The 119,688-nt window shown below is 44.5% G+C and overlaps 1 protein-coding gene across 2 annotated transcripts; it reads left to right on the top strand.

Moving 5' to 3' along the window:
• The first annotated feature begins 15,140 nt into the window (after window positions 1–15,140).
• sardh (sarcosine dehydrogenase) lies at window positions 15,141–110,948 on the top strand. 2 transcript variants are annotated; one of them, XM_071349891.1, is made up of 22 exons: window positions 15,141–15,319; window positions 19,614–19,768; window positions 22,400–22,577; window positions 23,261–23,439; window positions 25,038–25,217; window positions 29,768–29,891; window positions 30,231–30,331; window positions 39,437–39,541; window positions 42,071–42,200; window positions 49,334–49,420; window positions 57,254–57,344; window positions 57,428–57,569; window positions 77,459–77,542; window positions 77,771–77,884; window positions 78,141–78,279; window positions 78,853–78,966; window positions 82,801–82,948; window positions 92,968–93,061; window positions 95,570–95,732; window positions 98,766–98,934; window positions 102,445–102,580; window positions 109,562–110,948. In XM_071349891.1, exons 2-22 carry the CDS (start codon window positions 19,619–19,621, stop codon window positions 109,724–109,726), a joined length of 2,793 nt encoding a protein of 930 aa, XP_071205992.1. In that variant the 5' UTR covers window positions 15,141–15,319; window positions 19,614–19,618; the 3' UTR covers window positions 109,727–110,948. The 2 variants fall into 2 exon arrangements, with proteins under 2 accessions (XP_071205992.1, XP_071205991.1); XM_071349890.1 differs by having other exon boundaries at window positions 15,142–15,418.
• The last annotated feature ends 8,740 nt before the right edge of the window (window positions 110,949–119,688 follow it).

Below are 119,688 nucleotides of genomic sequence, written 5' to 3'. Positions count from 1 at the left end.
GGACCATTCTTGATACACACCGGCAACTGTTGGGTGTGGAAAAACCCAGCAGCGTAGCAGTTCTTGACAGATTCAAACCGGTGCACCTGGCACCTACTACCATACACGGTTCAAAGGCACTTAAATCTTTCGTCTTGCCCAATGGTCTCAAGACTTTAAAATCTTTCTTGTAACCTGTCTCTCCTCCCCTTCATCTAAAATGATTGACGTGGATTTAACAAGTGACATCAATAAGGGATCATAGCTTTCACCTGGTCAGTCTGTCAGAGAAAATGTTTTGCTCACTCAGTGTTTATGTCAAGCAAAAGTAGCACATTTGTCAGGAGCCTTGCTTGTGCCAAAAGTGTTAAAAATGGATGTGACAATTATGTAACTTAATTGTTTTTACATGAATAAAAATCTACTTCATTTTTTATTATAATGCGTAAATATAAATGTCCTCTTTAATTTTGAAGACATTATGTACTGACATGAAAGCACCACAAGAGGGCATACTACCCCTTTAACCAATCAACATGTTGGCCATAAAAAAATGAATGTTTCAAATATTGATTTAATCTGTTACTTATTAAAACTTTGCTGTGCAGTGAAGGTAAACCTTGACTGGAATTTTGAAAAGGGAAATTCTCTTTATCCCTTTGTAGGAAGTGTCATTTTTAGGGAAGTGTAGTAACTCTGAAATTAGTGTCTTCGACTCACACCCAACTTGGGCAGGAGCTGGAAAACATATATATATTTTTTAAATGTCCTCTCACTGTTTGCTGTTCCCACAAGAGCTAGCTCTCTCTCTCAAACACTAACCACGCTGTGGAACAAGTTTGTCTATCCATCCATGTCACAATATTAACCCCCCCCCTCTCTCTAGATAACAAGACTTGCCTAAGCTGAGCAGAGATGGGTCTGAAATAGGCGGGTACATTCCTTCCCAGACATTCCTGAGACTCCCCACACGCATGCATGGTAACCTATATGCCAGGGTTCACTGAACTGCACACATGCATAGTAACCTTTTAGTTAGGGACATTCTGTCAACTGCATATGATTCTGTGAACTCGATGACCTAATTTCTCCAGTGCCAATAGTCAGCAGAAGGTCCCGGAATAACATCTTCAAACGAAATCCGTCATCAGAACGTTCTATAATTGAATAGAGAATAACTGTAGCTCAAAGGCATCCTTTTCAAGAACTGTTCTTCAGGAGGAACTTGATTGAACCCGTTCTGAGTGTTCCCCGTGGCATGGGGTGTGGCCAATACCTACCAATTTAGGTGTGTGTATGTGCACGTGTGTTATTTCATGCGCGTGTGTGTTTACTCATGTGTGTGTGGTTTGTGCTTACATGCGTTCATGCACACAGCATGTGTGTTTATTCAAGTGTGTGCACGTGGCACAGTTTCCCACAACCTCCTCTCTTCATGCACCCTCGTCTCTATGCTGTATCTTACACGTGCATGTGTGTTCATTCAAATGTGTGTGTGTGTGTGTGCGCGCGGCACAGTTTCTATGTTGCAGCCAGTTCAGAGCTCCGAGTTCACTGCTTTGCACTGCTCCTTCATATCTGGCTAGAGGCTGTCTGGACTGGAGGGAACCCGCTTCCAGGGGTGGGGACAACACCAAGCTCTCCAATTGGTTCTGAGGGGAAGGCAGGGTTCCGTGAGGTCAGAAAGGCAACTTTCTCAGATCTCCTTATATGATCGCTGCAGAAAAACAATGCCTAAGCATAATTGTACTGTAGTATAGGTGATCCACATACCTTTTGGAGGTTGTGATTGTAGGTGTGATCCGTACCATATATTTATATACTTTATATAATACACCTGCATATATACAGTCAGGTCCATAATTATTGGCACCCTTGATAAAGATGCTAAATAATAGAAATACTGAGATATACAGTGGGGAGAACAAGTATTTGATACACTGCCGATTTTGCAGGTTTTCCTACTTACAAAGCATGTAGAGGTCTGTAATTTTTATCATAGGTACACTTCAACTGTGAGAGACGGAATCTAAAACAAAAATCCAGAAAATCACATTGTATGATTTTTAAGTAATTCATTTGCATTTTATTGCACGACATAAGTATTTGGTCAATAACAAAAGTTTATCTCAATACTTTGTTATATACCCTTTGTTGGCAATGACAGAGATCATACGTTTCCTGTAGTTCTTGACCAGGTTTGCACACACTGCAGCAGGGATTTTGGCCCACTCCTCCATACAGACCTTCTCCAGATCCTTCAGGTTTCGGGGCTGTCGCTGGGCAATACGGACTTTCAGCTCCCTCCAAAGATTTTCTATTGGGTTCAGGTCTGGAGACTGGCTAGGCCACTCCAGGACCTTGAGATACTTCTTACGGAGCCACTCCTTAGTTGCCCTGGCTGTGTGTTTCGGGTCGTTGTCATGCTGGAAGACCCAGCCACGACCCATCATCAATGCTCTTACTGAGGGAAGGAGGTTGTTGGCTAAGATCTCGCAATACATGGCCCCATCCATCCTCCCCTCAATACGGTGCAGTCGTCCTGTCCCCTTTGCAGAAAAGCATCCCCAAAGAATGATGTTTCCACCTCCATGCTTCACGGTTGGGATGGTGTTCTTGGGGTTGTACTCATCCTTCTTCTTCCTCCAAACACGGCGAGTGGAGTTTAGACCAAAAAGCTCTATATTTTGAATTCATCAGACCACATGACCTTCTCCCATTCCTCCTCTGGATCATCCAGATGGTCATCTGGCAAACTTCAGACGGGCCTGGACATGCGCCTGGCTTGAGCAGGGGGACACTTGTGTGCGCTGCAGGATTTTAATCCATGACGGCGTAGTGTGTTACTAATGGTTTTCTTTGAGACTGTGGTCCCAGCTCTCTTCAGGTCATTGACCAGGTCCTGCCGTGTAGTTCTGGGCTGATCCCTCACCGTTCCTCATGATCATTGATGACCCCACGAGGTGAGATCTTGCATGGAGCCCCAGACCGAGGGTGATTGACCAGTCATCTTGAACTGTCTTCTATTTTCTAATAATTGCGCCAACAGTTGATTGCCTTCTCACCAAGCTGCTTGCCTATTGTCCGATGTCAGCCCATCCCAGCCTTGTGCAGGTCTACAATTTTATTCCTTGATGTCCTTACACAGCTCTCTGGTCTTGGCCATTGTGGAGAGGTTGGAGTCTGTTTGATTGAGTGTGTGGACAGGTGTCTTTTATACAGGTAACGAGTTCAAACAGGTGCAGTTAATACAGGTAATGAGTGGAGAACAGGAGCGCTTCTTAAAGAAAAACTAACAGGTCTGTGAGAGCCGGAATTCTTACTGGTTGGTAGGTGATCAAATACTTATTTTCCACCATAATTTGTAATTAAATTCATTAAAAATCGTACAATGTGATTTTCGGGATTTTTGTTTCTAGATTCCGTCTCTCACAGTTGAAGTGTACCTATGATGAAAATTACAGACCTCTACATGCTTTGTAAGTAGGAAAACCTGCAAAATCGGCAGTGTATCAAATACTTGTTCTCCCCACTGTATATGAATGCTCAAAAAAATTGGGAAATTATATTTTATACTAATACAATTGCTCAGAGAAAGTCATTTTGTTGACTTTCTGAGAAAAATCTGAAAAAGATAGTTGAAATGATTGGCACGGTGGCACCCCTGTTGTCAATACTCTAGCACGTCCCCTTGCGAGGATAACACTGAGCCTTTTTTCTAAAATGTTTTATGAGATTGATTGGAGAACACGTTGGGAGGGATCTTAGACTATTCCTCCATACAGAATCTTTCCAGATCCTTGATATCCTTCATCTGCTCTTATGGACTACCCTCTTCAATTTAAACCACAGGTTTTCAAATGGGGTTCAAGTCCGGAGACTGAGATGGCCATTGCATAATGTTCATTTTGTGGTGATTTAACCACTTATTTGTGGATTTTGATGTGTGGTTGGGGTTATGGTCTTGCTGGAAGATTCACTTGGGGCTAAATGTCAGCCTCCTGGCAGAGGCAACCAGGTTTTTGGCCAAAATGTCCTGGTATTTGGTAAAGTTCATGATGCAGCTGACCTTAACAAGGGCCACAGGACCAGAAGAAGCAAAATAGCGCCATAACATAAAAAATGCACTACAATATTTTACTGTAGGTTTGAGGTACTTTTCTGCATATGCTTCCGTTTTTCGAAACCAAACCCAACATTGGCCAAAGATATCTATTTTCATGTCATATGACCATAGCCAGTGCTTGACTTGGACATAAATAGGTGCTGGTACTCATTTTGGCATCTGATACTGTTTATATTTAGGTGCAGGAGCACCAAAATACTTTTGAGCTAATATTCTACAAGAGGAACAGGAGCTCAAGCAGTAGAACATTTTAGGTGCCGGTACTCATCTCCGGTGAGCTCCTGCCCAAGTCAAGCATTTACCATAGCACCGCCTAGAGCACCGCCTAGAGTTTGATAAACGGCATTGACACTTGGATTGGAACCGGTGCTATGGTCAGAGGACATAGGGAATTTATATATATTTTTTCTAAACAAATCATTTCAAATTCAAAGCTGAAATGCCTTGAGTCTATCAATATTGGCTTAACAGGTCACATAATAAGTTGCATGGACTCTTGTGCAATAATAGTGTTTTACATGATTTTTTAATGATTACAGTACCTCAACTCTGTACCCCACACATACAATTATCTGTAAGGTCCCTCAGTCGAGCAGTGCATTTCAAACACAGATTCAACCACAAAGACCAGGGAGGTTTTCCAATGCCTCTCAAAAAAGAGCACCTATTGGTAGAGGGGTAAAAACAAAGCAGACATTGAATATTCCTTTGAGCGTGGTGAAGTTATTAATTACACTTTGGATGGTGTATCAATAGACCCAGTCACTACAAAGATACAGGCGTCCTTCCTAACTCAGTTACTGGAGAGGAAGGAAACCACTCAGGGATTTCTCCATGAGGCCAATGGTGACTTTAAAGTGGTTACAGAGTTTAATGGCTGTGATAGGAGGAAACTGAGGACGGATCAACAGCAATGCCGTTACTCCACAATACTAACCTAATTGACAGAGTGAAAAGAAGGAAGTCTGTGCAGAATAAAAATATTCCTGTTTGCAACAAGGCACTAAAGTAATAGTGCAAACTATTTGGCAAATCCATTAATATTTTGTACTGAATACAAAGTGTAATGTTTTGGGCAAATCCATTACAACACATTACTGAGTATCACTCTCCATATTTTCAAGCATAGTGGTCGCTGCATCATGTTATGGGTATGCTTGTAATATTTAAGAACTGAAATTGGCATGCTGACTACAGGAATGTCCACCAGAGCTGTTGCCAGATAATTTAATGTTAATTTCTCTACCATAAGCTGTGCCTCCAACATTGTTTTAGAGAATTTGTCAGTCAGTCCAACCGGCCTCACAACCGCAGACCGCATGTAACCACGCCAGCCCAGGGCCTCCACATCCGGCTATTGAAACGGGTCCTTCTGGCACCTTCTACCATACCCCGTTCAAAGGCACTTAAATATTTTGTCTTGCCCATTCACCCTCTGAATGGCACACATACACAATCCATCTCTCACTTGTCGCAAGGCTTAAAAATGATTCTTTACCTGTCTCCTCCCCTTCATCTACACTGATTGAAGTGGATTTAACAAGTGACATCAATAAGGGATCATAGCTTTCACCTGGATTCACCTGGTCAGTCTGTCATGGAAAGAGCAGGTGTTCCTAATGTTTTGTACACTCAGTGCTCTAAATCATTACGGTAGCTGTAGTAATGGTAAGAACTTACAGTATGAGGAGCAGATGGGTCATGTTCAGTGGGTAGACGTTGTGGAACGTTGCGGACAGAAACTTCATGAATAGAGAGGACACGATTCCTTATTCTACATGTCAGAGAACATAAACTCAGCAAAAAAAGAAACGTCCCTTTTTCAGGACCCTGTCTTTCAAAGAGAATTTGTAAAAATCCCAATGACTTCACAGATCTTCATTGTAAAGGGTTTAAACACTGTTTCCCATGATTGTTCAATGAACAATAAACAATTAATGAACATGCACCTGTGGAACGGTCGTTAAGACACTAACAGCTTATAGACGGTAGGCAATTAAGGTCACAGTTATGAAAACTTAGGACACTGAAGAGGACTTTCTACTGACTCTGAAAAACACCAAAAGAAAGCTGCCCAGGGTCCCTGCTCATCTGCGTGAACGTGCCTTAGGCATGCTGCAAGGAGGCATGAGGACTGCAGATGTGGCCAGGGCAATAAATTGCAATGTCCGTACTGTGAGACGCCTAAGACAGAGCTACAGGGAGACAGGACGGACAGCTGATCGTCCTCGCAGTGGCATACCACGTGTAACAACACCTGCACAGGATCGGTACATCCGAACATCACACCTGCGGGACAGGTACAGGATGGCAACAACAACTGCCCGAGTTACACCAGGAACGCACAATCCCTCCATCAGTGCTCAGACTGTCAGCAATAGGCTGAGAGAGGCTGGACTGAGGGCTTGTAGGCCTGTTGAAAGGCAGGCCCTCACCAGACATCACCGGCAACAACGTTGCCTATGGGCACAAACCCACTGTTGCTGGACCAGACAGGACTGGCAAAAAGTGCTCTTCACTGATGAGTCACGGTTTTGTCTCACCAGGGGTGATGGTCGGATTTGCGTTTATCGTCATGGTCTGGGGCGGTGTGTCACAGCATCATCGGACTGAGCTTGTTGTCATTGCAGGCAACCTCAACGCTGTGCGTTACAGGGAAGACATCCTCCTCTCTCATGTGGTACCTTTCCTGTATGACAATGCCATACTGCTTGTTCTGTGCATGATTTCCTGCAAGACAGGAATGTCAGTGTTCTGCCATGGCCAGCAAAGAGCCCGGATCTCAATCCCATTGAGCACGTCTGGGACCTGTTGGATTGGAGGGTGAGGGCTAGGGCCATTCCCCCCAGAAATGTCAGAGAACTTGCAGGTGCCTTGGTAGAGGAGTGGGGTAACATCTCACAGCAAGAACTGGCAAATCTGGTGCAGTCCATGAGGAGGAGATGCACTGCAGTACTTAATGCAGCTGGTGGCCACACCAGATCCTGACTGTTACTTTTAATTTTGACCCCCCCCCCTTTGTTCAGGGAAACATGTCTGTGGAACTTGTTCAGTTTGTCTCAGTTGTTGAATCTTATGTTTGTACAAATATTTACACATGTTTAGTTTGCTGAAAATAAACGCAGTTGACAGTGAGAGGACGATTCTTTATTTATTTCTATCTGAATTCCACATAACGTTGTGCCCTGCTGAACACGCCCCATGTCTCATTCAGTGGCAGTACTAATCACCATGTAGCCCCTATGCAAGTCACGCCAACATTTTTGACTTCTTTATGAAGTTTAGTTTTAAAAAGTTTAGCAGTTTAGAGGACTGGACTTCTCCATGGAACTAGAAAATGGCTTTGGGGCAATTCCAGGGTAAACATGCGAAACAAAAAACATTTATTCAAAGTTTAACAAACCATACAACTATATGCACAAGGGCTACCTTTAACAATTTACACTGAACATTTGACAAAAACACATTTACTGGAAGAACTGTGCAGATTGGTTTGGGAACAGAATTTCAGTCAAATCTCCCTCAGTTTTTTATGTGTCCACGTTTACCAAAAACTCTGTTAAATATCTGGTCCGAATGAAGATTCAACGATGTCTGCAGAAAGACTGGGTTATCAGCTATAACATGACACTGACTTGGCGATGTATCCTAAATAGGTACACAAAACTATTATTTTAATGAGCTCTGCCCCCAAACAAGACCACATTTCGTTTGTCCGGGATAAATCAAATAATCACCAATAATCAAAACCTCAAATTGTATATGTCACATGCTTAGTAAACAACAGGTGTAGACTAACAGTGAAATGCTTACGGGTCCTTTTCCAACAATGCAGAGTTAAGATAAAACATATCAAATAGAAATAGTGACACAAGGAATAAATACACAGTGAATAATGAAAAACAATAATAATAGCATGGCTAAATACAGGGAGGACCAGTACTGAGTCAATGTGCATGGGTACAAGAAAATGGAGGTAGCTATGTACATATACAGTAGGTAGGGGTAAAGTGACCAGGCAACAGGATAGATAATAGACTGAACAGTAGCAGCAGCGTATGTGGTGAGTGTGAAAGTATGTGTGTGGGTGTTTGTGTGGCGTCAGTATGCACGTGTGTGCATGCTATGTTTGTGTGGACGTATGTACTGTGTGTGTGTTGGGGTGTCAGTGTAATTATGTGTGAGTGTGTGGGTAGAGTCCAGTGTGTGTGCATAAAGTCAGTGCAAGAGAGTTATAATTTAAAAAAGGTAATTGCAGGTAGCCATTGGATTAGCTATTTAGTAGCCTTGTTTAGCAGTCTTATGGCTTGGGGGTTGAAGCTGTTCAGGACTTGATGCACTGGTACCGCTTGCCATTCGGGTGGCAGAGAGAACAGTCTTAGGCATGGGTGGCTGGAGTCTTTGACCATTTTTGGGGCCTTCCTCTGACACCACCTGGTATAGAGGTCCTGGATGGCAGGGAGCTCAGCCCAAGTGATGTACTGGGCCATACTCACCACACTCTGTAGCGCCTTGCGGTTGGATGTCTTACAGTTGCTGTAGCAGTGATGCAGTGATGCAGCCAGTCTTGATGGTCTCAATAATGCAGCTGTATAATGTTTTGAGGATCTGAGGACCCATGCCAAATCTTTTCAGCCCCCTGACGGGGAAGAGGAGCTACCGTGCCCTCTGTGTGGGTGTGTGTGTGGACCATGTTAATTCCTTGGTGATGTGGACACAGAGGAACTAGAAGCTCTCGACCCGCTCCACTACAGCCCCATCGATGTGGAGGGGGAAGTGCTCGACCCTCCATTTCCTTTAGTCCACGATCAGCTCCGTTGTCTTGCTGACGTTGAGGGAGAGGTTGTTGTCCTGGCACCACACTGCCAGGTCTCTGACCTCCTCCCAATAGGCTGCCTCATCCACGATCAGTCCTACCATCGTGGTGTCATCAGTAAACTTGATGATGGTGTTGGAGTTGTGCAGAGCCACACAGTTGTGGTTGAACAGGGAGTACAGGAGGACTAAGCACACACCACTGAGGGACCCCCATGTTGATGCTCAGTGTAGTAGATGTGCTGTTGCCTACCCTCACCGCCTGGGGGCGGCCCGTCAGGAAGGATTCAGTTGCAGATGGAGGTGTTCAGTCCCAGGGTCCTGAGCTTGGTGATGAGTTTGGAGGGGACTATGGTGTTGAATGATGAGGTGTAGTCAATGAACAGCATTCTTACATAGGTATTTATTTTGTCCAGAGGGGTGAGAACAGTGTGGAGTACAATAGAGATTGCGTCATCTGTGGATCTATTGGGGCAGGGTGCGAATTGGAGTGGATCCAGGGTGTCTGATATGATGGTGTTGATTTCAGCCATGACCACCCTGTCAAAGCATTTCATGGCTATAGATGTGAGTGCTACAAGGCGATAGTCATTTAGGCAGGTTACCTTGGCTTTCTTGTGCAGGGGACTATGGTGGTCTGCTTGAAACAAGTTGGTTGTCACACCCTGATCTGTTTCACCTGTCTTTGTGCTTGTCTCCACCCCCCTCCAGGTGTCGCCCATCTCCCCATTATCCCCAGTGTATTTATACCTAACAGTGTCTGAAACACACGAGATTAGCATAGTCACACATACGCTGCTGGTATTCCGTCTGGCCCCGCAGCATTATGAAGTTTAATCTGTTTAAAAAGTCTTACTCACATCGGCTACGGAGAGCGAGATAACACAGTCGTCCAGAACAGCTGGTGCTCTCGTGCATGGTTCAGTGTTGTTTGCCTCAAAGCAAATATAGAAGGCATTTGGCTCATCTGGTAGCCTTTGCTTATTCCATATTTTCTAGAATAGAAAATGGTGGGAAAATGTATATATGTCTTATGTAAAAAAAATATATAGACTCGTAGCTTTCATTTGATAACCTATTTAACATGCTCCTGTGAACTTCACATGTTTGTGCTCATGCGTCCTTTCACACTGAACAAAAATATAAACGCAACATGCAACAATTTCCAACATTTTACTGAGTTTCAGTTCATATAAGGAAATCAGTCAATTGAAATAAATAAATTAGGCCCTAATCTATGGATTTCACATGACAGGGAATACAGATATGCATCCGTTGGTCACAGATATCTTTAAAAAAAGTTATGGGCGTCGATCAGAAAAGCAGTCAGTATCTGGTGTGACCACCTTTGCCTCATGCAGCTCGACACATCTCCTTCGCATAGAGTTTATCAGGCTGTTGATTGTGGCCTGTGGAATGTTGTCTCATGCCTATTCAATGGCTGTGCGAAGTTTCTGGATATTGGTTTGAACTGGAACGCGCTGTCGTACACGTCGATCCAGAGCATCCCAAACATGCTCAATGGGGTGACATGTCTGGTGAGTATGCAGGCCATGGAAGAACTGGGAAATTTTTAGCATCCAGGAATTCTGTACAGATCCTTGCTACACGGGCCGTACGTTACCATGCTGAAACATGAGGACCTCAGAATATCGTCACGGTATCACTGTGCATTCAAATTGCCATAGATGAAATGCAATTGTGTACGTTGTCCATAGCTTATGCCTGCCCATACCATAACCCCACCACCATGAGGCACTCTGTTCACAACGTTGACTTCAGAAACCACTCACCCACACAACGCCATCTGCCATCTGTCTGCCATCTGCCCGGTACAGTTGAAACCGGGATTCCTCTGTGAAGAGCACACTTCTCCAGCGTGCCAGTGGCCACCGAAGGTGAGCATTTGATAGCATCATGGTATCATGGTACACTAATTTCCAATGGAACGCTCTATTTGCCTTTGTGTTGCCAATGTGTTGCAGAGGCAGTTGCAGTGCGTTCTGTGTGGTGCGTACGTTGAATTTATCGAACGTATGCATCAGACTGTGTGCGTAGACGGCTTGACAGAAATGATAGCATGCTGAACTTTTTTGTTGCACCTATATCCAGATGATGCTGCGTACCATTTTGCTCAATGACGCTGTCGGTGTGATCAAGGCGTAAAACCTTCACAAACTGCTACAGATGCACCATTGAGAGCATCCTGTCGGGCTGCACAGCAACTGCACCGTCCGCAACCGCAAGGCTCTCCAGAGGGTGTTGCAGACGCCCTAATGCTTCACCAAGGCACACTGCCTGCCCTCCAGGACATCTACAGCACATGGTGTCACATGCCAAGAAGATCATCAAGGACCTCAGCCACCTGAGCCATGGCCTGTTCACCCCGCCACTATCTAGAAGGCAGAGAGAGTACAGGTGCATCAAAGCTGGGACCAAGAGAATGAAAAACAGCTTCTATCTCCACGCCATCAGACTGTTAAACAGTCACCACTAGCTGGCCGCTGCCCAATACCCTGCCCTGAACTTTAGTCACTGTTACTAGCCGGCTACCACCCGGTACTCTACCCTGCACCTAGAGACTGTTGCCCTGTGTACATAGTAATTGAACACTGGTCACTTTAATAATGTTTACATACTTTTTTACCCACTTCATATGTATATATTGTATTATAGTCCAGACCTATCCTATATAACTACTGCCGTACACACCTTTTCAATTCATTTACTGCCCATAATGTACTGTTTTATTTGATATCCACAACTCTGGAGGGTACACACCTTGTGTAAACATCTCCCAATAATCTCCCGTATTCACAATACTGGTGTACTAAATACAATACACTATAGCCTACACCTTTAGCCTACACAAAGCAGGTAATACAATGCACAATACACTATATCCTACACAATACAGGTAATACAATACACTATAGCCCACACCTTTAGCCTACACAATAGAAGGTAATACAATGCACAATACACTATGGCCTACACCTTTAGCCTACACAATACAGGTAATACAATGCACAATACACTATACCCTACACATTACAGGTAATACGATGCACAATACACTATAGCCTACACAAAACAGGTACAACAATTCACAATACACTATAGACTACACAATACAGGTAATACAATGCACAATACACTATAGCCCACACCTTTAGCCTACACAATACAGGTAATACAATGCACAATACACTATACCCTACACAATACAGGTAATACAATGCACAATAGCCTACACAAAACAGGTAATACAATTCACAATACACTATAGCCTACACAAAACAGGTAATACAATGCACAATACACTATAGCCTACACAAAACAGGTAACACAATAAACAATACACTATAGCCTAAACAATACAGGTAATACAATATTTCCATTCGTTCTTTGCTTCAACTACTTCCCACAGTCTTAGCATATTCAGCCATTTTGTTATGATTATTCAGTCATGTTATGAGAGTGGCTGATGGTTTGGTCCGGGCTCTGCATGGTTTGGTCCAGGCTCTGAGAAGAGAAGGAGAGAAGAAACAGCTGTGGCCCCTGCTGGGAGCCTCTCGTGCCATGTGAGAATCTGTCTCCGCACCACGTGCTCTCACCACTGGTGTCCCCCAGGGCTCTGTTCTAGGCCCTCTCCTATTCTCGCTATACACCAAGTCACTTGGCTCTGTCATATCCTCACATGGTCTCTCCTATCATTGCTATGCAGACGACACACAATTAATCTTCTCCTTTCCCCCCTCTGATAACCAGGTGGTGAATCGCATCTCTGCATGTCTGGCAGACATATCAGTGTGGATGACGGATCACCACCTCAAGCTGAACCTCGGCAAGACGGAGCTGCTCTTCCTCCCGGGGAAGGACTGCCCGTTCAATGATCTCGCCATCACGGTTGACAACTCCATTGTGTCCTCCTCCCAGAGTGCTAAGAACCTTGGCGTGATCCTGGACAACACCCTGTCGTTCTCAACTAACATCAAGGCGGTGACCCGTTCCTGTAGGTTCATGCTCTACAACATTCGCAGAGTACGACCCTGCCTCACGCAGGAAGCGGCGCAGGTCCTAATCCAGGCACTTGTCATCTCCCGTCTGGATTACTGCAACTCGCTGTTGGCTGGGCTCCCTGCCTGTGCCATTAAACCCCTACAACTCATCCAGAACGCCGCAGCCCGTCTGGTGTTCAACTTTCCCAAGTTCTCTCACGTCACCCCGCTCCTCCGCTCTCTCCACTGGCTTCCAGTTGAAGCTCGCATCCGCTATAAGACCATGGTGCTTGCCTACGGAGCTGTGAGGGGAACGGCACCTCCGTACCTTCAGGCTCTGATCAGGCCCTACACCCAAACAAGGGCACTGCGTTCATCCACCTCTGGCCTGCTCGCCTCCCTACCTCTGAGGAAGTACAGTTCCCGCTCAGCCCAGTCAAAACTGTTCGCTGCTCTGGCACCCCAATGGTGGAACAAACTCCCTCACGACGCCAGGTCAGCGGAGTCAATCACCACCTTCCGGAGACACCTGAAACCCCACCTCTTTAAGGAATACCTAGGATAGGATAAAGTAATCCTTCTAACCCCCCCCCCCCTTAAAAGAGTTAGATGCACTATTGTAAAGTGGTTGTTCCACTGGATATCATAAGGTGAATGCACCAATTTGTAAGTCGCTCTGGATAAGAGCGTCTGCTAAATGACTTAAATGTAAATGTAAATGTATGTGCAGGGTTAACCCCATCCCTAATCAACCATACACACACTGCTCTGCTCTGGCTAGAAAAATAAAATAATAAATATATATATATATGTTTTATGGTTACATGCAGTGAAATGTGCTGTTTTACAGGGCCAGCCATGTTAGTACAGTGCCCCTGGAGCAAATTATGGTCAAGAGCCTTGCTCAAGGGCCTTGTAGGCCAGGTATTAAACCAGCAACATTTCAGTTACTGGCCCAACACTCTAATCTTTAGGCTACCTGACACTAGGGGGATAGAGATCACATACATGCACGATGCATCCCTCCAGGGGTGTATTCATTTGGCCAATTCTGTGCAAAACGTTTTCCTTAAACGAAAAAAATGGGGAGGGACCTACCTGAATTTGTCCAAAAGAAACTCGTCTTGCTCTGTTTGCTTCCGTTTGGTTCATAAACGATAAACGGTTTCTGTAATGAATACACCCCAGGAGCCACAAATGATCCTGGCTCTAACAATTAACCTTTATTTTTAGACGGTTACTTAGATGGTCAAATAAGGTGTGTAAAAAGTTAAGTGTATTTAAGTGACAACTATATATTTCAAGATAGGCGCTAAAAGGCAAATATGAATGAAAAAGCTGGTTGAAATAATGTATGATAATTTCGTTGCAAAGTGTTTCAGCAGTTGGTTGCGCACGCTCTCAGCGGACAACATTGTATCTTCATCCTTACTTCTTGTCATCGAATGTTTCGGTGCTGATTACCCAACATTCTACTCCTGAAGTTGTCTGTGATGATCTAGCCTCTACAGCGATATTAGAGAAACGAGACAGGAATCCCATTGCAATGAATGACGAGTGTATAACGCTTCACCCAGCAGACCGTAGAATCGCTTTCAATCCCTTTTCAAAATCAGTCGAAAAGAAAATATTTGTAATGTTGTACTTGTTGTTGACGAAATTCATGCTAATGTTGGTTTTTTGAGCTAACGCCCAATTGAGTATGGTTACATGCACACAATAATGTGATTCTTGTAGATAGTCAGATTAATATAATAGTTCGATTAAAACGTTTAGATGCTTTGCAAGAACGATCTCCCTAATAATCCTGTTTACATGGTCACATCTGAAAGCAGGCTACCTGATGGCACTCTAATAAATGCAGAAAATAAACGATCTACCACAGCGACCATGTTATTTTTGGAAGTATATCTGATTTTGAGTTCGGACATATAAAGTTTGTAGGTGAAAAGTACTTCAAAGACTCATACACGGGTTCCAAACTCACTCCACTCATGCTAGAGGCTCATTTGACTGCAAATACATGATAGAACGCTCCAATAGGATCTCGCTAGCTCGTACTTGGCTCTGGCAACTTCCTCTTTGTTCCGGTCACTATGATTAATTTGCTCCCATTGGAAACGACAGGTCGTGGTCTATCTTGGGTTAGTTCTAAAAATCTTTGTTAACACGGCGTCACTCCATTTGAACTCCTCCTCCACATTTACTGGATTGGTTGAACAGTGCAGAAGACAATCTCCCTAGAAAGTTTTTTCTTCTCGTCATCATCAGTATTTACTGTATTTAGTTTCAGGCGTTTCTTTTACCCCTGCTACGTTTTAGGTTAGGGATGATCAAACTGCTGCCAGCGATAACCACACTTTGAGCTCGGGCTCAGACACCACACGGCCATTTTCGAGTGAGTTTCATATTAACGGTCTCCGGCTGTATGCTTTCCCCCTCTTATTGCATTTTTGGGGATCAACTTTAATCAAGAACAGAAGCGTATAGGAGCAAAGTAAGTGTTTGCGTGTAGGGGAGCACACAACACAGTTAATTTACTTTATATTACACAACGGGTGAGTCTAATCCTGGGTGCAGATTGGTTAAAACCGCTTTCCAGCCTCTGTCTATTCCACAAATTACCACCTATGACGTTGAAATGCCTACGTCCTCTTCGATTTGACTGGGTAATCAATTGTCACATCAACCAAGCTAGACAATTTGTGAACTTTGTCTCCAGTGTAAAACGCATCTAGACATTATCCCATTTTAGACTAGCACTTGGCTTAAAATAGCGGAGATTTGTATAAATCTTGCTGACTGTCTCTCTGACATTTACAACATTGTTTCAGTATTGAAATTCTTTCTCTAGTTGTATAGTTACGCAATAAGGCTCGGGGGTGTGTGGTATATGGCCAATATACCACGGCTAAGGGCTGTTCTTAGAGTGCCTGGATACAGCCCTTAGCCGTGGTATATTGGCCATATACCACAACCCCCCCGCGGTGCCTTATTGCTATTATAAACTGGTTACCAAGGTAATTAGAGCACTACAAATAAATATTTTGTCATACCTGTGGTGTACGGTCTGATATACCACAGCTGTCAGCCAATCAGCATTCAGGACTCGAAACACCCAGTTTAGAATTGCATATATACCTTTCTGTATAGTTTATTGCACACACACACACACACACACACACACACACACACACACACACACACACACACACACACACACACACAGTAGGCTACAGCTCTTCTAAGTGTTGGCCTAACAAATGTCGAATGTTTAATTGGCATGACACGGAGTAAAAGGAAAACCGGTATCAGATTTCAGGCTAACAAATTCAGGCTACATTGGTAAAATATTTACTCTGTTTATTTGCGAAGGCCTATGTGGCCAATAACACATCAAACTCAAGTGGGACATTTCCACTAGGCTGTTCCATTTAGACTAAAGTGAATGTTGTTTCTGTGGATGCACGATGCAGTGCTACAGGATCTCACATTAGAGCCCAGGTCAAGTATTGGTAGCTGCCAGTGGCCCTCTGTTTAAATCAAACATTATTTAAAGTGCATTTTAAAACACAACACACTTTACAGTAAAAAAAACAAAAACATTAAGGAGATAGAAGAACATTTTTATGTATGATGGCTGTGATGTCACTAGTGTTATTAGTGTGTCCAGGTTGAGTGATTTTATTGACAGGTGCCTTTCAGGTATGGGGGCGGATGAGTTCTCCACACTCTCTTGCTTTGACCACCATGTGACAGAAAGAAAACAGAGCCGAGCATAACAGTATGCCAGTGGAAGGGAGGACAGTAGCAGGTGACAATTCAGTTGCAGCCATTCTGTTACAGATTTGGTAACAGAATGACACATTTTAATCATTTAATAAATCACAAACCAAGTTATCAGTAAGAACACTAACAATACTGGACAAAAATATAAACGCAACATGTAAAGTGTTGGTCCCATGTTTCATGAGCGGAATTAAAAATCCCAGAAATGGTTTCAAATTTGTTTACAGCCCTGTTAGTGAGCATTTCACCTTCTCCTTTGCCAAGATAATCCATCCACCTGACAAGTGTGGAATATCAAGACGCTGATTAAGCAGCATGATCATTACAAAGGTGCACCTTGTGCTGGGGACAATAAAAGGCCACTCTAAAATGTGCAGTTTTGTCACACAACACAATGCCACAGATGTCTCAAGTTTTGAGGGAGCTTGCCTAAGGCATGCTGACTGCAGGAATGTCCACCAGAGCTGTTGCCAGAGAATTGAATGTTAATTTCTCTACCATAAGCCGCCTCCAACGTCGTTTTAGAGAAGTTGGTAGTACGTCCAACCGGCCTCACAACTGCAGACAATGTGTAACCACGCCAGCCCAGGACCGCCACATCTGGCTTCTTTACCTGTGGGATGGTCTGAGACCAGCTACCTGGAGAGCTGATGAAACTGTGGGTTTGCACAACAGAAAGAATTTATGAACAAACTGTCTCAGGGTGATGAAATGATGATGATGAAACTCATCTGCATGCTTTTTGTTCTCACTAGCGTCTTGACCTGACTACAGTTCGGTGTCGTAACCAACTTCATTGGGCAAATGCTCACCTTCGATGGCCACTGGCATGCTGGAGAAGTGTGCTCTTCACAGCTGAATCCCGGTTTCAACTGTACCGGGCAGATGGCAGACTGCATGTATGGCATCGTGTGGGCAAGCGGTTTGCTGATGTCAACGTTGTGAACAGAGTGCCTCGTGGGGGTGGGGTTATGGTATGGGCAGGCATAAACTACGGACAATGAACACAATTGCATTTTATTGATTGCAATTTGAATGCACAGAGATACCGTGACGAGACCCTGAGGCCCATTGTCGTGCCATTCATCCGCTGCCATCGCTTTATGTTTCAGCATGCTAATGCACGGCCCCATGTTGGAAGGATCTGTACACAATTCCCTAAACATGTCCTAGTTCTTCCATGGCCTGCATACTCACCAGACATGTCACCCATTGAGCATGTTTGGGATGCTCTGGATCGACATGTACGACAGCGTGTTCCACTTCATGCCAATATCCAGCAACTTCGCACAGCTATTGAAGTGGAATGGGACAACATTCCACAGGCCACAATCAACAGCCTGATCAACTCTATGTGAGGTAATGTCTCGCGCTGCGTGAGGCAAATGGTCACACCAGATACTGACTGGTTTTCTGATCCACGCCCCTACCTATTTTGTAAGGTATCTGTGTCCAACAGATGCATATCTGTATTCCCAGTCACGCGAAATACTGATTTCCTTATATGAGCTGTAACTCGGTAAAATCTTTGAAATTGTTGCATGTTGCGTTTTATGATTAGTGTAACTGGTATTAGCTTTAAAAAATATTTTCTATGTGTTTTTTTTTTTGTAACAATGACAAGGCACTAGGCAATATTTCTTACATTTACAGAAGGCAAAACTAAATGTAAATGTTTTAGTTGGCAGGGGTCTTCAACATTATTGCGCAATACCTTTTTTTGAGACTTTTTCAGCTAGATGTTTTCGAAGACCTCTTTTCCATCTGTTTGACCAGAAATCAAAGCTTTTAATTATTCCAAATTTTTACGATGGAAATATGTACATATGCCTTCATTTCAATTTTTTTTTGGCTGCCAGTAATGTTTTTTGGCCAAGGTCTTGATTTCAGAGTTTGGATGTGTAACTTGGTTGGGTAATAGAAGAAATGGGAATCGTTAAGCTCTCCCCCCCCTGTCATTTCCTATCTGTCAGTCAATGGTGGTTTTGGTCAATGTCTCAGTCTCATGTAACCAGACAAGGATGTCTCTGAATATTGAGGGAAGCACCCCTTACCTCTCTGAGGGGTTAAATGCGGAAGACACATTTCCGTTCTACAACTGACTAGGTATCACCCTTTACTAGCTGTAAAGTCTGACATAAGAGACTGGTCTATGGCTAAAAGGTTTGTTGACATCGAGTATGGAGGATGCATTAAAAACTGCATCATATTCCCTACATCGTGCACTACTTTTGACCAGAGCCGTATGGAACCCTTGTCAAAAGTAATACACTATATAGTAAATAGGGTGACATTTGGGATAAAGAATAACACTTTTTCTTCCCAGATGTGGATAGTCAATGCCATGCAGCACAAAGAGAATCAGTGAAATGGCTTCGGCCCGTGACGTTTGTTTACATGCTGTGCTTCACATCGAGACTCGCGTGATGGTTGTCATGGCACAAGGTTCAGGAGCAGATTCCAGCTCAGGTTGGCTCTGTGGAATGAGTCGGACATCTGTGTTGTCTTGCAGGGATGACTAGGACTCGCGCGCACACTGTTGCTCCACCGTCCCTGCAATAGAGTGTGGGTCCTATTCATGTCCCTATTCGTTTTCCTTAGCCTAGAACGACCCCCCTAAACCACAGCACAAACTCATTCCACGGAGGGCTGAGCGTCTGCGGGTTTTAGCTTTTCTCTTGGTCTTCATTTGAAGTCACTAATTAGTAAGGAACTCCCCACACCTGGTTGTCTAGGGTTTAATTGAAAGGGAAAAAAACAAAAACCTGCAGACACTAGGCCCTCCATGGGATAAGTTTGACACCTTAAAGGGATGTGCTTTTGACTGTATTTGACTGTCTGTAGGAGGCATGGTAGCTGCGTAGCCAGGTCAGAATCAGACCGGTATGTGTCTCTGTGTGCAGGGGCCATGGCCTTCCTGGGGACAGCAGTGCGGAAGGTGGCTAGCTGCCGTCCGGCCCTCTCCCCCCTGTGCCGCTCTGCCACCACCTCCCGTCGCTACAGCTCCAGTTCAGAGCCCACCACGGAGAAGAGCGTCCCCTACGAGAACGTACTCAAGGTCTGTGTGATGTTTTTTTTGTCATCCTCTATGGTTATGTCCGAAATGGCACCCTAATCCTTAGTCCCTATTGGCCCTGGTTAAAAGTAGTGCATTATACACCGAGTATAGCAAACATTAGGAATTCCTTCCTAAAATTGATTTGCCCTTTTACCCTCAGAACAGCCTCAATTTGTCGGGGCATGGACTCTACAAGGTGTCGAAAGCGTTCCACAGGGATGCTGGCCCATGTTGACTCCAATGCTTCCGACAGTTGTCAAGGCTGGATGTCCTTTGGGTGGTGGACCATTCTTGATACACACGGTGAAAGAATGGCTAGCAGGAGCTCGTCTGAGCGGTTGGCTTCAGAGCCCTCACCTGCTATGTCCAGTACTTAGTGCTGATTCAGACCCTCTACAGCAGCGTTTCCCAAACTCGGTCCTGGGGACCCCAAGGCGTATACTTCTTGGTTTTTGCCCTAGCATTACACAGCTGATTAATATAATCAAAGCTTCATTTTTTAATTTTTAATTTATTTTACCTTTATTTAACTAGGAAAGTCAGTTAAGAACAAATTCTTATTTTCAATGACGGCCTAGTGTCACGAACCGGCTCAAAGCCCGTAACAAAAGGGAGACAACGTGGAGATAAGGAGTAACAAAATATATTTATTAAACAAAGTAACCTAAATGCAATTAACAATGGTGTGTGTAATCAGTAATCAGTAGTGTAAGTGAGTGTTTTGGCATGCATGAATGTGATAATGCGGTGTGTTGAAAGGTGCTAAAGCAAACAACCAAAAAGTCACAAAAAAACACAACAAAATCTATCAAGGTGTCTGCATGGAGAGAGTCTCCTCCATGAATGGGGAAGTGGTGTATTTATCCTGGGAGACACCGGGCCCAGGTGTGGGAGTGGGAGGTGGTCACACTAGGAACAGTGGGTTAACTGCCTTGTTCAGGGGCAGAACGACAGATTTGTACCTTGTCAGCTCGGGGATTTGAACTGGCAACCTTTCAATGCTTTAACCACTAGGCTACGCTGCCGCCCCTTGATGAGTTGATGAGTTGAATCAGCTGTGTAGTGCTATGGCAAAAACCAAAACGTGCGCCCCTTTGTGTCCCCAGGTCCAAGTTTGGGAAACGCTGCTCCACGGGATGTTTTTCTTCCTTTTCTTCCTGACCACCACAAATTAGGCACACACACACTTCGGGTATTTACGAGGGGTCTTGTAATAACTTGGGATCTTACTTGTTGTGGTTATTTCGATGTTCGCACAACATTGACATTCGTGTTACTGTCGACAAAAAAAGTCCTCAGAAACCGTACTCTTTTCGGACGATGATAACACTCTGACCTGAGTGGGCGGCGCAGTGTCCAGATGCACATTTCCAAGCGCTCTGATTGGTTTGGAATGGCAGCGCTATGATTGTTGAGTGACCACTAAGTTAGACTGAGCAGCCAAACTAACAGCATTGCAGTTCTTCACAAACCGGTGCACCTACTTACCGTACCCCGTTCAAAGGCACTTAATTATTTTAAAAAGAAAGGAGGACCAAGGCACTCTTCATATAATTAATTAAAGTGCCTTTATTTGTCTGGCATGTTCAATAGAAACAAAGTTTTAAAAATCCGACGCGTTTCGGCCGCATGGCCTTCGTCAGGGATAAAGGCATTTAAATTAATTATATGACGAGTGCCTTGGTCCACCTTTCTTTTTGATGACCAATTCACCCCTTTTACCAAAGAGCACCTTCTATCTACTAAAAAATGTACTATTGTGTACCTTAGTAGCGCTTCCCTTCCTCCTCTTTCAGGCACTTCATTATTTTGTCTTGCCCATTGAATGGCACACAGTCCCTGTCTAAAAATCCTTCTGTAACCTGTCTCCTCCCCTTCATCTACACCGATTGAAGTGGATTTAACGAGAGACATCTATAAGGGAGCATAGCATTAACTTGGATTCACCTGGTCAGTCTGTCATGGAAAGAGCAGGTATTCTTAAGGTTTTCTGTACACGGTGTATCGCGTTTTATTTATGTACGTTGCAAGGCCGTCGTCGTAAATAAGTATTTGTTCTTAATTGACTGGCCTGGTTAAATAAAAACATAGGCTAAAGGAGGACCACAATGGTAATGTCTCAAACTTTTTTGTGTTTACAGCTTTTGCCCCAAGCATTAGACACCTGAACATCTAATCAAATGGCTACCCAGACTATTTGCATTGCCCCCCCCCCCCCCCCCCTTCTATGCTGATGCTACTCTGTTATTATCTATGCGTAGTCACTTTACCCCTACCTACATGTACATATTACCTCAACTAACCAGTGCCCCCGTACATTGACTCTGTACCGGTACCCCCTGTATATAGCCTTGCTGTTATTTTACTGCTGCTCTTTAATTGTTTTTTTATTTATTTTTAATTAACACTTATTTTTCATAACTGCATTGTGGGTTAAGGGCTTGTAAGTAAGCATTTCACTGTAAGGTCTACACCTGTTTTCAGTGCAAGTGCCAAATAACAATCTGTTCCCTACTTAAAAAATATATATATTTCATATAAAAAAGAGAACATCTAATAAGAAATGTAGTTTTACTATGTGTATTCTATTTTTTTACTATGTGTATTCTATTTAAACAAATCTCATGGTAGGTGGAGGAGGGTGGCAGTGGGCCTACCAAGCCCCTTCCCAAGTCAGCAGAGGCTGTGGTAATCGGAGGGGGAAGCCTGGGATGCCAGACAGTCTACCACCTAGCCAAGATGGGCATGACCAACGTGGTGCTGCTGGAGAGAGACAGACTGACCGCCGGAACCACCTGGCACACAGCAGGTAGGTAGTACCCACCTAACCACCCAGAAGCCTATCCAGGCTGTGGCTTTTGCTACTATTGATTCATTAATGTGTAGGATTGTTTTGTAAATGGATCTGTCATGTATATCAGTGTTTTTTTTTATCCTGGTCCTGGGGACCCAAAGGGTTATATGGAAGATGCATTCAAGGTGATGTCACATTAAATGCCGTTAGGAAAATAAATGCATTATGATGACCACAAGGATGTACCCTTACCATGCTTACAGATTTTTTCCCCCCCTTTTGGTTACTTGACCTAAATTGCATTCTCTATAAAAATGACCATAGAGCATGATTTATAGCCTCTGGGGAGGTGGTGACAGGGGCATTCTTATGACATTGCCAGCTGAAAATTTGAGCTCAATTTCCAAAAAGACAAGTTCTGTAGCTTTCGTAGGATATGCCACCGATATTGACGCACTGCGGACCCGGGACTGGGTCCAAAACAACCACGCAGTTGAACAGGTTTTAAAGGAGAAGAATATAACCTCTGGGATTGTTAAAGGGGAGTCTAATTGGCCGGAAAACAAATGTACTTACATATTAGTCCCCCCCCTCGCTCTGTCTGTCTTCGTCTCTCTCTTTCTCTCCCTTTTGGTCTCTTTTTCTCTCTCCTGCTCCCTCACTAATCGTCACTGTCTCTTGTGGTGTCTCTGTCCCAGGTCTGCTGTGGCAGCTGAGGCCCAGTGATGTGGAGGTGGAGCTGCTAGCCCACACCAGACAGGTGATCAGCCATGACCTGGAGCAGGAGACCGGTCTAGAGACGGGCTGGATCCAGAACGGAGGCCTCTTCATCGCATCCAACAAGCAGAGGCTGGACGAGTATAAACGCCTCATGTCGGTACGCTCATACAGGACCAGACTACACTGGACTGGGGTCTTAGGTTAGACTGGTTGGGGTAGAGGTGTCTCTCTCTAACAAGCAGAGGCTGGACGAGTATAAACGCCTCACGTTGGTACGTATTGTAGACTGGGCCCTGCTGCTCCAGAATAGACTAGACTCAACGGAGTAAACTTGTATAACTTGTTAGGGTAGAGGCTGGCTACTGTACCTATGGGCCTTACTTGTCCAGACTAGACCTACCCCTCCAGCGAATTCAGTAAATAGGCCAGCGGTAACTTGTGGGTGTGAGATGAAATGCCCAGTTTGATTTTATTAGGATCCCCTTTAGCCGATGCCAATGGCGACAGCTAGTCTTACTTGGGTCCAACATATAACGAAAAAGACATTATAGACAAAATACTTTACAATTTGCATACATTGAAAAAGATTAACATGTAGTGTGTGTGTGCATCTATCAGTTCCACATACATGTCAGTACATACACACAACAAGTAGGTCCCATGAGGGAGAGGCGTGTGCCGTGAGGTGTTGCTTTATTTGTCTTTTGAAACCAGGTTTGCTGTTCACTTGCGCTACAGTATATAAGATGGAAGGGAGTTCCATGCACTCATGGTTCTGTATAATACTGTACGTTTCCTTGAATTTGTTCTGGACCTGGGGACTGTGAAAAGACCCTCGGTGGCATGTCTGGTGGGGTAAAGTGTGTGTGTGTAAGTTGACTATGCGAACAGTTTAGAATTTCCAACACTTTTGTTAATGTTTCTTTTAAAACAGTGACAAAGTCAGTCTTTCCTCAACTCTTAGCCAAGAGAGACTGGCATGCATAGTATTAATATCAGCCCGCTGATTACAATGAAGAGCAAGACGTGCCGCTCTGTTCTGGGCCAGCTGCAGCTTAACAAGGTCTTTACTTGCAGCACTGGACCGTATGACCGTTTTGATTATTGCACAAATGATCTGGAACTCAAATCACACAACTCCCATACGGGGCAGGGGGAGACAAGTTTATGAAATGTAATATTTCGGTGTCAACATTTCAGTCTTTGAGCTAGGGCAATTCCATGGTAATAGAATTATGCTGAGACTTAGATTTCACTTTTATAATGTATGCCAAACAGAAAAAATGATTGCAAAGCTGGTCCTACTCCAGTCTCTTTTTCAGTTGGAATAGTTTTCATGGTTTTCTATTGTTTCCAGTATTTGTCTTATATTATCTCCAATGTATCGTCCATGTAAAAAGTATTGTCTGATTTAGGATGATTAATATCCGGCAATACCTTTTTTTAAATTCTATGCATTTTGCTAGGTTTTTGGCATCACAGCACGGAAGTGTAAGGGTTCTCCAGTTTAGGTGGACTGGATCTTTATATTTACCATCTGGGTCCTGTTTCAGTAATGGTGAAATCAGACCTCCTTGCTGAGTACCTGATAGTCTACCATTTTAAGAGAGTGGTTAAAACATGTTAATAACAGACCTTTTTCGAGTGGAATTGCCCACAGTGAGAATAACCTGTATTTTAATAGAGGTTCCATGCAAAATGGAAGTGTGGTGCTGTCTCACGAGGATGATGTCATTTTATTGTTCTTCTCTCCAGTTGGGGAAGGTGTACGGTATCGAGTCCCACGTCCTGTCCCCCGCTGAGACCAAAGACCTGTACCCTCTGATGAACGTAGATGACCTCTATGGCACGCTGTACGTCCCCAAGGATGGCACCATGGACCCCGCTGGCACCTGTACCACCCTGTCCAGGGCAGCCACTGCCCGTGGTGCCACGGTAAAGATAACACTCACGGATGCATGCATACACGGGCTCATTGGCTTGTGATGAGTAAGCCTTGCCTGCGACTTCAGAATCAGTGTCACCCTCGGCCCATGGGGGGAATCTCCTATTGGGCTAACAGTTAAGATGTTGGTTTCTCCCATGGGAGACCAGCGTGACACGCACGCACACAAGTTACTTAAGCGTTACATGGCTTGAGTATTGAGTTATTTGCTTAATTATTCTCTTCCCACTTGTGTACTATTAAAGATGGAAACATTATCTTGACACCGGCGTACAGTTGCACCTTAATAGTCAGTAAAAGACATTGAGTGGGCTATAAACCTGCAGTTCCTTAAGGTAACAATGTTTTTTCTAGACCGCTCAGGAGCAGAGCAGGCTAGTTTCTGACCACTTTATCAGTGTTTTGTAGTGTAGGGAGGTCGGTGAACCCTGAGCATCAACTCTGTAGGGTCCAGTCCACTGTTCCATATTCTCTTTCCTGCTATAAGTGATACCAATGAATATTAAGACAGTAAAACCTTTAGATGGCCAGCGATAGATACCAAACTATGGCACTTTATACTCTGTTGGCACTACTGTTGGCATTGCTCCTGTAACACCCACTCATCTACTCTCAGGCACAAAAAGCTCCTCAGGCACAAAAAGCTCCTGAAGAATGAATCTGTCATTATGGTTTTACCATATAACTACTATGTGATTGTATGTTATAACCAATGTTCCCTCTAAGCTGTGGACGTAGCTCCCAAGAGACTGCCATGCAGAAGAAAAATCAGCCCACGCAGAGGAGCGCGAGATTGAACTTCACTCAACTTTCTAGAGTTTTCCCCGTTAGTTAACACTATCAACGTTTCCCTTTACTGTGGGAATTGTGATCCAATCAATGCAATATTTGCCACTTTCAATGCAACATACCAAAACGAACTATGCAAGAGATTTTGTTGTAGGCCAAGCGTATCGGTGTAGGATTGTATTGACAAGCAATACTCAGGCCCGTACTATACACAGATGGGTGCGCCATAACCAATCTGAGCTGCAGTAGGCCTATATGCAAATAGACCATTGCCATATATGGATTCGTGCCATTCACTTTAAACTGGACTATTTTACAGCATGAGCTGTCGTGATTTATTATGCATTTGTTTTGAGATCAAAGCGAGAGCAGCATATAGCCACGTGTGCTCATTTTACATTCTTTGCTAGTTAATGATTTAGTAGAGCAGTTATTGCTGATTTGTAGTCAGCAATGTGGGAGTGATTACTTCCTACAAGAGCACAAAACGTGTAGATTTCTAGCCATCTCTGAAAAGCTAGTCTGGTAAATACCTTTATTGTATCTTAAAAGGGCAGTGTTTTATTTTGAGACAGGCTTGAATAAGCTAAGTACTCAGTAGGCAGAGGGTAGCATAATTTGTATGATTCTCTGTAATAATGGTACGGAAATAATAATGAGTTGTGGTTTCTTGCATAAGAGACAACAAAATGTTCAGTCACCTCTTTGTCTGATAACATGCAGGGCTTAACATTCACCAGTTTTTCTTTCCAAAAGGCTCATGGAATTTAGGCCTACATTGAACCCCATACATGGCTGCTAATGTAGGCTGAATGATAGAACTTCTCTTTCCATGTTAAAATGTTATGTGATACATTTTCTCCATTTGGTTTTTATGGTAGGCCACTCTGGTAGGCCTACATTATGATCAAATAGCCACAGACATGGCCACTGTTAAAACAGTCAATTAAAGCGGGTACAGCCTCATTGTTCAAAGTGAACGCGTGCCTGAAGATGCACAGAAATTTCACAAGATTCAAATTCAAGCGCTCAGCAGACCTGAAATTGGCTCCGTGCTTAAAAAATATTAGAGGGAACATTGGTTATAACGTAATGGATCGTACCTGGCTCCACCAGGGGGCTAAAGGGGGATTAGCCCCCTCAGTTCAAACTTTTCCCCCCTTTAAATTGTAGTTCTATATCCCTATATAAAAATGGCAAAAAAGTTCAAATGATTGAGTGACAGGTTGGCGCAAAACAACAAAAATCTCCGTTGCGCTGTGTCAGCACAATGGACAGAGCGTGCCGCGGTGTGTGTGTGTAGGGGGGCTATGGAAAGTCACTGGGGTGGTTATGCATGATTCCTTTGGGTTTCCATAAAAGTGGGAGGCTAAATGAGTAACGTGCTACGCGTCCGCCTGTAATATTTGATTTATATTTATAAGGGCGGGGTCAAACTCTCTCTTTCCTGCTCCTCTGCTGTTCTATGGCACTATGGCCGGTGCTCTGCAGGGGCGTCTGACCTATGATGGGATGTGTAAGGTTTTCATCCCGACATTGACTGACAATGAATTGATTATGACTGAGCTCCCTTCGGTGCCTGTAGAGAAGGTGTGCTGTGTGTCTCTTTCCCAATGCTTGGAGAGAAAATGACTCCACCGCAAATGCCCCTGGGTGTGGAACTTGTCACTGCTGGGGGGGGGTTGGAATGTGCCATTCTGCCCCGCTGATACATGTCTATTAGTTTGGATAGTGTGGGTAGAAATACTGAACAGTAAGGATTTCAGTTGAAGGGAAAATGACCACTGCTACGTTCTGACAATGTTTGAGGTTACTGCTTATGCGTGAAGAATGTGTCTCGGGCATAGTTAATAATGTCGAGACCAGAAGAAGGCGAGGGGTATGTGGTGAAGAAGCGCTATAGGCACGTCTCTCGCCACTATTGGGCACCGACTCCTGCCAATTTGTTTCATCGTGTCAATTTTGATCAATGCCCCGTGAAATATACACTGAACAAAAATATACACGCAGTTGCAGCTAAATTGGAAATTGGTCAGTTGAAATAAATTCATTAGGCCTTAATCTATGGATTTCACATGACTGGGAATACCGATATTAAAAAAAAATTAAATAAAAAAAAAGGTGGGGGTGTGGATCAGAACCAGTCAGTATCTGGTGTGACCACCATTTTCCTCCTTCGCATAGAGTTGATCAGGCTGTTGATTGTGGCCTGTGGAATGTTGTTCCACTCGTCTTCAGTGGCTGTGCGAAGTTGCTGGATATTGACGGGAGCTGGGAAAACGCTGTCGTACACGTCGATCCAGAGCATCCCAAACATGCTTAACGGGTGACATGTCTGGTGAGTGGTGGTGATGAGGTTATGGCGGCGGATTAATGGCACGACAATGGGCCTCAGGATCTCATCACGGTATCTCTGTGCGTTCACATTGCCATTGATAAAATGCAGTTGTGTTCGCTGTCCGTAGCTTATGCCTGTCAATACCATAACCCCACCACCACGGGGCACTGTTCACAATGTTGACATCAGCCAACCGACAGCTCACACGACACCATACACGCTGTCTGCCATCTGCTAGGTACAGTTGAAACCGGAATTCATCCCTGAAGAGCACACTTGCACACAGCGTGCCAGTGGCCATCGAAGGTGAGCATTTACGACGCCGAACTGTAGTCGGGTCAAGACCCTGGTGAGAACAACAAGCATGCAGATGAGCTTCCCTGAGATGTTTTCGGATTGTTTATGCAGAAATTCTTCAATTGTGCAAACCCAGTTTCATCAGCTCTCCGGGTGGCTGGTCTTAGACCATCCCACAGGTGAAGAAGCTGGATGTGGAGGTCCTGGGCTGTTGTGGTTACAGATGGTCGGTGGTTGTGAGGCCGGTTAGATGTACTGCCAAATTCTTTAAAACGCCTATGATAATTACATTTTCATTTCACTATCTGGCAACAGCTCTTGTGGACATTCCTGCAGTCAGTATGCCAATTGCATGCTCCCTCAAATCTTGAGGCATCTGTGGCATTGTGTTGTGGCACAACTGCACATTTTAGAGTGGCCTTTTGTCTCCAGCACAAGGTGCACCTTTGTACTGATCATGCTGTTTAATCAGCTTTTTTGACATGCCACACCTGTCAGGTGGATGGATTATCATAGCAAAGGATTAGTGCTCACTAACAGATGTAAACATTTGTGCACAAAATGTGAGAAATATTTTTTTTTGGGGTGACCAACACTTTACATGTTGCGTTTTATATTTTTGTTCAGTGTATATATTTGTCAATATCACCGTCATCTTTGAAACGCCAGCGCTGTGAAAATAAATCCAACACTCATTTCCACCTCTACCTACCTGCCTGCCTCCTGATTTAATCTCTGTCCTTACAACTGCTAGAAGGCCCCTATTTTATGCTGACACAGCGCAGCGGAGATACATTAGGCTACAGATTCCACGCCAACCTGTCACTTCAAAAGCACTCAATGAACTTTTGTTTATTGTGGTATGGCGTGATATAAGCAGAAGTCAATATAATTCCAATTCAAGAACACCCCCCCCCCCCCAGAATTGTGCCCCCTCACCGATTTTCAACTGCCCCTTTAGTCACTATCCTGGCTCCGGGTCTGGTAAGGCTTGTTTCTGGGCAAGTCACACAGCCAGAAATAACTCCTGGCGATAGCCATGAGTATAATAACTATAGATACGTATACATGGGGTTGTCTTTCACCTCATCTCTGATTGGCTCGCTCTCCTGTCAGGTGATAGAGAACTGTCCAGTGACGGGGATCCAGGTGAGCACAGACGACATGGGAGTGAAGAGGGTCAAGGCTGTGGAGACCTTCCACGGAACCATCCAGACCCCCGTGGTCGTAAACTGTGCAGGTTAGTCAGTCGTCTATCACAGTGATTCCAAACTTTTTTTTAATGGTTACTGTACCCCAAATTACATTTTGCTCTGTCTGGAGAACCCACAAAGTACCCCCCCCCCCCCTTGTGCATTTGACCCGTAGGCCTATGTTCTGGCCTCCTATTTAAGCATCTGGACGCTATTCAAGATGACTGAACCATTACAAAAAGCCCTTAACAAGAAATAGAGTTGATTTGGACGGATCATTGACGAGTAGTTATTTAGGATGCAAGGTGATTTGTAGATCAGGGACTCTGCACAGTCGAACTGCAATGTTGAGCTTAAGCACGCACTCTCTCTCTTTGCCCTGTCAGGAGTGTGGGCCTCTAAGCTGGGTGAGATGGCTGGAGTCAAGGTGCCACTCATCGCCATGCACCATGCCTACGTCGTGACAGAGAGGATCGAGGGCATCCAGGTACGTCCGTAGGCACTCGTGTTGCACACACACACGGAAACGCACCATGCAGACATGGTGATCGAGGGCATCCAAGGAAAAGGAACAGCCTGTCTTGTCTTTACCATCGTGTAGTTGTAATAGTATTAATTTATTGATCCCGACTTGGGCAACTGATTTATCACCACAAACATATGCACTGTCAGAGGGTAAGTCCAGGTGACACGTGATATTTGAACTTTGATCTGCAATATTATCCAGCTTGCTCATGCATGTCGTACTGCTGACTAGAGGGCCAGCTGAGGCTCCAGTCTGCTCTCGGTTGTCACCATCTGGCCAAGCTGCAAAGCTGGAGGTTCTAAAATGTATCTTCTTAAAATGTTCAACCTAACCTTAACCCCAACCACACTGCTAACCTTATGCCTAGCCCTAACCTTAAATTAAGACAAGTTTATTTTAGTTTTCATAAATTTGTTACGATATAGCCAATTTTAACTTTGCAGCTTGGCCTTATAGTGTGAACCAGTCCTTTCCTCTCTCCCACCACCAGGTCTCCCCAGCAGGGGGCACTGTGACACTGCAGGCCCCTGTCTTACTACTTCCCTTCAGTGTAGAGCAGGTATTCCCAAACTGGGGTATGCGTACCCCCAGTACATTAGTGTCTAGTTTAAGAAACAGGCGCCTCACAATTCCTCAACTGGCAGCTTCATTAAATAGTACCCGCAAAACACCAGCCTCAACAGTGAAGAGGCGACTCCGGGATGCTGGCCTTCTAGGCAGAGTTGCAAAGAAAAGGCCATATCTCAGACTGGCCAACAAAAATAAATTATTAAGATGGGCAAAGAATACAGACACTGGACAGAGGAACTCTGCCTAGAAGGCCAGCATCCCAGAGTCGCCTTTTCACTGTTGACAATGAGACTGTTTTTTTGCGGGGACTATTTGTCACGAACCGGCTCATAGTCCGTAACAGAAAGGGAGACAACGTGGAGATTTGTTAATAAAGATTTTGTTATTCCTTAAATAAACTAAATACAATTAACAATGGTGTGTGTAATCAGTAGTGTAAGTGAGTGGTTGCGTGCATAAATGTGATAATGAGGGGTGTTCAAAAAGGTGCCAAAGCAAAGAAACGGCCACAAAAATGCCACAACCAAAATCTATAAGTGTGTCTGCATGGAGAGAGTCTCCTCAATGAATGGGGAAGTGTCCCATGTCGCTGACGACCCTCCCGGCTCCGCCCACCGACATCCTAATAAGGAAAACCAGAGCAAAGAGAAAGAATACGGCAGACAGAGTGGGAGGGTTTTCACCCCCCCCTCCCCCCCATAAAACCGGGGACCAACAAGGACCGCGGAACACCATACCAGTCACACAAACATATTGACCCACCCTATGCGTCCCAAATTGATGAGGGGGTACATGTTCACACTTCCACTTGTCCCAGCCAACCTCGTCCTCCCCAGACCTCAGCAAACTTTGTGCACAGGAAGCAACCTTTCAGAGAAAATAAGAAAACGAGACCAGAAGGGAACAGACAGGAGCGACAGAACAGGACAATACCAAACAATGGTCAGTCACGTAGAAATTCGGGAACAGGACAAAACCAAACAATGGTCAGTCACGTAGACATTCGGGAACAGGACAAAACCAAACAATGGTCAGTCACACAGACATTCAGGAACAGGGTGAACAAGAGAGCGTGTCAGCAACAATCTCCAACGAAAATAACATCTCAGGGTCCTTCTCGTAACATTTTGGCAACATCAACACAATCTTTCTTTAGACGTTTATCACTAATTTCAATCTTGTGGTGTTAAGCGATCTTCAACAGCTGTTCTTTAGTCCATCATTCGAACAGTTCCTCTGATGGAAAGCGAATGAACTCGTCTACATTAGACACCATAGTCAGAAGTAAATACTTAAAAAATGATCGCTCTTCCCTTCTGCTGAGCACACCAGACCGGACCACAACAAGAGAAATGACAATCGCACTGGGCACCACAGAAGAGAGATGAGATCTATATGGAGCTTCCCCAAAACCTACAGTAACTCAACCCTCGTCTTCGTGCGGATATGCGGTGGGTAATTACGCACTATAGCCCGCTGGCAAGGAAGAAGAAAAAAAAAGGGAACAGACAGGAGCGACAGAACAGGACAATACCAAACAATGGTGTGAGTTGGGTGAGCGATTACGCAGGTACTTTCTCAACGGATGACACAAACAACTGGATTCGTTATCCCTTTCATGCCCTGCCTCCAGTCCACTTACTGATATCTGAACAAGAGAGCCTCATCGAAATTTCAACTAGCGGTTCTGTGAAAATATAATTAAATCAGAAGCCACTGACAGATTTCTGTATTGGGCTGCGCTCAGAGTATCCTGCCTTGGCAAATCACGCTGTTAAGACACTGATTCCCTTTGCAACAACGTACCTATGTGAGAGTGGATTCTCGGCCCTCACTAGCATAAACTAAATACAGGCACAGACTGTATGTGTGAAATGAAATAAGACTGAGACTCTCTCCAATACAACCCAACATTGCAGAGTTATGTGCATCCTTTCAAGCACACCCTTCTCATTAACCTGTGGTGAGTTACTCACAATTTTCAATGAACCAAAAAGGTTTAATATGTAAGATGGTTAAATAAAGAGCAAAATTATTGATTATTATATTATTATTTGTGCCCTGTTCCTAATAAGAGCTCTTTGTCACTTCCCAAGAGCTGGGTGACAAACTCACACTCATTCTTATGTTTAATAAATCTATTGTGTGTGTGTGGCAGGCTTACAATGATGGCAAAAAACAACATTTGAGAGTGAGCTGACCCTGGTGCTAGAGGGGGTACGCAGCTGGAGGTTGAATGTTTTGAAGGGGTACGGGACTATAAAAAGATTAGGAACCACTGGTGTAGAGAACTGAGTCAAAGATGGTTTATTATGAAGATTCCTAGAAATTGCTTCTCCAATAGAAATCCCCGATCACGCTTGTAGGCGATGTCAAGGCCACGTTAGATAGCCAACCTCATGAGCAGAAACATGCTCAGTCATGCCCAACTGAGCATGTAAACTCAGCAACAAAAAACATCCTCTCACTGTCAACTGTGTTTATTTTCAGCAAACCTAACATGTGGAAATATTTGTATGAACAAGATTCAACAACTCAGGCATAAACTGAACAAGTTCCACAGACATGTGACTAACAGAAATTGAATAATGTGTCCCTGAACAAGGGGGGGGTCAAAATCAAAAGTAACAGTCAGTATCTGGTGTGGCCACCACTTGCATTAAGTACTGCAGTGCATCTCCTCCTTGTGGACTGCACCAGATTTGCCTGTTCTTGCTGTGAGACGTTACCCTACTCTTCCACCAAGGCACCTGTAAGTTCCCAGACATTTCTGGAGGGAATGGCCCTAGCCCTCACCTTCCAATCCAACAGGTCCTAGATGTGCTCAATGGGATTGAGATCCGGGCTCTTCGCTGGCCATGGCAGAATACTGATATTCCTGTCTTGCAGGAAATCATGCACAGAACAATCAGAATGGCTGGTGGCATTGTCATGTCAGGATGAGCCTGCAGGAAGGGTACCACATGAGGGAAGAGGATGTCTTCCCTGTAACGGTGTGCTGTGACACACCGCCCCAGACCATGACGGACCCTCCACCTCCAAATTGATCCTGCTCCAGAGTACAGGCCTCGGTGTAACGCTCATTCCTTCGATGATAAACGCGAATCCGACCATCACCCCTGGTGGGACAACCGCGACTCGTCAGTGAAGAGCACTTTTTGCCAGTCCTGTCTGGTCCAGCGACGGTGGGTAATGTGCCCATATGCAACGTTGTTGCCGGTGATGTCTGGTGAGGACCTGTTTTACAACAGGCCTACAAGCCCTCAGTCCAGCCTCTCTCAGCCTATTGCTGACAGGCTGAGCACTGATGGAGGGATTGTGCGTTCCTGGTGTAACTCGGGCAGTTGTTGTTGCCATCCTGTACTTGTCCCGCAGGTGTGATGTTCAGATGTACCGATCCTGTGCTGGTGTTACACGTGGTCAGCCACTGCGAAGACAATCAGCTGTCCGTCCTGTCTCCCTGTAGCGCTTTCTTAGGCGTCTCACAGTATGGACATTGCAATTTATTGCCCTGGCCACATCTGCAGTCTTCATGCCTCCTTGCAGCATGCCATAATGTACGTTCACGCAGATGAGCAGGGACCCTGGGCATCTTTCTTTTGGTGTTTTTCCAGAGTCAGTAGAAAGACCTCTTTAGTGTCCTAAGTTTTCATAACTACCGTCTGTAAACTGTTAGTCTCTTAACGACCGTTCCACATGTGCATGTTCATTAATTGTTTATGGTTCATTGAACTAGCATGGGAAACGGTGTTTAAACCCTTTACAATGAAGATCTGTGAAGTTATTTGGATTTTTACAAATTATCTTTGAAAGACAGGGTCTTGAAAAAGGGACGTTTATTTTTTTGCTGAGTTTATATGCTGTCAAATTAAAGGCACTCCTATATAAAGTTGTTTTTTGATTAAATTGTTTACCTGTCAGTAGAAAAATATATGGCAAATAGATATCAAAACTGGATGGTGTTAACCGAGTGGCGCAGCGGTCTAAGGCACTGCATCTCAGTGCTTGAGGCGTCAATACAGAGACCCAATACAGACAATCCAGGATGTGTCAGAACCGCCCGTGATCAGGAGTCCAATAGGGCAGCGCACAATACCCTGTGTCGTCCGGGTTTGGCCGGTGTAGAACTGTCATTGTAAATAAGAATTTGTTCTTAATTGACTAGTTAAATAAAAAAAGAAAATGATAGATGGGAGGGGTTGAGTGGAGCTGAAGGGTGGGATTAAAAACAACAAAATGACTATACTTTGTGTCTGTAAAATATATATATATATATATATATATAGTATGTATGAGTTGGAAGTAGAAGCCTAAGTGTTATAGTTTATTAGTATACTCCAATTAGGGGAGGGGTGGTAGGGTTAGGGGAAAATGTGTGCATAGAGTACCAGTCAAAAGTTTGGACACACCTACTCATTCAAGGGTTTTACTTTTATTTTTTACTATTTTCTACATTGTAGAATAATAGTGAAGACATCAAAACAATTAAATAACACAACAAAAGAAGTGTTAAACAAATCAAAATATATTTGTTATTTTAGATTCTTCAAAGTAACCTCCCTTTGCCTTGATGGCAGCTTTGCACACTCTTGGCATTCTCTCAACCAGCTTCATGAGGTAGTCACCTGGAATGCATTTCAAGTAACAGGTGTGCCTTGGTAAAAGTTAATTTGGGGAATTTCTTTCCTTCTTAATACGTTTGAGCCAATCAGTTGTGTTGTGACAAGGTAGGGGTGGTATACAGAAGATTTGTTAAGACCAAGTCCATATTATGAACTGCTCAAATAAGCAAAGAGAAGTGACAGTCCATAATTACTTTAAAACATAGTCAGTCAATGCTGAAAATGTAGAACTTTTTAACGTTTTTTCAAGTGCAGTCGCAAAAACCATCAAGCGCTATGATGATACTGGCTCTCATGAGAACCGCCACAGGAGAGGAAGACCCAGAGTTACTTTTGCATCAGAGGATAAGTTCATTAGAGTTACCAGCCTCAGAAATTGCAGCCCAAATAAATGCTTCACAGAGTTCAAGTAACAGACACATCTCAACATCAACTGTTCAGAGAGACTGCGTGAATCAGGCCTTCATGGTCTAATTGCTGCAAAGAAACCACTACTAAAGGACACCAATGAGAAGAAGAGACTTGCATGGGCCAAGAAACATGAGCAATGGACATTAGACCCGTGGAAATGTGCGATTTTTGGTTCCAACCACCATGTCTTTGTGAGACGCTGAGTAGGTGAACGGATTATCTCTGCATGTGTGGTTCCCACCGTGAAGCATGGAGAAGGAGGTTTGATGGTGACACTGTCAGTGATTTATATAGAATTCAAGGCACACTTAACCAGCATGGCTACCACATCAGTTTGCAGTGATACGCCATCCCATCTGGTTTGCGCTCAGTGGGACTATCATTTGTTTTTCAACCGGACAATGACCCAACACACCTCCAGGTTGTGTAAGGGCTATTTGACCAAGAATGAGAGTGATGGAGTGCTGCATCAGATGACCTGACCTCCACAATCACCCGACCTCAACCCAATTGAGATGGTTTGGAATGAAGGAAAAGCAGCCAAGTGCTCAGCATTTGTGGGAACACCTACAAGACTGATGGAAAATTATTCCTCGTGAAGCTGGTTGAGAGAATGCCAAGTGTGCAAAGCTCTTCAAGGCAAAGGGTGGCTACTTTGAAAAAAAACAAATCAAAATATAATTTTAGATAACACTTTTGGGGTTACTACATGATTCCATATGTGTTATTTCATAGTTTTGATGTCTTCACTATTATTCTACAATGTAAAATAAAGTATAACCCTAGACTGAATAGGTGGCCAAACTTTTGACTGGTACTCTATTTGACATGTTTATCATAATTGAGTAATAATTAATTGGAGTTGGCCGAATACGACAAATACAAATCATGACAAAAACAAAGTGATTAACCAGTCATAACTAGCCAATGTCAATGCAGATTACACAGTAAGCAACCAATCGATTAAACACAGGATATGACATCATGGAACACCCTGCTTCTTCGCTTCTAGAAACTTTTTAAAAACACATTAACAAACTTTAAGACTCCATATTGTTTCATCTGTAGGTGCTACAAAAATTGGTGTCATATGAAGCTTTACTGCTTTCTCTATAATATGAGTAGTATTTTGATTTCAATAATATAAACATGAATATTGAAAATATTTTTTTTTACATTTGGGCAAAAAAGAAATCTATGTTGCTGAACATAATATAAAATCTACTGACAGAATGGGATCTCTGCTAGTTTTGTTTTATACAAATAAATTGGCATAGACAATTTAACCAATCACAGCCCTCCTTTTACTTGTATCATTGAACATACTGCAAATCACCAGCAAAGTGGGACCATTTTTGAATCAATTTTCATATTCACTCTGTTGGTAATGCTTGGTGTGGATGTTTTGCATCTTTGCCTGTAACTTTGCACCTTTTTGATGTAAATGTTTTGAGGACTGGGTTTTGCGCAGAGAAAGGGACAACAACTCTTATAATTATAACTATTGAATCCTGCAAGATATTGTTTTTAATTATACAAATACCTTTTTTGGCAAAGCGGAGATGTTGGAAATGTTTTTGCCCATGCTACATACAGGTATCTATATTGGTCCGCTAATACTAGTAAAAGCCCAGTGCACTACTTTTGATTATTTAACCCTCACAATGGTGGTAAAAGTGGTCAATTGTCATACTTGAGTAAAAGTAAAGATGCCTTAATAGGAAATGACTCAAGTAAAAGTTACCCAGTAAAATACTATTTGAGTCAAAGTATTTGGTGTTAAATATACTTATGTGTCAAAAGTAAATGGAATTGCTCAAATGTACTTAAGTATCAAAAGAAAAAGTATAAATAACTTAATTCCTTATATTAGGTAAACCAGATGGCACAATTTGTTATTTTTTTATTGACGGATAGCCAGGGGCACCCCAACACAGACATAATTTACAAACAAAGCATTTGTGTTTAGTGAGTCCTCCAGATCAGAGGCAGTAGGGATGAGCAGGGATGTTCTCTTGATAAGTGTGTGTGAATTGGACCATTTTCCTGTCAAAATGTAACAAGTACTTTTGGGTGTCAGAGAAAATGTAAGGAGTAAAAAGTACATTATTTTCTTTACGAATGTAGTGAAGTGAAAGTTGCCAAAAATATAAATGGTAATATAAAGTAAAGATACCCCTCAAAGTAGTACTTTAAAGTAATTTTTACTTAAGTACTTTACACCTCAGCACACCTACTTCCTGCGGCTATGGGCCTGGGTAAGGCCAATATGTCATAAATATGCCAATTTACTATAAAATATTCATCATTATGCTTTTAGATACAAAGGTCAAATATATGTCAACAATCCTTCCTCCAAAGGACTTACTGTAAATCATATTGATCTGTTCTACACACACACCAGTCTTATCACGTGAAGCTAAAGACGGGCCTTAGTCAGCAAAGAGAAGAGAAGCCCAACTGTTGTATGTGTGTCCTCCAGTAACTTTCAACACTGTTCTCCATATCGTTTAAACAGGACAGGAACTCATTGGGACAAAATAGTCCCACGAAGGTCAATGTGTTTGCAAAAATGTGCTGCAAAAATGTATCGGAAAACATGGGTCAGCATTTCAACTGGTATTAATTCACAGTTAGCTTGATATATATATTTATACTGTCTATACCATGCGTTCATATATTTCTATTTTCTGCTTGTCGGTTCAGTCTCCGTCTTGTTTATTTTATTTTGATCATAGTTGTAATTTATTTTATGGCTAAACTTCCAAGTGCATTGGAATGGCAGACTTGGCTACAGCAAATTGGCCAACGAGTGGACTTTTGGGCAGTTTTGTAGCGTTTTTCATCTGCGTTATGTTTTGCTCCGGTATCCATGGAGACCAAACTGCCACTAGTCAGCCAACCAGTGATTGTGAACCTTCTGCCTACTAGTGGGTTAGTAGTGACCTGATGACTGTTCTCTATTGTATAGACTGATTGGGTTCTGCATGGGGAGAGAGAGGCTAGCTAGCTACTTCTATCGTCGATTAGGGACGATGAGGACCATTTCCAGACCATAGTCAGTACAGGGGAAGAGTGCGGCAGATGCTCACATGGACGGGCATGCCGCTGCTCCTCTCTACGGACGGGGCGTGTCTTTTGATGAACTGTTATCGGGCAAGTCTGAGACATAACTACAAGACTGCCCAGAACGCTGTTTAGGAGCCTGATGATCGCTGATCAACTGGAGGAGGGGGGGGGAGTTCTGCTCTAGGCTAATGTTACTCATGACTATGACATGTCATCCTGTTATTTTTTGTTTTAAGCGTTAGATGTGAAACCCAAGTATGCCTAGTAGGCTAAGTCTACTGTTTTTTTTTATAGTCCTGTTTGTTATTCTGAGATGATCATTGTGCCTGTGATCTGTTAGGAGTATACCGTTTTGAAGATCTAAAGAATGTCTCTCTTCCTGCTACCCTTCTAGAACATGCCCAATGTGAGGGACCATGATGCATCCGTCTACCTCCGTCTCCAAGGTGACGCCCTCTCCGTGGGGGGTTACGAGCAGAACCCTGTCTTCTGGGACAAGGTATCGTGTGTGTTTTCACTGTGTTGACATGCTGTGAACGGGATGTCATTGGTGTTTCTGACACGGGAGGTTGGTGGCACCTTCATTGGGGAGAACGGGTTTGTAAGGGTGACTGGAGCAGAATGGGTGGAATGGTATCAAACCCATGCTTTCCAGGTGTTTGGTGCCATTCCATTTGCTCCGTTACAGCCATTTATTATGTGCCGTCCTCCCCTCAGCAGCCTCCTGTAGTTTGTGTGTATTGGTTTGCATGGTACTTGGTGTTGTATACTATACGGGTGCTTGTGTGAGTGATTGTGTATACTTTATTTAACCTCCATCTGTGAGAATCTTTATGTTTGTGTGGGTGTCCATGTGTGTTTGCTTGTATTGCGCGTGCGTTGTGAGGTGCAGTGAAGCTCGCAGAGAGGCATGCTTGCTTGTCTATGTCTCACTCTCACAGGCCAGTTAATTGCCATGCTCTGTTCCTCTGGCGTGTTCAGTGGATTGTCGTATCCGCTCCCTACTCACACAGCCCGAGGAGAAGATCCAGCAGGATGTACACAGATAAGCACAAACACACACTCATTACTTCACCAGCCGCTGAGTGTCTGTGGCTCCCTTTAACCGCACTCTTATTCTCCCTCGCTCGCTCACTTTTAGCTAGGGGTTATGCAGCCTTATGAGGTTACAACAGGACACAGATTGAGATCTGAGTGTTTGTGTTGGTCTAGCGGGAGTGTGTCGCGTTCCGTCGGTGCACACTGGCTCTGACTGGCTCGATGTCAGTATGCCCTCCTCACTCCTCTCTGTGGCGCGTGCTCAGTTGGTGTGGTCCTGTTCAGCCTGCAGGTGCCGTACTAAATGTGTTTTAGTCACACACACACACACCAGCCAGAATCACCTCTGACCCCCCCCAACTCTGAAGCCAGAGACCACATCACACAAGCCCGTTTACCGTTCACATCCAGCCAAACAATTGAACAGCGCCAAATGACCGAACACCTCAGCCGGCTAAAGGAGCGTTTTTGTCCTTTCCGCTCTGTCAGCACAAGCTTCCAAGAGTTGGAAACGAAGTGAGAAAATGAAAATGCGTTTAGTACAGAGAGAGAAGCTGTGGATCGATACGTTAGAGAAGTTCAGGAGAAAGTTGAAAGTTTTAATCTGGTGTTGTGAGCTCCCGAGGGGCCAGGCCTCGACTGGTAATGAGGGGCTGCTGTGACGGAAAATCGCTGTGTGCGTACGTGCATTCTTGCGGGAAAAGGTCACAGTTATTTGGCTGGCCCTGCAGCCTCCAACTTTTTTTCTTTTCTTTAAATCTTGATCCTCGTCTTTCTTCTCTTTACAGCATCAGTTCATCCACTGTGGCATATTCACACTGTTTCATGTGTTCAGCATTTCTCTGCTGAGTGGTCTGCATCATCTCTCTCTCTCTCGCTCTCTGTCTGTGTGACATTTGAAAGATGGGTTGAACGGTGTGTGTGTGTGCGTCTATAACTGTTCACCTATGTGCACTAAATGTTTGCGAAAGCAGCGTCTTTTGAAGATGGCACAAGTGCAGCGCACCATTGTTGTGTCCTTGGTTGGGTGTGTCCTTGGTTGGGTGTGTCCTTGGTTGGGTGTGTCCTTGGTTGGGTGTGTCCTTGGTTGGGTGTGTCCTTGGTTGGGTGTGTCCTTGCTTGGGTGTGTCCTTGCTTGGGCTGTTGTGTGTCCTTTTGTTCCCGGTAGTGCTGAACGATTTAGTGCTTTTTGAAGTCTGTTCGGTTTCTGAACAATAGTCACGGTTTTCAATTTGTGTTAATATTTTTTTTTATAAATGCATTGTTTGTTGAATGCTTTAACAACACAGAATAAAACAATAAATACAAGCCAGATGATGGTGACTGACCATGACGGCTAATCACTAATTAACCTCCATGCTTCTAAGAGAAACGATGCATTGAGCTCACAGAAGAAAATAAATAACTAAATGGAATTCAAAAAATGTGAACCGATGTCAGTCAATTAGTTGTTTAAAAAAACTAAAAATAACCTAAATGTTGGCTAATCTCTCAGCACTAGTTGCAGGTGTTAGGTTCTTATTTTTCAGAGTAAATAACCCACGGACACTAGAGAAGCTTTAACCAAATGTAATTCTTCCCAGCGGTTCTGTACAGCTGTAATTCAGACAACCCAACATTTCTCCCATCACAGATATATATATATATATCTCCCACTTAAGACATCTTCCTTCTCTCCAATCCTTACATCTTATGCTTCCACAGGAAAAGGGTAGTAAATCTTTATTGCTCCCTTCAGGGGATCTGACCTCACCTCCTGACCTCAACCCCTCCTCCTTCTAGTCCACAGATGTCCATCTGCCTCCCCTATAGCAATCCTTTGAGCTCCTTCCGTCCACCCAGCACATTCCACAGCCACTCTGTCTTTCTACAGATCTCACTCCTTAACATGCTACACGTCTGACCTTATCATGTCTTTAATATCTCAATGTTCAAAATGTCAAATCCGACACAGTAAAAACTGTTTTGGTTGCTGTCCTTTGTGTTGCAGGTGTCTGATAAGTTTGCTTTCAGCCTGTTTGACCTGGACTGGGATGTGTTCATGCAGCACATAGAGGGAGCGATCAACAGAGTCCCTGCTCTGGAGCAGACTGGCATCAAATCCACTGTCTGTGGACCAGGTATGGATATACACACACCCACTATGGTTCCCACTCCCATAACAACTCCCTCAAGTCCGTCCATTTCCAGTGCCTTTTAGAAAGTGTTCACAGCCCTTGACTTTTACCACGTTTTGTCGTGTTACAGCCTGCGTTTTTAAATGGGTTAAATTGAGATTTTGCCACTGCCTACTCACAAAACCCCACAATGTCAAAGTGGAATTATGTTTTAAGGAATTTTTACACATGAATTAAACATGAAATGCTGAAATGTCAATAAGTGTTCAACCCCTTTGTTATGGCAAGCCTAAATACGTTCAGGAGTCAAAATCTGCTTAACAAGTCACATCAGTTTCGTGGACTCAATCTGTGTGCAATAATTGTGTTTTAATAAGATGATTTTGGAATGACGACCTCGTCTCTGTGCCCCAGACATATTGCACAATTATCTGTAAGGTCCCTTAGTCGAGCAGTGAATTTAAAACAGAGTCAACCACAAAGGCAAGGGACTTTTCCAATGCCTCACAAAGAAGGGCATCTATTTGTAGATTGATGATGATGATGATGATGGTGATAATAAAGCAGACATTGAATATCCCTTTGAGCATGGTGTCGTGTCTTTGGCATCATTAAAGTGAAGACTGTTATTTTATCAAATCAATTCTCTGTAATTGTTATTATGTGATTAAACTAATCATGTAAATGTAATTAGCTAGGAAGTCGGGGCACCAAGGGAAATCTTCAGATTACAAAGTTATAATTTTCCTAATATCACTCTTCAGATATTTTAATGTCTGATCAATTAGTCTTCTAATTAATGAATTATTCTTTACCTCACGTTAGTCTCATTCCATTCATCTGCACGAACCCAGCCTTTACTATGAATCATCCATACATCAATTGTCTTAATCATTTATTTACTAACTAAATAATCACAGAAATGCATAAACAAACAACACCGTAGATATGGTTACAATGAAATGATAGGGGAGGTTCCCTAGTGGGCTAAGCCGATATGACGGCTTGGTGGACAAAGGGCAGTGGGTGTGGACTGAGGGAAAGACAAAATGAGTCACTACAGTTGATAATTATATTAATTGAAATGCTACTCCTTTGCACATAGATGTTTCGGCGATTGTCTGTCTTCGCATCCCAGGTTGACAATTTCTAGCTGTAGACTAATAGTTAGTATCTAAGATTTGCTCTTATTCTGTCGGGATCGATAGTCTCAGAGTTGAACCATTTCCCGCCGTGTAGCCAATGCTCTACGTGGTATGGCTAGGAATTCAACAACAATTACAACATTAGTTGATACTGAGGTTTTTGTGGTCTGAACTCATCCTGCGCCCCCTCGGTGTCCATCGAGGTACGCGTGGTCTGAAGAGGATTTCTTCAGGAGGGTTTTTTATTCGTAACAGTAGAAAAGGGCTGTTCCATGATGCCAGATCATGTCTGTGCTCATGGGGGCGGGCCAATGACTTGGTTCAACTTTAAAGGGAATACAATTCTCTTTCATGAAAGGTTTAACATCACCTTACATCATTTCACAAATAGTTTCATCTTTACTCATTCATTTTATACAAGAATTAGATGCAAACCCCATAATTGAGAAATGTACATATTCAGAGATAGTCATGTCCTCTCTGAGGTCAGCAAATGAAACACTCTTGTCATACCCGTCCCACGGACCATTCCCACCTTCTCACAAGTGGACATTTTGTATCAAATCGTCTTTTGTGGATTTAGGAGTTCGCCATGTGAAATAAATTGTTCTCTCTGTATCTCTTTCTGCATGGCCAGGGGGAGAGTCTCCTCCCAGGAATTTATGACCTGAGATAACAGAACCTGGGTGTAGGAGGGAGAGAGGGGGAAGCCACTAGCTATACCCAAAGAGGGCCTTGTCATGACAATGGTGAAGTTATTAATTACACTTTGGTTGGTGTATCAATGCATCCAGTCACTACAAAGATACAGATGTCCTTCCTAACTCAGTTGCCGGAGAGGAAGGAAACCGCTCAGGGATTTCACTGTAAAACAGACACTGGGAGACAAATTCACCTGTCAGCAGGACAATAACCTAAAACACAAGGCCAAATACAGTTCATTCTAAAAGTGTTCAGACCCCTTTTCCACATTTTGTTACGTTACAGCCTTTTTCTAAAGTTGATTTAAATATATTATTTTCCTCATCAATCTACACACAATACCCCATAATGACAGTGAAAACAGGTTTTTAGAAATGTTTTCATATAAAAAAACAAGTACCTTATTTACATAATTATTCAGACCCTTCGTTATGAGACTCGAAATTGAGCTCCGATGCATGCTGTTTACTTTGATCATCCTTGATGTTTCTACAACTTGATTGGAGTCCACCTGTGGTAAATTAAATTGATTGGACATGATTTGGAAGGGCACACACCTGTCTAAGGTCCCACAGTTGACAGTGCATGTCAGAGCAAAACCAAGCCATGAGGTTGAAGGAATTGTCCGTAGAGCTCCGAGACGACAGGATTGTGTCGAGGCACAGATCTGGGGAAGGGTACCAAAACGTGTCTGCAGCATTGAAGGTCCCCAAGAACACAGTGGCCTCCAGTCTTAAATGGAAGAAGTTTGGAACCACCAAGACTCTTCCTAGAGCTGGCCGCCTGGCCAAACTGGGCAATCGGGGGAGAAGGGCCTTGGTCAGGGAGGTTCCCAATAACCCGATGGTCACTCTGACAGAGCTCCAGAGTTCCTCTGTGGAGATGGGAGAAACTTCCAGAAGGACAAGAAACTCTGCAGCACTCCACCAATCAGGCCTTTATGGTAGAGTGGCCAGACGGAAGCCACTTATCAGCGGCAGGTACTGGGAGACTAGTCAGGATCGACAGAAAGGTGAACGGAGCAAAGTACAGAGATCTTTGATGAAAACCCGCTCCAGAGTGCTCAGGTCATCATACTGGGGCAAAGTTCACCTTCCAACAGGACAATGACCCTAAGCACACAGCCAAGACAACGCAGGAGTGGCTTTGGGACAAGTCCTTGAGTGGCCCCACCAGAGCCCAGACTGGAACCCAATCAACCATCTCTGAAGAGACTTAAATAGCTGTGCAGCTACGCTCCCCATCCAACCTGACAGAGCTTGAGGATCTGCAGAGAAGAACGGGAGAAGCTCCACAAATACAGGTGAGCCAAGCTTGTAGCGTCATTCCCAAAAAGATTTGAGGCTGTAATCGCTGCCAAAGATGCTTCAACAAAGTACTGAGTAAAGGTCTGAATACTTACGTAAATGTCATATTTCCCTTCTTTTTTTTATTTTATACATTTGCAAAAAATGATTATGGTGTTGTCTAGGTTGATGAAGGGGGGGAAACAATTGAATCAATTTTAGAAGAACGCTGTAACGTAACAAAATGTGGAAAAAGTCGAGGTTTAAACACTTTCCGAATGCACTGTATACACTGGAGTTACTTACCAAGACGACATTAACTAGGCCACTCGGGAACATTCAAAGTTTTGACTAAAATCGGCTTGAAAATCTATGGCAAGACTTGAAAATAGCTATCTAGCAATGACAACCAAGTTGACAGAGCTTGACAGATTAAAAAAATAATAATGTGCAAATGTTTTACAATCCAGATGTGCAAAGCTCTTCGACTTACCCAGAAAGACTCACAGCTGTAATCACTGCAGAGGTGATTTATAATATGTATTTCCTCAGGGGTGTGAATAATTATGTAAACAAGATTTCTGCATTTCATTTTCAATCGATTTGAACAAAAAGTACAATTTGAATACATTTCATTCAGGCTGTAACGCAACAAAATGTGCATTTCTGAAGGCACTGTATTACAATGCAGACACTCCTAAAAGACACAATTCTTTGCTGTACAACATTCTTTCACACACAATTACAAACACCGACAGACATCAATACTCATTTAATATATAAGTCCTCCACAGATATACAGATATTTTCCACATCTCTCTATCATTTAACCCCCCCCCCTACAGTTTATATGATTTGTCTGCGTCCATTCATTCTGTGCTGTGGCAGCCAACCCCATCTGTCATTTTTATTCCTCATCTCTGTGGCTTCTCATTTGGATCAGTGTTGAACTTTTACCATAGTCTGGTGACTTGGGGCAAACTGCATCTGAACTGATCGAGGTTGGTTTCTCTGAGACTGGAGGATATCACTGGTCCAGGCCCGTTGCCTGTGAGAGGCTTGAGTCTATGGACTCTGTGACTCCAGGGAATACTGTCTGATATGAGAGCTGACAGGTGTGAAACGTTGTGACTTTCTCTTTTGGGAATTGAGGTGACAGACTGGTAAGAGACTGACTGTCTGGTGGTCTCACACTAGTGGTAGACAGGGTCTCCGGGCATGCGCACTCACACTTAAGTTCCCGTGTTGTCTGGGTGGTCTGTCTGCTTGTCTCTCTTTCGCTCCGTCCTTCTGTATTTCTGTCAGTGGTTGGATTGAATTGATGGTGACCGGTGTTTAATTAGCATCTGTTAGAATCATGCTGGTTCGTTAACTTTCATCTGCCTGGTCCTGACTCACTGGAAATGGAGATGATGAGAGGATGCTAGCAGATACCCATAGACTTCGTCGTTGCGCTAATGCTAGTTAGCATTGGTTTTCTGAAACGGCCTCAATGCCGTTGTACTGGACAGAGACATAAAAATTGTATCCACAAGTTCATCTGACTCTGGGAAGTAGATAAAGGGCCTCATTGTCAAAATCCCGAAGTATCCCTTTCAAATGTTTTTAACGTTTAAACATTCACTCCCCTAGTCTGTATTCACATGCACTCCTTGTGGACCTCCGCATCTTAGACTACACAACTGCTGAGTTTGTGTGCGTGCGCCCATTAATACGCTCGTGTGTAGCACGCGTGCGTTTTTTTATGTGCCTCCTAATGTATGTACAAATGTACGTTATGTTTTTAAGACGGCGTGGCTGCTAACTCCCCAGTGAGAGGGTTGTGTGTCTCACCACCACAAAACAAACGCCAGCCTGTTATCTCTGTGTGCGTTTCTGTTTCTTAGTGGCGAATGAGTGCCTTTATAAGCACTTACTCGTCTCCCTAGAGGCCAGTGTAGATGTGAAGCGACGCCTACCTCCAGACTTGATTCTACAATCAGCACGTGTTTCTTTTTCATTAAGGGTCCAAGTGAAATCTGACCTTGTTGGAAGCCCAAAAACGACGAGTAGAGCAATGAGTGGCAAAGTCACTGATTTGGTACGGTACCTTAGTTTGAGGAGCTGTGCATAAGCTGCGACGCTTTTCTGCCTTGTTCTGTTCTGCGAGACTCCCTACTTATTGGAGAGGAGAGCTCCGGGTGCTCTCGTACCTCATTACTTATCCCTCGTGTGTAATAATGGCAAAGGTGTGTTCAGATCTCCCGTCTGCCGCCCCTCTCTCTTTCCTTACCCTCTTAATGTTCTCTCTCCCTCACTCTCACTTTTGATTTGATCCCTCACTCACGTGGTAAGATGGAGGCCATAGAGTAGCGTTTGGCTCAACTAGCAGAGTGGAGAAGACATGTTTTGGGGTGGTAATACTAAATTGTAATTAGATGGAAAAATGCCTCCGCATTGTGACTGGATTAGACTCCCGAGACGGTAGATATTCACGCAGTGGTGGCCAGAGCCATTCAGTACCAGTCAAAAGTTTGGACACACCTACTGTACTCATTCCAGGGTTTTTCTTTATTTGGACTATTTTCTACATTGTAGAATAATAGTGAAGACATCAAAACTATGAAATAACACATATGGAATCATGTAGTAACCAAAAACAAGTGTTAAACATATCAAAATATATTTGAAATTATACAAAGTAGCCACCCTTTGCTTTGCACACTCATGGCATTCTCTCAACCAGCTTCATGAGGTAGTCACCTGGAATGCATTTCAATTAACAGGTGTGCCTTGTTAAAAGTTCATTTGTGAAATGTCTTTCCTCAATGTGTTTGAGCCAATCAGTTGGTTTGTTACAAGGTAGGCGTGGCATACAGAAGATGGCCCTATTTGGTAAAAGACCAAGTCCATATTTTGGCAAGAACAGATCAAATAAGCAAAGAGAAACGACAGTCCATTACATTAAGACATGAAGGTCAGTCAATTGGAAAATGTCAAGAACTTTGAAAGATCCTTGAAGTGCAGCCGCAAAAACCATCAAAGCGCTATGATGAAACTGTCTCTGAGGACCGCCATAGGAAAGGAAGTCCCAGAGTTACCTCTGCTGCAGAGGGTAAGCTCATTAGAGTTACCAGCCTCAGAAATTGCAGCTCAAATAAATGCTTCACAGAGTTCAAGTAACAGACACATCTCAACATCAGCTGGTCAGAGGTGACTGCGTGAATCAGGCCTTCATGGTCGAATTGCTGCAAAGAAACCACTACTAAAGGACACCAATAATAAGAAGAGACTTGCTTGGGCCAAGAAACATGACCAATGGACATTAGACCGGTGGAAATCTGGCCTTTGGTCTGATGAGTCCAAATTGGAGATTTTTGGTTCCAACCGCCGTGTCATTGTGAGACACAGAGTTGGTGAACGGATGATATGTGTGGTTCCCACCGTGAAACATGGATGAGGTGTGAAGGTGCTTTGCTGGTAACACTGTCTGGTTTATTTAGAATTCAAGGCACACTTAACCAGCATGGCTACCACAGCATTCTGCAGTGATACGCCATCCCATCTGGTTTGCGTTCAGTGGGACGATAATTAGTTTTTCAACAGGACAATGACCCAACACACCTCCAGGCTGTGTAAGGGTTATTTTACCAAGAAGGAGAGTGATGGAGTGCTGCATCAGATGACCTGGCCTCCAGCATCACCAGACCTCAACCCAGTTGAGATGGTTTGGGATGAGTTGGACCGCAAAGTGAAGGAGAAGCAGCCAACAAGTGCTCAGCATATGTGGGAACTCCTTCAAGACTGTTGAAAAAGCATTCCTCGTGAAACTGGTTGAGAGAATGCCAAGAGTTTGCAAAGCTGTCAAGGCAAAGGATGGCTACTTTTGAAGAAACTAAAATATATTTAGATTATTTTACGCTTGACTGGTACTGTATATACATCTCTGTACTGTACATGGCACTGGTGGTGTTTCAGAATGGATGGAATGTTCCCTTAACACTATCTGTATCTTTTTATCCAGAATCATTCACAGCGGACCACAAGCCCCTGATGGGTGAGGCTCCAGAGGTCAGAGGATTCTTCCTGGGCTGCGGGTTCAACAGTGCAGGTGAGTGACTGTAATGTTATACATACATACATACATACATACATACATACATACATACATACATACATACATACATACATACATACATACATACATACATACATACATACATACATACATACATACATGCATGCATGGTGCATGTGAGTATTGGAGGAACCAAAACAATATTCATCTATTTCCATACAGTCCACGGAAATGTGTATTTTTGCTTTTAACCCAAAACACGCACAGACACAGGGGTTGGAGGCACATGGTCAGAGGGAGGAGTGGATGTTGGTGGGTGAATGGTGGTTATATGGGATGTACATGTCATGGATGTATGTTACAGCTGTTTAAACATTCATGGAACCACCATATGCTTGCCAGCACACGCCAAAACAGACTTACATTTCACTCTAAACTAACCTATAGTGAACCCAAACTACGTGTACACACACACACACACACACACACACACTCTCCATCAATGGATATCTTAAGGCCGCTGTGGTTACAGTGGTGTGTAGAGACATAGTGCAGGGATGAGTGAGGAGAGGCCTGCCTCACTGCACCACAACGATAGGGGCTGTAACCCTCTCCACTCCCCACTGAGTCCAGAGAGACCACACACACACACACACACACACACACGGGCACTCCTGTCACACTTCATTAGTCCACACCCTCACATATCAGTGCATCATGGGAGGTTAAACGAACCCTGTTTATGGCAGATCACCTACTTCCACCACCAGCTACGTTCTCAGTGCTGCTGCCTGCTCTGTTCTGTTTCTCTCTCTCTCTCTTTCTGAGGTAATGCAAAAAATGTCATCCCACTCACCCTCTCTCTCTCTCTCTCTCTCACACACACACACACACACACACACACACACACACACACACACACACACACACACACACACACACACAGTACTGCTCTGGCTGTGTCTGAATCATTTACACACTTAACACGTGTGTGTATGTGTCCCAAATGACACTGTATTCCCTTTATAGTGCACTACTTTTGACCAGGGCCCTTAGGGAAATGGGTGCCATTTGGAATGCACAAATGGCCTTTCTGCCCCCTGGCTCAGCTGGGGTTTCATATATTTTCTATACAGCTCACTCACTCATACAATAGCCTTCTTTATACCAGGAGCCTTTTAAAGAGGGGGGAGATGGAAGTGGGGAGGAGAAAGACTGAGTGGGACAGAGAAATAGACTGGCAGGGACAGAAATAGATTGAGAGGGCGAGAACAAAAGAAAGAGTAGCGAGCGGTGTGAAAGACGCTGAACCCGGAGGCAGCAGACGACCGTGGCGTAGTGGTTCCACTGCGCTGTCCTCCTAGTGTTGCGCTGATGTGGCTGTCCCTGAATACGTCCCCAACGCTGGGTCACTCCTGCACCCATTACCCTCCGTGTGTCACCTTCCCCGTCTCAACCAGCTGTAGCTGTGCCCCCCCCTCCCCTATGTTCTCCATTTTACCTTTGTCCATTATTTGTTATTTAGTAGACGCTTTTATCCAGAACGACTTACATGAGCAATTAGAGGTAGGTGCTGAAGGGCACTGACAGGTATTTCATCCAGTCGGCTCAGGGATTTGAACCCGCGCTTAACCACTAGGCTATCTCCCCCCTCTCTTCCCTGTGTCACCTTCCCCCCCCACTCCCTACCAGCTGTGGCCCAATCCCAAATCATCCCCTAAACCCTGCACCCTCTGCACTCGTGGAGTTCAGGTGCAATCAATCTGGTAGTAGCTCCACATTGCCCTCTGATAGGCTGGTTTCCCCCATGTTGCTTATACCAATCCAATCCTCTCAGACTTCCACAAGTGTTTTAGGGGATGATTTGGAATTGTCTGTGTGTCCCCAAGGCCAGGTCACTAGTTCTGCACCCCCCCTGACCGATGAGATTGGGTCAATAATTCTGATTGGGTTTCACCTTTCCTCTCTCATCTGCACTGATCTCTAATGACAAAGCATCATGATAGGCCAGACAGGGGAAAGACAACGTCCGGTCTTTGTAGATCAGTGCAGATGAAGGAAAGGAGATGGAGGAAGAGAAGTAGACTGGAGTAGACGGTAGATTACGCACCGAAATCGTTGCAGTTCCACTTCTCACGGTTGTGAGGGTGAAGCAAAACACCAGTCTCAACGTCAACAGGGAAGACGCGACTCCGGGATGCTGGCCTTCTAGGCAGAGTTGCAAAGAAAAAGCCATATCTCAGACTGGCCAATAAAAATAAAAGATTAAGATGGGCAAAAGAACACAGACACTGGACAGAGGAACTCTGCCTAGAAGGCCAGCATCCCGTAGTCGCCGCTTTACTGTTGACGTTGAGACTGGTGTTTTGCGGGTACTATTTAATGAAGCTGCCAGTTGAGGACTTGTGAGGTGTCTGTTTCTCAAACTAGACACTAATGTACTTGTCCTCTTGCTCAGTTGTGCACCGGGGCCTCCCACTCTTTCTATTCTGGTTAGAGCCAGTTTGCGCTGTTCTGTGAAGGGCGTAGTACACAGCATTGTACGAGATCTTCAGTTTCTTGACAATTTCTTGCATGGAATAGCCTTCATTTCTCAGAACAAGAATAGACTGACGAGTTTTAGAAGAAAGTTCTTTGTTTCTGGCCATTTTGAGCCTGTAATCGAATCCACAAATGCTGATGCTCCAGATACTCAACTAGTCTAAAGAAGGACAGTTTTATTGCTTCTTTAAAATCAGAACAACATTTTTCAGCTGTGCTAACATACTTGCAAAAGGATTTTCTAATGATCAATTAGCCTTTTAAATTATTAACTTGGATTAGCTAACACAACGTGCCATTGGAACACGAGTGATGGTTGCTGATAATGGGCCTCTGTACACCTATGTAGTGTCGTGTCTTTGGCTATGCCGGATTAAGTGATATGACATGCTATTCTATAAAATAATTTCTCTGTAATTAATATTACCTGATTAAGCTACTCAGGTAAATAATTAACTAGAAATTCGGGGCACCACGGAATAATGTTCCTAGAGCTGTTATCTTAAGAATATACTCTTAAAGACCTTGTAATGTTTTACGTCAGTAGCAGTCAATATTTAATCCTCACCTTATTTAGTCTCATCTGAAAGTTGTAAATTCTTGGTTATCTTCACGAACCCTGGCTAACAAGTTGAATTGGCAATGCAAAATTTGGTTTAATTATTTACTGAATACCTAACTAATCACACAGAATTACATATACACAGAATGAATCATACATTGATGGACCTGGTGAACGGAGCCGATATAGCGGCTAGTTACACAAAGAAGGGGGGGGGGGGGGGTTGAGTGAAAGAGCAGGAAGACTGAGGAACAAAGAGAGAAGCTATGCTATCGTAAATACAGTATCTTATGCATTCTAAATTACCTCCCATTTGAAAAAGGAGAATGCAATAAATATTTACTCTGAGCTGCGCTTCGGTAGATTGGTCATCGATGGAAGGCCGGTTTGTCCTTTGAAGAATGCCTCTTGGTGAACTGGAGCGTGGTAGAATGGATACTCTGTCTGTCCTCTCCTAGCCCACGTTTAGCGGGCGGAGGAGGTAGCACTTCTTTAGTGAATAAGAGTTCAAAGCTCATACCAAGTTGCCATACTTTAAGCTCATGCTATATTCTGGCTGGTATAGTCGAAATTCATCCTTCGGGCGTGTAGGTCGTCACCTTCACATTGAAATTCGATGCTAATTTCGTTAGGTTCTCTAAGGTTGGCTTAGTTCTGTAGGTGGTCTTTGTCCTTTCAACGTGGGGACCTCAAGTCCACACATCCTTGGAACAGGAATTATTTACATTTACATTTTACATTTAAGTCATTTAGCAGACGTTCTTATCCAGAGCGACTTACAAGTTGGTGCATTCACCTTATGATATCCAGTGGAACAACCACTTTACAATAGTGCATCTAACTCTTTTAAAGGGGGGGGGGTTAGAAGGATTACTTTATCCTATCCTAGGTATTCCTTAAAGAGGTGGTGTTTCAGGTGTTTCCGGAAGGTGGTGATTGACTCCGCTGACCTGGCGTCGTGGGGGAGTTTGTTCCACCATTGGGGTGCCAGAGCAGCGAACAGTTTTGACTGGGCTGAGCGGGAGCTGTACTTCCTCAGAGGTAGGGAGGCGAGCAGGCCAGAGGTGGATGAACGCAGTGCCCTTGTTTGGGTGTAGGGCCTGATCAGAGCCTGAAGGTACGGAGGTGCCGTTCCCCTCACAGCTCCGTAGGCAAGCACCATGGTCTTGTAGCGGATGCGAGCTTCAACTGGAAGCCAGTGGAGAGAGCGGAGGAGCGGGGTGACGTGAGAGAACTTGGGAAGGTTGAACACCAGACGGACTGCGGCGTTCTGGATGAGTTGTAGGGGTTTAATGGCACAGGCAGGGAGCCCAGCCAACAGCGAGTTGCAGTAGTCCAGACGGGAGATGACAAGTGCCTGGATTAGGACCTGCGCCGCTTCCTGCGTGAGGCAGGGTCGTACTCTGCGAATGTTGTAGAGCATGAACCTACAGGAACGGGTCGTTATCTAAGCCCTTTTAACGTAGGACCGTCGCCCTAACGTCCTCGGAACAGAACGTTACATTTTCGTCAAGGGGCTTATATAGGACTGGGAGAGAGGGCCTTGTTTCATAGTTTACACCCAGTGTCTGTTCACATGGGCGGGGCCTCTGAGTGAGCAGAGTGGTGTTCTTCTGACAAACCGTTCTCTCATTTAAGAAGCTAAAATTACATTTAATCTTTTCACAAATAGTTTCATATTTAAACATTTAAATTGCACAACAATTCCATGTGAATCTGATAACTAGAATGTGTCGACTTTCCAAGATACAGTTTATGTGATCCTGTCATTAGTAATAATGTCTCAGACAACAACTGATCATATTCATTATGTACCAACGCATATTTTCAACTGGTTGGATTACCGAAATATGGTTCCGTTTCCCATCTTTTGATGTCACCAGACTCTCCATGTTAACAAAGGGATTTTCAACAGTCACATCGGTAGAGAGAAGAAAAAGGGGAAAGGTATTTATGGGGGTCATAAACCTCCCCCAACAGGCCAGCGTCATGACAGTAGATATTCCATGAAGAATCAGCCGTTTCCAGCTACGATAGTCATTTACAACATTAACAATGTCTACACTGTATTTCTGATTCATTTTGATGTTCTTTTAATGGACAAAAAAATGTGCATTTCTTTCAAAAACAAGGCCATTTCTGTGACCCCCACTTTTGAACGGTTTTGAACTCCCCTGAGGGGAATATTTGGCTGCTAAGGTTTTGCCTTCGAAGGGCTTTTTGGAATCTCCTTCACTGTGCTTTGCCTGTGTCTGAATGTTTGCGTTTTTCTATACCGCCTTGTGTGGTTTGGTGGGTGGGGTGTATGTGTGTATGGAGATGTGTGTGTGTGTGTAGCATATGTTGGTGGGCTTGTTTCAAGGAGGCCATCCTGCGTCTTCCTTCCCTGCTGGCTCCTCCTCTCTTCCCATCTCTCATCACTTGGCTCGTCCTCCACTGCTGTCGCTCAGGGCTGGGTCTGCTTGGGTGGGTGGACCGACGTACAGGGGGACAGAGGGGGACGAGGGATAGAGGAGGAGCTCTCCCAAGACACTGTCTGTCTCTGTCGTGGCTGGAGCGAACGAGACTGGAACACAGGAGCGAGGTGACACCAATAAGTCAACTTAGATATCCCCAGAGTGCTTTGGTGTCCCGGCTCCTGGTGTGGGAGTGGTTCCTCCCCCCCTCCTCCCTGTCTTCCCCCCTCCTCCCTGTCTTCCCCTTCGACCCTCGCTGTGAGACACCTGCTGGGGGTGACCTGAACCTTCTTGGCTGAGCAGACTCTCCCTGTGAGGTGAACAACCAGACAGTAACGTCTCTCTCCCTCTGCATCTCTCTCGCTCTCTCGCTAAATTCTCTGTCCTTTTTCTCTCGCTCTATCTACTCTCTCCTCTCTCCCGCTTTCCATTTTTCCCTTTTTTCCTTCTCGCTCTCTCTCTCGCTAAATTATCGCTCTCTTCCCTTTCTCTCTTACCCATGCGCTCTCCCCTCGATCTCCCTTCCTCTTGTCTTTCTCTCTCGCTCTCTCTGCTCTATTTCTCTCCTTGCTCCGGCTTTCCATTTTTTCCTTCTCTCTCTCTCACATCTCCTCTGACATTTACAGAAATACCGGCAGTGATTCAGAGGCTTCTTTTGAAAGGAGAACCGAGAACAGTCAGCCCCCGTCGCTCGCTTTCGGTCCCCTCCCTGCCTCTCTTTGTGCTAAAGCAGAAGGCTGTGCGGACCTCGTTGGCACCCGTGGTCGTGCCATGCCACCCTCACACAAATATAAACTGGTAACAACGAAGCTATGCTGCTGCTTCTAACTCGAGTCAATCTGTTTGGCCCTTTTGTGTGTATATGGAGTATTTCAGAAGCAGCACCAAACACTCTCTGAGAGCTGGATCTTTTTCTATTCTGCCAGATTACTTCACTCAACCCATACCTCTCCAGCTGTCTTAAGAGTTAGTCAACAGCAGTGGTGGGAAAAGTAGACAATTGTCATACTTGAGTAAAAGTAACGACGCATTAATAGAAAATGACTCAAGTAAAAGTTCATGTCACCCAGTAAAATACTACTTGAGTAAAATGATTTGGTTTTAGATGCATTTAAGTATCAAAAGTAAATATAATTGTTAAAATGTACTTTATCAGAAGTATAAATCATTTCAAATTTCTTATTAGGCAAACCAGACAGCACGATTTTCTTTTTTTAACGGAAAGCCAGAGGCACACTCCAACACTCAGATAATTTACAAACAAAGCATTTGTGTTTAGTGAGTCTGCCAGATCAGAGGCAGTCGGGATGACCAGTGATGTTGTCTTGGTAAGTGCGTGAATTGGACCATTTTCCTGTTCATCTAAGCATTCAAAATGTAACAAATCATTTTGGGTGTCAGGGAAAATGTATGGAGTAAAAAGTACATTATTTTCTTCAGGAATGTGTGTGGTAAATATTAAAGTACATATTTTACAATAAACTACTTGAAGTAGTACTTAGTATTTTGCTGTTCTATGAGTGTCGAGGCATAAAGGACCACATTAGCCACAAAGTACTCTGGATACTCACCCCTGTTAAGCATCATCTACCCCGTCTCCTCTGGCCCTGTTTGGTTCTGGAGGGGGTCCCAGATCTGTCGGAGTGGGACAGGCGACGCACGACTGGTGGGCAGGATGATGGCGTTAGTTAATTAGCGAGGCCGTGTTGCTGGGCCCATTTTTTAATGAGTCTTTCGCTGAGTCTGTCTCATCTGTCTTGTCTGTCTGCTAATATGCAAAACGTTCTTCAGAGACGCTGCTAGCCAGGCCAGCCAGCTAGACTGCCGTGCTATACACACATACACACAGCCCCCCGGGCAGGCCAGTCTCTGTTTCACCCTCTTCTTTTCACTCTTTTTAATTGTTCTAAGTTCTCGCTCTCTCATCGCTATCTCACTTTGTCACCCGCTCTCTCTCTCTCCCCTTGCCACGTCTCACCCCTTATTCTAATCTACTCTGTTCTCTCTCTCTCGTCTTCCTTCTCCACCTATTCTCATCTCCTATGTCTGTGTTGAGTGATCCTCTACCTCTCCTTCCCTGTCACCTGGCCTTTTTGATGTTACATCTGTGATGTGTGTGACGTGACATGGGTGAGAGATGTCCTGTGTTTTACATTAGTGATGGATAGATGGCCTCTCAGCCCTGTGTGTGTGTGTGTGAGATACAGGACATGGGAGAGGATATAGTGGGCGATTTGAAGGCAACCTATCTAGCTGTCTCGAAGTGTGTGTGTGATACTGATCTGTCTATCTGTGTGTGTGTTGCAGGTATGATGCTGGGAGGAGGCTGTGGCAGGGAGCTTGCCCACTGGATCATCCATGGACGTCCTGAGAAGGACATGTACGGCTATGACATCAGGTATGGACACACACACCACACACACACACACACACACACACACAGAGAGCGATGGTTGTCAAAGCTCTCGTTCTCCTCAACAGGCGGTTCCACCACTCCCTGACAGACAACAATAAGTGGATCAGAGAGAGGAGTCATGAGTCCTATGCTAAGAACTACTCTGTAGTGTTCCCCTTTGATGAGCCTCTGGCCTCTCGCAACATGAGGACAGACCCCTTCCACAAGGTATTGCTTGGTCACCACAAGTCATTACTCCCCCTCTTATCCACTACTTGACTGCCTTGTCTCTCTCTTCTCCAACTCTTTTCTCACCACACCCCTTTTTCCATCCCTCCTCTACATTTTCATCTTTCCTTTTCTCTCATTTGTTCATGTGAAGCTGCAGTCTACCTCCTCACTCTCTCTACACCTCTCTCTCTCTACCTCTCTCTACACCTCTCTCTCTCTACCTCTCTCTACACCTCTCTCTCTCTACCTCTCTCTACACCTCTCTCTCTCTACCTCTCTCTACACCTCTCTCTCTCTACCTCTCTCTACACCTCTCTCTCTACCTCTCTCTACACCTCTCTCTCTACCTCTCTCTACACCTCTCTCTCTACCTCTCTCTACACCTCTCTCTCTCTACCTCTCTCTACACCTCTCTCTCTACCTCTCTCTCTACCTCTCTCTCTACCTCTCTCTCTACCTCTCTCTACCTCTCTCTACACCTCTCTCTCTACACCTCTCTCTCTCTACCTCTCTCTCTCTACACCTCTCTCTACACCTCTCTCTCTCTACACCTCTCTCTCTCTACACCTCTCTCTCTCTACACCTCTCTCTCTCTCTACACCTCTCTCTCTCTCTACACCTCTCTCTCTCTACACCTCTCTCTCTCTCTACTCTCTCTCTCTCTCTACACCTCTCTCTCTACACCTCTCTCTCTACACCTCTCTCTACACCTCTCTCTCTCTACACCTCTCTCTCTCTACACCTCTCTCTCTCTACACCTCTCTCTCAATTTGCTTTATTGGCATGACGTAACAATGTACATATTGCCAAAGCTTATTTTGGATTTTTACAATATATAAATGAGAATCAAAATTGTCAACGGGACAACAGTAACAACAATAACCAAGTGTCAAATTAACCATACATTCAACAATAACAATAAGCATACAGTAGAGGACATGTGCAGGTTGATTGGTCTGTCAGACACTGTCCCTCAACTTATGGCAGGCAGCAATGTAGTGCGCTGCCAACCCACAGTTCTCTGCGTCCTCCCCCAACAGGACGGGTAGCCTATCCTCATCAGAGAGGTCTTTGAAACCTTGAATAAGGGTTTCACATTTGGGGAAATGACACTCTCTAATTGTTTTATATTTTTTACATTTTGTCAGGAAATGCAGCTCCGTCTCAGGTTCTGCTGTTGTGCAGTGGTTGCACAGCCTTTCCTCTACAGGGAGCCAGGTTTTCCTGTGTCTACCCTTCTCAATGGCAAGGCTGTGCTCGCTGAGCCTGTACTTTGTCAATGTTTTGATCAGTAACCATGGTCAAATATTTAGCCACAGTGTACTGTTGATTTAGGGCGAGATAACACTGCATTTAGCTTTGTGCTTGTGTTTCCCAAAAGCAATGTAGTTTTGTTTTGACTGTGTTGTAATTTGGTGTATTCTGATTGGATGTTTTGGTCCTGAGGCTCCAGTGTGTTAGTAGAACAGGTTTGTGAACTCAGCCCCAGGACCAGCTGGATGAGGGGACTCTTTTCTTTGCTCAGCTCTTGGCATTGCAGGGCTTGGTAATGATATGAGAGGGGGTCTCTGTATTTGAGATGTTTCCAAAACTTAATTGCTCTTTTTTGAGTTTTTATTATTAGTGGATATTGGCATAATTCTGCCCTGCATGCATTGTTTGTAGTTTTCCTCTGGGCATGTAGGATAATCTTACAGAACTCTGCATGCAGGGTTTCAATGGGGTGTTTGTCCCATTGGGTGAAATCCTGTTTTGCAAGTGGACCCCACACCTCGCTGCCATAAAGTGTAATTGGTTCAATGACATATTCAATTAGTTTTAGCCAAATTTTAATAGGTATTTCAATTTGAATTATCTTTTTAATGACGTAGAATGCCCAGCGTGCTTTCTCTCTCAGTTCATTCACTGCCTCATTAAGGTGTCCAGTTGAGCTTATTTTTAAACCTAAGTAATTGTAGTGTGTACAGTACTCTATATATTTTGTACCAATTGAGAACTTTGGTCTAATTCCCTGATCTGGATCTTCTCTGGAAAATCATTATTTTAGTATTTATGGGGTTTACTGCCAGGGCCCAGGTATGGCAGTACTGCACTATCAGGTCCAGGCTCTGCTGTAGGCCATGTGCTGTGGGTGACAGCAGGCATAGGTCATCTGCGAAGAGTGGACATTTAACTTCTGAATTGTAGAGACTAACACCAGGGGCTGAGGATTTATCTAGAATAGTGGCCAATTCGTTAATGTAAATATTGAAGAGTGCAGGTCTCAGATTGCAACCCTGGCGAAGGCCCCGCCCCTGGTTAAAGAATTCTGTTCTTTTCTTACCAATTTTCATGCTGCGCGTATTGCATTGTATACATTGATTTAATTATGTCATATGTTTTACCCCCTACACCACTTTCAATAACTTTGTAGAACAGTCTCTCTCTGTCTCAACCCCTCTCTCTCTCTCTACATCTCTCTCTCTCTCTACCCCTCTCTCTCTCTCTACCCCTCTCTCTACTAAAGCCTCTGTCTGGCTGGGAGGCTAACCAATGTTAACACATAATAATAGACAGACAGTCGTCTGGATTTAATTCAAGTGATGGAGATAAAGGAGAGAGATTCCTCAGGAGGAGAGGAGGAGAAAGGTGCCTCTGGTTGTTTTATTCTATTAGCCTCTCTCACCTCACCGTGCGATTTGGCTAATTGACAGAGTAATGTGACGACAGAACAAATGGAAATTGTGTGCGTGCTTTTGTGTTGCGGGTGGGGGGGGGAGTAGTGGTCTTTGTGTGTGTGCACTCCTGTCTCTGTGTTTTACTCTGCGAGTGAGCCGTGAAGCCATACTCTACAACCACTGCATACAATAAATGAGTTGCCATATTTTCTCATAGTACGCCTCAATTGACATCTCAGCCCTTTGAGACAATTACAGTACATCATTAACAGATGGTGGAATTATTTAAAACCTCTCGCCATGTCATTTGAAGAAAGTGACACTCGATAAAATAAATAAAAAGATAGATCATGATCGACAACACATTCAACTCAATCTTGTAATTGTGTGCCTGAGGTAAGCGGGTGTGTGCGTGTGTAGGACTTGTTGCTAAGCTACTGAATAAAGAGACGGTGCCCTGCTTAAGTGTTCCAGAAATACCTCTAACTGGCAGCCAGCCCTCTCCTCTCCGTTAATCTAGTGAGCAGATCATCCCACTTTGTAAAGGTCTGTTGAATTAGATAGTTAGCAATAAAGCTGCTAGCTGCTCGTTTATTACACGTGCGATCCTTGCTAAGATGGCTCCTAAACGAGACACTTAACCTCCAATATTATATCTCAGTCTTATCAGAAATAAAGCTTCTTTGAGTGTTGTGTGACTGTTGATCAACGGTGCTGTGTGTTGTGCGCGTGAGTCTTGTTCATATCGATTGAGCTTCAGTCACATGCTATGAATACTTCGTATGAACCGAAACACACACGCATATGCGCATCAATGTATTGCGTTCTCTTTTTTTCAATTTGTTTGTGCTGTTCTGTGCTCATCACAACACACTCAAGGTTCAAAACACACGCACAATAACAACGGTTTTATCTGTTGTTCCAGCTGACGGTTTATCCGTCTGCAGTAAAAAGATAATATTGGATTAAATCAATGCTGCCTTCAGCCAACTGAGCTCCCAACTCAAAGTAATGGAAGGGCTCCATTGGCATGGCAACAGCAATCAAAACAGCTGCTATTATTTTTGGAACTATGTACTGAACAAAAATATCAACACAACATGTAAAGTGTTGGCCCCATGTTTCATGAGCTGAAATAAAAGATTCCAGAAATGTTCCATACGCACAAAAAGCTTTTTTCTCTCAAATGTTGTTTACATCCCTGTTAGTGAGCATTTCTCCTTTGCCGAGATGATAATCCATCCACCTGACAGGTGTGTCATGAAGCTGATCAAATAGCATGGTCATTACACAGGTGCACCCTGTGCTGGGGACAATAGGGCCACTCTAAAATGTGCAGTTTTGTCAAACAACGCAATGCCACAGATGTCTCGAGTTTTGAGGGAGCTTGCAAATTGGCATGTTGACTGCAGGAATGTCCACCAGAGCTGTTGCCAGAGAATTGAATGTTAATTTCTCTACCATAAGCCGCCTCGTCGTCGTAAAGAATTTGGCAGTACGTCCAACCGGCCTCACATCCGCAGACAACGTGTAACCATGCCAGCCCAGGACCTCCACATCCGGCTTCTTCACCTGTGTCATCGTCTGAGACCAGCCACCTGGAAAGCTGATGAAACTGAGGAGTATTTCTGTGTGTAATAAAGCCCTTTTGTTGGGAGAAACTCATACTGATTGGCTGGGCCTGGCCCAACCATGTGAAATTCATAGATTAGGGCCACAGATTATGTCATCTCTATTGCACTCTCCACTGCCCTTTCCCAGCTCGACAAAAGGAACACTTATGTGAGAAGGCTATTAATTGACTACAGCTCAGCGTTCAACACCATAGTGCCCACAAAGCCCATCACTAAGCTTCTACCCTCCCTCTGCAATTGGATCCTGGACTTCCTGACGGGCCGTCTCCAGGTGGTAAGGGTAGGTAACGACACATCCGGCACGCTGATCCTCATCACGGGCCCCTCAGCGGTGAGTGCTCAGTTCCCTCCTGTATTCCCTGTTCACTCATGACTGCATGGCCATGCACGAGTCCAACACCATCATTAAGGTTGCCGATGACAGAACAGTGGTAGGCCTGAACACCAACAACGATGAGACAGCCTATAGAGAGGAGGTCAGAGACCTGACCGTGTGGTGCCAGAACAACAACTTCTCCCTCAACGTGATCAAGACAAAAGGAGATGATTGTGGACTACAGGAAAAGGAGTACCGAGCACGCCCCTATTCTCATCGACGGTCTGTAGTGGAGCAGGTTGAGAGCTTCAAGTTACTTGGTGTCCACATCACCAACAAACTAACATGGTCCAAGCACACCAAGACGGTCGTGAAGAGGGCACGACAAAGCCTATTCCCCCTCAGGAGACTGAAAAGATTTGGCATATGTCGTCAGATCCTCAAAGTCATACAGCTGCACCATCGAGAGCGTCCTGACTTGTTGCATCACCGCCTAGTATAGCAACTGCTCGGCCTCCGACCGCAAGGCACTACAGAGGGTAGTGGGAACGGCCCAGTACATCACTGGGGCCAAGCTTCCTGCCATCCAGGACCTCTATACCAGGCGGTGTCAGAGGAAGACCCTAAAAATGGTCAGACTCCAGCCACCCTAGTTATAGACTGTTCTCTCTGCTACCACACGACAAGCGGTACCGGAGGGCCAAGTCTACGTACTAAAGACTTAACAGCTTCTACCCCCAAGCCGTAAGACTCCTGAACAGCTAATCAAATATTTACCCAGACTATTTGCATCTCCCTCCCCTCTTTTACACTGCTGCTGCTGTTTATTATCTATGCATAGTCACTTTTAATAACTCCACCTACATGTACATATTACCTCGACTAACAAGTGCCCCCGCATATTGACTCTGTACCGGTATCCCCCTTTATCTATCTTTTACTTACCACTTATTTTTCTTAACTGCATTGTTAAGGGCTTGTAAAGTAAGCATTTTACTGTAAGGTCTACACCGGTTGTATTTGGAGCATGTGACAAATTTAAAATTTGATTTAATGAATTTATTTTAATTGACTGATTTCCTTTCATATGATCTGTAACTCAGTAACATCTTTGGAATTGTTGTATGTTGTGTTTTTAATATTTTTGTTCAGTATAATTATGATACGGCAGCATTATTATCATTATAAAAGCAGGAAAATGCATGTTTTCTGGTTGAGAAGACGGCAGCCTGTGACTCAGACTTTGCCCACCTCTCCACTCCTGGCCAAGAGAGCCTTCCTTCAGAATCTCAGCACGAGGGGGATCGCCTAGCAACCAGGGTTATAACTGTTGAGAGAGAGATTACTCATTTCGAGGCACTTAAAAAATTGGAGTCCATTAGTGACCGAAGAAAAGTAATGATTATGGTAATTGTTCAATAATAAAGACGGTGACACAATGGTATTTAATGTTAATAGGAACTTTACAATACAAGTTATGATAATGCCTGATGGCGTCGTGACTTTGCTTTTAACTTGAATCTGATGACTGTTGTTTATCTAATCAACTAACTATGTTTAATTGATACCCCATTTAGATTAATCCTATAACAATTTACTCATTAGGAATTGGGGCAACATGATAGCAGTTGTTTAGAGTTACCATCTCCCGAATTAAACTCGAAAGGCTCATGGGTCTGAGCTAGTATTCCCCCCCTTTGTGTCTTGGGACCCCCCCCCCCCGACCAGCGGTTGGTGTTTGAGGCTCAAACGAAAAGGTTGGACCCTTTGTACGGGTTGTCAGAAGCCGCATTGTTAGTAGATTGGCTATAACCTTTCAACCAAATCTCCTGGTGTCGTCTGCCTGTTGTGGTCTGCCATTCACCACAGCGTCCGTGTGTGGCGACCGTTCCAGTACCTGCGAACTGAGATGAGGATATCTTTCAGCGATATTGCACAGTGTTTCACCAGTCGGAGTCGCCGGGTCAGTGGCAGGACTAGTTTCATTGTAAGGGGTTTCAGTCCCCCTCAAAGTGGAACATATATCATCGGAAGCAGAGTCCACTCTGAACGTTGATGCTTTGTTTCCTCAGATGGCCGCGGTGCTTGCGGAAGTGTCTGAATGACAAGAGAACTTAGCTACAGTATCGCATGACTCCAAGAAGGAGTGAAGTTGCTCACTCACGGAGAATGCTGGCTTGAAATCATGAAAAGAATAGTCTCCGGTTTGCTGATTGAATGGGACGAGATATCGTAATATCTGCACCAAGAGGTGTCGAAACGTCTGTTTCCCAAGGAGTCCTGTCGACAGATATTCCTTGTGGATCACTGTGTTGCAGCCAGCGTGAGGAGACAGTATGGTCAGTGGAGACGGCATGGTTACTTGTGACCACAATTGGTTGTTTTTCCAATCCATCAGTGTGGGACCAAACGATCCATCAAGTTTGCTCCGAGTAGCAGGTGTTCAGTTTTGAGGCTGGTAACATACACAGGGTGAACAAGCGATACATTTTGGAAGTGTAGTTTCAGCATGGGTCGCATTGTGAGAGGCGAGGTAGTCTGAGTGAAACGTCAAGTTTAGTGTCGCATCATTCCGTAAAAAAAAAAAAATGTACTTCTTGACGCTAGGGGCCAGATTTATTTTTATTTTTAATAACGTTCCCAACGTAAACTGACTTTCTCAGGCCCAGATCGTAGAATATGCATATAATTTACAGATTAGGATAGAAAACACTCCAAACTTTCCAAAACTGTCAAAATATTGTCTGTGAGTATAACAAAACTGATTCTGCAGGTGAAAACCTGAGGAAATCCAACCCGGAAGTGTTTTTATTTTATTTTAAATCCCTGTTCTGTTGCTTGCTCCTCTTCCATTTAAAAGGCGTATTAACCAGATTCCTTTTCCAATTGCTTCCTCAGGCTGTGACCAGGCTTTAGACATAGTTTCATGCTTTTATTTTGAAAAATGAGCGAGATTTTTCAAAACGAGTCAGGTGTCCTTTGATTAGTTCCTGCGCGGGAGAGGGGTAGCTCAACATTTTCTTTCTCTCTTTTATTGAAAAGGTTACCGTCCGGTTTAAATATTATCGGAATTATGTATGTTAAAAACAACCGCTGAGGATTGCATTATCGCCAAACGTTTGACAATGTTTCTACGAACATTATGGATACTTTTTAGAATTTGTAAGTGCCATATATCAGGAACGACGGCTGTAGGTTTTCTGAACATAACGCGCAACCCAAATGGCGTTAGATTTTGTTAAAACTAATACTTTATCGAACGAAAGCAATCCAAGCATTTATGTGTGTAACTGGGCAGTGCTCGTGCAGTTAGCCAAACATCCGCAAGATTATCAAAGGTCAGAAAAGCGATTTAATTTTATTGCTTTTCTGACTTTCGATGACCTAGCTAATATAAGGCTAACTGTTCTAGCATTGACTAGATACACTCACAAACGCTTGGATTGCTTTCGCTCGATAAAGCATTAGTTTTACAACAATCTGACACGCCATTTAGGTTGCGCGTTATGTTCAGACAACCTACAGCCTCGTTCCGTTCCTGAAAGGCAGATAAATTCCACTTAGTGATTCCGTAATGGTCGTAGAAACATTGTCAGGACGTATTTTTGTAATTTGGCACTCTGCAATTCAGTGGTTGTTTAGGAAAATGATCCCGGTAACGGGATCCGTAGCGTCAAGAATTAACCAACGTTTAGCCGAGTTCACAGCCCTTTTGAAATCATTGAACAGTGTTTGAGAGATGAGCGATATTGTTGAGCTCGACTCAATTAGCGCATCACAGGTTAAGCAGTCCTCCACGACTGTTTTGAGGTATGGCGTCTGAGTTTTGTTTTCTGGTCATATTCTTCACAAAGTGGAGTGAGTGATCGCAACGGCGTGATGGGTCATTTGTGTTCATGGTGAAAACAAATCGACTTATCGGCGTTTGAGTGGAATTGGCTGTTGGGATGTGGGTCACCTTGTGCGTCACAACATTTCTATCTGAGTCTATAGTCAAAGCCCGTGGATAGGGTTTCTTGATCGAGTTGGCCCTGGATAGGGTTTCGAGTGAGAGCGGGGGTAATTTGATCGTTTATGTCCTCGCTAGTGGTGTTTAATTTTGGTGGACCTGTTCTCCGGCAATTCCACGCCTAGTCATGGTGACTTATCTTTTTCCTCTTTCTCAAATTTGTTGTGCTTTTTTACGTCTCTTAGCATATCTCCTAGAGCAGGTATTCCCAAACTGGGTGTCAGGGGTACGCCAAATAAAAATGTGTGCATTTATATTTTCCAATGAAATTAAAACATCTAGTGTTCAGCGAAATAACAACACAATGTGAAATACAGGTAGCCTATTCAAATAATTAACATCCAATCACGTTAATCGTTACTCTAGGCCAGACATTTAGTAACAAAAAATGACAATTTTGAAAAATAAGCCACAGGAGTTTTTTGAGCGAGAATAAAGATGACTTTGAGTAGTAAGACATATATAAAAGCAACAGATACCATTAAGAAGGGGCTAGAAGCGTCTTATATGGTGAGCTACCGAGTGTCTAGGACAAGCAAGCTCCATACTCTTGTGGAGGATGTAATACTTCCTGCTGCCATGGATATGTCTGGGACAATGCTGGGGGAAAAGGCCAAAACTATACAGACAATGTCTTCATCAAACAACACTGTTTCACGACGCATCAGTGACATGGCAAGGGATGTTTTGAAACAATTACTGCTTCGCATACAAGCCAGTGAATTATATGCGTTACAGCTGGATGAGTCACCAGACGTGGCGGGTCTGGCACAGCTCCTGGTATGTGTCCGTTAAGTTTATGGGGGCTCAATTAAGGAAGACATCCTCTTCTGGAAACCAGGACATGAGAGGATATTTGTTTTAAGTACTGGACAGCTTTGTGACATCAGATGGACTTTGGTGGTGAAGATGTGATGGTATCTGTACTGATGGCGCAAAAGCCAAGACAGTGAGACATAGTGGAATGGTAACGCTCGTGCAAGCAGTTGCTCACGACGCCACTTGGGTACACTGCAGCATCCACAGAGAGGCTCTTGCTGCCAAGGGTATGCCTGACAGCTTGAAAGATGTTTTGGACACTACAGTGAAAATTGGTTAACTTTGTTAAAGCAACGCCCCTGAACTCTTGTGTATTTTCTGCATTATGCAATGATATGGGCAGCGAATATGTAACACTTTCACGCGCTGGTTATCAAGGGGCAAAGTATTGACACGTTTTTTTGAATTGAGATACGGGCTTAAAGTTTTCTTTACTGACCATAATTAATGGCTGACCATAATTAATAATGAGTTCTGCTGTTTTGTCATCCAACTTGATCATTGTGTTCATTAACTGGTCATCTTTGGTCTGCATCATGTGGACTAGAACATTATTGCTTTGAGTGTTGTTCATCTTCTTGAATCCAAGATGGCGTAGCAGTCGGACGTGTGTTTGTATTGTCCTGTCGCGTGTAAATAGTAAATAGTAAATAGTCTTCGTATTTTTCGTATACATTTCGTATATATTTTAATTTCACTTTCCATCTAGGAACTGAATATACATTCCTACATTCCGCCTCACCCAATGTGGTACGGACCTGCTATTTTTTTTATACTTTAGAACCGTAACCCCAAGCAGAAGCTAGCCAGATAACTAGCTACTAGCTAGTAGTCAGTTAGCCACTGCTGCGGTCTTCAACCTCAACTCGGACACAGCCAGCTTCAATACCGGGCCAATACCTGCCAGTCTGCAAGCGCGATATCAACCCAGAGCATATAGGACTGCTTTTTCTCTACCACATCACCGGATTCCTGACGCAAGCTCTGGACAATTACACCGTATCATCACAGCTAGCTAGCTGCAACCGAGTGGCTACTACTGGCTAACACCTCTGTCCCGAAGCAAGCACCAGTTAGCCTTGAGCTAGCCTCGAGCTAGGCCCATCTGCCGGCTAGCTGAAGAGGTCTACCAGCGAATTCTTGGGCTACAATACCAGCTACAAGCTAATTTAGCCATTTTTTTTTGCCGCTGCTAGTAGCTTTTACCTTCTGCACAGACACCAGCCCTGTTATTAGCCTGGATATTACTCACCAATTTACCAGCATCGGACTGTCTCTCGACAACAACGCCGGATTCCTGCCGTAATCCCCGAGCCACTGCTTCTGATCCTCACAGCTAGCTTGCGGCTAGCACAGCTAGCGCCACTGCCACGAAGCTAGCACCAGTTAGCAAACACAATTCTACAATTCACAACCTCTCTTTCGCCATCGCCATCTGGCTTGGATTCTCTGTCGACACAACCACGTCTGAGCAGACCCCCTCCGTCTGAGCAGACCTCCCCCCGGGCTATTAACTTTAAACGCCGCGTGCTAGCTTAGTGGAGGCCTCCTCTGCTCCATCTACGGCTGCCCCCTGGACACTATGATCACTTGGCTACATAGCTGATGCATGCTTGACTGTCCATTAATTCACGGTACTCCATTCTGTTTATTTGTGTTTTATCTGTCGGCTCTGTGCTTTAACTCAGGATCTGTGTGTAGTTAATCCGACCCTCTCTGCCTAGTCGTCGCCATTTTTACCTGTTGTTGCTGTGTTAGACTAGCACCCTGTTATTGCTGCTGTTATCTTACCTGTTGTTTTAGCTAGCTCTCCCAATCAAGACCTGTAATCACTTTATGCCTTATTGTATGTCTCTCTCAAATATCAATATGCCTTGCATACTGTTGTTCAGGCTAGTTTTCATTATCATTGTTTTGGTTTGCAATGGACCCTGTAGTTCCACTCTCCGTACCTCTGATACCCCCTTTGTCCCACCCCCCACACATGCGGTGACCTCACCCATTGAGACCAGCATGTCCAGAGATACAACCTCTCTTATCATCACCCAGTGCCTGGGCTTGCCTCCGCTGTACCCGCGCCCCTCCATACCCCTGTCTGCACATTATGCCCAGAATCTATTCTACCACGCCCATAAATCTGCTCCTTTTATTCTTTGTCCCCAACGCTCTAGGCGACCAGTTTTGATAGCCTTTAGCCGCACCCTCATCCTACTACTCTGTTCCTCGGGTGATGTGGAGGTAAACCCAGGCCCTGCATGTCCCCAGTCACCCTCATTTGTTGACTTCTGCGATCGAAAAAGCCTTGGCCTCATGCATGTCAACATCAGAAGCCTCCTCCCTAAGTTTGCCTTACTCACCGCTTTAGCACACTCTGCCAATCCTGATGTCCTTGCCGTGTCCGAATCCTGGCTTAGGAAGGCCACCAAAAATTCTGAGATTTCCATACCCAACTATAACACTTTCCGTCAAGATAGAACTGCCAAAGGGGGAGGAGTTAGCCTGCAAAGTTCTGTCATACTTTCCAGGTCTATGCCCAAACAGTTCGAACTTCTAATTTTAAAAATTAATCTCTCCAGAAATAAGTCTCTCACTGTTGCCGCCTGCTACCGACCCCCCTCAGCTCCCAGCTGTGCCCTGGACACCATCTGTGAATTGATCGCTCCCCATCTAGCTTCAGAGTTTGTTCTGTTAGGTGACCTAAACTGGGATATGCTTAACACCCCGGCAGTCCTACAATCCAAGCTTGATGCCCTCAATCTCACACAAATCATCAAGGAACCCACCAGGTACAACCCTAAATCCGTAAACATGGGCACCCTAATAGACATTATCCTGACCAACCTGCCCTCCAAATACACCTCTGCTGTCTTCAATCAAGATCTCAGCGATCACTGCCTCATTGCCTGTATCCGCCACGGGTCCGCGGTCAAACGACCACCCCTCATCACTGTCAAACGCTCCCTAAAACACTTCTGCGAGCAGGCCTTTCTAATCGACCTGGCCCGGGTACCCTGGAAGGATATTGACCTCATCCCGTCAGTTGAGGATGCCTGGTCATTCTTTAAATGTTACTTCCTCACCATATTAGACAAGCATGCTCCGTTCAAAAAATGCAGAACCAAGAACAGATATAGCCCTTGGTTCACTCCAGACCTGACTGCCCTCGACCAGCACAAAAACATCCTGTGGCGAACTGCAATAGCATCGAAGAGCCCCCGCGATATGCAACTGTTCAGGGAAGTCAGGAACCAATACACGCAGTCAGTCAGGAAAGCAAAGGCCAGCTTTTTCAATCAGAAATTCGCATCCTGTAGCTCTAACTCCAAAAAGTTCTGGGATACTGTAAAGTCCATGGAGAACAAGAGCACCTCCTCCCAGCTGCCCACTGCACTGAGGCTAGGTAACACGGTCACCACCGATAAATCCGTGATAATCGAAGACTTCAACAAGCATTTCTCAATGGCTGGCCATGCCTTCCTCCTGGCGACTCCAACCTTGGCCAACAGCCCCGCCCCCCCCGCTGCTACTCGCCCAAGCCTCCCCAGCTTCTCCTTTACCCAAATCCAGATAGCAGATGTTCTGAAAGAGCTGGAAAACCTGGACCCATACAAATCAGCTGGGCTTGACAATCTGGACCCCCTATTTCTGAAACTGTCCGCCGCCATTGTCGCACCCCCTATTACCAGCCTGTTCAACCTCTCCTTCGTATCATCTGAGATCCCCAAGGATTGGAAAGCTGCCGCGGTCATCCCCCTCTTCAAAGGGGGAGACACCCTGGACCCAAACTGTTACAGACCTATATCCATCCTGCCCTGCCTATCTAAGGTCTTCGAAAGCCAAGTCAACAAACAGATCACTGACCATCTCGAATCCCACCGTACCTTCTCCGCTGTGCAATCCGGTTTCCGAGCCGGTCACGGGTGCACCTCAGCCACGCTCAAGGTACTAAACGACATCATAACCGCCATCGATAAAAGACATTACTGTGCAGCCGTCTTCATCGACCTGGCCAAGGCTTTCGACTCTGTCAATCACCATATTCTTATCGGCAGACTCAGTAGCCTCGGTTTTTCTAATGACTGCCTTGCCTGGTTCACCAACTACTTTGCAGACAGAGTTCAGTGTGTCAAATCGGAGGGCATGTTGTCCGGTCCTCTGGCAGTCTCTATGGGGGTACCACAGGGTTCAATTCTCGGGCCGACTCTTTTCTCTGTATACATCAATGATGTTGCTCTTGCTGCGGGTGATTCCCTGATCCACCTCTACGCAGACGACACCATTCTATATACTTCCGGCCCTTCCTTGGACACTGTGCTATCTAACCTCCAAACGAGCTTCAATGCCATACAACACTCCTTCCGTGGCCTCCAACTGCTCTTAAACGCTAGTAAAACCAAATGCATGCTTTTCAACCGTTCGCTGCCTGCACCCGCACGCCCGACTAGCATCACCACCCTGGACGGCTCCGACCTAGAATATGTGGACATCTATAAGTACCTAGGTGTCTGGCTAGACTGCAAACTCTCCTTCCAGACTCATATCAAACATCTCCAATCCAAAATCAAATCAAGAATCGGCTTTCTATTCCGCAACAAAGCCTCCTTCACTCACGCCGCCAAACTTACCCTAGTAAAACTGACTATCCTACCGATCCTCGACTTCGGCGATGTCATCTACAAAATAGCTTCCAATACTCTACTCAGCAAACTGGATGCAGTTTATCACAGTGCCATTCGTTTTGTTACTAAAGCACCTTATACGACCCACCACTGCGACCTGTATGCCCTAGTCGGCTGGCCCTCGCTACATGTTCGTCGTCAGACCCACTGGCTCCAGGTCATCTACAAGGCTATGCTAGGTAAAGTGCCGCCTTATCTCAGTTCACTGGTCACGATGGCTACACCCACCCGCAGCACGCGCTCCAGCAGGTGTATCTCACTGATCATCCCTAAAGCCAAAACCTCATTTGGACGCCTTTCCTTCCAGTTCTCTGCTGCCTGCGACTGGAATGAATTGCAAAAATCTCTGAAGTTGGAGACTTTTATCTCCCTCAACAACTTTAAAAATCTGCTATCCGAGCAGCTAACCGATCGCTGCAGCTGTACATAGTCCATCTGTAAACTACCCACCCAATTTACCTACCTCACCCCCCATACTGCTTTTATTTATTTACTTTTCTGCTCTTTTGCACACCAGTATCTCTTCTTGCACATGATCATCTGATGATTTATCACTCCAGTGTTAATCTGCTAAATTGTAATTATTCGATTTATTGCCTACCTCATGCCTTTTGCACACATTGTATATAGATTCTCCTTTTTTCTACCATGTTATTGACTTGTTTATTATTTACTCCATGTGTAACTCTGTGTTGTCTGTTCACACTGCTATGCTTTATCTTGGCCAGGTCGCAGTTGCAAATGAGAACTTGTTCTCAACTAGCCTACCTGGTTAAATAAAGGTGAAAAAAAAAAAAAAAAAAAACTGCATGTATGTTATCAAGTTGCGCACCCCTGTTTGTAGATAACTCGTCAGATTTATCTAGTAGGTGTGGACTTCGTCATATTTATTTTTTGGCAAAATCGCGTTGTTCCTGTAGAAGACGATTTTGTGCTCATTCTTTGTCATAAGTTTTTCCCATTTCTTTTAATTGTTCCATTCTCAAACGCAGTTCCTCAGCTAGGAGTGTATATACACTGCTCAAAAAAATAAATGGAACACTTAAACAACACAATGTAACTCCAAGTCAATCACACTTCTGTGAAATCAAACTGTCCACTTAGGAAGCAACACTGATTGACAATAAATTTCACATGCTGTTGTGCAAATGGAATAGACAACAGGTGGAAATTATAGGCAATTAGCAAGACACCCCCAATAAAGGAGTGGTTCTGCAGGTGGTGACCACAGACCACTACTCAGTTCCTCTGCTTCCTGGCTGATGTTTTGGTCACTTTTGAATGCTGGCGGTGCTTTCACTCTAGTGGTAGCATGAGACGGAGTCTACAACCCACACAAGTGGCTCAGGTATTGCAGCTCATCCAGGATGGCACATCAATGCGAGCTGTGGCAAGAAGGTTTGCTGTGTCTGTCAGCGTAGTGTCCAGAGCATGGAGGCGCTACCAGGAGACAGGCCAGTACATCAGGAGACGTGGTCGGAGGCCGTAGGAGGGCAACAACCCAGCAGCAGGACCGCTACCTCCGCCTTTGTGCAAGGAGGAGCACTGCCAGAGCCCTACAAAATGACCTCCAGCAGGCCACAAATGTGCATGTGTCTGCTCAAACGGTCAGAAACAGACTCCATGAGGGTGGTATGAGGGCCCGGCGTCCACAGGTGGGGGTTGTGCTTACCGTGCAGGACGTTTGGCATTTGCCAGAGAACACCAAGATTGGCAAATTCACCACTGGCGCCCTGTGCTCTTCACCGATGAAAGCAGGTTCACACTGAGCACATGAGCACATGTGACAGTCTGGAGACGCCGTGGAGAACGTTCTGCTGCCTGCAACATCCTCCAGCATGACCGGTTTGGCGGTGGGTCAGTCATGGTGTGGGGTGGCATTTCTTTGGGGGGCCGCACAGCCCTCCATGTGCTCGCCAGAGGTAGCCTGACTGCCATTAGGTACCGAGATGAGATCCTCAGACCGCTTGTGAGACCATATGCTGGTGCGGTTGGCCCTGGGTTCCTCCTAATGCAAGACAATGCTAGACCTCATGTGGCTGGAGTGTCAGCAGTTCCTGCAAGAGGAAGGCATTGATGCTATGGACCGCCCGTTCCCCAGACCTGAATCCAATTGAGCACATCTTGGACATCATGTCTCGCTCCATCCACCAACGCCACGTTGCACCACAGACTGTCCAGGAGTTGGCGGATGCTTTAGTCCAGGTCTGGGAGGAGATCCCTCAGGAGACCATCCGCCACCTCATCAGGAGCATGCCCAGGCGTTGTAGGGAGGTCATACAGGCACGTGGAGGCCACACACACTACTGAGCCTCATTTTGACTTGTTTTAAGGACATTACATCAAAGTTGGATCAGCCTGTAGTGTGGTTTTCCACTTTAATTTTGAGTGTGACTCCAAATCCAGACCTCCATGGGTTGATAAATTTGATTTCCATTGATAATTTTTGCGTGATTTTTGTTGTCAGCACATTCAACTATGTAAAGAAAAACGTATTTAATAAGAATATTTCATTTATTCAGATCTAGGATGTGTTATTTTAGTGTTCCCTTTATTTTTTGGAGCAGTGTATATAATTTGTGGTAAACCGTGGGGTGTTGGGTTGAGCGTGCAGAGATTGACATAGAGACAGGGAGGCTTTAGGAAAATATATCATACTTAGACAGAAAATAAATATATCAAAGAAATAACTTAGGTTTTGCTCGGTCTTCCTTCTCTCTCTTAACTGGTGTCCGTCTCTCTCCCTTCTCTCCCGTGGTGCCATCGTTCTCCTTTTATTTAGCCTTATCATCTAACATTCTAAGCCCTTTGGTATAGTTTTGGATTATATCGCTGCTGTGGTCAGCGATCAATCTTTCCATGTTGTGAGGGTTCACTAATTTGCGGGGGAATGGGGGCAACGTCTGAGAGCTTGCTCACTATTATTATATTTTGTAAAGTTTGGGTTTTGAGTCGTTGGAAGCTGCAAAAAAACGATTTTAAAGAATTTATAGACATTCATGAATCATCAATATTGGATCAGTAATATGGGAGTTGGACTTCAATGAATTTTCAAATGTAATTGATTTAGCAATATTAATGATTAATCATACCTCTATAGGCTATCTGGGAACTAAACTTGAATTAACCTGAAAGCGTTGCTGTATCTAGGTTAAGGTGGAAAAGTTTTTTTTTTTTTAAATGACTCATTGGTTGGAACAAATTAATTTGGTCCTTATCTGAATATCAACCTGGTGGAAGTGTTTGTGTGGCAATTTAAGTTGCTTGTTTATTTAACTAGGCAAGTCAGTTGTTAAATCGAATGAGACAACAATATCCAATCAGTTGAGATTGGTTGGATATTATGAAGTGTAACCAGTTGTTACAGATATGAGAAGATGTTGTCACATTGGATTTATAATTTTTTCCCCCCAAAGAAATTGCTGCAGATTCTTCACCACAAGGGGTCACTTACCCCTGAAAGTTGAACTCCTCCATCTCCCAAGGTGGGGTTTCCACTGTAAAAAAAAATAATGGCTTCTCTCTATGTTAGCCTCTAATGCAAAGATAGCCGTTCTTGTACAAGAATGTTCACTTCAAGCACAAAAATGGTCCCCTTCAATTCGGGAACGGGGGTTTACTAACGACGTCTCACGTTCAACGCAATCTGCGTTTCTTGCTAGCAATGTTACTGGAATTCACGGTAACATGAAGAAATATTCGCCACGTCTATTCTCTCTCCCGAAGCGCGAGAGACGGAGAGATAATACTTTGCTTTGACCGAACAAATATATTTTCTCAAATTACCTTAATCGGCTGGCCCTTATGTCCTAGTTCTGGAAATGTCATAATTCACCCTACACACTCTGACCATTTTGACTCCGGTGTTGTATACCTCACAATCTTTCCCTCCTATCTGGGTCGAAAGCAAACACACACTCAACGACAATCCTGCCCACTTCTCTTTGGTATATAATTTCATTATGCCATACAATTCATGAAGACTGAATACAACAGTAAAGCCGAATTTTGTTTTCAATTCCCCTTCACGGGCGTCTGTCACTTTACTTTAACATTAATTTGACTGTTATATATCTAATCAACTATGTTTGTTTAATTGTTACCCAACTTAAATTAATCATATAACAATTAACTCATTAGGAATTAGGGCACCACGAGAGAGGTTGTTTAGAGTTACCATCTCCCAAATTCTAAAGGTCTTTACTTATTACATCTATAAACAGTCAACTTATTAATCATAACCTTGTATCATATCATCATTCTGAACAGTTGTAACCTCCTTGCATCTGCAAAAACGCAAGCCTTACTAATGATTCAGTACTACATAAATTGGTTTAATTATTCATTTACTAGCCAACTAAATGGTAACACAGGATAAACTTACACATTTAATACATTAGAAACAGGTCCCTAGTGAACTGACAACAATATGGCTGCTTGTTACAAAAGACAGAGAGAGGGACAGACACTTAACGTTGGTACATTTAGAAACTACTCTCACTTATACTTTGCACATGAACCGCCGCCCGCTTGGAGTAAGAAAACATGAATGTATTTATGTGAAAATGCCTTGGTTTACTGTGTATCTCTCCGAACCGGGCCGCCTTGGAAAGGGGGTTGGGAATTTTCGCGGCACGCTTGTAAGGCTCTTGTTGTCCAAAAGGGTTTTCTCTGTTTTTCTCCTCTGCAGTCATCCGGTGACTTGTTGTGTAGTCCTGAACAGAAATACAGAGTTTATTCTACTTCCATTCACTCTTGAAGATGCTTATTTGAAGATAGGCTAGCCAGCCATGTCGATGTTTCCCAGTGGGGGTGATGAGAGTAGCGGAATACAATGGTGTGAAAAGAGTAGTAGAATGGTCACACTTAAATGAACTTTTCTAGATACTTTACTTATGACAGCTATTCAGCCGTACCAGTGATTGTCCGGAAGGTGACTTTATCGTCTCTACCTCGTGTTGACATTCAGAGTTCAAACCACTTTAAACCTGACTTGCAGCTCTACATCTCTCTGGTCTGATATGTTAATTCTTAAACCATCATTTTATACAGTTTGTTCAAAAGGGCGGTTCCGTCAGGCTGACACGCTCTCTGATCTCACTCAGGGGTGTGACTTGTCACTGTGCAGAGTTATATAAAACCATTATCTCTTATGGCTCCTAAAATCAAGTCCCTCTCTTAATAACAAAAACACTTTAATAATTCTTCATATTTAATGCGCAAAGATTCGGCTGGAAACTTTATGTAGTGTGTATACTTTCCAAGTTACAGTATTTCCTTTATAACATTTTTAATGGCATCACAAAATAACACACCATATGACATTAGTGTTCTTTAGATCGTCTCTGACCATTCCCCACGTTCTATGTTTGAAGACGTCGGTGTCCGCGACGTGGCTGGTTTTCCCTTTTGTAGTCCGCGATTGTCTGTAGATCCTGCCACATACGTCTCAGACACGTGGGCAATTTTTTACAACTTTGGCAAAGCGTCTCGTCTCTAAAATGTCGTGTTCGTAACATATTGTAGTTTTGGGAACCGACAAAATGTATTAAGATCAGATGTTTCTTCGATGAGAGAATTTGCTTTGTCGGCCTAGTTTCACCTAGCTCCATCCTCTCCCACTACCCTTGACTGGACTTCCTCCTCTGACTACCATATTTGGTGGTGAGAAAACGTTGTAGCCCCTGTGACGTGTCTGATTTACCCCTTCTGTCTGTTATTCGTGTGTGAAGGCTAATTGTAATGCTAATAGTGGTGTCACTGTTTCTCTAGGTTCTGACGGAGCAGGGCTGCGTTTTCCAGGAGAGACATGGTTGGGAGAGACCAGGATGGTTCAACCAGGACGGTGCTGCCCCAGTAAGAAACACGCATCTGAGCGGTTGCTGGTCTGAAATCCTTGATCTGTCTCCTGCTGTTGTGCCCTTGGGCAAGTCACTTAAGCCCTAGAAACGGTTCCAGGGACACCTGTCACAATGGATGATGATGAATTGTTCTTCTTGAAAGGATTTGAAAGCAAGTTCATACCATACAGAGAGGAGGTGTAAGGTTTTTGACCATTGTCCTAATGTGTGTTTGTGGTTGTAGGTTCTGGACTATGATTGGTACGGGGCTTATGATATTAGCAAGAACCAGAACTACAAATACAACGAGCTGCTTGGCAAGGAGTACACGTTTGACTACCCTCCACATCACAACGTGGTAAGCATCTGTTTGTACTCTCAACTTCTACCCGGTACAACCAGAGGATGGGACTCCCCCTCTGAATCTGGTTCCTTTCCAGGTTTATTCCGTCTAGTATTTTTTCCCCCTTGCCACTGTGCTGGCAGTTGCTTTTTGGGGGCTTAGTTGGGTTACTTTAAAGCACTTAGTGACCGAATGTTGCTTCATCAATTCATTTGACAGATTTTTCAGCTGAATTTTCAGTCCTTACAGGGATGTGTATTTTGTATTTCAGATCAAAAATGAGTGTCTGACGTGCAGACATGGAGTCTCGGTGTTTAACATGTCCTACTTTGGAAAGTTTTACCTCACCGGGCCAGATGCTAAGAAGGCTGCCGATTGGCTATTCTCCGCAGATGTCAACAAAATTCCAGGTGAGTCTTCGTGCACGACTACCACAGATCGTTTGCATACACAAAAATGCGTGCACACGCCCCCACCCCACACTGCTGGCCCCTGAATAATGTAGCCCAGCAGTACCCAGTGAGGCAGGAGAGGAGATGCAGGACTGTTTAAATTACAGATGAGCTTTGAGGTACAGTCCAATCCATCTGTCCCCACACACATCCTCTGGCCCATGCTGCATGTGAACACTGGAACATTGTGGCTTTGATCTCACTTAGTCATAGTGAGAGGTCTTAGCTAACCTCATGCCACCACATGGCCTAGCCATGACCCCGTGTCTAACACTAGGATGTTCTTCATCCATAGGGCCTTGAACTTCTCCTGACTCGGAAAAATGGCTATACATTAAATAATGTTATGGGTCAGGTGACATGGTCACGTCCTACTAATCAGTCAATCAATGACGTGTGTATATCGCCCTTTTTCGAGCAAACATTTGTCACAAAATGCTTCATAGGACTACTCTTCACACCTCCCTTCTGCTGTATGCGTGTGTCCTCCAATGTGCTGGTTTGATTGACAGCTGGATCCTTGTGTTGCAGGCTCTACTGTGTACACCTGTATGCTGAACAAGAGAGGAGGATCTGAGGCTGATCTCACAGTCAGCCGGCTAGAGGCTGGCACTGCCAACCTGCCCCTGGCTCCAGAGTCCAACGGTAAGAGGAGAGTGGGATGTGGGATTTCATTAATTTCGATATTAATTTTATGTATTTGACAGGGACATTGCACATGTATCATTAATCATCATCTGTGACTTACTTTTACCACCTGTGACTTAACCTCAGAAAATATATACCACTTAGCAGAGTGATCCCAGCGGAAACGGAACCCACAACGTTGGCATTGCTAGTGCTGCTCTCTCACCAACTGAACCTCACAGGACCTATTTACATATTGTGACTTAAATCCTCTGACTTAACCTTTAGAATGGATGTTCTCTGATGTTCTCTCTGAGAAGCCCTTGTAGAATATTTAACTTCTCTGGGATATGTGGGACGCTAACGTCCCACTTGGCCAAAAGCCAGTAAAAATGCAGAGCTCCAAATTCAAATAAATTACTATAAAAATCAAACTTTCATGAAATCACAAATTAAAGCTACACTTGTTGTGAATCCAGCCAACATGTCTGATTTCAAAAAGGATTTACGGCGAAAGCACACCTTGCGATTATGTTAGGTCAGTACATAGCCACAGAAAAACAAAGCCATTTTCCAGCCAAAGAGAGGAGTAACAAAAAGCAGAAATAGAGATAACCTTTGATGATCTTCATCAGATGACACTCATAGGACTTCATGTTACACAATACATGTATGTTTTGTTCGGTAAAGTTCATATTTATATCCAAAAATCTGAGTTTAGGCGGGACGCTACTGTCTCACTTGGCCAAAAGCCAGAGAAAATGCAGAGCGCCAAATTCAAATAATTTAAGTTTGATTTTTATAGTAATTTAAATCACACATGAAAGATACCAAATTAAAGCTACACTGGTTGTGAATCCAGCCAACATGTCAGAATTCAAATAGGCTTTTCGGCGAAAGCAAACGATGCTATTATGATGAGTTAGCACCATAGTAAACAAAGAGAGAAGCATATTTCAACCCTGCAAGCGCGACACAAAACGCAGAAATAAAAATATAATTCATGCCTTACCTTTGACGAGCTTCTGTTGGCACTCCAATATGTCCCATAAACATCACAAATGGTCCTTTTGTTCGATTTAATTCCGTCGATATATATCCAAAATGTCCATTTATTTGGCGTGTTTGATCCAGAAAAACACCGGTTCCAACTTGTGAAACGTGACTAAAAAATATCTCAAAAGTTACCTGTAAACTTTGCCAAAACATTTCAAACTACTTTTGTAATACAACTTTAGGTATTTTTTAATGTAAATAATCGATAAAATTGAAGACGGGATGATCTCTGTTCAATACAGGATTAAAACAAACTGTAGCTAGCTTTCTGGTCACTCGCCTCATACTAACAGGACACTTCCAGTGACCCTCGTTCAAGATGGCCGTACTTCTTCATTACACAAAGGAAAAAACCTCAACCAATTTCTAAAGACTGTTGACATCCAGTGGAAGTGGTAGGAACTGCAAGAAGGTCAATTAGAAATCTGTATTCCCAATGAAAACACATTGAAAAGAGAGTGACCTCAAAAAAATAAAATCTGAATGGTTTGTCCTCGGGGTTTCGCCTGCTAAATAAGTTCTGTTATACTCAGACATGATTCAAACAGTTTTAGAAACTTCAGAGTGTTTTCTATCCAAATCTACTAATAATATGCATATCTTATCTTCTGGGGATGAGTAGCTGGCAGTTGAATTTGGGTATGCTTTTCATCCAAACGTGAAAATGCTGCCCCCTATCCTAGAGAAGTTAAGTAACACGGCGGCGCTACAGTAGCTTGCTTGTAACTAGCAGTGGTCAGAGACGCCGTGGCCGAAATCTGTCTTGCGTGCTACTTGCTAAAATGACATACTGCCCAGTCAAAGCTCTTTTCTGTCCTGGCACCCAAATGCTGGAACCGGCTTCACCCTGAAGCTAGGACAGCAGAGTCCCTGCCCATCTTCCGACTATCTTAAATAATCACACAGCACCTCCTTCTCTCCCCTCTCCCACCCTGTGTGTAAAATGAATAAAAATACAAATAAAAACTTTGCAACTAACACACTCAGTTGACTTTTCCCCCTTACTAGCACCGACTTTGCTGATAGCTACATTATTGAGGACAAATGTACTATGATACAGTATGTGGTTGTCCCATCTAGCTATCTAAAGCTGAATGTATGTTGCTCTGCATAAGAGCATCTGCTGAATGGCTAAAATGTCTACTTTGAAGTATATTGTAGAGACACTTTTGTAGGAGGGCTTGGGGTGTGATCACCATGAAGTGTGGAATAAATATAGAGACTTTTTCACCGGGAATCGACGAGTACAGACGTTCCTGCTTTTTGCTACCTTGAAGTATTGCCTTGCCTAACCTCTTTCCCGAATCTGCAATGTTGTGTTATGTTCGTTCCACGAAAAGAGTGCCTTTTGTGTCCCTTTTTGATATTTTAAGTAGAAATTGTGCACCAATATAGAATTTTAAGTCTTGAGAATTCAAGAAATCTGATTTGTAGTATGACTAAAGACTTGCTAAATGGCCTAGTCAGTATTTTGACATGTTCCTCCGTGCACTTTCTGTGACTTTTAACCCACGTGACCCCGAAATTTCTCCCATGTTTTCACCATCATCGTAAATCCCTAGTTATTTTGTTGCTTTGACAGTCATGTATGATTTATTTCATGTGATTTAGGGTCAACCTTGTTAACTGAACTGAACTCTCATTTTAATATGGTGAAACTATTCCTTTTCAAAATAAACATTGAACATCTAATAGTTGAATCGTTGTGAAAAAGCAGGTGAGCTGGTCTTTATGGTCATTTTCAGGTTTTTTTTGTGGTGGAAAACTGAGCTGGTTGAGCATAACACGTCAACCCTGTTACCCATAGATAAACAGGCTAGAAATGTTTTGACAATTACATTTTATTTGATTGATGTTCGATCGGGTTCAAGTCTGGGGTTTGGCTGGGCAACTCAAGGACATTCGGAGGCTTGTCCTGAAGCCACTCCTGCGTTATCTTGGCTGTGTGCATAGGGTCGTTGTCCTGTTGGAAGGTGAACCTTCGCCCCAGTCTGAGGTCCTGAGCGCTCTGGAGGAGGTTTTCATCAAGGATCTCTCTGTTCTTTGCGCGGTTCATCTTTCCCTTGATCCTGACTAATCTCCCAGTCCCCACAAATTAACTTTTAACAAGGCACACCTGTTAATTGAAATGCATTCCAGGTGACTACCTTATGAAGCTGGTTGAGAGAGTGCCAAGAGTGTGCAAAGCTTTCATCAAGGCAAAGGGTGGCTACTTTGAAGAATCTTAAATATATTTTGATTTAACACTTTTTTGGTTAATACAGGATTCCATATGTGTTATTTCCTAGTTTTGATGTCTTCACTATTATTCTACAATGTAGAAAATAGTCAAAATAAAGAAAAACCCTTGAATGAGTAGGTGGGTTCAAACTCTTCTCTCTCTCGATGGTAAAGTTTTTTATGAAGCTGAACATGTGCTCTCTCTTACAGAATGTGAAATGTAAAGTTATGTTTGATCAAGTTGCACTCATCAAAAGGCATCACATTAAAACGTTATCAGTGCAAAGTGCCCCTGAATGATTTCTCCAGCTTGCTCACAAAGTCAACTTCTGAAGCAACATTGAAGTCATCCGGGGACCCGTGTGGAAGGGAAAACAAATTGAAATCGGAGAACTTCTCTGACGGGTTGTTTGCCTGATCAATGCCCTCCAATGTGGAAATGTGACTCCACATCCACTGATGTGTGCGCCTGCACTGTGGGTACTCACTTTTATGCATGTTTGTGTTTACTGGACAGTATAGATGAGTAAACACCTATGTCTCATTCGTTCTGTCTGGAATCTCGCCCTCTACCAGGTGACGCATACTACCTGGCCATCGGTGGCGGTGTAGCAGAACACAACTGGAACCACATCAAGACTGTTCTCCAGGATGAGGGTTTCAACTGCCAGCTGGCTGACTACTCTGAAGACATGGGCATGATCAGCATCCAGGGGCCCAAGAGGTGAGTGTGAACCCCCCCCCCCCCAAACAGGTGCCTTAATGTTACCCTTACACTAACCATCCAGTGGCCTAAGAGGTGAAACTTGCTCATTGGTGCATCTCAAAGGGAACCACACAGGGTGGCAGGTGCATAGGTTTGGGGGAGACGATGACAGAGGTGAGCCCCCCTCATGGGTGCAATAACAGGTCCTTATCACTGTCCTGAGCAGAGGGGTTATGCCCATTTTGAAACTGACCCCTGGAACATCTCATTTGAAAATCATGGGCATTAATATGGAGTTGGTCCCCCCTTTGCGGCTATAACAGCATCCACTCTTCTGGGAAGGCTTTCCACTAGATGTTGGAAAATTACTGCGGGGACTTGCTTCCATTCAGCCACGCGCATTAGTGAGGTTGGGCGATTAGGCCTGGCTCGCAGTCGGCGTTCCAATTCATCCCAAAGGTGTTCGATAGGTTTGAGTTCAGGGCTCTGTGCAGGCCAGTCATGTTCTTCCACACCGATCTCGACAAACCATTGAATGTCATTGTATGCTGTAGCGTTACGATATCCCTTCAATGGAACTAAGGGGCCTAGCACAAACCATGGAAAACAGCCCCAGACCATTATTCCTCCTCCACCAAACTTTACAGTTGGCACTACACATTTCGGGCAGGTAGTGTTCTCCTGGCATCCACCAAATCCAGATTTGTCCGTTGGACTTCCGAATGGTGAAGTGTGATTAATCACTGCAGAGAACACGTTTCCACTGCTCCAGAGTCCAATGGTGGCGAGCTTTACACCACTCCAGCCGACCCTTGGCATTGCGCATGGTGATCTTAGGCTTGTGTGCGCCTGCTTGGCCATGGAAACCCATTTCATGAAGCTCCCGACTAACAGCTCTTGTGCTGACGTTGCTTCGAGGCAGTTTGGAACTCGGTAGTGAGCATTGCAATGGTCTCTGACGTCAACCGCAGCAAGGATACACAGAAATCATCATACACAGAAATCTTGCCTCAGGAAAGGGCCTGTTATTTCCAAGTCAAACCTAGGAAGGAGTGCGTCATACGTTACACTCAGGAAAGGGCCTCTCCTTGTGATGAAACACTAGTCTGTAACTGTATCCGGTAACTGTTAGAGCCATGAGGAATAGGTGCAACAGTCATACAATCTTGACCATAGTACTCATTGTGGTCTGATTTCATGCCACTTGAGCATAACAGCTAAGTTATAAAACCATTGACATTGGAATTGCAACGTTCGTTTTCTCTCTCTCACTACACAGCAATTTAATCAACCCTACAGTTCCCTTACTGCATCTAGTATGGGCAAACAGTGTGTGTGGCAGCTACATTGCCATCCCCCTGGGTTTATCAGTATTAAAAACGGTAAATGATTCCCTGAATGCTTACGAAACGGAATGGCAAATAACCCTGCTCAATAAAGACTCCCTCATTTCTCATATGTCTTCAGTTTCTGAGATGAGGCTCTCACTTCTGCTTAGAGTAAGCCACTAGTCATCAGCACAACCACTACACACACACATACATACATACATACACACATACACACATACACACATACACATACACACAGTTATATACACACACACACACACAGTTACGCACAGACAGACAGTTACGCACACACACACGCACACACGCACAGTTACACACACACACACGCACAGTTACACACACACACACGCACAGTTACACACACACACACGCACAGGTACACACACACACACACACACACACGCACAGTTACACACACACGCACACACGCACAGTTACACACACACACGCACACACACACACAGTTACACACACACACACACACACAGTTACACACACACGCACAGTTACACACACACGCACAGTTACGCACACACACACACACACGCACAGTTACGCGCACACACACGCACAGTTACGCACACACACACACACACGCACAGTTACGCACACACACACACACACACGCACAGTTACACACACACACGCACAGTTACACACACACACACACACAGTTACACGCACACACACACAGTTACACGCACACACACACAGTTACACGCACACACACACAGTTACACACGCACACACACACAGTTACACACGCACACACACACAGTTACACACACACACAGTTACACACACAGTTACACACACACACACACACAGTTACACGCACACACACAGTTACACGCACACACACAGTTACACGCACACACACAGTTACACACACACACACAGTTACACACACGCACACACGCACAGTTACACACCACACACGCACAGTTACACACACGCACACACGCACAGTTACACGCACACACACACAGTTACACACACACACACAGTTACACACACACACACAGTTACACACACACACACAGTTACACACACACACACAGTTACAGACACACACACAGTTACACGCACACACACAGTTACACACACACAAACACACACACAGTTACACACACACACGCACAGTTACACGCACACACACACAGTTACACGCACACACACACAGTTACACGCACACACACAGTTACACACACAGTTACACGCACACACACAGTTACACACACAGTTACACGCACACACACACACGCACAGTTACACGCACACACACACACGCACAGTTACACGCACACACACACACGCACAGTTACACACACACACACACACGTACAGTTAAACACACACACACACACACGCACAGTTACACACACACACGCACAGTTACACACACACACACGCACAGTTACACACACACACACACACACACACACACACACGCACAGTTACACACACACACACACACGCACAGTTACACACACACGCACAGTTACACACACACACACAGTTAGTTACACGCACAGTTACACACACACGCACAGTTACACACACGCACAGTTACACACACATGCGCACACAGTTACACACCCATGCGCACACACAGTTACACACACATGCGCACGCACATTTGCACACACACACACACACATGGACAGTTGCACACACTTACACACACGCACGCACAGTTACACGCACACAGACACACTGCCATCCCCCTGGGTTTATCAGTATTAAAAACGGTAAATGATTCCCTGAATGCTTACGAAACGGAATGGCAAATAACCCTGCTCAATAAAGACTCCCTCATTTCTCATATGTCTTCAGTTTCTGAGATGAGGCTCTCACTTCTGCTTAGAGTAAGCCACTAGTCATCAGCACAACCACTACACACACACACACACACACACAGTTACACACACACAGTTACGCGCGCACGCACGCTTGCGCACCCATGCACAGTTACACACGCACAGTTACACGCGCACGTACGCACTCAGTTACGCACGCACAGTTACACGCGCAGGTACGCACTCAGTTACGCACGCACAGTTACACGCGCACGTACGCACTCAGTTACGCACGCACAGTTACACGCGCACGTACGCACTCAGTTACGCACGTACGCACAGTTACGCACACACAGTTACACGCGCACGTACGCACTCAGTTACACGCGCACGTACCCACTCAGTTACGCACGTACGCACAGTTACGCACACACAGTTACACGCGCACGTACGCACTCAGTTACACGCGCATTTACGCACACACAGTTACACGCGCACGTACGCACTCAGTTACACGCGCATGTACGCACTCAGTTACGCACGCACAGTTACACGCACACGTACGCACTCAGTTACGCACGCACAGTTACACGCGCACGTACGCACTGTTACGCACGCACAGTTACACGCGCACGCACGCACAGTTACACGCGCACGTACGCACTCAGTTACGCACGTACGCACAGTTACGCGCGCACAGTTACATGCGCACGTACGCACTCAGTTACACGCGCACGTACGCACTGTTACGCACGCACAGTTACACGCGCACGTACGCACTGTTACGCACGCACAGTTACACGCGCACGCACGCACAGTTACACGCGCACGTACGCACTCAGTTACACGCGCACGTACGCACTCAGTTACGCACGTACGCACGCTACAGTTACGCACGCACAGTTACTCAGTTGCACGCACACACACTCAGTTGCACACACACGCACATAGTTACATACGTTTACATGCAGTTACATACACATAAAGGCACATACAGTCGTGGCCAAAAGTTTTGAGAATGACACAAATATTAATTTCCACAAAGTTTGCTGCTTCAGTGTCTTTAGATATTTTTGTCAGATGTTACTATGGAATACTGAAGTATAATTACAAGCATTTCATAAGTGTCAAAGGCTTTTATTGACAATTACATGAAGTTGATGCAAAGAGTCAATATTTGCAGTGTTGACCCTTCTTTTTCAAGACCTCTGCAATCCGCCCTGGCACGCTGTCAATTAACTTCTGGGCCACATCCTGACTGATGGCAGCCCATTCTTGCATAATCAATGCTTGGAGTTTGTCAGAATTTGTGGGTTTTTGTTTGTCCACCAACCTTTTTGAGGATTGACCACAAGTTCTCAATGGGATTAAGGTCTGGGGAGTTTCCTGGCCATGGACCCAAAATATCGATGTTTTGTTCCCCGAGCCACTTAGTTATCACTTATGCCTTATGGCAAGGTGCTCCATCATGCTGGAAAAGGCATTGTTCGTCACCAAACTGTTCCTGGGTGGTTGGGAGAAGTTGCTCTCGGAGGATGTGTTGGTACCATTTTTTATTCATGGCTGTGTTCTTAGGCAAAATTGTAAGTGAGCCGACTCCCTTGGCTGAGAAGCAACCTCACACATGAATGGTCTCAGGATGCCTTACTGTTGGCATGACACAGGACTGATGGTAGCGCTCACCTTGTCTTCTCCGGACAAGCTTTTTTACGGATGCCCCAAACAATCGTAATGGGGATTCATCAGAGAAAATGACTTTATCCCAGTCTTCAGCAGTCCAATCCCTGTACCTTTTGCAGAATATCAGTCTGTCCCTGATGTTTTTCCAGGAGAGAAGTGGCTTCTTTGCTGCCCTTCTTGACACCAGGCCATCCTCCAAAAGTCGTTGCCTCACTGTGCGTGCAGATGCACTCACACCTGCCTGCTGCCATTCCTGAGCAAGCTCTGTACTGGTGATGCCCAGATCCCGCAGCTGAATCAACTTTAGGAGACGGTCCTGGCGCTTGCTGGACTCTCTTGGGCGCCCTGAAGCCTTCTTCACAACAATTGAACCGCCCTCCTTGAAGTTCTTGATGATCCGATAAATTGTTGATTTAGGTGCAATCTTACTGCAGCAATATCCTTGCCTGTGAAGCCCTTTTTGTGCAAAGCAATGATGATGGTGGCACGTGTATCCTTTCAGGTAACCATGATTGACAGAGGAAGAACAATGATTCCAAGCACCACCTTCCTTTTGAAGCTTCCAGTCTGTTATTCGAACTCAATCAGCATGACAGTGATCTCCAGCCTTGTCCTCGTCAACACTCACACCTATGTTAACGAGAGAATCACTGACATGTCAGCCGGTCCTTTTGTGGCAGGGCTGAAATGCAGTGGAAATGTTTTTGAGGGATTCAGTTAATTTGCATGGCAAAGAGGAACTTTGCAATTAATTGCAATTCATCTGATCACTCTTCATAACATTCTGAAGTATATGCAAATTGCCATCATACAAACTGAGGCAGCAGACTTTGTGAAAATTAATATTTGTGTCATTCTCAACTTTTGGCCACGACTGTACACCGTTTCTGAGATGAGGCACTCACTTTTACTTAGAGTAAGTCACTAGTCATCAGCACAACGAATATGTCACTTACAGTAACTGCTGGTTTACTTACAGCAATAGCACAACTAACATGTCACTTACAGTAACTGCTGTTTTACTTACAGCAATAGCACAACGAATATGTCACTTACAGTAACTGCTGTTTTACTTACAGCAATAGCACAACGAATATGTCACTTACAGTAACTGCTGTTTTACTTACAGCAATAGCACAACTAACATGTCACTTACAGTAACCTGCCGGTTTACTTAAAGTAATTCATCAGCACAACCCGTAACGTTAGTCACATACAGTTACCCTAGCCTTACTCACTGTATAGCCTTCATTTAAGCCACCCTGGACAGACGTGGGTGAGCAAAGCTGCTCTAGGCCCAAAACTTTTTTAAACGTTCCGGTTTTCACTGTGAAGGTGAACTTGCTGTGGACCTTATCGTTATGGCTGTCCCCGGGCCACCACCTGCTCCGTCTGTCTCTCTGTCGCAACAGACTAACTCCAGCTAGTAGAAATGACTGTCCCCAGCCCCCATACATATTAGTGTCTTTTTCATCATGTCTCCCCGCCCCCGTCATCTCTCCCTTCCTCCCTCGTCCCCCTTCCCACAATCCTGAAATATGAATGAAATGCTGTCACAACACATCTGAAACCCGAATGAGTCCCCTGCGGCAGTGTAGCGACGAGGAGGCAATGAGAGGATATTGAAGAGAGGGTGGGGGGGGGTTCTCTCTGGTCTGATTTGTATCGGAGTACACGGATAGGCAGGGGCCACATACCTGTTCCCTTGTACTGTGTGGGCTCTGTGTATCACATATACATAGTTGGGGCTGAATTAGTTGTTCTGCAAATAGTTTGATGAAGTTTTAATTAGTGCAATCTCAATTTAGAAATGTTTAATTCGATGTTGTCACGTAATAGTGCAATAGGAGTTTTACAACAACACAAATTAGGAGTTTGGTTAGATTTGGGGGCGATATGCAGCCAGCTGTGTGTGTGTGTGATTTTTCATTAGGAACAGATCTGTGATCCTGCACTAACTGCCACACTAAATGGGTAGTCTGATCAACTAATTGGCTGTTTCACAGCCCACACTATCCACGCACTAACGCACACACTCACACACAGTTACACACACACACACACACAGTTACACACACACACACACACTCACACACAGAGGGTTTATAATTAGACAGCTTGTCGGCCTCTACAGTTCAGTAAGCATGACGTTTCAGAGGGAAGGGAATGGGCGGAGGCTGTTCATGAAATATCGGAGCGCTTTATACCACTTTATACCACTGATCCATTCGACGGCAACTCATACACATTGCCTCATACATTTAAAAAAAAAAAAAAAAAAACCTGAAACCACCTACCTTCACGAACAAAATATATTGTTATCTCTCTACCTCCACATATTCCCCTGGCCCTACACCCTATCGCCCTCTGTACCTCACACATTTATTTTGTCCTTATGAGTTCCTCTGCTTAGTGGTACGTGCTTGCACATACACACACACACACACACACACACACACACACACACACACACACACACACGCTCTGGCAGAGCCTAAACATCCATTACTCGTCCGCCGTCCACCGGCAGCCGCTCCAACTCTGAGATTTACCTCTAAAGAATGATGCGTCTGACCTCAGCCAGCCGTGCAGCCATTCCTGTACCTAGACAAGCCCTGGTCCCTGTCGTAAATGGCATATTTTGGCATATTTTTATACAGAGGTTTGTTTATCAACGTAGCGGCTCACAGTCCACGTCTCTGCCCTAGTGTAAACATCCGCCACTTTGACTGCCGCCAATGTAGCGACGCTGTGTGTGTGTCTTGAGGACGGAGCCTTATTGACCTGTACCCGGAGACGTCGCCGCCGCCCTCCCTAAATGAGGGAGCCATCTCGATCTCAATTTAGAGTGCAGTTACTCAATTGTTTAAAACGCTGTCCCCTGTCTCCTCCCCTTCTTCGTGCACTTGTTGTAAAGGATTTGACGGGTGAAAACAATATGGTAGAGAAACTCATCATTATGCTGGAGGAAAGAGGGGTACGAGCCAAATGAGGGAAGCATCACAGTGGAAGAGGTGCTCCCTCTGAGCTCATCGTCTAGGCTGTTTTAGCCCAATAGCCCTCTCAATAGCCCTGCAAGCCACGCAGCTGCTACCAATGACTACAGTCAGGGGCCCTTCAGTGATAGCCTGATCGCAAATTGGTTTGTGCTGTCTTGCCAGCTCCTTACAGTCATTGTCTAGTTTGGCAAGACGGCACAAACAGATCTGGGATCAGGCTACTTCAGTGACAAGGCACTTTCCAGAAAGCAGATTGTGTGTGCGCGCAGAGGAACTCATAAGGACAGACCCGGGCACAGTGTCGGGGACAACACCCAACCAAACCTGAACACTGGCATGAAATATTAATGTTTTGTTTTTGTCTACTCCATCATGAGTGTGTGTTTACACTGCCTGTCTGACTTACAGTTGAAGTCGGACGTTTACATACACTTTAACATTTAACATTTAACATTTAAACTCAGTTTTTCACAATTCCTGACATTTAATCCTAGTACAAATTCCCTGTCTTAGGTCAGTTAGGATCACCACTTTTATTTTAAGAATGTGTAATGTCAGAATAATAGTAGAGAATTATTTATTTCTACTTATTTCTTTCATCACACAGTTTACATACACTAAATTAGTATTTGTAGCATTGCCTTTAAATTGTTTAACTTGGGTCAAACATTTTGGGTAGCCTTCCACAAGCTTCCACAAGTTGGGTGAATTTTGGCCCATTCCTACTGACAGAGCTGGTGTAACTGAGTCAGGTTGGTAGGTCTCCTTGCTCGCACACGCTTTTTCAGTTATGCCCACAAATTTTCTATTTTCTATGGGATTGAGGTCAGGGCTTTCCAATACCTTGACTTTGTTGTCCTTAAGCCATTTTGCCACAACTTTGGAAGTATGCTTGGGGTCATTGTTCATTTGGAAGACCCATTTGCGACTGAGCTTTAACTTCCTGACTGATGTCTTGAGATGTTGCTTCAATATATCCACATAATTTTACTTCCTCATGATGCCATCTATTTTGTGAAGTGCACCAGTCCCTCCTGCAGCAAAGCACCCCCACAACATGATGCTGCTACCACCGTGCTTCAAGGTTGGGATGGTTTTCTTCGGCTTTCAGGCATCCCCCTTTTTCATCACAACCTAACGATGGTAATTATGGCCAAACAGTTCTATTTTTGTTTCATCAGACCAGAGGACATTTCTCCTAAAAGTACGATCTTTGTCCCCATGTGCAGTTGCAAACCGTAGTCTGGCTTTTTTATGGCAGTTTTGGAGCAGTGTCTTCTTCCTTGCTGAGCAGCCTTTCAGGTTATGTCGATATAGGACTCGTTTTATTGTGGATATAGATACTTTTGTACCTGTTTCCTCCAGCATCTTCACAAGGTCCTTTGCTGCTGTTCTGGGATTGATTTGCACTTTTCGCACCAAAGTACGTTCATCTCTAGGAGACAGAACACGTCTCCTTCCTGAGGTGTATGACGGCTGCGTGGTCCAATGGTGTTTATACTTGCATACTATTGTTTGTACAGATGAACGTGGTACCTTCAGGCGTTTTGAAATTGCTCCCAAGGATGAACCAGACTTGTGGAGGTCTAGAATGTTTTTCTGAGGTCTTGGCTGATTTCTTTAAATTTTCCCATGATGTCAAGCAAAGAGGCACTGAGTTTGAAGGTAGGCCTTGAAATACATCCACAGGTACACCTCCAATTGACTCAAATTATGTCAATTAGCCTATCTGAAGCTTCTAAAGCCATGACATCATTTTCTGGAATTTTCCAAGCTGTTTAAAGACAGTCAACTTAGTGTATGTAAACTTCTGACCCACTGGAATTGTGATGCATTGAATTATAAGTGAAATAATCTGTGAACAATTGTTGGAAAAATGACTTGTGTCATGCACAAAGTAGATGTCCTAACCGACTTGCCAAAACTATAGTTTGTGGTTGAAAAACGAGTTAATGACTCCAACCTAAGGGTATGTAAACTTCCGACTTCAACTGTACATTGTCTGTAGTGGACTTTTCTCAGATGAACAGGTTGACTGCTAGGTACTTTGGCTGACGCGAGCTCTGCTGCCATTGGTGATTGACAGATAAACTGTTGATCCCTTTGGCAGTTGCTGGTTAGAGCAGTTCCTGATTGACAGGTGATTGGCTGATACTGGTCTTATTGACAGCCGATTCGCTGACGTGGTGTTCTGTGTCTGTCCACAGTCGAGAGGTGCTACAGGAGATCCTGGATACAGACCTGAGTAACGACGCCTTCCCTTTCTCTACACACAAAGTCTGTAACGCTGCCGGACACAAAGTAAGAGAAAGGGCCTGTCTGTCTTCCTTCCTGGCTGGCTGGCTCTATTGGTCTGTCTGGCTATCAGTTATTTTCCCCTTTCATTCCCACCCTTACACACACACACACCTGCCTCATCAAATGTATAATTTAATATGGTACAAATTACTCTTCTTCACACAGTGATGTCAATTGCCAATGGGATTCAAGTAGTGAATTTGAATAAATGTACACTTGTTTGAAGAAGGGTTGTTTTCTCCTGAGTGTGCATGAAAGAGAGCAAGGAAAGAGGCGATGGTGCATATCTCCGCGTGTGTGCGTTCATGCGTGCACAAAGGTGGTTGTTGCACGTGCGCGTTTGTGTCGCCGCCTGCGTGTGTGTTTGTTGTGTGTCTTGGCCTAGTTGTGTATTGTGTGAGGAACCTGAGTGAGTGTGTTGTGCCTGTTTCTGGGACAGATGGCCTGGCTCACATCACCCCTGTGACTGACTGAGACCTCATGTCAAACACTCTGCACACTTCTCTAACCTCCCTCTCTCTTTTTGTTCTATTGCGCTCTCTCATCTGTCCCTGTCCTCCTCTCCATGATTCATATCTCCCTTGAATCTAAACATTTTAGCCTTTCACCATCCAGTCTTTTCGTCCTCTCTGCCTCATTTCAGAGTTGTAGAAAACATTTACGTCTCTGTACATTTAACACATACCATCTTAATTTGACCAGTTTCTCACAGCAGTAAAATAATCCTGCAGGAAATCTGAATAATGTGGATTAAAATGAATGGGTATTTCTGTAGGGGTTGATGTGTTTTTCGTTGGGGCAAATCAAGTGTAAGTGGAAATTCCAAACGTTAGAAGCCTTTTTAAACCTTCAACACACTACAAGTTGCAACAGTCTGACAACAGTGATCAAATTAAGAGACAACATCTCCATACATGTTTTAGCTTGATAGCTGTAATACATTTTGGAGTGTTTTATAAACATCCCAATACAGCTCTAACTATTACACTGTAATTACAGTACAGTATAAAACACTGGCTCCTCCATATGTTTCCCGGTAGATGAGCAGAGCAGCGTTGGAACGGAGTGGCTCTCCTCTCCCAAATAAAGACAGCTCTATTTCGAACTAAGCCTCTGGCTCAGTGTCGCTAATGCATTCGGTTTAGATTTAGCTGAATTATGTCATCGTTTTTTTCCGGAACCCCCTTGTTTTTTGGCATCTGCCTGCCTTCACTAATGCCCCATCCTGTCCTACATTAAGTACGGTCTTGATGGCATTTTAATCCCAATGATGGTCTCACTGCTGTGCTGTAAACACTGTCTTTGCCTGTGCCCCAACTCACTCATTACACGTCATTCTCTCATACAGGTTTACCATACCGTGAGGCGGGTTGTTTGGTTTGGAGGGGGTGTGCGTGCACGTGGGTGGGTGTGCATGCATGCACATGCACACCCGCACGGGCACACACCCACCCATACGCACACCCACCCATGTGCATGCACGTGGGTGTGCATGTGTGCCTGCATGTGCATGCATGATTATTATTTGTATGTGTTATGTGAGAGGATTTTGGCCTAGTTCTGTCCGGATCCCTAGAGTTTCCTGCTGTGTGTGGGGGGGATAAAGGGACCTGTGTGAGGCTGTGCTGGCCAGATGGTGTGGCTGACAGGGCCTCCTCTGGGGCTGCCTCTTCAACTATCCTTGCTGTTGTCACATCTCCTCAGCTTCTCCTCACATTCCTCCTGCTGTCCTGCTTCACCAGTCTCTCACCCTCTCTCCTCCTTTAGTCTCTCACCCTTTCTCCTTCTTTAGTCTCTCACCCTTTCTCCTTCTTTAGTCTCTCGCCCTCTCTCCTCCTTTAGTCTCTCGCCCTCTCTCCTCCTTTAGTCTCTCGCCCTCTCTCCTCCTTTAGTCTCTCGCCCTCTCTCCTCCTTTAGTCTCTCGCCCTCTCTCCTGCTCTTCCTCTTTTCTTCTCCCTATCCAGCTCTATCCCTAACACATTTTTATCAGTTCCCATCCTGTTCCTTTCCTTCTTTCCCATGCATCTGTTCATCCTCCCACGCTCTCCTCTCTGTTCCCTCTCTCTCTGCGAGGAACTTCTTCATTAGAATGTACGGCAGCCAGGCATACAGACCATGTCCTTGAAGACGTGGTGTGTGTGTGGGAGCAGTAGAGAGTAGGAGGGTTACAGAGCAGCTGTGCTGTTCTCCAGAAGGGTTCTCTCTGTCAGACTAGACCAGTGTGAGCTGCCTTCCTGCTCTCAAGGACAACTCGTACACAATTCCTCTCTTCATTCCATTCCATCTATATTACGTTGGGTTCTGGCCATGCAATTTTAAAGTCTCATTGCATACAGTTTGTTGGAAAGAGGGAACTATCGGTTGCAATTACTGTATCTTATTAGAGCCCCGTCATGTCCCAGGACGTTTCAAATGATCACTTTGTTCGTTCGCTCACTTAACTCACTGTCTTTCGCTCATTCAATCACTCGCTCATGAATTCTCATTCTGTCCCCCCCTCCCCCCCTCTAGGTGCGTGCCATGCGTCTGTCCTTCGTGGGCGAGCTGGGCTGGGAACTGCACATCCCTAAGGACTCCTGCTTGCCCGTCTACCAGGCTGTCATGGCTGCCGGTGCCAAGCACAGCATCATCAACGCCGGATACAGAGCCATCGACTCCCTCAGTATAGAGAAAGGTGTTTGTGTGTGTGTGTGTGTGCCAATGACTCCCTCAGCATGGAGAGAACTGTGTACTCCAGCATCGAGAAAGGTATAGTACAGCTTAGCTCTGAAAGAGTTTGGTGGCAGAACAACAGTTTTTCCGGAACCAGCTGTGGTGTTCTGAGCTGAGGGGCTGGTGGGCTGGTGGCAACACAACACAACACAACCACCAGCTGTGCTTCAGCTGTGACACGTTCCAGGAAAACATAGGGCTATTAGTGAGATGTGCCAGGAAAAGTTTGGACTTTACTACCCCTTTTCGTCTGTAACGGCAGTGGGATAATCACACACTACAGATTTCTTATTAGCTTAGTTTGGCAATGACACGGAGTACAAGGTGTGGAATGTTAGCTTAACTGACTAGTACCCAGGCTAAGAGTACAGTGACAGTCCTATAAATGTCTTAACTGAATGTATAGACTTCCATAGGCAGCAGGCAGTGTATCAGATGTACAGATTTCCATAGGTAACAGTCGTAGTGTGGTCACGATACCAGTATCGCGATACCAGGAAGTAAGGAAGCAAAGGAAACAAAACGTGAAGCGGACAGAATATCTTGAGGAAAACAGTCCCGAGGTTGGAAAAAACTGCCTTATGTTGTCACCCAGAGTCACATTTGTTTTACAAAAGTAGATTTTAAAGGACCATAGAGTTTTGTCGGCTTCGTGCCTCATTTTTTGCCAAGGATAACCTGGTATGGTAAGTATCGCGATACTGGTGTCGGGACAACATGGAGCAGAAGCTGTAAGTGAAACAGAGCGTGTTTTGGTTCATTAGATAGATACCTGTGTCCTTTGAGAGAACAGCAGTAGCATGACTAGCAGAAATGAGAGACCCGTTACAGTGGCTGTTTGATGTATCAGCAGTATCCTATATTGTTAGCTTGTACTTCAACATCACTCGGGATCAACCACAGTGTACTGTGTACCCGCTCTGTTTAGTCTGTTGACAGGCCGGGGGAGCTGGCAGTGTATATGCATTACAGTAACTTATTTGTGTCGGCGGGCAACCGCAGGGTGCATGTGACGTGTCTAGTGCAGTGGTGCTGAGGTAGAGGTTAGTTGCATGCCCGCTTGCCACGTGCTTGCATACTCTCGCTTACAGCTTGCTCCCGCCGGCTAGCCCTTGTGGTGAATTGGGGAGAAGCTTCATGCACAAGTCTCCCCTTGCCTGGACAAAGCCTCTCCGTGACCAAGACTCCTGTCGGGCCTCCTCGCGGTGGCACATGTTAACTGGTTGTCTTGAAACTCCAGTCTAACCGGCTGGGGATCTCGGGAGCAGCAGTGGGCCCCAGAGATGCGTCTGTACAGGCCCACCTCTGTGTGGACAAGTCCTGGCAGCCATCAACCACTGTCCCGCTGCCTTGTGGGTTAGTCTGGTACGACAAAGGCTTGGGGAGCACACCCTGAGAGAGAATCTGTCCAGACAAATTTGTCAACATCCTTTGCCAGTTCCATGATGGGATGATGGCTCGGGTGGCCATAGGAGGGCAGGAGTCGGTGCCCTTTAGAGTAAGCATCGGTGTGAGGCAGGGGTGTGTGTGCTCACACCGGTACTCTTTAACATCTTCCTCCTACATGTCACCCAGCTTCTCCAGAAAGAGTTTGAGGACAGCAGGGGTTTTGCAGTGGACTTCAGGCTGGATGGAAACCTATTCAACATCAGGAGGCTCCAAGCAACCACCAAGGTTTTGACGGAACGGGTTCTTGAGCTGCAGGATGCTGATGACTGTGCTCTTGTGGCCCATACTCCGGAAGAGCTTCAGTCTGTCCTTGTAGCAGCTGTGATGGTCTATAGCAGGACGGGACTGTCCATCAACACCACCAAGACAGAGGTGGTCTGCCAATGGAGATCCAGCCCTCCACCCACCATGCCTGTCTTCACCATTGAACACAAATCACTGGCAATAGTTCCGTCCTTAAAATACCTGGGCAGCATTCTTTCGGACTGCAGCATTGACCTCGAATCAAAATAGGATCAAGGAAGCATCAACTGCCTTCGGGAAACTCCTAAAACTTCCTAAACAGGAATCTCCACAACAAAGTTGCCGTCTATCAAGCCGTCTGCATCACCATACTTTTTTACAGCTATGAAGCCTGGGTCACTTAGTCGCCACAACATGCAGCTCGAGCGATTCCACATTAGACGCCTGCCTTGCATCCTGGGAATCCCCTGGTGCAACCGTGTGCCCCATACAGAAATACTTGCTAAGACCAACTGCAAGAGTATGGAGGCCATGGTCACTCAACACCAACTGGCTCGGGCATGTCATTAGAATGTCTCAGGAGCGCTTGCCAGGGAAGATCCTGTATGGCCAGCTACATCTTGGCCGGCGGTCTGCAGGGGGGGCCAGCTACATCTTGGCCGGCGGTCTGCAGGGGGGCAGCTGAAGCTCTACAAGGACCAGCTGAAAACGTCACTGAAGAAGTACAACATCAAATCCACAGACCTGGCGGCAGCTCTGCCAGAGCGGTGTACAGAGGCGGGGAGAGGAGCATAAAGAGACAGCAAAAACAGCTCCGGAGACATACAACCATGGCTGACCCCGCCAACACAGACTGCATATGCCCCACCTCCAATAAAGTTTGTGGATCTCTGACTGGACTCTACAGTCACCAAAGAATTCACCGTTAACTCAGAAGTGGAAGGGATCATGGAATACGTTGGACAACCATAAGCAACTTCTCTGAGTGCTTAACCTCCGCGCTCTTGCATGCGTTCATGTTTCTGTGTATAATGAATGAAGAGGAGGCTGGTGGGAGGAGCTAAAGGAGGATGAGCTCATTTGTAGTGGCTGGAATGGACTACATGTAAAGGTATATGCATGTTTGACTCCCATGAATTCCTTTCCAGCCATGACCATCCTCCTATGGCTCCTCCCACCAGCCTCCACTGACTGAACGTGAGTGTGTAAGCATACATTCCATCTGTCTCATCCATTCTGTGTCCTACCTCTTCCAAGGTTTGCCGTTTTGGCTGGGTAGTGACTCCCCTCCTCTCTCCCCAAGGCTACAGACATTGGCATGCTGACCTGCGCCCTGATGACACGCCTCTGGAGGCGGGACTAGCGTTCACCTGTAAGATGAAGAGCACCATTCCCTTCCTGGGTCGGGCCTCTCTGGAGAAACAGAAGGCTGAGGGACTACGTAGACGCATCGTCTGTTTCACCATTGACGAGTGAGTGGTCACGGTCGCCATGGCAACTTTTCTTTTTACCTTGAGGACATGATTAAATGTCACCGGCATTATTTTCTTAGTTAGAACGGTGTGTGTTTCTCTTCTCTTTAAAGTCAACATGACCAATGGCCTTAATGACAACCATAGAAATAGAAATGACAGAATCATATTTTCGAAACTTAGCCCACAAGTCTTCCCTGCTGTTGGTGTACTGTAGCAGACCTGGTTTGGTCTAAATGTGAGGGACTAAGTGGTTTCCAGTAATTCACTGAAACTGCTGTGGTTTGATTAGAAGGGATTCGGTAAGAAGTGGATTTAAAGGACTGTCAGCCTGACGTGATATCGTTCTCTGAGTTGATTCACTGACACTACTCTGTCTGGTTCAGGTCTGAGGTGCAGATAGAAATTCAATGAGTGGAGCTGACTATTATACACGCAGACAATCATATCTGTTCTACACAAGACATTTCTGTCTGAAACGCTCTAACGTTACATCACCTGAACAGGTCTGTTTGATGTAGTGAGCCGCCTGTCTCTCGCTCTGTCTCTCTTTCTCTGGCGCTCTGTCTCTCTTTCTCTGGCGCTCTGTCTCTCTCTCTCTGGCGCTCTCTCTCTCTGGCGCTCTCTCTCTCTGGCGCTCTCTCTCTCTGGCGGGCTCTGTCTCTCTGGCGCTCTCTCTCTCTGGCGCTCTCTCTCTCTGGCGCTCTCTCTCTCTGGCGCTCTCTCTCTCTCTCTGGTGCTATCTCTCTGCTCTCTCTCTCTCTGGCGCTCTCTCTCTGGCGCTCTCTCGCTCTCTCTCTGGCGCCCTCGCGCCCTCTCTCTGGCGCTCTCTCGCTCTCTCTCTCTGGCGCTCTCTCTCTGGCGCTCTCTCTATGGCTCTATGGCTCTCTGGCGCGCTCTCTATTTATATATTAAAATAATAATAGTCATACTTGTCAAAGGGACAAAATTAACCAAGGGTCAAAAATAACCATTTAACAATAACAATATAGAGGACATGTGCAGCGCTCTCTCTCTGTCTCTTGCGCTGTCTCAATCACATACATAAAATATTAACATTTTCCCACCAGAGGTGTGTTTCCGTCAAACCTATTTTTTAGCCGATAAAAGGCTGTGCGTGATGATGTAGTACACATAAAAGCACTTTAGTGTATGTATTCAGGTACCGAATAGAAAAACCTGAAGTTTCATGTGTTTATTTGCAATTTCAACTGATGGTTTTGTCACAAAAACTGTTGCGATAAATAGCATACCTCCTTGCCCAATCTGGTTTTGGTGCATGCTCAAAAGACGGTCAGACGGTCAGAAACAGACTCCATCTTGGATGATTTCTTTTGATTTTCCCATGATGTCAAGCAAAGAGGCACTGAGTTTGAAAGTAGGCCTTGAAATACATCCACAGGTACACCTCCAATTGACTCAAATTATGTCAATTAGCCTATCAGAAGCTTCTAAAGCCATGACATAATTTTCTGGAATTTTCCAAGCTGTTTAAAGGCACAGTCAACTTAGTGTATGTAAACTTCTGACCCACTGGAATTGTAATACAGTGAATTATAAGTGAAATAATCTGTCTGTAAACAATTGATGGGGAAATTACTTGTCATGCACAAAGTAGATGTCCTAACCGACTTGCCAAAACTATAGTTTGTTAAAAAGAAATTTGTTGCGTGGTTGAAAAATTTGTTTTAATGACTCCTACCTAAGTGTATGTAAACTTCCGACTTCAACTGCATATACACACAGTACCAGTCAAAACTATGAAATAACACATATGGAATCATGTAGTAACCAAAAAAGTGTTAAACAAATCTAAATATATTTTAGATTCTTCAAAGTAGCCACCCTTTGCCTTGATGACAGCTTTGCATACTCTTGGCATTCTCTCAACCAGCTTCATGAGGAATGCTTTTCCAACAGTCTTGAAGGAGTTCCCACATATGCTGAGGACTTGTTGGCTGATTTCCTTCACTCTGTGGTCCAACTCATTCCAAACCATCTCAATTGGGTTGAGGTTGGGTGATTGTCGACTCCAGGTCATCTGATGCAGCACTCCGTCACTCTCCTGCTTGGTCAAATAGCCCTTACACAGCCTGGAGGTGTGTGTTGGGTCATTGTCCTGTTGAAATACAAATTATTGTTCAAGTAAGCGCAAACAAGACGGGATGGCATATCGCTGCAGAATGCTGTGGTAGCCATGCTGGTTAAGTGTGCCTTGAATTCTAAATAAACCAGACAGTGTCACCAGCAAAGCACCATCACACCTCCTGTTTCATGGTGGGAACCACACATGCGGAGATCATTCGTTCACCTACTCTGCGTCTCATAAAGACACAGTGGTTGGATCCAAAAATCTCAAATTTGGACTCATCAGACCAAAGGACAGATTTCCACCGGTCTAATGTCCATTGCTCGTGTTTCTTGGCCCAAACAAGTCTCTCTTATTGGTGTCCTTTAGTAGTGGTTTCTTTGCTGCAATTCGACCATGAAGGCCTGATTCACGCAGTCTCCTCTGAACAGTAGATGTTTCTGTTACTTGAACTCTGAAGCATTTATTTGGGCTGTAATCAGAGGTGCAGTTAACTCTAATGAATGTATCCTCTGCAGCAGAGGTAACTCTGGCTCTTCCTTTCCTGTGGCGGTCCTCATGAGAGCAAGTTTCATTATAGCGCTTGATGGTTTTTGTGACTGCACTTGTAGAAACTTTCACATTTCTTGAAATGTTCTGTATTGACTGACCTTCATGTCTTAAAGTAATGATGGACTGTCATTTCTCTTTGCTTATTTGAGCTGTTCTTGTCATAATATGGACTTGGTCTTTTACCAAATAAGGCTATCTTCTGTATACTTCCTCTACCTTGTCACAGCACAACTGATTGGCTCAAACGCATTAAGAAGGAAAGAAATTCCACGAATTAATTTTTAACAAGGCACACTTGTTAATTGAATTGCATTCCATGTGACTACCTCATGAAGCTGGTTGAGAGAATGCCAAGAGTGTGCAAAGCTGTCATCAAGGCAAAGGGTGGCTACTTTGAAGAATCTCAAATATAAAATATATTTAGATTTGTAAAATTTGTTATTATTCTACAATGTAGAAAATAGTACAAATGAAAACCCTTGAATGAGAAGGTCTGTCCAGACTTTTGACTGGTACTTTATATCTAATTGGCAGCCCCGCACCGATCATCATTCAAATGATAGCCTACCCTCGATATTTATTGGAAATTTGCATGAAACTCCAAGTTTACTTCAATTGTCGCATAATCTATTTAATCTACAAAAAAATATATCCCACCTTGTCTAGCGTATTTTGTTTTGTCGACAAATTTGCTGTTTCCATTAGGCCTTTTTTTTCATCCGCATGAAATGGTTGGATGGAAACCTGGTTTGTCTCTCCTCCCAATTCTTCCTCTCTTCTCTTTCCCCATCTCTCCAACATCACATCCTCCTGAACAGGTCTGTGTGATGTAGCGTGAACCTGACACCTCTGTCTGTTCCTACTAACAGGAAAGTTCCGATGTTCGGCCTGGAAGCAATCTTCCGGAACGGCGTTCCCGTAGGCCATCTGCGGCGCTCCGACTACGGATTCTTTATTGACAAGCAGATCGGATACGGATACATCCGCAACCCTGACGGAGGAGTGGTAAGTAATGTATAGTTGGCTGCACACACGAATCAACTCAGCCGCCCACACAATTTTGTCATCACCACAAGTAGAAGAAACATTAACAGGCTTTTTTTCCCTTCTTCGTTGGGAGATGGGTTTTCTATTATAATTGGTGGTATTCTGGCCGTTACGCTCAGTGACGATTGGCAGACAGGAAAACACTGCTTGTTTCCAGCTCTTTAGAAACGCTTCATTGCTGCTCTGCTCCTCCTCCGGCTGGGAAGCGATGACTCCTCTCAGAGCACACTGTGTTGCGTGCCTGTGGGCGTGCACGTTCTGGAACGGTCTCTTTCTCCTATTATCCGTCATTTATTGGATCTACCCTGATCAACTCAGCCTTCCAGACAATCTCGCCCGAGCTTTTACTTAGGATAGACAATATTCGGGGACTCTATTGTGTTGGAGCAGATGCCCAGATTTTCATATAATTATACCACGTCATCATATCATATGCATATCGTGCAGTTTAACAACTTCATATTTGATTCTGAGTGGCAATTGAGTCAGATTCTAGTACCAGGGCTTTGACACGCACACACCACAAGCTTTGGTTGCTACCTCGGAAACCGAGGACTTTTTCCCCCCCAGCATTTCAAAAGAAACCTTAAATAAAGCTGGACTCGTTTATTGGTGAAACTGCCACGTCCGTTTTTGAGATTACGACAACCAGGACATAATTGCACAGCAGAGTATTTACAGCATTTTATTTTTTTACCGCACTGCCGAACAAAACCGTTAACAATAAGTAGTCACTGGGGTGAAGTGGTGCGGTGGGTTCCATTTTAAAGGGCTTTATACTTTCCAAGCTGTTAACCAGGGTTTCTGGGGGGGGGGGGGGGGGTTATTTGTGTATCATATGTGTACATTCTGTGTTTTCCTTACACCCCCCCCCCCCCAATAATAAAACCTGTAGTAATAGAATACGGCCCGGTGGGCTAACCTGGTACCACCTCAGTGTGTCCTACCGGGCCGAGCAGGTTCTGACTCAGTGGATGACCTTTGCCTTGTTCACTGAGATACTGCTGCACTGTGTGTGTGAGAGAGAGTGTTACAGGGCTGTGTGTGTTACGGAGTGAGACACCACATGTCTAGGTCTCCACCTGTTCCACAGGATATATATATATATATCTATCTCCCCCTGTCACTTATCATTGGGCTCACATCCCCTCCCGTCACAGTAGCACGGCAGAGTGCGAAACAGACACACCCATCCACTCACAAAGCCCTGGCGTTGGCCCTGCGCTACAGCGCTCCACATGCCCTCCTACGCTGCGTTAAGGGTCAGTCAGCGTCAGAAGCAGCTCATCATCCCATGGCTCTGGAACCTCCACCACTCAACCTCTCCTTACTTGCTACTGCTGCTAAGGTCAGAGTGGCAGGGAGGGATTCATCTGCCTCACTGATTACTGAAAAGCAGAGATGGACAGTGAGAAAGGAGAGAGCGAGAGGGAGAGGAAAGAAGGGATAGATTGAGAGGAAAGAAGGGAGGGAGCGTGCAAGAGGAAAGGAGGGAGGTAATTGGGGTGGGATAGAGGAGCGAGGGAGGGAGAAAACAAGTCAAAGCAAATGAGAGAGAGTAAGCAAGAAGTACTGAGGGAGAGACTGGGAGAGAATGAGGAGGGGGGAAAGAGATGGAGTGACAAACTGCTAATGATTTGGGGAGAGCAGGGCAGGGGCTTGGCTAGGGGCGGGGCCGAGGGTTAGAGGCCAGTTGACTTTGACTGCGGTTGGGCTAGGGTACAGACTAGGAGCTGGGTTAGGCTTGCCTCCAGCCCAGCTCGTTTTTGGAGAGTTATAATTAGCCAGAACGGGAAAGAGCAGGGGCCACAGCGCTGCGAGGAAGGGAAGCAAAGGAACAGACTCATTGGGCCGGAATAGTTTTGACATTGAGATGTGAATGAACTGGCTGTTTCGTGACCTCTTATTACATTTGGGTTTCATTGACCCTTGACTCTTGTGGGAATTGGTCTATATGGATCGGGCTAAATTGAAACAGTTTGGAGATGATGGGGAAATTATTAGACCAAAGATGAGTATACAACAGTATACCTGACACAACATTACGCTGTTGATAACAAAATCTGAAAATACTCTGGATACATTCGGTAACGTGATAAGAATAGTCCTGGAAAATGTGGGGTAGGTGCAACATAAGACAAAACAATGACAAGCGTTTGAGTGAGAGGACTAACTGGTGTCTCCCAAGTGGCCACACACCTCTCCAAAGTGTGTACAGTTCCTACGTCATTTCAATGCGCTTTTATGACTCAAAGAAGAGTCAACTATAAGGTGTTTTTTTTTAGCTCTCCTATCTGAGGAACTAAATCAAACACACGTTTAGTTGTTTTGGAACACAAACCTGCATCCCTGCCATCACACAATTACTGTTGAAATCTAAAAACGGTCCATTATAAATCGCAATCTGCATCAGGTGGGCATCATTTTAAAGCTTGATCTATTGCTAATATGACTAGATAAGCTATAAAATACGCTATTACAGTGTTAGGCTTTTACAATGCAATTCCGGGGAAATTGGTAACATTTTTGGTGCGCATACAAAAGATCATGAGTGCATTCAGGTGCATGTGCCATGGCAAATTTTCCTCAGAATAGACAAACAGGCTCATTCTGTTCAAGACAACCCAGGGTATATAATAATCTTGAAACTGTTCTCTGGAGAATAATGGAATCACTGGAGAGTAATGGATGAGCTCTGTTCGAGACTGTCCTATCAAAGTGATCTGAAGAACTGTAATATCCTATGTTTCTCAGTTGTGGCTGAACAAGGACGTGGTAAATATAAATCTCAGTTTTTTTTCTATTAATCGGCAGGACCGAACAACTGCGTCGGGGAAGCTCAGAGGGGGGTGTGTGCCTTTTTTGTTAACAACAACTTGTTGTTGAGTACCTCATGATAAGCTGTAGACCACACTATTTTCCAAGAGAGTTTATCTATATTTTTCGTAGGGGTCCATTTACCACCACAAACCGATGCTGGCACTAAGACCGCACACTACCAGCTGTATAGGGCCATAAGCAAAACAAATGCTCACCCAGAGGCGGAGCTCCTAGTAGCCAGTGACTTTAATGCAGGAAAACAAAAAAAAACTTTTTACCTCATTTCTACCAGCATGTCACCAGTGAAAATAGAGGCAAAAGCTCTAGATCCCCTTTACTCCACACAGAGAGATGTGTGTAAAACTCAAACAGGAAGTACCAGTGACTCGCTCAATACAGAAGTGGTCAGAAAAAGCGAATGCTAAGCTACAGGACTGTTTTGCTAGCACAGCCTGGACTATGTTCTGAGATTCATCCGATGGCATTGAGGAGTTTACCAACACCAGTCACCGGCTTCATTAATAAGTGCATCGACGATGTTGTCCCCCACAGTGACAGTGTGTACATATCCCAACCAGAAGCCATGGATTACAGGCAACATCCGCACTGAGCTAAAGGCTAGAGCTGCCACTTTCAATGGCCGTGACACTAATCCGGACGCGTATATCATGGGTTACAAAGGGGAATCCTAGCCGCGAGCTGTCCAGTGACACAAACCTACCAGACGAGCTAAATACCTTCTATGCGCACTTCACGGCTAACACTGAACTATGCATGAGAGCACCAGCTATTCCGTACTCTGTAATCACTGTGTGATCACGCTCTCCGTAGCCGATGTGAGTAAGTCCTTTAAACGAGTCAACATTCACCAGACCAGACGGATTACCAGGACGCGTACTCAGAGCATGCACTGACCAGCATGCAAGTATCTTCACTGACATTTTCAACCTCTACTTGATCTAGTATGTAATACCTACATGTTTCAAGCAGACCACCATAGTCCCTGTGTCCAAGAAGGCCAAGGTAACCTGTCTAAATGACTATCGCCCTGTTGCACTCACATCTGTATCCATGAAATGCTTTGAACGGCTGGTCATGGCTCACAAGACCATCATCCCAGACACCCTGGACCCACTCCAATTCGCATACAGCCACAACAGATCCACAGATGACGCAATCTCTGTACTCCACACCGTCCTTTCCCACCTGTACAAAAGGAACTCCTATCTGAGAATGCTGTTCGTTGACTACAGCTTAGCGTTCAACACCATTGTGCCCTCCAAGCTCATCACTAAGCTAAGGATCCTGGAATTCCTGACGGGCCGTCCCAGGGGGTGCTGCTTAGTCCCCTCTACTCCCTGTTCACACAAGACTGCATGGCCGTGCACGACTCCAACACTATCATTAAGTTTGCAGAAGACATGATGGTGGTAGGCCTGATCACCGATGACGATGAGACGGCTTACAGGGAGGGGGTCAGAGAACCGGCAGTGTAGTCCCAGGACAACAACCTCTCCCTCAAGGTGAAGACAAAGGAGCTGATCGTGGACTACAGGAACCAGAGGGCCTTCATCCACATTGACAGGGCTGTTGCGGAGCAGGTCGAGAGCTTAAATTTCCCCGGTGTCTACATCTCTAAGGAACTATCATGGTCCTCAAACATCAACACAGGTGTGAATAGGGCACGACAATGCCTCTTCCCCCTCAGGGGGCTGAAAAGATTTGGCTTGGGCCCGCCGATCCTCAAAGTTCTACAGCTGCACCATTGAGAACATCTTGACTGGCTGCATCACCGCTTGGTATGGCAACGCTTGGCATCTGACCGCAAGGTTCTACAGAGGGTAGTGCTTTCGGCCCAGTACATCACTAGGGTCGAGCTCCCTGCCATCCAGGACCCCTATACCAGTCGGTGTCAGAGGAAGGCCCTAAAAATTGTCAGACTCCAGCCACCCAAGTCATAGATTGTTCTCTCTGCTTCCGCATGGCAAGTGGTACCGATGCACCAGCTATAAGACTGCTAAATAGTTAGTTAGTTAACCAATAGCATTGAACCTTTTTCACGAACTCTTTTGACTCATTATACGCTACTGTTTAATATCTATCCCTTTGCCTCGTTACTTTATCCCTACCTATATGTACATATCTACCTCAATTACCCCGTACCCCTGCATATGTTATTGGTACTTGTACCCCATCTATATAGACAAGTTATCGTTACTCATTGTGTATTTATTCCTCATTATTTTTAAACGTCTACTATTTATCTTTTTTTCTCTGCATTGTTGGGAAGGGCCATAAGTAAGCATTTCACTGTTAGTCTACACCTGTTTTTTTAAGCATGTGACAAAATGTGATTTCATTTCGTGAAGCGCGAGGGGCTCAAGTTCAGAACGACTTTCAATCAAACCCAATACGTCGCTGTGAAGTGCAGCTCTGACGTCATGTATAGCATATTACTGTACAGCCACTACGTTCCAATTTAGCCGTTCATCAGTGCCCAAATCTGCCATTTCAGAATATAAATATAAAGTATTTGTACTCTGACGCAAGAATCCCAATCAGATATTGTATTTGACTAAAACATAATAATTTCAAAACTTTATATTAGTCTTAAGTTTTTTTTTTAAACGGCGCCGTATATGCCACTCCACAGAGAACTATCTAGAAAAAGCAGCTGAGATGCGCAATAGGTTTCTAAGAAGAGGCTATTCTCCACAATGTGTGGAAGAAGCTCTTAATTTGGTATTGGGGAAAACACGAGATGAACTGCTACAAAAAAGACCCACTAGAGCTAAAGAACACAACTACATATACTTTGAACTCGCGAAAAGTGGGAGATGCTGGCATGTTTTATCATCGGACCCAGCTTTGCCTGCTGAATTTAAGAATCCACCACTAATTGTATGTAGGCGAGGTCGCAATTTACGCCATAAATTGGTCCATGCCAACTGCCAGCCACACAAGAAAATCAGCCAGGCTCTTTTACGCCCGCTTCGAAATGGTAGCTATAAATGCAGAGGTTGCGCACAGTGCAACAATATGATGAAGTGTGAATATTTCTGCCACCCACATACGGTTCCAAATAAATCACATTATTACGTGCTGCACCACCCATGTTATCTACATTATGAAATGTCCATGTGGACTGTGCTATGTTGGTAAAACCTCTCGTTCTCTTAAACATAAAAGTTCAATCAGGAAAAAACGGCAGTGATTATCCAGTCGCAGTACATTTTAATGACCTAAAACTTGACATTTCTACCTTTTTTATATTTTGTGGCATAGAGAAAGTTAAGATATCAGACAGGGGAGGATATAAATAATACTCTGAGCAAAAGAGAATGTTTTTGGATTTTCACCCTCCAGACATTATTTCCTAAAGGTCTTAATGATGAAATGCCTCTGTATGCTATGTTGTAAATGTGAACATGAATTAAGCCCCTATTTCAGATTACTCTGTTTTTCTTACGCTGTACCCGATGATTTATGAAAACTTGCTTGATAGGTCGATGTCCTCATTGTGGTTTTACAGACGTGTTTAATACGTTTTATGTACACACTTTATTTGAATATTTATGAAATGCATATTGTTATATTTGGTAGCGCTTTGTTTTTCCTTCGCCTCCATCACCATTCGATGCGTGGAACGGATGTGGGTGGGGCTAGGTCTACATAAGGGTGCTAATTTAAAAAACTCACAAAAGCTCTGACGAAGGCCGATACGTAAAGCTTATTAAAGATCAGTGATACTATCAAGAAATATATTAAAAACATTTTACCTTGGAGCTTTCGGAGGCCAAAGAAAATCTGCCATGCACCACATTTGTGACACTGGGTGCCAGTTGACGAACCCTATCTAATCAGGAATAGTGCTTTTGGAGAGCAGAGTCAGGTCATTAAGAACAGTCTAAGGTTCCCTAAGCTTTCAGATCTCAGGATGGATTATGAACTTATTTTAAAGACTCAGAGTTCCTCCATCTCTGAGTAAAGGTGTGGATTTAACGATGTCTGTGTGCTCTCTTCCATTCTTTATTCTCTCTCGCCCTTTCAATCTCTCTTTCTCTATCCCCCTCTTGCGCTCTCGCTTTCTATTTTTCTCTCTCGCTCTCTCTCTCTCAGGTAAATGCTGACTTCATAAAGAGTGGGAAGTTCACTCTGGAGAGGATGGGTGTGGTGTACGAGGCCAAGCCCCACCTCAAGTCGCCCTTTGACCCCTCAAACAACCGCGTGAAAGGCATTTACCCCGACAACTACCACAACGTTTACAAGGCCAACGCACAATAATGTATATCAAGGTGTGATTGGACAATGTGCCTGTTTGTATATGTCCCTGATCTCCCCCAGCATATCCCCATGTTGGAGTCAGACCTGAGTCCAAATACTTTGAGCTTTTGCTCTAGCCTGCCAGGAGTGCCGCTGGGCAGGTTTTTACATTTTGCTGGACTTTTCTATTGGTTCGATTGAAACAGGCAAGCTTAATCAAGCATAGCTAAAGTATTTGAAATGACATGAAATAGTATTTGAACCCATGTCTGGTTGGAGTATCATGTGAGGTACATGTTTACTGTCTCTGTCTGGCGTAAAGCTTGAGAATAGCAGTGTTTTTAAATCCATATTAATGAGGTATAATTCCATGTAAAAAGAGCCCGTGAACCACAGATTAGAGTCGCAAGTTTGGTAGTCCTGCAGTACCATACCTCAACACCATGTTATTCTCATGGCTGAAGGCAAAGCTACCAGCTACTTCTGTAAGTCTTAAAATCACCTCTGATTATCAAGTAGAAAATATGATAAATTGATTAACAAATAGTTAACAAAGGGTAATATATTGTACTTAACGTGCCTTGCTTTGTTGTACTACTAAAAAAAAATGTATACATTTTTGGTGAACTGCAATATATTGTTAGTTTCATTAATGTCTCTGGTGCTGCTATTGGTGAGCATGTTTTAAGATCCGATTGGTTCAATTGCACTTTTATTGTGTTCATATTAGTGTATGCTAACTCCAGAGCTGATACCAAATGAAATCTGCTTGCTGAATTGGACTCTAATAATGCATGAATAACATTACTTGTCTGTGAAAATATAGAAGAAATGAAGACTGCTCGCCTGTGAAATCGTCAATACGCTTTATTGATTCATTTCAAATACAATCCATAGACAATGTCATTTGTTTTAGCGTTGTATTTTCTGTTCTTTGTGAACTGAACATAATGTTTCAGATGTTGCAAGGCATGCTGGGTCATGTGGTCTTAATGTTGCCTCACTTCTTCCTGCTTCAATGTGATCTCACATATGAAGATCAGGTTAGTGACTTCAACAGCCGCTTTAGAAGACACGAAGGTCTAGTTTCCTGTTATTTTAGATCTCATGTATATGCAGTTATTGGTGTCAATGATTGCCATACAGCTTAAAATGATAACTTATGCCCTTTAAAATCGAACTTAATTTCATATTTATCTGATCTTTCCCACAGATTCCTTTACGAATAAATATCTGTACTGGAGTAGGAATGTTTTGTTTTTTAATTCACTGTGAAAGTGAAGGGATCATTTAGATACAATATTATACTATTGTATTATAGTACAATAATAGTGTTCTCTTGAATTCTGTGATTGTGATATTATGCTAGTACTGTAGTAGGCCTTCCTGATGCCATTGGATCAACTGGATGTGATGTGCCATCCCCTGCACTTGTTGTGGAGAAGTACTTCACCAGAGAGAGAAGGGGGGGGGGGGGTGCGGGTTGATATTCAGACGGGAGAGGGTGTCTCCCGGGGGCTGCACCATGGTGGGCTCACTGCTTTGGCCGCGGAGTTTGTCCCCCCCCCCATGGGTAACAGGGCCTCTGGAGCTGTGACATCACTACAGGAAGCTCCTGCCTCTCCCAGTCGCTCTGTCACAGGACCACAGAAACAGTCACACAAGGTGACACATTGTAGTGTGATGACCTTAAATGTACTATGAACTTTTGCCTGGTCTCGTGTGATGGTTACATGCACACTTGAACTAATGAACTGTGTGTTTTATCATGCGTGTTATGCATGGTATTTGTACATGTCTGTGCAGTGGTTCTCTGTGTATATGGTACAGTTAGTCTCCGGTAACGCAGGTCCCTGACGATGGGCTGTGCCAGTCTATATGCCCATCCAAACACTGAACTGGTTGACACGGAGGGCAGCACGATTCAGCCTGAGACCATGGGCGCAGGTTCAGGTGAGGATGCCATGGTAAATTAAATACTCACCGACTCCCTTCCCTGCCACTGTCCCACTGGCCATGTCTCTCGATCACAGCTGCCATCAGCCAGTCAGAAACACACATCCACAGTCATAAAATGTATTTATAAAAAAAAGTGTTTTACAGGGCCAGCCATAGTAATACGGCACCCCTCGAGCAAATTAGGGTGCATTGACAGATTTTATGCCTTGTCAGCTCGGGTATTTGAACCAGCAACCTTTCAGTGACTGGCCCAACACTGTAACCGCTAGGCTACCTGCCACCCTCATTTCATAGAGATCTGTGGTAAACTGTTACTGTAAATTATAAAAACCAAAAGTATTGCTGCAGGGACTTGCTTCCAGTCAGCCACGAGCATTAGTGAAGTCGGGCACTGATGTTGGGTAATTAGGCCTGGCTCGCAGTCGGCGTTCCAATTCATCCCAAATATGTTCGATGGGGTTGAGGTCAGGGCTCTGTGCAGGCCAGTCAAGTTCTTCCACATCAATCTCAAGAAAACAATTCTGTAAGGACCTCACTTTATGCACGGGACCATTGTCATGCTGAAACAGGAAAGGGCCTTCTCCAAAACGTTGGAACCACAGAATCGTCTAGAATGTCCTTGTATGCTGTAGCGTTAAGATTTCCCTTCACTGGAACTAAGGGGCCAAACCACCTCCTCCACCAAACTTTACAGTTGGCCCTATGCATTGGGGCAGGTAGCATTCTCCTGGCATCGGCCAGGAGTGAGGCGTGATTCGTCACTCCAGGGAATGCGTTTGCAGTACTCCAGAGTCCAATGGTTTGGCATTGAGCATGGTCATCTTAGGCTTGTGTGTGGCTGCTCGGCCATGGAAACCCCTTCCATGAATCCCTTGACGAAAGGGTTCTTGCGCTGACGTTGCTTCCAGAGGCAGTTTGGAGGACAGACGATTTTTACATGTTTACGGTCCCGTTCTGTGAGCTTGTGTGGCCTACCACTTTTCAGCTAAGCTGTTGTTGCTCCTAGACATTTCCACTTCACAAAAAAGCACTTGCAGTTGCCCGGGGCAGCTCTAGCAGGGCACACATTTGACAAACTGACTTGTTGGAAGGGTGGCATTCTATGACAGTGCCATGTTGAAAGTCACCGAGCTCTTCAGTACGGGCCTGCATGGCTGAGCGCTTGATTTTACATACCTGTCAGCAACGGGTGTGGCTGAAATAGCTGAATCCAGTCATTTGAAGGGGTGTAAACATTATTTTGGCCATGTAGTGCATGTTGTTAGATATCTATACTCCCATGTGGTTTATTGATGACGCAGTATGTACTGCAAACACTTTTTTGCTGAATAGGATTTTAAATCCAATTTTATTGGTCACATACACATATTTAGCAGATGTAATTGCAGGGGTAACAAAATAACAAAATGCTTGTGTTGCTAGCAGTGCAGTAGTTTCTAACAATACACACATCTAAAAGTAAAAGAATGCAATTAAGAAATATATAAATATTAGGATGAGCAATGTCGAAGTGGCATTGACTAAATACAGTAGAATAGAATACAGTATATACATATGAAATGAGTAAAGGAGTATGTAAACATTAAAGTGACCAGTGATTCCATGTCTATGTATATAGGGCAGCAGCCTCTAAGGTGCAGGGTTGAGTAGCTGGATGGTACCCGGCTAGTGATGGATATTTAACAGTCTGATGGCCTTGAGATAGAAACTGTTTTTCAGTCTCTCAGTCCCAGCTTTGATGCACCTGTACTGACCTCGCCTTCTGGATGATAGCGGGGTGAACAGGCCGTTGCTCCGCAGTGTGTATATGAAAAGTCTGTACGTAATATTTTACTGTCCTGTACGCAGTGTACTCACAGGGAATTGCTTGGTGGCGGACTTGTTACAGGCCATGTAGATCAGTATTTCCCAACACTATTCTTTGAGTTCCCCCAACAGTACACATTTGTATTGTAACCCTGGACAAGAACACCTGATTCTAATCATCAATCCCTCAATGAGATGAAGGAGGTGTGTCAAACTAAATTCACCAAAATACTCCCAAGCCTAGATTGCTGAACAATTAATCAAATGGCCACCGGACTATTACATTGACCCCCCCTCCATTTGTTTTGTACACTGCTGCTACTTGCTGTTTATTATCTATGCATAGTCACTTCACCCCTACCTACATGTACAAATGACCTCAACTAACCTGTACCCTGCACACTGACTCAGTACCAGTACCCCCTGTATATAGCCTCATTATTGTGTTAATTTGTATTATTATTAAATTTTTTAACTTTAGTTTATTTGGTAAATATTTTCTTAACCAACAGTGCAGTTCAAGAAGAGTTAAGGGTTTGTAAGTAAGCATTTCACGGTCAGGTCTACACTTGTATTCGGCGCATGTGACAAATAAAGTTTGATTTGTTGGCTGACAATTTGTTAGCTACACTATTCTTATGAACCACATAGCATTACAGCAGTATGTACCGGTACGTTATTTAGTTACCTAAGTTGGCTACTAATACATCAAACTTTCCAGGCAGTATATTAACTATCTGCTATCTAACTAACTACCCAGCGTTAATGGACTTGATTATTTACATCATTCTTAGCTAAGAGTGAGGTGTTCTCTATTTTGTGTCTGGAAATAGCTAGCCAACGTTAGCTTGGGTGCTTGACTGCCGTTGTGAGGTCAGAACGCTCGGATCAACCCAACTCCTCGGCCAGAGCGTCCAGAGAGCGAAACTCTGAATTTACGAATGGACAATATGACAATGCTCTGAATTTACGAACGCCCAGAGCACACGCTGTGTTCTTTGGCACTCCAGATTGAATTTACGAACACACCCTAAAATGAACTAGTAGTATGTAGTACAGTATGTTAGTATGTGCATTCGAACACAGCTCAGGTTGATATGTGGCTTAATATGAATCAGGTTAACATTATTGTATGTGTTGGTGTGTGTTGCAGGGCCCGGTTTCCCAAAAGCATCTTAAGGCTAAATTCATCGTTAGAATCTAGGACCGTCGTTAAATCTCTGAGACGGTTTCCAAAACCATCGTACTAAAGTTGCACTTGAAATCGCTATTAACTGTCTGCCCCAGACCACTCGTTGAACAGCTGTGTCGGTAGATGCTTTTTTTGTTGCCATTGCGCATCACTTTATACACAGAAGATCACCCCTAAACATAGAATCAGGATGTTTATCCGTCTTTCTGTGACCGCCTATAACCGCAACTTCAATACAGCTACGACCGGAAGTTATTTTTCTTGGTAGATTAGGAGAGCATTTTCGCTAAATCTTGCTATTTTCCTAACCTTAGCCTAATTCTCCTAACCTGCTATGTTAATTCTCCTAACCTGCTACGAAAAAGTCCCTTCCGGCTGTAGCTATATTGAAGTGGCGTGAAAAGAGTGTTTCTCCGATAACTTCAGAACGAAGTTGGCAATGGCTTTGCAATTGTTACAAACAAACGAAGGATGCTTCAAATTGAAACAGATAACTGCATTAAAAGATAAATACAGTATAGGCTGCATAGGCCTATATAATTCAATCATATTGAAATCAATTTCATGTTCAATCAATTGAGTTCTATTTACAGTAGCAGATTGTAGGGTACCGTCTGTCATTTTTGCCTCAATATAGTTAATGTGTAACAACATGCTCAATGACGTGCCAAATCTGTGACTTTGTGCATTTATAAGTGCATTATTATAGGGTTGACCTAAGCATTAGAATAAGCCACCTCAATATTTGCAGCCATATAGGCGATAATATCCCTATAGGAGCTGATTCGTTATCAGTGTTGTGGAGATATGAATGGAAAAAGCTGATCTGAGAGCAGTGCTGCCTTTCTTTCGATATCAATATCGACACGTGCTCCAGCGACGCACTTAGTGAACTTTCCCACTGTGGTATTTTGGTATGACATCTTTACCCATTATAATAATGATGTGTTGTTAAAACACTCAAAACTAGTCTAACTAATGGTATCCACAACTGACTCTGGGAAGTAGATAAAGGGCCTCATTGTCAAAATCCCGAAGTATCCCTTTAAGTTCAATTACTATCAGGAAACCAAGTGTCTTCTGCTGGTTAGTGTGATGTGTGAGTTGATTTACTCTGCTTAACATACAGTCCCAGTCAAAAGTTTGGACACACCTACTCATTCAAGGCTTTTTCTTTATTTTTATTTTTTTATTTTTTTTCTACGTTGTAGAATAATAGTGAAGACATCAAAACTATGAAATAACACATATGGAATCATGTAGTAATGAAAACAAGTGTTAATAAACAAATAAAAATGTTATATTTGAGATTTTTCAAAGTGGCTACCTGTTGCTTTGATAACAGCTTTGCATACTCTTGAGCTCAGGTGCATCCTGTTTCCATTGATCATTCTTGAGATGTTTTGACAACTTGGAGTCCACCTGTGGTAAATTCAATTGATTGGACATGATTTGGAAAGGCTCACACCTGTCTATATAAGGTCCCACAGTTGACAGTGCATGTCAGAGCAAAAAACAAGTCGAAGGAATTGTCCGTAGAGCTCCAAAACAAGATTGTGTTGAGGCACAGATCTGGGTAAGGGTACCAAAAAATGTCTGCACCATTGAAGGTCCCCAAGAATATAGTGGCCTCCATCATTCTTAAATGGAAGAAGTTTGGAACCACCAAGACTCTTTCTAGAGCTGCCCCCCCGGCCAGACTGAGCAATCGGGGGAGAAGGGCCTTGGTCAGGGAGGTGACCAAGAACCCGATGGTCACTCTGACAGAGTTCCTCTGTGGAGATGGGAGAAACTTCCAGAAGGACAACCATCTCTGCAGCACTCCACCAATCAGGCCTTTGCCACCAAGCCACTCCTCAGTAAAAGGCACATGACAGCCTGCTTGGAGTTTGCCAAAAGGCACTTAAAGGACTCTCAGACCATGAGAAACAAGATTCTCTGGTCTGATGAAACCAAGATTGAATTCTTTGGCCTGAATACCAAGTGTCACATCTGGAGGAAACCTGGCACCATCCCTACGATGAAGCATGGTGGTGGCAGCATCATGCTGTGGGGATGTTTTTCAGCGGCAGGGACTGGGAAACTAGTCAGGATTGAGGGAAAGATGGACGGAGCAAAGTACATAGAGATCCTTGATGAAAACCTGCTCCAGAGCGCTCAGGAGCTCAGACTGGGGCAAAGGTTCACCTTCCAACAGGACAACGACCCTAAGCACACAGCCAAGTCAACGCAGGAGTGGCTTCGGGACAAGTCTCTGAATGTCCTTGAGTGGCCCAGCCAGAGCCCAGACTTGAACCCGATCGAACATCTCTGAAGGGACCTGAAAATAGCTAAGCAGAGACGTTCCCCATCCAACCTGACAGAGCTTGAGAGGATCTGCAGAGAAGACCGGGAGAAGCTCCCCAAATACAGGTGTGCCAAGCTTGTGGCGTCATACCCAAGAAGACTTGAGGCTGTCAAAGGTGCAATTATTTTCTAAAAAACGTTTTTGCTTTGTCATTATGTGGTATTGAGTGTAGATTGATGAGGGGAAAAACAATTTCATCCATTTTAGAATAAGGCTGTAGCGTAACAAAATGTGGAAAAAGTCAAGGGGTCTGAATACTTTCCGAATGCACTGTATCATAGTTATTGGAGGGAGACAGATTTACGTCCAGATTGGTGTGCGTGTGTGTGTGTGTGTGTTACCTGTTAATGAAGCTAAAGTACTTTTGCAAGTAGCCATGGTCCACGTTGCTCTTGCACAGCTCCAGTTGATTCCGGGATAGTAGTTCACATAGTTATCACACATCTCCATGATCCAAAAGCCTCCCTGGATCAACATGAGAGAAATATAGAGGGAGAGAGTGGAGTCAGGTTCCTAGATTTACCTCTGTCCTAATAATGCCGGAAACAGCAGGCAGCTGTCAAGCAGCACTGAGCACTGTGTGTGTGTCTGTCTGCCCGTGCACGTGTGTGTGCAGTATCATCAGCCCAATGCGGCTGTCCACTGCTCTGAACATCACAGAGGAGAGTTAGCCAGAGCAGCATCATCATCCTCCAGCCCAGAGCCTGTATCTGACCCCAGATTAGTGAAATCTGGGCTGGGCAGTAGAGCCTCTCTAAGTAGAGCCTCTCTGAGCCCTGTCTGTGGTTGGAGGATATGCCTACATTAAACCCATAGAGCTGCTTGGCTACAGTTAGTGTATAGAGGCTACTCATAACACTTTGTGTGCATGTACTGTACGTGTGTGAGGTGTCTCCACTTGTGTGCATGCCTGTGTGCTATATAAACATGTACAATATTCCTTTTTTATTATTTTACCCTTTTTCTCCCCAATTTCGTGGTATCCAATTGGTATTACAGTCTTGTCTCATCGCTGCAAGTCCCGTACGGACTCGGGAGAGGCGAAGGTCGAGAGCCGTGCGTCCTCTGAAACACAACCCAGCCAAGCTGCACTGCTTCTTGACATAATGCCTGCTTAACCAGGAAGCCAGCCGCACCAATGTGTCGGAGGAAACACTGTACACCTGGCGACCGTGTCAGCCTGCATGTGCCCAGCCCGCCACAGGAGTCGCTAGAGCGCGATGGGACAAGGACATCCCTGCCTGGCCAAACCCTCCCCTAACCCAGAAGACGCTGAGCCAATTTTGCCCCACCCCGTGGGTTTCCCGGGTCGTGGTCGGCAGCGACAGAGCCTGGTTGTACAATATTCTTTATTGATACACGTATGGCTGCACCTGCAATATAAACATATTGTTGCATACTACTGTAGGCTGGATCTTGTCCTTTGTGTTGTACTACACTTTGTCAGGAGGACATCACCCCGAGGGGAGGACAAACACACACTCAAATCAGGCAAAGTTCGGGCATATGTGTTCTACTTATAGTCAAATATGATAAACTAACAACAAGTGTACTGTGGTTAACAGAATATTGCCGTTGTTCTTTTTAAAACAGGCATCTCTGTTGTCCGGCAGCAGATACAGTGACAGACTGTAGCAGTAGTGTAGATCATCACTTTAGTTTTTGTCTTGTTATGCCCTCAGGCATTTCCTTCCTTTTCCATGTCTGTAATAGTCCCTTCTGTCTTTCACTGTTCCCATTCCTTTAACTGTGTCATCTTATTCCCCACACCCACGCCGAACACACACATGCACGGACTCACACACACACACACACTGAAATGTATCTAATCTTATTCCACCTCCTTAGACAGTTGTGACCGTAAAAAGAGGAGCCGACATACTTATAGGCGGCACGGTCACCATCTTCTGTAGCATTCTGATTATCTGGAGGAGACGACAACAAAAATACTTCGCAAACACATCCATTTGATTGTTCTCAAAACACGACACTATCCGACAGCGATGTCTTGTTTTTATGTCGCTTATAGTTGTCTTGTCTATGAGCTGAATACAGGGCAGAGGAGAAAGTCTCGCTTGACACCACCCATTGGGCACAGACGTCTATTCCACGTTGGTTCAACGTGATTCCAATGAGATTACGTTGAAACAACGTTGATTCAACCAGTGTGTGCCCAGTGGGCAGTATCTTGTTTCTATACCACTCCGAGAAGTCTGGAAACTGCTTAGAGGAGCTTGAGACATAGGAAAGAGTTGTTGTATTACAGGCAGACAAGTCTCACTTGACACACATTTTATGTTGCTCGAAATTGCATCTAGTCTAGTTCGAGGGATGAACTGAATACAGGAACAGGGAGAGAGTTGTAATACAGGCAGGCAGTGTCTTACTTGACACCAGTGTTGTGTTCTGCAGAAGCCCAAAAGATGTGTCTTACCTCACTTAAGCCTTGAGCATTTAGCAATACCCTAACAGATGCCAGACAGACAGTCAGCACTTACTAATACCCTACAGTACTTCACCTGACCTGAAACTGACAGAGAGAGAGAGAGCTCTGTCCAGGTGTTCGGTGGGTGGGTGGGTGGAGTGTGTGTGTGTGTGTGTGTGTTTATTGTTTAAATGTGTTTGTTGGTGCATGTGAACCCTGTTACCTGATAGTGGGTGCTGAAATGCTTATCCTCC

This window comes from Salvelinus alpinus, chromosome 18 (assembly GCF_045679555.1).
Source record: "Salvelinus alpinus chromosome 18, SLU_Salpinus.1, whole genome shotgun sequence".
Classification (NCBI taxonomy): Eukaryota; Metazoa; Chordata; class Actinopteri; order Salmoniformes; family Salmonidae; genus Salvelinus; species Salvelinus alpinus.
This window is presented reverse-complemented; position numbering and strand designations above follow the sequence as displayed.

Coding starts and splice junctions, on each gene's coding strand:
- sardh (XM_071349891.1), top strand. CDS start 19,619: ATGGCCTTCCTGGGGACAGCAGTGCGGAAGGTGGCTAGCTGCCGTCCG. Junction 22,578..23,260: donor AACCACCTGGCACACAGCAG/GTAGGTAGTACC, acceptor TCTCTGTCCCAG/GTCTGCTGTGGCAGCTGAGG. Junction 29,892..30,230: donor CGTGGTCGTAAACTGTGCAG/GTTAGTCAGTCG, acceptor TTGCCCTGTCAG/GAGTGTGGGCCTCTAAGCTG.